Source organism: Lampris incognitus, chromosome 11, assembly GCF_029633865.1.
Source record: "Lampris incognitus isolate fLamInc1 chromosome 11, fLamInc1.hap2, whole genome shotgun sequence".
In the NCBI taxonomy this organism is placed as follows: Eukaryota; Metazoa; Chordata; class Actinopteri; order Lampriformes; family Lampridae; genus Lampris; species Lampris incognitus.
Genome location: NC_079221.1, coordinates 7,078,290 through 7,222,468, shown reverse-complemented (window position 1 = coordinate 7,222,468; position 144,179 = coordinate 7,078,290). Strand labels below are relative to the sequence as shown.

At 47.1% G+C, this 144,179-nt stretch overlaps 1 protein-coding gene across 1 annotated transcript; it reads left to right on the top strand.

Annotated features, from left to right (window-relative positions):
* Positions 1–26,513: 26,513 nt before the first annotated feature.
* LOC130120473 (glypican-6-like) lies at positions 26,514–143,925 on the top strand. Its single transcript, XM_056289022.1, has 10 exons — positions 26,514–26,664; positions 55,124–55,282; positions 71,884–72,275; positions 83,245–83,410; positions 103,612–103,742; positions 105,031–105,174; positions 106,612–106,641; positions 137,225–137,361; positions 142,321–142,496; positions 143,690–143,925. The coding sequence occupies exons 1-10, from the start codon at positions 26,514–26,516 to the stop codon at positions 143,893–143,895; spliced, it is 1,692 nt and encodes a 563-aa protein (XP_056144997.1). The 3' UTR covers positions 143,896–143,925.
* The last annotated feature ends 254 nt before the right edge of the window (positions 143,926–144,179 follow it).

Genomic DNA, 144,179 nt, shown 5'->3' with positions numbered 1-144,179 from the left:
TATTCGCTGTTAGCACTGTATTGTATGTGATGGGTGTTGATGAGGACTGGATCCCTTGTAGGCAGCCTGGCCTATTTCTGTTGGTATTTTGGTATGTACTGTGTTATTGACTGGTTTTTGTTTTTGTTTTTTGCTGTTCTCTCCATTTTTGTATCTTTTTCATTTTCTTTTGGATATGTGTTTTTTGTCTTTTGTGTTGCACTGCTGTGGGCTGGGAGAAACGAAATTCCGTCTCTTTTGTGTATGAAAGTACATGAATGAGATGACAATAAATTTATTCTGATTCTGATTTACAATGCTCATGCATGTGTGTGTTGTTATAGGCTGGTTTGTTGATACGTGACCCTCACATTTGATGTCTTAATTGTACCGAGGAATTATTGTGCTCATCTGTATGCGATGGGTAAATTGTTGATGAGGAGTCAGTCCCTTGTATGCAGGCTGGCATGCTCTGTTTTTGATTTAATGCTCGTATATTTGTGTGTTTATAGGCTGGTTTGCTACTTGACCTGTCCGTGTCTTATTTGTGCTGAGAAACTATGCAGAGTATACTGTGCCCTGCTTTAGTTGGCTGTATTGTACCATACTGTGATGTTTGGTTTTGATACCCGTGTAGAGGTTTGATGTGGTCATTAACTGATTATGTTATATTATGTTGCTGTATTTGAATTCATGGCACCTTATCCAGATGACATACATGCCTAACAGAGCACATTCCTAACAAGATGGCGCCCCCGTCGCAACATACAACACAGGTGACATATCTTCACATTCCCTATATATCAGATGTGCTGACATAAAGCAAGTTGGCCTACATGCTTGCAGCTATAAATGTTCCTTTGCAACAAGAGTCACGGTCAGCCCTTTCTTTGAGGCACGCACAAGTGCACCCCCCCCCCGTAAAAAAAGTGAGCTCCCCTGAAAGCCATGGTATAGTTCGCACACTGTCCTCACTGTCAGGTGGAAAAAAGCGGTTTGCGACTCCACATGTATCGGAGGAGGTGTGTAGTAGTCTGTAGCCCTCCCAGATCGGCAGAGGGGGTGGAGCAGCAACCGTGATGGCTCGGAAGAGTGGGGTAATTAATTGGCTGGGTACAATTGGGTAGAAAAGGGGGGGGGCAAGTTAGATAAATGAAAAAAAGGAAAGACAAGTCCTTAATTTAAATTTCAAGGTAATAAAATATTCAGACAATCTTCTGTGAAATGACCGGCACTCAAGCAAATATTTTCTTGCCTTTTCTATATTATTCAGTGATACAAAACATAGTTGGAACATTTGAGGAAATACTACAGTCAAATAGTTTTTTTTTTCTCTCTCTCTTGTTTCCTAATCAGATGGCTTGACAGCTGATTGCCAATGTGAATCAGCAGTTGATTGCCAATGTGAATCAGCTGTATTTTGAGTCTTTGGTAAATGGAGGAACATCGCCTCTGTTTTTAATTTTCAGTAACATCTGTCTACTGCAGCTTAGCACCTCTCTCTCTTTCTGTGTATGAAGTATATTGACTGGGTAACACATTTGCTCGTTTGAATAAATCCCTTATAGGTCAACACGCCATGATGTAATTTACAAGTCAAGTTTCTGTTATGACTTATAGCAGCCTTACCCTATGGATGTTCTCAGTCCCACTTCTACCCAAGGCCTACTGCAAAACAAAACAAAAAGCATCGAGTGGTTTAACAAATGACCGCGCTTTATGCACAAAGGCATAATGAATCAAGAATCTCCTTTTTAGAGAAGTTTGTCCTGTAGCTTTAGCCCTGCGGGAACAGAATATAAAAGACTGCAGCCGAGTGATTTCTGGCTTTTCTTGTGTTTCATAATAGCAACATGAAACATTGGCTTAGCCTTATCTCACTGTAGGCCTCTCACAACTACAGTTATGTTCAATCAAAGGGAAGTAAAGCTTTTTTTTTCTCCCCCATAAATTCCTAGCACAAATAATTTCCCATTGAGCGTGGACCCTCTTCTCCAATAAATAAGTTCTCAAGGAGAAAAAAAAATCATTTGGCATTAAATCATTTAAGTTCTCTGGCAGAAGACTATAATATGCCTGCCACAGGGTGTTAGATGATAGCACATCCATCAAGAAGTGAAAGCAGTGTTGGTATTGTATGCGTCATTCGTTGAAGCGTATACCTGATGGAGGACCATCTCGCGGTCCTGGGATGCAGACAGTAACCAGAGAAGCAGGTAGGCAGCGGTGTCTAATCTCATGACAGTTCCATTTACCTTGTCTTTCTGCGCTTTGTATGAAGAGGCTAACACAGAGGAGTCTGGGAAGTAAAACCTTGTGGTGGTGGAGAAACATCGGCAGTCAAAATTACACAAATTAATTTCCTGCAAGGAAAACCTTTGATGGGGGAAAGACACGGGCCTCTTAGCAGCTTCTCATTAATTAATAAAATGTCTCAAGAGGTTGAAGAATTGGTGTGGTAACAATATGTCTCATGTACTACGAGACCATGCAAGGCACTCTGGGTGATAAGCAGAACTGGTGTCTATGGTCTAATGATTTATGTAAGACTACTGGGCCACTCTTATCACTAAAGTCTTGCTGAAAGTGAGTGTTACTAATTATGAAGAAGCTCAGAGATATCAGGGTAGCTCTAAGCCTATTTTTAGTCCTAGATGTAGTGATTTGATTTAGGCAAAGTAATGAGCCTAAAAATGTCAAAGTACTGTATGCCCGTGAGCTCATCCTGCAAGTCTGAAGAGGTTCATCCCCTACTTGTAACAGGCAGTCTTTTAAGTTCATAGAGCCCCTTGGAATCGGACCCAACAAAGTCCATGATTCATAAATGATTGCAATTTACATATGCAACAACTCCATTGTTGAACTCACAGAATATCAGGAAACATTTTCGATACTTCCTTGACTTGCTCATAGTCAAATGTACATTCGTAGTCTTGCTGTGCTCCTGCAAACCAATCACATAATTTACCATCAGAGAGTTATTCCCCTCAGAGCTAGTATTACATAGATTAAAATCAGGAGCCCGGTTTCCTAATTACTCAGCCTGAATTAGCATATCAAACTTCATCCCAGTCATCTCTGAAAGTTTAAAAAGTAAAGCTGCAAGGAATTATCTGTCACCATCTTCAGTCAGGAGAACTGAAGGTTTGACCCCCTTTGTCAGAGGATCACATTGACACTGGTACTTCTGCAGGCAATGTCAAACAAGACAGCTGGGGCTAACCCTACCAGACACACATCACCGGCTACCGTCACAGATGTATCGTTTGACAAAAAACAAACCAATGTTTCCTTTTAGCAGTAGCTATCTATTTCAATACATTTCACATGTACTGCCAGGCAATTATGAATTTCTGCTACGTCACGAACACTTTCTGCAACACGTTGCACAAATGAGGCTTTTGCATGCCTTTTCTTTCCCCATCACATATAAGATTCTCAAAAAGCAACGTGAGAAAGTGTTTAATTCAGGGAGTGCTCGGAGGACGTTAGGCCAGACCTACTGTTCTTAGACAGTTTTGACAAGGAACTTGGCAATGCTGTCAGGTCAAATTCTGAAAAGAGTTCAGTGACTGGTTCACCAGAGAGACAGCTATCACAGCGCATCGGGCAAGACAATGAAGGTTGCTGTGAAGTTTATCATGCCCTGCTTCTGTACCATGGCACACCTACAAAGTCATTATCTTTACTTTGCAGCAGAACCCAGATCACACTTCGGCTTTTACAGCATGATCCCTTCCTTATTGATTTCATCATGCTTAAACTGCTCAGCACAATGCCCCGTGCATATAGATTGAACAGAGCAGAGATGCAACAGTGAATGCCAACTATAGAAATGCATAGGATTATATGGGAGCTGAAAGCATTAGGAGGCTATTGATTAATCAGTGGGTGGACTTTATTTCAAGCTTATCCAAGCCCACTTCAGTGCATATATATAGTCTGTTTCAAGATATCTAATCTTTGCATTGACAAAAAAATAGATGCACTTCTTTAAGATAAAATGAACAATATGCACCTTTAGTTCAACAACCAAAGTGCTTCTGTTATACATTTGATCACTGCTGCAGGATGCATGTAGCTGGCTACCACTTACATGTCATACAGATAAAGAATCTGCCTGAGGGGTAAATTTCTGAACCTTCCTGTAAAGTCATCCGTTGCTGTATAAATGTAGGGCCCCTGATTTAACCTCTGTCATCACAGTACCAGCAATGCATACTTTGAATTAATGAGTGGCAGCATCCATAGTAACATCACCTTGGTCATGGAGTATGCTTCTCAGCTAGCACACATCCCTCTAACAGCAGTTTTAAGCAGCCAATTGACAATCTCAAGCCTGGATGAATGGGGAGTGTTGTGTCAGAAAGCACATCCGACGTAAAACCTTTGCCAAATCAAATACGCAGATCATAAAAAATCAAATTTCCATACTGGATCGGTCGAGGCCTGGGTTTCCAACGACCACCACCGGTACTGTTGGCCAGCAGGGTGCCAGTGGAAACTATACTACTGCTGGGCGAAGGAGAAAGAGAGGGGGGAATGCATGTGCCGAGGCAGCAGGAGAGGAGGAAGGGTAGGATTGTGGAGGTGAGAGTCGGAACTTTGAATGTTGGCACTATGACTGGTAAAGGGAGAGAGCTGGCTGATGTGATGGAGAGAAGGAAGGAAGATATACTGCGTGTGCAAGAAACCAGGTGGAAGGGGAGTAAGGCCAGGAGAATCGGAGGTGGGTTCAAAATCTTCTACCATGGTGCGGATGGGAGGAGAAATGGGGTAGGGGTAATTCTGAAGGAAGAGTATGTCAAGAGTATGTTGGAGGTTAAGAGAGTGTCAGACAGAGTGATGAGTATGAAGTTGGAAATCGAAGGTGGTATGAGGATGTTATCAGCGCATATGCCCCCCAAGTTGGGTATGAGATGGAAGAGAAGAATTCTGGAGTGAGTTGGATGAAATGGTGGAGAGTGTACCCAAGAGGGAGAGAGTGGTGATTGGAGCGGACTTCAATGGGCATGTTGGTGAAGGAAACAGAGGTGATGAGGAGGTGATGGGCAGTTATGGTGCCAAGGAGAGGAATGTGGAAGGACAGATGGTGGTGAATTTTGCAAAAAGGATGGAAATGGCTGTGGTGAATGTATATTTCAAGAAGAGGGAGGAACACGGTGACGTACAAGAGTGGAGGAAGGTGCACACGCATGGACTATATCTTATGCAGGAGGCACAATCTGAAAGGGATTGGCGACTGCAAGGTGGTGACGGGAGAACATAGCTAGGCAGCATCAGATGGTGGTCTGTAGGATGACTTTGGAGATGATAATAATAATAAGATACTTTATTGTCATTGTGCGAGATCAAGAAGAGGAAGCGAGTGAAGGCAGAGCCAAGGATCAAATGGTGGAAGTTGAAGAAGGAAGACTGTTGTGTGGTGTTCAGGGAGGAGTTAAAACAGGCACTGGGTGGTAGTGAAGAGTTGTCGGATGGCTGGGCAACCACTGCAGAAATAGTGAGGGAGACAGCGAGGAAGGTACTTGGTGTGTCATCAGGACAGAGGAAAGAAGACAAGGAGACTTGGTGGTGGAATGAGGAAGTACAGCAAAGTATACAGAGGAAGAGGTTGGCAAAGAAGAAGTGGGATAGTCAGAGGGATGAAGAAAGTAGACAGGAATACAAGGAGATGCAGCGTAAAACAAAGAGAGAGGTGGCAAAGGCAAAGTAAAAAGCGTATGGTGAGTTGTCTGAGAGATTGGGTACTTAGGAAGGAGAAAAGGACTTGTACCTATTGGCTAAACAGAGGGACCGAGCTGGGAAGGATGTGCAACAGGCTAGAGCGATGAAAGATAGCGATGGAAATGGGCGGACACGCGAGGAGCGTGGATTGAGAAGGTGGAAGGAATACTTTGAGGGGCTAATGAATGAAGAAAAGGAGACAGGGAGAAGGGTGAATGATGTGGGGATAGTGAATCAGGAAGTGCGGTGGATTAGTAAGGAGGAAGTGAGGGCAACTATGAAGAGGATGGAGAGTGGAAAGGTGGTTGGTCCAGATGACATACCTGTGGCAGCATGGAGACTGTTGATGGAGAAGTATAGAAAGCTCAGAAGGAGTTACGCTGTGGATTTAGAGAAAGCATATGACAGGGTGCTGAGAGAGGAGGTGTGGTATTGTATGGGGAAGTCAGGCATGGCAGAGAAAAATGTAAGAGTGGTGTAGGATATGTATGAGGGCAGTGTGACAGTGGTGAGGTGTGCAGTAGGAATGATGGATAGGTACAAGGTGAAGGTGGAATTGCATCAAGAATCGGCTCTGAGCCCTTTTTTGTTTGCAATGGTGATGGACAGGTTGACGGACGAGATCAGGCAGGAGTCTCTGTGGACTGTGATGTTCACGGATGCCATTGTGATCGGTAGTGAGAGTGGGGGCAGACAGAGGAGAGCCTGGAGAGGTGGAGGTATGCACTGGAGAGAAGAGGAATGAAAGTCAGTAGGAGCAAGATGGAATACATATGCGTGAACCAGGGGGAGGACAGCGGAATAGTGAGGATGCAAGGAGTAGAGGTGACGAAGGTGGATGAGTTTAAAAGATACTTGGGGTCAGCTGTTCAAAGTAACTGGGAGTGTGGAAGAGAGGGGAAGAAGAGAGTGCAGGCAGGGTGGAGTGGGTGAAGAAGAGTGTCAGGAGGGATTTACGACAGAAGGGTACCAGCAAGAGCTAAAGGGAAGGTTTACAGGATGGTTGTGAGACCAGCTATGTTGTATGGTTTGGAGACAGTGGCACTGATGAAAAGACAGGAGGTGGAGCTGGAGGTGGCAGAGTTGAAGATAAGATTTTCGTTGGGGGTGACAAAGAAGGACAGGATCAAGAACGAGTATATTAGAGGGACAGCTCAGGTTGGACGGTTTGGAGACAAAGCAAGAGAGGCAAGATTGAGATGGTTTGGACATGTGTGGAGGAGAGATGCTGGGTATATTGGGAGAAGGATGCTGAATATGGAGCTGCCAGGGAAGAGGAATAGAGGAAGGCAAAAGAGGAGGTTTATGGATGTGGTGAGGGAAGACATGCAGGTGGCTGGTGTGACAGAGGAAGATGCAGAGGACAGGAAGAGATGGAGACGGATGATCCGCTGTGGCGACCCCTAACGGGAGCAGCCAAAAGTAGTAGTAATAGTAGTCGTGGTAGTAGTAGTCATCTTCTTACCTTTTTGTGTGTGTGTGTGTGTAAGTTATTTTCAAAGCACAATAACTTGATATTTAAAGGACACTATAGGGAACTATAGTCAATAGTAAGTTATTAATAATGCTTCCTGCACTAACGCACTGAAAATACATTAGTCTCCATTGAAACAAATGAAAGCAGTTTATCTTCAGGTGAGGTGAGACTTCTTCCCTCTTCATTAGAAGCTATCTTAATACGAAGAGAGAAACGCTTTCAGTTGGTACATTCTGGCCGGATAATCAACTTTATAAGATTTTAAATTTTTTTTTTTTTTTTGTTCTTGTGAAAAACTCACGATGGAAATATGTTTTTCTTCTTACGTAAACATTTCAGTTAGTACTGACAAGATAGGCATTTCTGCCAAGCAAAAGTTAAGGCCCTTGCTTCCAGATTCAAGAGGCTTTAGTGAAGGACAGAGAAATATGTGTAAAACGGCCAGGGCAAATGAAAACAGCGAGACTTGATCTCAATTCCATGCTTGAATAAACATGTTGAAATCTGATTGTTTTCATTTTGCTTCGTCGTACGGGCCTGAATAGTTTTGGGCTTTTGAATAAAACATTTTCCTTTTCTTTCTTTCTTTTTTTATTCATTTGCGAGGAACACAAAGAAATATGGCCCAGCTTTTCTATCCAATTAAAATTTCGGACCATACATAAGCTCAGAACAGTCAAACCGATGGTGTCTCAAACTTGTCAAAGGTTCTTCCCCCACATCCGTCTTTTCTTTTATTCAAAGGGTTTTTTTTTTCCCCATTTATGTTGCAAGCAGTGTGATGTTTGAAATTGAATGTGTTCTTGATGAGGGAAGCTGGGAATTGGCCAGCTGTCAGATCAGCACTATTATCTGCCTTTAGGTTTGAGGCAAATTAAACTTGGTGTCCCTGAGGTGCCGGGACCCTTGCATACTGGTGGCATAGCATTCTCAGAGCGTGTCACTTCCTTGATGGAAATTCGTTTTAATCAGAAAAGGATCCGCGGCCCCCTTTGACTTTTTCATATCCTTTTGATTTGTTTTCACAGGGATTCGAGCGGTGGAGTATTTCATGTTAAGCCATAAAGTGTTCAGTTTATCAATTAAACAACACGACCGTTGTTTGTTTTTTTAAAAGTTTCCCCCTTTTTTCTCCCCAATTGTACTTGACCAATCACCCCACTCGTCTGAGTCGTCCCGGTCGCTGCTCCACCCCCTCTGCCGATCCGGGGGAGGGCTGCAGACTACCACATGCCTCCTCCCATACATGTCGAGTCGCCAGCTGCTTCTTTTCACCTGACAGTGAGGAGTTTCAGCAGGGACACGTGACACATGGGAGGATCACGTTATTCCCCCCTCCCCCCTGAACAGGCGCCCCAACCAACCAGAGAAGGTGCTAGCGCAACGACCAGGACACATACCCACATCCGGCTTCCCACCTGCCGACATGGCCGGTTGTGTCTGTAGGGACGTCCAGCCAAGTAGACTGGGTGGTTCGCGCAGTCGCCTCACGGCAAGAAGGTCCTGTGTTTGAACCCTGGGGTTGTCCAACCTTGGGGGTCATCCCAGGTTGCCCTGTGTGTGGCGTTTCCATGTTCTCCCCGTGTCTGAGTGGGTTTCCTCCAGGTGATTTGGTTTCCTCCCACAGTCCAAAGACATGTAGGTCAGGTGAATCGGCCGTATTAAATTGTCCCTAGGTTCGAATATGTCAGCCCTGTGATGGCCTGGCAAGCCTGTACAGGGTGTTTCCCTGCCTGCCGCCCAATGACTCCTGGGATAGGCTCTAGCATCCTCGCGACCCTAAATAGGATAAGCGGCTCGGATAATGGATGGATGGATGGATGGATGGGACGCCCGACCAAGCCGGAGGTAACACAGGGATTCGAACTGGCAATCTCCGTTTTGGTAGGCGACGGAATAGACTGCTACACTACCCGGACACCCCCACATGACAGTTTTTGACCACCAGCCATCGATGTGATGCTAATGAGCAATGGAAAACAAATACAAAGTACTTAAAGTTCTGTGTTAAATGCAATTCCATCTTGCCCACGTGCAAACACGCTCTCGCCACAGGCTCAGGGGTGGATGGTTTCCGTCAGCTGAAAGGCATGCATCCACCAAATGGCCACTAAGTGGATAATGACAAGTTCCGTGTCATTCGGATCTGTGCGGTCTGCAGCATTTAGCCCATTATACAGGTAGATGGATGTGATTCAGACAGCCACAGAAAGATTTCACTTTTCACTCATCACTGTACAGTAGAATCACCACAAAAACACTTGAATACCAACAATTTAGTGTTGTTTCTTGAGAATTCATAGTTTGATGTCTGCCACTTTGAAACAGTTAATTTAGGTGTGTTTTTTTTTTTTGAATGGGGAAAGGCAAAAGCTGTAGCACGTATTAAATTTTCTCTGTGGTACATCTATGAAATACATACTTCAGTTATCTGCGGTGGCCTTTGTTGAAGCACAAAAAAGCAGACAGATTTGTTTACATTTTTTTTTTTTTTACATTTTGTACAAAGGAAAGGGAGTCTCTTTTGTCTGAGGCAATACCACGAGGATGTCGTCGGCGAGGGACTCTGGGAATATAAACATATCCCAGAGATTGCATGCTATACTTTGACTAGAATTTGATTATATAACTTGATGGGAGAAAAATTAGAATTTCCATAACAGTAGCATAAGTCTTTAATCAGTATTAGTGAGTAGCAGACCGTTTTAAAGGTACTGAATGTAATTTTACTTGAATTGTCTATTATCATTCGGTGATGTGAATAGCAACAAACCAAAGCGAGCAAGACAAACTTATTCAAACAGAAAGGTAGCGGATGCTTCTGGCATCTTTTGTACACTCTCAGCAGATATTTGCTGTGATCGCCGCGCAGTTTAATGAGAGCTACGACGGCTATAGCCAAGGCTTTTGGGCAACGGGATGTCAAACAACAAACAAAGCACTTGCGGCCAGCTGCGGCGTATTTGAATGCAGAAATCTGAGGAGCAGAAGGGTTGTGAGTTGACTTTATTTAAATCGGTGCCATTCAGCAACCCATCCATCCGCTTTCTGAACCGCTTATCCTGCTCTCAGGGTCGCGGGGATGCTGGAACCTATCCCAGCAGTCATTGGGCGGCAGGTGGGGAGACACCCTGGGCAGGCCGCCAGGCCATCACACTGGGCCGACACACACACACACACACACACACACACACACACACACACATTCATACCTAGAGACAATTTAATACGACCGGTTCACCTGACCTACGTGTCTTTGGACTGTGGGAGGAAACCGGAGCACCCGGAGGAAACCCACGTAGACACGGGGAGAACATGCAAACTCCACACAGAGGATGACACGGGGGGGACCCCCAAGGTTAGACTACCGCGGGGCTTGAACCCAGGACCTTCTTGCTGTGAGGCGACCGCGCTATGCACCACCGTGCCGCCCAAAAAACTAAACTAAACTAAACTAAACTCTTTTACAGTTTTATGTCTCTCTCTCTCTCTCTGTTCTTTTGCAGTTCTCTGTCTCATCTCTTCCTCTTACTGCACTCTCTGTCTCTCTCTGTATCTGCTATAACACACATACGCAGAGGTTAATTCAACACAGGTGTGCTTCATCGACCGAATGAGTCACCCCCAATTCTCTCTGCCTCCAAACCAAAGCACGAACCACACCCTGTCTGCCACACGAATATAGAGCAATAAAACTTTTTTTTTCTCTCCCAGGGAGTACGATGAAGACTTTTCCGCTGGCCATCACAGTTATAATTGCATTCTGATTAAGGAACACCATTTTGAGTTGGAAACCAATCTCAACAGGGAGTTGGATTTAAGCGAAGTGACTAACATCCACAACAGCCACATGCCTATAAAAGGCAAATGGTAATTGCTGGTACTGATGTGTGCATTTTAAAGCCAGTGTTCATTTAAGTCAGAGGTGGTGAGGAAGTCTAGCTTTAAATAAACAAAGTCACCTATAAGCACACAAATACACATATAAGATACTTGTCTTTTTTAAAGTTTAAGCGTTTTACTCAATATGCATTAAAATTTTGTGAATTTAAATGCGGTCAGAGCAACAGGATGGACACATGCTTAGCGGCGTGCTCTTAGATTGTGTGTTCGGTAACGTTACAATGATGACTTCCTTTTTACTCTGTACCAGCCATCTTACCCTATCAGTTTTAAATGCCGTCAGGATTGAGATGACATTTACAGATGCCCTCTGATATTCTGGCTCACAATATATTTTCATAACATCCTCAAGGCTCCCCAAATATTTCTGCCATTGTGGTCTATGGCAGAGGCAAAGCCAGCACAGGATTAAATCAGAGAGGAGCCAGGAAGGGTGTCAGGATTTGGTTTGTTTCTTCCAGCTGTGTTGTTTACAATGCTGGGTGCCAGTCTGCTCAGCCCAGCACAACTGAGAAGCAGACAGCCAAGAGGTGTTGGAAGCCAAGAGCTTTGTGGGGCCTATCTCTCTCCTAACACTTATCTGCAAGCTCTGTGTGTCTGTCCGCCATCGGAGAATGATTAACCACTGGCTTTAGATTGGAATTGATTGTATAAAGGCAGTAACAACGAAAAGCTGTTTGTATTCTGGCAACCGCAGAGGACAGATGTCACACTATGGGCTACTGATGTCGGTAACTGTGTGCTATATCAATGCATTGTCTAGTGGTCGCATTCTTCAGATGCAAGCAGGTCTTTGATTTGAGTAATGCTGTGGCTCTAATTGGGTGGTATCGATCCACCCCGCTCCCATTCTTCACCAAGCAGTCATGATGAATGTCAGCTTGCTGGTCTGAATGAAAAACTAGAGTAACCAGATGAGTGTTGCCTCTGAGTTAAACCAGGGTGTGTTTGTGCTGTTTGAGCCAAGTCCCTCACATTTGGAGAGAGGAAACAATTGAAAGTTAAATGGCGTCAAAAATAGGTGTCACAGCCAGTCCAGCTTAACACCCCCGGATCATAGTGGTAGGAAACGGGTCTTGGACCAGTCGATAAATGCACACTTTGCCTCCAGTTACCTTGTTGAGAAACGACATCGCCTCACTGTTTACTTAATAATTAAAGATGGATGATAAAAACAAAGAAGCAGACCAGTGGGACTTGATAGGTTCATGTTCAATGAATGCATATTTTACTGCAAATTGCCATAGCGACCATCAGGCAGCATTCTGGCTGTTACCTGGCTCCAAAGTCAAGTCAAGTCAAAATGTATTTGTATAGCACATTTAAAAACAACCACAGTTGACCGAAGTGCTTAACAGGCTTAAAATACCAAATAATCGAAAAGTAAATAACAAATAAGAATAAAATAATCGCAAATAAAAGTAAATAACAAATAAAAAGAAAAGAAAACAATGAACATAATAAAAACTTTGCGGCACAATAGAAGGTGAAGTGAAGGTATCAAGCGCAACTTCAATTTAAAGCCAATGAGAAGAGGTGGGTCTTTAACAGCAACTTAAGTTTCTAGGGTCTGACCAGTTCTTTTTTGAATAGGTAAGCTGTTCCAGAGATTAGGGGCAGCTACAGCAAAGGCTCGGTTGCCTCTATTTTTGTGCCTGGATCTCAGAACATCCAACAGCATCTGGTTGGTTGACCTCAGTGCTCTGACTGGAGTATGATGCAGGAGTTCTGCCACATAGTGTGGTGCCAGCCCATTTAAAACCTTAAAAACAAGCAATAAAATCTTAAAATCAATCCTGAAATGGACAGAAGGCCAATGGAGGGAGGCCAATACTGGTGTTATGTGATCATGCTTTCTTTTTCCAGTTAGAAGACGTGTGGCTTCATTTTGTACTAACTGCAGATGAGATGACTGTTCTACATCTGCATTCAAAGAATTACCATAGCCTAACTGAGAGGTAATAAAAACATGACTAAATCGCTCGAAATCTTTGGAAGAGAGATAGGGCTTTACCTTGGTTAAAAGTCTTAACTGATGGCATCCAAGTGGCGTGGCAGTCTATTCCGTTGCCTACCAAACGGGGATCGACAGTTTGAACCCCTGTGTTGCCTCCGGCTTGGTCAGGCATCCTTCGCAGACACAATTCGCCATGTCTGCGGGTGGGAAGCCGGATGTGGGTATGTGTCCTGGTCGCTGCACTAGCGCCTCTTCTGGTTGGTCGGGGTGGGAATAGCATGATCCTCCCACTTGCTACATCCCACTGGCGAAACTCCTCACTGTCAGGTGAAAAGAAGTGGCTGGCGACTCTACATGTATCAGACGAAGCATGTGGTAGTCTGCAGCCCTCCCCGGGTCAGCAGAGGGGATAGCGCAGTGACCAGGACGGTTTGGAAGAGTGGTGTAATTGGCCAAGTACAATTGGGGAGAAAAAGGGGGAAACAAGTCTTAACTGAAAAAAGCTAGTTTTAACAACTGAACTCATTTGCTTATCAAATTTGAAGGAGCTGTTAAAAATCACAAGATTCTTAACAAAAGATCGATTGTAAGAAGCTAAAAGGCCAAGATTACCATCAGAGTCATCCAATAGATCAGGTCGTCCAAACATAACGATCTCAATCTTATTTCCATTAAGATCAAGAAAGTTTAAATCCATCATAATTTTGACATCTTTTAAACAGTTAAACAAAGGCTGCATTGATTCTTTGTTTTTTGTTATTATAGGCAGAGAAATTTGTTTGCGGATAACATTATGATCTGTAGCGAGAGTAGGTTGCAGGTTGAAGAGAGCCTGTGAGGTAGAATACTTATGCTTGAATGAGAGGGAGGACAGTGGAATGGTGAGGATGCAAGTAGTAGAGGTGACGAAGGCGTATGAGTTTAAATACTTGGGGTCAACTGCACAAAGTAACAGGGAGTGCAGGAGAGAGGTGAAGAAGAGAGTGCAGGCAGGGTGGAGTGGGTGGAGAAGAGTGTCAGGAGTGATTTGTGACAGAAGGGTACCAGCAAGGGTTAAACGGAAGGTTTACAAGATGGTAGTGAGACCAGCTATGTTATATGGTCTGGAGACAGTGGTACTGACGAAAAGACAGGAGCTGGAGCTGGAGGTGGCAGAGTTGAAGATGCTAAGATTTTCACTGGGAGTGACGAAGAAGGACAGGATTAGGAAGGGGTATATTACAGGGACACCTCAGGTTGGACAGTTTGGAGACAAAGCATGAGAGGCAAGATTGAGAGGGCTTGGACATGTGTGGAGGAGAGATGCTGGGTATATTGGGAGAAGGATGCTGAATATGGAGCTGCCAGGGAAGAGGAAAAGAGGAAGGCCAAAGATGAGGTTTATGGATGTGTTGAGAGAGGACATGCTGATGTGACAGCGGACGATGCAGAGGACAGGAAAAAATGGAAACAGATGATCCACTGTGGCAACCCCTAATGGGAGCAGCGGAAAGCAGTAGTACCAGTAGTAGTAGATAGGCAGAGAAATTTGTATATCAGCAAAACAATGAAAAGGAATATTATGCTTCTTAAAACTGGACCCCAAGGGCCGCATACACAATGAGAAGAGGATGGGGCCTAAAATGGAGCCTTGAGGGACCCCACAAGTAAGTGGGGCCGCAGTCGAGGAGTATTCCCCTAGGTGTGCCGAGAAACTCCTATCTGTAAGATATGACTGAAACCTTTGCAGGGCAGTACCTTTGATGCCTACGTACTGTTCAAGACATGATAAAAGGATCCTATGATCCCCGGTGTCAAAGGCAGTAAAAATAATATGCTGCAAGGCATTTAGATATTTGTGGTGGCAATTCAACTGAAAACATAATGTACTACGTCACCACAAGCAAGCTCTAAGCATCCATCTATCTGTCCGTCCGTCCATCTATCATCCATCCATCCGTCCATACAGTAATTAACTGGTTGTGCGATAGATTGATTTGTCAGCGCAGCTTGCCTTGTGTCATCATGTGCTTTGACAAACCACTGACAGCAACCATTAGCAAAATGCTGAACATATCATCTGGCTTGCAGTGTATTTGTTTTTTCATTGTATCAGGCAGTACTTGCTACCACGTGAAAATCTTGGGCGCAAGGGACGGGGTGTTTCAAGGCCGGGGTCTGTGGGAATTCTGGACAGGGTCAAAGGTTAACGACCATTTACTCATACTCAATACTAATGCTCCCACATCAATCCTGGGTTTGTTATTACTGTCAAATATATTGTGCTGCTTTTGGGGGGATTTTTCCCTTAAGAGCTAAGTAGCGGGGTTACGCATGTCTCTCTGTGAGAGTAAATTAAGCTGAAAAATTATGCCTGGAATATAAAACACACACAGTGGAAACCTATACAGAGACAAATGAACGGAAGGAAGGAAAGAATGATAAAGTTGATCTTTCCCTAAAGCTTATTGATTTTACACAATGTAGTGTTTATTAACATGACATTCATGTATGATTATGGTGTTGTACCTTCATTATTTTCAGGAATGTTGTATGGCATTTATTTTAGTTGCTCTAAGCAATCGACATTAAGCAATCTGTCAGTGCAGTGCACGTCTTTGTACATTCTGCTGACATTTAGAGATAGTGCCTCAGTAGTTTACAAATGCATGGCTTGCTTGGATAATTTATGAAAGTTTCATAGATTTCTACCACTGACATAGATGCAGGCTTTAGCCTAGGGTATCTTCCTGTACTGTGTTAAGACACCCTAGGAGAAGGGTAGGGGCAAAGCTTGAAGGATTGCATAGCATATTAAAGCTGTCTTAGTCAAGTCAAGTTTATTTGTATAGCCCAAATTCACAAAGTAGTCCCGACGAGCAGTATACGACATATGATACCCTCTACCCTTGGATCCTAAACCCCAAAACTCCACAAGAAAGCCCTCATCAGGAAAAAATGTGGGAGAACCCTCAGGAAGCGTAACAGGGGAGGGACCCCTCTCCCATAACGAAGAGACATGCAATAGATGTCAAATGCACAAAATACATAAATGTAACAGAATTGTAATGTGTCGCCATAGAATACACAGAGCAAGGTAATCTAGAATACATACAGTTAATGCGTAACATTTAGCAAATTTAAATGTACTAGATTTAAAGGAACTTGAGTGCCAGACAAATTTAGTGAATCTGTGTCAATTCAAGACAACATCAGGAACCCCACAGATGCACTCAAGAGCTGGCGGGACCCCGTGCCACAAAACCAGCTCTAATCAGTGGGGCCCTGCAGAGAGAACAGACTTCACATGCACACGAGAGGCAAGGCAGACTTCGATACAGCATTCACACAGAGAGAGAAGGGATGAGAGTGATGCAGAAGTTGTCATAGCTAAAACAATTTGTATAAAAGCAATTTTATATAAACGAGAACAGCGCAAACGATAGCATAAATCTCCGGGGGGGGGGGGGACTGTGACCAAGGGAAAACAGGATGCCTCACAAACAGGCTCCGAAGTCATCAGGCAGTCGAAAGAGAGAGGTGATCCATGGTCATCAGACAGTCCATAAAGGAAGAAAATTTGTACTGGAAAGTGAGAAAGAGAGAGACAAGATAGTAAGAGAGAGGGGGGGGGCAGGCGCACAACATGAGCACACGTGCTCAGAGATACAAACAGAAGGTTAGGATGGTGCGATGTATTCAGAAAGTTTAGGAACATTCTCGTCGGCATGACAAAACCAAGAGATTATACTGCTAAGACCTACAGTTATAAATACGTTGAGACTGAGATCCTCCCAAAAGAGGATGGTTGTGACAAAGAAGAAAGACTGCTAGTTGAAAGCTAATGAGAACAGATGGGTTTTCAGTTTATATTTTAAAGAGTCTACAGAGTCAGATTCTCTGAGGAGAATTTCATTCTACTGACGTCTCAAACATCAGTAGGATGAAAAATCCTACAGAGAGTGGAATATAGAAGCAGGGATGAGATATGAGTTGAAAGCTCATATTTGATAAATTACTAATTAATAGATAATTATTTATAATTAATAAATCAATGCTTGGAAATGGAGGGGTGTCATGGTGGCGCAGTGGTTAGCGCGGTCACCTCACAACAAGAAACTCCTGGGTTTGAGCCCCAGGGTTGTCCAACCTTGGGGTCATCCCAGGTCATCCTCTGTGTGGAGTTTGCATGTTCTCCCCGTGTCTGCGCGGGTTTCCTCCGGGTGCTCCGGTTTCCTCCCACAGTTCAAAGACATGTAGGTCAGGTGAATCGGCCATACTAAAAATGGTCCCTAGGTGTGCATGTGTTGGCCCTGTGATGGACTGGCAGCCTGTCCAGGGTATTTCCCTGCTTGCCGCCCAGTGACTGCTGGGATAGGCTCCAGCATCCTGCGACCCGACTTCAGATAAGCGGCTTGGATCATGGATGGATAGATGCTTGGAAATGGAGGATAGCATCAGTCACACACATGGGGATGAGAGGAACAGCTTAATTTAATATCATCCACTCTATAAAATAGGTGTTTCTGATGTTTCCTTGGGTGTTTTGGAATGGACACGCTTGTTGTTGTGTTACCAGCAACGTCTCACAACTGCATTTCCCACTGAATCTCTTAACTATAGTTTCTAGATGAATCATTTAAGAGGCAAATAAAGCTATCATAGATAATACACCTGCAAGATACTAATTTGGTATCTGCAAGAAACTCATTCGGTATTTTGCAAGTAGTAATTACGAGGAAACATTTGCTCATCATAAATCGAAATTTCTCTTTACACAGTTTTATGATGAATTTGTTTGAGTCTCTCCATGAAGTCCCTAATCAGAATGATTCATTTCATTCATTTAACAATGAATAATGACTAGAATAAAACAAAAAAAAAAGGCCACGATCTGAGATCCCTCATTCTACTCTGCATTCAATATAGACTCCTCATTCAGAGTGACTTAATTTCTCTTTTTACCAATGTCTGTGAAATAAATCATTGGCAATGGTATGGAGATCTTTTAATTATGGACAATTATGATAACTGGGCTGTTGGAGACACGCTGTCAGAACAGACTTCAGACTAGACTTGGGCAGCAAGGCCAGCAGAGAGGAGATGGATCAATGAAATGGTCAGGTGTAATGACAGCACACTTATCTTTATGTGCTAATCTACTGAGCTTTATTGCCTTTTTTGTGTCTCACCCTGGCTGTTTACTGGTAATTCGCAGACTGTCAGGTAGAATTTCTTGCTCAGGGTGGTCCACATTTAGATTAGTCTGCAATCCACTGTTAAGAGAATGCTAATTAGGTCTCTAACTCGACAGGCTCCAGGGAGGAAGGAGTTTGGGCTTCGCTTCATACAAGATCAGGCAGGGTAGTGATTTAAAGCCTCGAAAGTTGTAAAAGATTCCAATTGCAAATGTCTCCTTTTTCCCCCCTTTCGATATCTTGGGGAGTTACATTCTTGTTTTCAGTATATGTTTACCTGAACATACACTATATGTGCAAAAGTATTGGGACACACTTCTTAATCATTGAATTCCGGTATTTCATTCAGACCCATTGCCACAGGTGTATAAAATCAACCAGCTAGCCATGCAGTCTGGATTTACAAACGTGTGAAAGAATGGGTCGTTCTGAAGAGCTCAGTGAATTCAAGCGAGGTACTATCATAGGATGCCACCTTTGCAATAAGTCAGTTTGTGAAATTTCTTCCCTGCTAGATATTCCACGGTCAACTGTAAGTGGTATTATTGAAAAGTGGAAGTGTTTAGGAACAACAGCAACTCAGTCACGAAGTGGCAGACCACATAAAGTCACACAGCAAGTCACACAATGAGTGCTGAGGCGCATAGTGCGTAAAAGTCGCCAACGCTCTGTTGCCTCAATAACTGCCGAGTTCCAAACTTCCTCTGGCATTAACATCAGCACAACAACTGTGTGCCGGGAGCTTCATGGAATGGGTTCCCATGGCCGAGCAGCTGCATTCAAGCTTTACATCACCAAGCACAATGCCAAGCGTCGGATAGAGTGGCGTAAAACATGCTGCCACTGGACTCTGGAGCAGTGGAAAAGTGTTCTGTGGAGTGTCGAATCACGCTTCTCTGACTCGTCCATCAGACTCATCCAGTCCGATGGACGAGTCAGGGTTTGGTGGATGCCAGGAGAACGTTACCTGCCTGACTGCATTGTGCCAACTGTAAAGTTTGGTGGAGGAGGGATAATGGTATGGGATTATTTTTCAGGGGTTGGGCTAGGCCCCTTAGTTCCAGTGAAGGGAAATCTTAATGCTTCAGCATGCCAAGACATTTTGGACAATTCTATGCTTCCAACTTTGTGGGAACAGTTTGGGGAGGGCCCTTTTCTGTTCCAGCATGACTGTGCCCCAGTGCACAAAGTAAGGTCCATTAAGACGTGTCTGTGAATGTTCTCATGAATGTTCTCATTCATCCAGGTCATAGTTATCCAAAGGAATTGAATTAAGTGCAACTGGACTTGGTTATATATCCGTGAAGACGTTTCGCCTCTCATCCAAAAGGCTTCATCAGTTCGTGCCTTTCTGACTAGACCAAGCTAGTCTGACTGGCTGGTGATGAAACTCAGATATTTAGCCTCTTTGGAGTCGTTATCAGAGCTAATGATTTCAATGGCTCTTTTGTGTTGCGATGTTTAGCAACGACAGTCGTTATTAGAGCTATTGATGTCAATGGCTCTTTTGTGTTCCGATGTTTAGCAACGACAGTCGTTGGAGCCGTTAGTGACCGACTGTTGTTCTTGGAGGCTAAGCTTTTGAGTCCCCTGGGTAGAGATGAAAGGACGGCATTGTAAGTGTCCATTGTAAGTCCATTAAGACATGGTTGGGTGAGTTTGGTGTGGAAGAACTTGACTGGCCTGCACAGAGCCCTGACCTCAACCCCATCGAACAGCTTTGGGATGAACTAGAACGGAGATTGTGAGCCAGGTCTTCTCATCCAACATCAGTGCCTGACCTCACAAATGCTCTTCTGGATGAATGGGCAAAAATTCCCAAAGACACACTCCAAAATCTTGTGGAAAGCCTTCCCAGAAGAGTGGAAGTTGTTATAGCTGCAAAGGGGGAACCAACTCCATATTAATGCCTATGGATTTAGAATGAGATGTCATAAAAGCTGCAGTCAATAGAATCACTCCAGACAGAGTCTTTCAAGAACATTAATTCTGTTGCTTGCCATATTTGCATTTTGTAACTGTTTGTCTATTTTCATGATACACTTGTCAACAAATAGCATTTTTAATAGACAGCGTGAGAATACCCTTAAGATATATTTTCTTATAAAGCAATGAACAACTGCTGTAACGACGAGGAGTGAGCAATGAACATGCATTGAGTTTTCCTTTGCCTCAGGGTGGTAGAGAGTGTGTGGGACCTCTCTGACCCGACTGCTCTTGGACTGTTTTGTTAAAGAAACACACCAGAAGAGGAAAGTAGAAGGGGCCTGGGACAGATGAAAACAAATAAAAACAAACCTTCTAGTTGGCAATTTGATATTCACCCACAGGATATTGCTGATAAGTTGATTCCAGCATGTTGAAGGTAGCAGAAGAAGTCAAGACAATTTGCCCTGCATTGACTTATCTGCTTACGTACAGTTCTTGATTCTTGTTCTTAAGAGACGATGCCGCCTTGTTCGGCACTGGCTGAAAATATGTAATACATCTACTGAGTCTATTAGTACAGATTAAACAACAAAAAAAAATCAAGATATTTGTGGCAAAAAAATTACTCTTGACATGACTAAAGGAAAAGACAACTTACAAAGACCGGAATGATCTGCGCCACCGTGGAAGTACTCAATTTAAACACATTCAAAATGTACATCTTTCTTGAGATTTTATATTGCTTTTTTTTTTACATTTTTTTTTAGATGTGATGCAATGGCAGACTGGCCATCTGGAGCACCGGGAGTTTTCCTGGTGGTTTGTGTGGGTGGTGGTGGTGTATCGTTTGGGGGGTGGGGGTGGGGGGGGTGTGGGCTAGTCTGAGTCAAAAAGTCCAGGCCATTTTTTTCATTCCCAGCACCTAGAATGGCTTCTGACTCACTCAGAAACCGACATTTAAGCGTTGTCTGAATTGTTAGTACATTCTATAAACTTAAGTAATGTAGTGTATACTGCATAATATTTGTGCATACTAATCAGTACATAGAATGCAGTATGCACTGCATACTATATTATGTCACACTTGGTAGACTCACATCCAAGCGTCAGTGACCCTCTTGTAACGCCAGAGGTGGAACTTCGCTTTTGCAATGAATTGTATGCATATGTGTTGTATATGTATTGCTGCTCATAACTACATACAAGGCATATACCACCGACACTGCAAAACTGTGCCAAAAATATTTTATCATTACATTGCTAAAAAATGAATTTGAATTTTTCGATGCAGGCTGCTGATCCTCTGCTTAGTTGTCTGCCATACTGCACAAAGAAATATGGGATGGATTTGATGCTTGGGTCACCATAAGCTCCATACTTAATATCTTTGGCAATGTGGGATGCATACACACAACTTTAACATGCTAAAATTTGCATACTCATCGTGTGTGTGAAAAATTTAGACACAGCTTTAGTCTCACGTTTAGCTGTGCCATTATGATCATTTGTAAGAAAATTGGGTAAATACCTACAACTTTAGCCTTTCCCTTGTATTCTGTCCTGTGGTATTGCCCATGCGGTTTCATTCCTGGAAGGATTTCACAGAAACATCATCAACAGAGATGCAAGTAAAATTCTTCATCGCCTTTAAAACCTGTTCAAACAAGTCAACGTTTTGATAAAATTATTTAAGTGTCTCTGATGTGTCAGCTTGCTTCTCTGGGTTGGCGGTCAGCTAAAAAAGAAATGATTTAGATGAGCTCACTTTGAATGAATGAATGAATGAATGATGATTTATTTCCAACATGTAAATGAGCAGGCTATAACATACAGATAAGCCATTGCCAATAATCTGATGGGATCAACAAATCCACACATCAAACTCAGCGAACAAATCTCCGTATGCATCGGATTATTTGTTACATGTTGGAAAAGGAGTAGGAGGAAGTGTACACTTCTTTTTTTTCCTACCCCTTCTCACTTACTCTTAAATTAATTCAGCCACTATACATCCATCCATCCATCCATTATCCAACTTATCCTGCTCTCAGGGTCGCGGGGATGCTGGAGCCTATCCCCGCAGTCATTGGGCGGCAGGTGGGGAGACACCCTGGACAGACCACCAGTCCATCACACAGGGTCCACACACATTCATACCTAAGGGCAATTTAGTACGGCCGATTCACCTGACCTACATGTCTTTGGACTGGGGGGAAACCGGAGCACCCAGAGGAAACCCACGCAGACACAGGGAGAACATGCAAACTCCACACAGAGGACGACCTGGGACGACTCCCAAGGTTGGACTACCCCGGGGCTTGAACCCAGAACCTTCTTGCTTTGAGGCGACTGTGCTAACCACTGCGCTACCGTGCCGCCCGCTACTATACATTGCAAACTCAATTCCCACTGTACTGTATAGGTCAAATTCAATGCAAGTTGTGCTGCACAATGCAAACTCAACTACTGTGAACAATGAGAGAAAAAAGAAGAAAAAAACATGAAAACACAAGAAAGAAAGAAAAAGAACTTTGTCTCGCCTATCAATGTTAAGCATCCACTCGGTAAACTATGTAAATAATATGTTATGTTAGGCGGCACGGTGGTGCTGTGGTTAGTGCGTTCGCCTCACAGCAAGAAGGCTCTGGGTTCGAGCCCCGGGGTAGTCCAAACTTGAGGGTCGTCCTCTGTGTGGAGTTTGCATGTTCTCCCCATGTCTGCGTGGGTTTCCTCCGGGGGCTCCGGTTTCCTCCCACAGTCCAAAGACATGTAGGTCGGGGGAATCGGCCGCACTAAATTGTCCCTAGGTGTGAATGTGTGTGTGTCTCCCAGCCCTGTGATGGCCTGGCGGCCTGTCCAGGGTGTCTCCCCGCCTGCCGCCCAATGACAGCATCCCGTGACCCTGAGTAAGGGTAAGCGGTTTGGATAGTGGATGGATGGATGGGTGTTATGTTAGTTACTCAATTGAAAATGTGCAGTCAATACGAGGACTACTTCCAATTACAATCTTAAGACAGTGGTCCCTAAGTCCGCGGTGGTGTAGCGGTCTAAGCATCGGCTTTGTGTCGATGCAGTTGCCCACTGGGGACCGGGGTTCGCGCCCCGGTCTCGTCAGATCCGACTACGGCCGGACTCGATGAAGCAGCAATAATTGGCAGCGCTGTCTTCGGGAGGGGGGGGGGCGGCGTCGGCTTGGGTTTGTCACATGAATGCGTCTCTGTGTGTGTGCCGGATAAAGCAGCGGTTCGGCCTGGATTCGCCTTGTCACGGAAGTGGGGAGGCGTCTCCTTCGAGACTGCCGGCCGGAGAGATGCAGTCGGCGAACGCACGCAGTACGAGGGTGGGTGTTTGAACTAGAATAGGGATCGATTGGCCACTAAATTGGGAGAAAGAAGGGCAAAATCAGAAATAAATTTATTTAAAAAAAAAACAAAACAGCAGTCCCATATCGTTCCGTCCTCAGCAAAGTTACAAAATCGTTGTGCTTCACATCTACGGCGCTGTAGGTCGTTGTAGTATTTGGTGGTGGAGGAGGCCAAGGCTGTAAACTGAGCAAACTCCACTTCCCTTCACTGTGTCGCTTATGTGTAAGATTGCATCCCCTTAATAAAGTTTCACTATAGCCGCCTCGCCTCTCGACAGCCGGGGGCACGCCTGCGTCCTCTGCGTTGCCGGGGTTCATTTCCTATCTGCCGCCGCCGCTGTCGACTCATCGCCCCTCAACCTGCTCACCGCTCCCACATCCAGCACGGAGGCAGACGGTTCGTTTTATTACAACCTTGTGAAAATCCTTCATCGTAACACAATAAAAACATAAGTGCACATCTTTGCTCAGACTCTAGCAGAAACACTCGAGAGATTTATTGTAAACCGAGTGTGGAGGTAAATTGTATATGAACCTCTCTCTGCTTTTATAAATGTGACCTTATGGTAAGCCCGTTCAGATCCACTTTGGACCAGTTTCGCTAAGAAAACTCTCTGACCTCAGCATTTTTTTGTTGCTCGCTTCCACAGCCTCTGCTCGTTTCCTTAAAACTCCCCTCCCCAGTAGCAGTCCTTGTTATTTGAATTCTCTCCTTCAGAAGATAAAACGAGCGGCGTATAAAAACTAGGCCTAATGTGTTTACTCGTCAGTTCACTTCGAGAGTTCACAGAGATAATATTCACCTATCTCCCGAGTATACGGGGAATTTTTCGCTCCCCGAACAAACGCCCATGGGTTTTGAGTGAGTGCATGCGAGCCCGAGTCTTGCAGTGCAAGATGTGTTGTCTCTGCAGCGTGGTCCAAGCAGAAGTCTGCCTGCCATGGAATACTTTGCACAGCGATGGCAGCCATGTTAATCCACTGTTGATCTACCTCGAGACCAAGCTGTTCCAAAATCAATAACAGCCTGCAAGCTTGGCGCATCTGTAGCATCCCCTAGCAGCGGCGGCGTAGTGGAGGGAAAAGGGGGGGGGGACCTACCTGAGCCCAGAGGGGGGGGGGGGCCCTCGGGAAGCCTGGAATTAAAAGTTTGTTTTGCAAATTTTTATTTCAAACTAATTAGTGTCGTAACTTCAGTTAAAATTGGCTCAATACGTCGGCTGAGAGACTCGAAGGAAATAGTGGAGGCTCTCCGAGGCCCCTCTCGCCCCTTACAAAAGGTGCAAAATGGTTTAGTCCTCCCCTGACGAGCGTCTCTCGATGCAGCTCGTTTTTTCCAATCTCTGCAAGATAAGTAAAGGTTAGGTTGAGTTAGGTTAAAACAGATTCATGTACTGTGATTGTAAATAATACACGGTATGCTAGAACTCAAACAAATGTGATGCGTGAGAGAGAAAAGAGGAAAGGGGCCCACAGAGACTGCTTATGTATGGGGCCCAGAATTTTGCGCTACACCCGCGTGACCCCTAGTTACTGTAGCGGAGTTGGTATTGCAGGTATTTCACATTCAGCGTTGAATAATATTACTAAAGCTTCAGTCAGTTCGAGTTCCTCTAAATCTCAGAAAGAAAGTAAATTCTTTTCAAATGGGGTTTTTGATAGATAGGATATGATCATGCTGCAGGTATTCCACATTTAGTACTGCGTAGTCCAGTACTAAATGCAACATTTCTCTAACTCTTAAAAGATGAAAGCCATTTCCAAATGGGATTTTTGAGAGACTTCATATGATGTGATATTATATATGATATGATATGATGTGATATGATATATATATGATATGTGATATGATATATGATATGATGTGATATGATATGATGTGATGTGATATGATATGATGTGATATGATATATATATGATATGATGTTATATGATATGATATGATGTGATATGATATATATGATATGATGTGATATGATATATGATATGATATATGATGTGATATGATATATATGATATATGATATGATGTGATATGATATGTGATATGATGTGATATAATATGATAAATGATATGATGTGATATGATATATATGTGATATGATATATGATGTGATATGATATATGATGTGATGTGATATGATGTGATATGATATGTGAGCATACTGCAGGTATTCTACATTTAGTACTGCATAGTGCAGCTATAACTAAAGCTTTAAGGCTTCTAAGCTCAACAAAGTTTCTCTAAATCTTAAAAAATGCAAGCTCTTTCCAGACGGTATTTTGTGAGATGTGCAGATATGAAGTGAGATGATGTCTCATCTAATCATCTCATCTAATCTCACCTCATCTCATATGTCAAAACAATCAATGGAACATTAGAAAAGGGGGGGGGCTGTGATCTACAGGAATGCGTGTGTGAACGTCAGATCGGAAGTTCTACCGCTGTGAGCGCCCGTCTTGGACAGACAGCTGCCGAAACTGACGCGCAGCCGCCCTAGAAGGACGGGTCGGGAAATCCACTCCGTGTTTTGCGGGCCGCCTCGCTTTCACCTCCGCCGCATCTGATCTGGGTTCAGCGCGCCGCGCGGCATTTCTACTCCGGCGCGGAGGCTCGGCTCACTAGGCTCGTGTCGCGCGGGCAGAGAAGTTGGGGGGAAGCACGCGCCGGGGGAAGCCCGTAGCCCGGATTCATGCGGTACCTCGGTACCCGCACTTCTCCTTCCAGCTCCGTCGAGGGGGACCCCCCCTCTCGGCCGCCGCTCTTCGCGCAGCCGACCCGCGTTTCCCCGCAGGGAAGGCGCCGGTAGACTTTGGAGACTTCTGAGAAGAAGTGGCACCACTTGAACGCGGCACCTGCGGATCTTGCTGCGGGGTGGTGGTGGGGGCAGTTTCTCCAGCAAGCAGCGGGGCTGGGGTGGGGGGTGATCTGCGGAGGGGACCCCGAAAATAAGGATTTTTTTGTTCTTCTTTTGAGCAGTTTTTTACGCGAAGCGCAGCAATGTTGAGAGTCGAGACCCTGCTCTGCACGCTGTGCCTGCTCCTCGCCGCGGCCGGGGCAGATTTCAAGGCGCGGAACTGCAGCGAGGTCCGGGACGCCTGCGTCGGGAGAGGCTTCAGCTTCGCACATGTTCCTCTGCAGGAGATCTCAGGTAAGAGGGTCCCCCGAGTCCGCTCAGCCGCTGCGTGCCCGCGCCCTGGTTCCCCTAAGCGCCGCGCGGACGCGAAGAGGTGCGTGCGTAATGACGGGGCGCGTGGAGAAGTTGAGGCGACGCGCCGCACGCGCCTCTATTAGGGCGGATTTGACACGCGGGCAGCTCCGATTAAAAGAGAGCGATAATGAAAAAATCATCGAGCGGAAGGGTTCCGGGTTCGGCGCGTGAACCACCTGTCGTCAATGCGCGTGCACGCACGCGCGCGCGGTTGTCATAAGAGGCAGTTCGTTAAAAGTTTACGTTTAATAGCTTCGATAATCCTATTGGTTGCGTTCCAACAGCCCGAATAACGGACATGCATTTATTTATATAGTGGCCTAAAGTGGTGTGTAGGGCGTTGCAGGGATTTACGTGCCAGTGGGCTGTTGTTTTGTTTTTGTTTTTTTGTTTAATTATTGAAACGTTTAACAAGTTTATGGTTGGAGCAGCAGAACTCGTGTTTTTCTCCACCAGCGTGGAGGGGAAGCAAAACGTCTGCAGCCTTACGCCTGATTTACACGCACCGTCCGCTGACGAGAGAAACCCCCCCCCCCAAAAAAAAACCCCAAAGCTGTGCCAAGTCCCCTACAGAACGCGCCGTAAATGAATAACTGCAGCCAATTAACTGCGTCCATTTCCTGCAGTCCGGTGAGCCGGGGGGCTGATGGTGAGCCGGGGGGCTGATGGTGAGCCGGGGGCCTGATGGTGAGCCCGGAGGGCTGATGGTGAGCCCAGGGGGCTGATGGTGAGCTGGGGGGCTGATGGTGGCTGGGGGGCTGATGGTGGCCGGTGATGAAGAGAGTGTCCAGCAGAGGTCTCTGGGCGTGAGAGGTGGATGGTCAACTCAGCAGATTTAACTCCCGTCCTCAGGAAATTAAGAAGGGATCATTTGAGAGACGAAACGTATCTTGCGTTGCTTTTTGACACCCATCCGTCTGTAACTGTATGATGTCAGTACAGAACACTGTGCATAAGGGAATTTGTGACGGGGGGGGGGGCACGTAGCCTGCAGGACAGCAGCCATGCATAAACCTGACACCATTTCGACGGTTTTATTTGAAAAGTGATCGCCTGTTGCTATATTTCTGTGCAGAATTGGCAAATTGGGTCCAACTGAAGATGTTTTGTTAGCTGCTGCTACTAAAAAATAAAATGCAACCAGTTTTGTGCACCGGTAATTGATTATTCAGGTGTCACGCGCTTTCTTAGGTCAATTTTAGAATACCATTTTTATGTGGTTATTCCAAAAATTCCTCGTCCCTACATCCAAATGTGTGTTGGCCCTGTGTGATGGCCCGGCGGCCTGTCGAGGGCGTCTCCCCGCCTGCCGCCCAGCGGCTGCTGGGATAGGCTCCGGCATCCCCCGCGGCCCTGAGAGCAGGACAAGCGGCTCGGATAGTGGATGGATGCATAGAATTGTGAAAAGTTATGGAATTGTGCATCAAACCCGAGTATCGCCTGTGTCTTGTCAAAGCCTCTATACGCTTTTGGAGGATTTCAAGGCGTGCCTCTGGAGAGAAGTGAATTAAGGTGTGGGTTGTTCACCTCACTTTTCTCTGTTCGGTGTGTTTGCTCGATCCGGTGGCAGCTACAGCTGGAAACCCGGCACAAGTATAAGGCTGCATATTTGATAATAGGGGCACCTGTTTCATGGATGGGTTGAATAGCTGACTGATTAAATCCCCCCCCCCAGATGTATGTCCCGACATCGCATCTAATCCCCCAAAATGAGGGAAAAATTCAATCTCTTGCATCTCCAAATGATGTGTAAAAAAGGTGTTGTGATCACCAGCGAGAGTGAGCCATAACCTTATTTGTCTGCCGGACAGACAATGCCACATGGGCATCGTGCCACGGTTACACAACGATGGTCATGTCCTTCATGCTGTTGATTTCACATTACTCCTCCCCCCATTCGTACAGCGTTGGATGTAGCGTGGGCCCTTTACTCGAGTAAACGTAGAGACACCTCCACGTTGCACGTGCTCAGGTAGAACTCCTCAAAAATTTAAAAAATTAAAAGAAAAATAATCCACCTGAGACAGACCCTCAATTGTTTGCTATAAAACCGATTTAAAAAGTGCCAAAAGAAAAAAAAGTCCATGTTCACTCCTTGCACCGCAGTGCTCGGAAGTGCTTTCGGTTTTGTCTTTGTTATTTTTAACTCGAGAGGCTGAGACGGAGGTGTAGGCGGTCCAGTTAGACAACGTTGGAGAAGTGTAATGTCTCGAATGCTAATTCTTCTACACGAAGCAGACTTGCATGGGCTGTTCGATAGAATACAATATGGGATACGGCTTCAAGAGGAGTGAAGTTAAGATGTAAAAGCCCCCCCCCCCAAAATGCCGATATCTCAGTGAAGTACAGGCACGTCAAAAGGGACTTCTTCAAAATGTTGTAGTTCATCTTTTACATGGTTCACATTTTATACAGTAGGTGCATATATTGGTTTTACTTTGACAGATTGTGTTGATATTGGCTGAGGACTAGTTGTGCGACGTTACGAGGGTGAGGGCTCGCACCGTCAGTCACAGTGGTCATCCACAACTGATTCTAGAGTTGAAATGAGTTGGAGCTTCGGTGCTACAGGCTGAGGTTGTGTGTTTGATCAGGGAGATGGAACCAGGTCAGACACAAGGACAATGGTGGAGTATGTCTTATTGACAGAAGTATTTCTGTGGGGGCGTCCGGATAGTGTAGCAGTCTATTCCGACCCAGATAGCGAAATTGCTGCGGCCCGGACCCGTACCACACCCGACTTTCATCTTTCTTTCATCCGGCCCACATACCACGTGGAATGATGGCACTTGGGTGGTCCGCTCCTGTTTGCCAGATCTGGGTCAGAACCAAGCCATAGCAATGCCGCATGTGCCACATATTTGTCAAAGGTGGCCCATATTTGTTTTGTGATATTTGGGCCATATTCACCATTTACCACACGGGCCACTTCAGGGTCACATCCAGATTACATGTTGCCCAGAGCACCACATCTTTGCCAAAAAAAGGCCACATTTGACTTGTCATATTTGGGCCATATTTGCTATTATACATGTGGGCCACTTCAGGCTCACATCCATTTTGTCAGGGCCAGAAGAAGGCCATCAGTGCCGCATCGCTGCCTGAAGTGGCCCACATCCGGATGCTATCTGGGGTTGCCTACCAACACGTGGCTCACCGGTTCAAATCCCTGTGTTACCTCACCTCCGGCTTGGTCGGGCGTCCCTACAGACACAATTGGCCGTGTCTGCGGGTGGGAAGCCGGATGTGGGTATGTGCCCTGGTCACTGCACTAGCGCCTCCTGTGGTCGGTCGGGTGCCTGTTCGGGGGGTGGGGAGTGGGGGGAATAGCGTGATCCTCTCACGTGCTACGTCCCCCTGGCAAAACTCCTAACTGTCAGGTGAAAAGAAGCGGCTGGCGACTCCACATGTATGGGAGGAGGCATGTGGTAGTCTGCAGCCCTCCCCGGATCGGCAGAGGGGGTGGAGCAGCAACCGGGACGGCTCGGAAGAGTGGGGTGATTAACCGGGTACAATTGGGGAGACAAATGGGGGGAAAATGCACAAAAAAACCCCAACAAAAAACCAAAACTAGTGGTCATCCACAGCTGATTGTAAAGTTGAAAAGAGTAGAGGCTTCAGTGCTACGGGCTCAGGTTGGGTGTTTGATCAGATAGATGGAACCAGGTCAGACAGAAGGACAACGGGGGAGTATGTATTATAGACAAGAGATATTTCTGTGAAATATTGCGGTGAGAGCTGACTTGATAATTGAACAAGATCTGGATCTGGCCTCTGCGTTTTCCCCAGGCGAGGCCCGAGGCTGTCAGCGGCTTACAGTGTTAAGGCCCCCTCAAAACCCCGGGGAGCGCCTGACTTCCGGATCGCTCTGCGGCCGTTAGCACGTCTAAAAATGGCAAGAGCTTCCCCGCAACGGTCTTACTTACACATATTTAAATAAACTGTCAGGGAGTTCATTACATCTCGGCCTCCCTTAAACCCAAACCCATCACCGCCCTGGAAACGGGCGGGCCCCGCGTGCAGGCTTGTCTCTGCTTAGTCTCAGTTTCCACTCGGCGAATTACCCAACGCCAGAGATGAGATGGGAGAGATTTGGAAAGTGAGTCACAGACTGTGAGACTCTATGGAGCTTCCTAAGGTGTCACAGCCTGGCGCTATCGTTTGACATCCAGTTCTGGCTGCTAAATTCCCAGTCATGGGATAGAGATGGGACAGAAATAACGGTGCTGATATTTTACGTGATCCCTAACCATGCCTACACAGCCAGGCAAATGATCTCAGCTCAAGCACGTAATGTCCCCCGCCCGTCATGTAATGGGACGGAAAGGATTAAAAGGGGCTAAATGGGATTGCCCGCAGAGAGAATGGCTAGGTGATTTTTGTTGGCCTCCGCAGCATACGTCAGTGTTGCCATTGATGCATTGTTGGATTATAATGACTTCCCTGTCAGTCACAGAGCTGGATCTCGGAGTGAAATCCTGAGAGGGACTACACATGGCGATGGAGTGGTGCGCTCTGGCATGCCGGTGTCATTAAGCGTTGAATATAACTAATGGAATCGCTGTAAATTGGACTGTAGGGATTGAATGTGACTGTGAGGAGGTTTAGACACCACCAGTGGCGGTGCTTTATTCAGCTACGTAACATGAACATGCCCTGCTGTGGCACTTAGGGGGCACTAACAGAAAAGCAGAATCCAAACAATCATCTTTTATTTTTCCTGCAGCAGAGGGACTCTTTCCAATTCAGCGCCATCACTCATCCTCCTGAATACCAAAATGGCTTCATGATGGCCTTTCTCTATGGGGGGGCTCCCTCGCACAGTAGTAGGGACCACTTTGCAACAGTGCAACGCTAACTCAAAGCAGACCAGAAAGCTACAGCAAGTGCACCCCCCCATAAAAAGCAACAAATAATAATAATTATATATATATTGTGGCCTTGTTATGGTTTACCATAACAATAAAAAAAAATGTCTGACATTAGTGAGTTTGATATTTTCATATGCTGATTTGCTGTCTGTGTCTAGATCAGGTTTTAGAATTGATTCATCCATGTGTTGCGGTTTCTGTCCCTAGTGGATATTTCCAGTCCTCTTCATCAGTGAGTTGTATGTAAGAAAATGCTGTTAACTTGGAAGTCTGTCTTCGTCACCTTTTAATGATAGAGCTAGCTTTCCTCTGTACGTGGCATTTTGCAGTTTCTGACACTTCGGTTCCTACAGTGCGCGTAATGACAGGTTTTTTTCTTTTAGACATCTAAGGGAGATAACCGTACATCTGATAATTAATGGATTTTTTTTTTAACAGTATATGGCTGAGGCTCTTCGTGTACAACTGCTTCTAGGCTTCAGCAACATTTAGGTTTTTCTCCTGCATAAAAATGAGGTTTCTATAAATCTCACACTGCCTGGAAATGTTCAACAGGCTTTAGGGACATTGGGCAGAGGTTAACTAAAATGTTTGTTCTATCAATTTACAGCGATGGCATATACATTGGCGAGCCAAAACATTATGCCCACTCACAGGGGAACTGAATAATGATCATCTCCAAACAAGAGCACATGTCAAGGTCTGGGTAGATTAGATGTTAAGTGAACAATCAGTTCTGGTAGTCAACGTGTTGGATGCAGGAGAAATGGGCAGGAGTGAAGACCTGAGCGACTTTGACAAGGGCCAAATTGTTATGGCCAGATGACTGGTTCAGAGCATCTCTGAAACAGCAAGGCTTGTGCGGTGCTCCCGGTCAGCAGTGGCGAGTACCTACCGACAGTGGTCCGAGGAGGGACAAACCACAAACCGGCGACAGGATGTTGGGCGCCCAAGGGTCATCGATACACAAGGGCAACGAAGACTGTCCCATCTGGTCTGAACCAACAGAAGGTCTACTGTGGCACAAGTCACAGACAATGATGGTTACAGGAAGAATGTGTCACAACACAGTGCATCACAGCTTGCTGCGTATGGAGCTGTGTAGCTGCAGACTGGTCGGTGTGTCCGTGATGACCCCTGTCCACCACCAAAAGCACCTACAATGGGCACGCGGGCATCAGAACTGGACCTGGGAGCAGTGGAAGAAGGTCACCTGATCCGATGAGTCCCATTTTCTTTTAGATCATGTGGATGACCGTGTACGTGCGTGCCGTTTACCTGGGGAAGTGATGGCCCCAGGATGCACTGTGGGAAGGAGACAAGCCGGTGGAGGGAGTGTAATGATCTGGGCAATGTTCTGCTGGGAAACCGTGGGTCCGGTCATTCATGTGGACGTCACTCTGACACGTGCCACCTACCTAAACATCATTGCAGACCAGGTACACCCCTTCATGGCAGTGGTATTCCCTGATGGCAGTGTCCTCTTTCAGCAGGATAATGCACCCTGCCAAACTGTACACACTGTTCAGGAATGGTTTGAGGAACATGATGAAGTGTTCAGGGTGTTGCCCTGGCCTCCAAATTCGCCAGATCTCAATTGGATTGAGCATCTCTAGGATATGCTGGACTGACGAGTCCAATCCACGGCGGCTTCACCTCACAATTTACAGGACTTGAAGGATCTGTTGCAGATTTTTTTGGTGCCAGATACCACAGGACACCTTCAGGGGTCTTGTAGAGTCCATGTCTCAGCAGGTTGGCGGCACACGGAGGACCAATAGCATATAAGACAGGTGGTCATAATGTTTTGGCTCATCTGTGTATGTGTATTAGCTTATCAGCCAATGCCGTCATCGGATATGGCCCTCAAACAAATATGACAAATCTTGTTGCCAAAGATCTATGGTGGATTTGGATATACATGAGATGTATGACGGCATTTTTGTTTGCAATGTGTAAATTGTATTTACATTCAGGGGGAAAATTTGTTTCCCAACAAAGCTCAGCCACCGGCTTTTATGTTGACTTTTAAACACCACTGTGCCAAATACTTGACAATAATGTCTAATATGTTGTTGTGAGATTGATGCTGTGAATACAGCCATGAAAAATTAATTTTTTTTTTCTTTCTCTGGATTCATCTGCAATAACTCAACTGTGAAAAACTAGGAAATGGATTGAAGGGACTCATGAGACACTATAGCAATAGCTGTTTAATGGCTCACAGATTATTTGAAATGTGAAAGAATGAGTTCTCTTCATGTAAACACGAGACTGAATTCATGTTTTCCTGATCTTTTACATCCTGTCAAAAGCTGTCCAATTAAATGCAAACATAGAGACAGAGAATTAGTGTTATTTATCACATGGTCAAGTTAGAAACTAATGTAAACACCAGTGGCAGCTGGCCAGTACAGGGTGCTGGGGTGCTGCCCCCTTCAAATATCAAGAGGTGAATATCTACTTAAACATAATTTAGTTGTATAATGCAAATAATTATGAAATAAAAGTGTTTTTCAGTCTGTGAGCGCCTGTCAGCAGCCATTAAATATTGGTTCCAAATGATTTCTGTCTGAATACATATACTTCCTGGGTGAGGGGCGCTGGCCAAACCATACCTTATGTAAGCCCTCAAAACGTTTGGTGAGCAGGTGACCTGAGGCTGCTGCCTGATTGGTTTTTTTGTTCAGATTTTCCAGGGGGCGCAGTTCTGTGCGCCCCAGACACTCCCACTTTCATTGGCAGCGAATTGGTATTGTTTTAATGTCTGTGGATCTAATGTGATTGGACAATTCTTGTGACTGTCAATCGTGTTCACACCCACCACGACACCCGTCTCAACTGTCAGTAGTCCACCGTCTACAAACCCTGATAAAATCTATAGGCTTCATTGTCCTTAATAACTCTATGACTGTGTGGACATTAAAGCAGCTGTCAGGTGTGCTGCGCCAAGGTAAACCGCACCCCCCCCCCCAACTTTTTTAGCACCAGCCGCCACTGGTAAACACACTGCCTTTGGTCATTGATCTTACCTACTGGTTCAAGATACACAATACACAAGCAATATCTATATATATATCTACTCATATATTTTCGTAATGTGTGTGTGTGTGGTGTTAGTGTGTGTGTGTGTTAGTTAGTGTAGATAGCGGGACCGAAAACTAAAGCATTTATGATCTTAATTCTTTTTGGAGGTGGTAGGTATTGTCTCAGAGAGTAAGGGGGAAATCCCAGAAAATTAAAATTATGCATAATTATGCATAAATACGCAAAATATGCATTTTTCTAAAATGGCTAAAAAAACACTTTTCTCGGCATTTCAGATGATTCTGAGCATCTTTGATTTTTTTCACCTATATAAAAAAAAATTCTGGGACTTAGAAATGTTTTGGCATTGTGCAAAATATGCATTTTTGCAAAAATGCACTTATGATCCTTTTTTTTTTTATTTTTTGGAGGTGGTAAGTATTGTTCCAGAGAGGACCAGAAAAATAGCAGAAAATTAAAATATAATTATGCATAATTATGCAAAATATGCATTTTCTAAAAATGGCTAAAAACCACTTTTCTCGGCATTGGAGTGGGGGGGGGGTTAGGGGCAGGGGGAAGGCGGTTAGCTGGCAGGATGAAGAGGAGGGAGATTTAGACGGGTGGATAACCAAACCGCTAATTGTAGCGGGGTTCTTCTAGTATAGTATATATAAGGCAAATGTATGTTTGTATGTTTGCTTAAAACTCCAGAAATACTAATTGTCGAACAAAAAGAAAGGTATCTTTAGGATCAGCACTTTCCAAGGATTGCACAGTTCAAAAAATATTTCAGAAACCAAGTAAAAAAACTGATTTATTTGCGAATGACGCATTCCAACGATGCTTTGTGGAGACTTCCGGCAAATCCTTCCAGTGGTCAAGGGAGGCACTACACCTCACATTGTCAATGCTAGCCTGAAGGCACGCAACATGGTTTACCCTGAGGCGCTTGAGCACTGAGTGATTAATACACACATCAGTAAAGAAGCTTGGTGAATGGATTGAAAATGATGACATTTGATCATTTTCATTAATAAGGTTTGTTTATTCGACATTCGTTTATCACATGTATCATATCCTAAATTATCCTATATTTCGTCATCGATTATATCGTGAAGATCACATTGTGTTGGTTGTTTTGGTGAGAACATTTTCCCCAGGCAACGCCGGGTACCTCTGCTAGTTGTGATATATTATAGTGTAGGTCAACTGGGTAACTATATAGGTAAGTCTTTGGTAACACAATGAAAATCTGCTCACAAGCTAAAGTAAAACAAGCTCAGCACAAATATGATCAACTTAAATCAAAGCTGTTCAATAAACAACGTGATGATTTGCCTTTGATCAATATTTAATTACACTGCTTTTTTTGTTTTTTCTTTTTGCATGCAGAGCCAAAGTCACAAATTTCAAAAGCACACATTTGTTTGTGCGTCTGAGCCAAACAGCTGTATACAGTTTGAGTTTTCCATTTGGAGCGTCCCTCGTATCTCGTATTCCACATTAGGCCACAACATATGGTTATATTTTCTTTTAAATTGTTTATTAAAAAGGAAGTTTCTGAAATTGCAGAGGAGTAACTTTCCGAGCGATCCCGGAGGAGCCGTCGGCTCTCAGAGAACAGTGGTTGTAAACATCGGCGGGTTTCTCTTTGTTGGCAGTTCTTTTGGAAGTGACGTGGCTGGCATATCCCCCCCCCCCAACTCCCCCACCTGACTGTCTGTCAAATCGGTGAGTCATTGTGAAACAAAAGTACCCCCTCAAATGACCCATCGCTGTCACCAGATTTATATTTAGCGCCGTTGGCGTCCACTTCCGTCTTGTTGACAAGGCCCGGCTAGACATGATGTGTAACTGAAGAAGATGTCTACCTTTACAGTCCTTCCCGAGAAGGCCTTGGCGAGGTTGGTGTCCGAGCAAGAAGCGGCCGGGCAAATGGGTCGTGTCATGCCGTGCCCGGGCGCTCTGCTGTATAGAGGACGGCCCGCACTGCAACAAGACATCAGATCTAATAATGGCCGGCGCTGCTGAACTAAGCTGTAAATGCTGAGTGAGTGGTAATGATCAGTCCAGGTCTCCAGGCCCTGCCGAGTCCCCCCCCCCCCCCCCACCTCAGCCACCAGCTGCTACCTGTAGTGCAGTCCTCGGCCATGCTCCACTTAGCAAGTTGACGCAGAGGAGAGCTGCTGGCTAGCTCACTCTTCCCCCGTTCTCAGGGGCTTCTTGGCCCGCTGCCCATATATATCAAATATCCACGGCGGTCCTCTCATTACCCCACCAGGCTTTTCATTGCATACCCCTCAATAAATATCAAAGCCAGACATAGTGCAATGTATGCTGATTATGCAGTGCTTGTCATTCCAAAATGTACTACACATGGCGTTGAGGTAGCGCATGCATTCATCTCAAGCTGTAACGATATTGATGCACTTTGCAAGATATTAGATAAATATTCAACCCGTAGGTCAAGCATGCTTTTCTAGCGTACATGCTGACCAGTACACAATGTATGTGAATACCGTGCAGCAAAAAAAAACAAAAAAAAAAAACACGTAAATTACCCCCCACCCCACCCCACCCCACCCTTATAGTATTGGCTCAATAAATAGCGTTTAACCTTGCAGTCACCTCTGTTTAATTCATTGGCTGTATCCTCCACTGCACTACCGTTTGTATATTCACCACAGCGAAACATATGCTTTGAGGCTTTTACCTGCTATTTTAATTTTGAACCAAAGTGCAACTGGGCCAGAGAGGGATCTGACTTGGATGGCCAGGCAATATCGCTTGCAGCACGGGAGAAAGTGAAAATGTTGAAATGTCACGGTGGAGCCAGGTGCCATATTAGGGAAAGATCAGCCTGGAACCAAATCAGATTGGCCAGAAAACCCGTTTCTCCACAGGCTTTTCCAGGGCTCTTAAAAAAGGTCCTGAAGTTATAAAACATTCCTCATGCGGTGACAGAGAGAGCAGTCACATGTTGGCTTCCCTCTCATCAGACAGATGCAAATGAAAACATTACTTGGAAATATGAATATATAATCCATAATAAGTAATTAATCAAGAGGATATTTTTCTCTCTTTTTTTTTCCTTTGGCACGAAAAGTCCAACCCTTAAATGCATGTGGAAATATTTCGATATGAATAGCATTTTTTTGGCTTTTTTTTTTTTGTTGTTGTTGTTTTTGACGTGCATGCTCAGCTACCACAAAATATCTTTGACATCTTCAGAAATTTGTCATATTTGCCGGGCGTATGAAATTGTTCCAGCGTCTTTATTCCTGTCCTTTTTCCCTTCACGCTGGCTCTCCCGAGAGCCCAGGATACCGCCGTACTGTGCCGCTTTTATTGCAGCGTGTTTTATGTGAGTGAGAATCCATTCCCTGTTGAACCTGTCCCCGTTCACACAAGGACACACACTCCTCCTCTGTATCGGCGTCCCCCCCCACCAAGTTATTTAAAACACAGGCGTGTCTATTCATTAGGATTTCTGAAGTGACCCCAAAATGTGATGGAATGGAACGGCATCACGCCGTCTGGGTTGGCGAAAGTTCCGTCTTCAGCCGGAAACTTTGGCTATTCTGTACACGGAATACTCAAGAGGCGTTATTAAACTTATGAAGAAAGGTACTCCGAAGTATACACCCGTGACTGGATCCATACTAAGTTTTGTAATGCATCCATCAAGATGCTAATATTGGTTTGGAAGAAATTATCCACCACCACTACTCCCCCCACCCCCCACCCCCACCCCTGCAAATTACGCACCCATGAGAAAGTTTGGTTAAGTTAAACTTTGCCCAGATAGCGCCCGGATGTGGGCCACTTCAGGCTGTGATGCGGCACTGGCGGCCTTCTTCTGGCCCTGACAAAATGGATGTGAGCCTGAAGTGGCCCACATGTATAATAGCAAACATGGCCCAAATATGCCGAATCACATGTGGGCCTTTTTTGGCAAAGATGCGGTGCTCTGGGCAACATGTGATCTGGATGTGACCCTGAAGTGGCCCGTGTGGTAAATGGTGAATATGGCCCAAATATCACAAAACAAATATGGCCACCTTGGCAAATATGTGGCACAGGCGGCATTGCTATGGCTTGGTTCTGGCCCAGACCTGGCAAACAGGAGCGGACCGCCCAAGTGCCATCATTCCACGCGGTATGTGGGCCGGATGAAAGTGTCGGGTGTGGGACGGGTCCGGGCCACAGCAGTGCTGGTTGCTGTTAATGTTAACCTTTGGTGTGTCTTTAGTGTTCCAGTTTGTGCGTTATCTGTGGTTACCTCAGGTGTCTGAAACAATGAGTGAATGGGATCAATGTAAGTCAGAGCCCCCATAAAACCCCTGGCTCCGGTTTGAATTTCAACGAGGATGTGAAATTAGCGAGAAGGTCCGATCAATATTTTAAGTTCATCAAAATACGACACGACTTACTCCACGCCTCGGTTAACACTGCAAAAGGAACTGTCTGAATTTACAAGTTATTCAGTTTAGGAGTCCTGTTGTCCATAAAGAGGGCGTCCTGGTAGCGTAAAGGTCTATTCCGTTGCCTACCAACATGGGGACCGGTGGTTCGAATCCCCGTGTTACCTCAGGCTTGGTCGGGCGTCCCTGCAGACACAATTGGCCGTGTCTGTGGGTGGGAAGCCGGATGTGGGTATGTGTCCAGTTTGCTGCACTAGCACCTCCTCTGGTCAGTCGGGGTGCCTTTTTGGGGGGGGGGGCATGATCCTCCCACGCGCTACGTCCCCCTGGTTAAACTGCCCACTGTCAGGTGAAAAGAAGCAGCTGGCGACTCCACATGTATCGGAGGAGGCATATGGTAGTCTGCAGCCCTCCCCGGGTCGGCAGAGGGGGTGGAGCAGTGACCGGGACGGCACGGAAGAGTGGGGTAATTGGCCGGATACAAATGAGGCGAAAAAGGAGGGGAAAAGTCCCAAAAAAAAAAAGTGTTCACCTGAAGGTCATAATTTGCGACGGTTGCAGATTTTGGCGTAACACCGGTATGGTTTGCTTGGCTGTACAGTGCACTATAGCAGTAGGAGCACATTGAGAATACCATCCAGCGGTAGCAAGCATATATTCTGGAGTAACGAGACGGCTCAACAATGTCTCCTGACAGTAATATTAAACAAATTATCAAGTCGAATCAAATTTTTAATTAAACCTCATTTAAACATTAGATGTTAAACTTTGTATGTCAGCACCTTTTGCTTCTTCTTCTTCTTCATTTCTATTTTTTTTTAGTTAACAGTTAATTCATCCTTTATAAAACATCAACAATTCATTAATAAATCATTACGCAATTAATAAACACTTTTAAGAAATTATAAACTGTTACAGATGATTTGTTTTTGATTAGTAGATTCATTTGTTATGGTTAATTCATCATTAGTCAAACATGAATAATATGTTATTAAATCATTACCGAGCTATTAGCCTTGTTCTTCGTCCTTAACACTTCTTTGTCCTTATTTCTTCTTCATCCTTATATCTTCTTCTTCTTTATTTCTTCTTTACTTCTTCATCCTTATATCTTCTTCTTCTTTACTTCTTCTTCATCCTTATATCTTCTTCTTCTTTATTTCTTCTTCTTTACTTCTTCTTCATCCTTATTTCTTCTCTTTACTTCTTCTTCATCCTTATATCTTCTTCTTCTTTACTTCTTCATCCTTATATCTTCTTTACTTCTTCTTCATCCTTATATCTTCTTCCTCTTTATTTCTTCTTCTTTACTTCTTCTTCATCCTTATTTCTTCTTCTTTACTACTTCTTCATCCTTATATCTTCTTCTTCTTTATTTCTTCTTCTTTACTTCTTCTTCCTTATTTCTTCTTCTACTTGTGCGGGCGCCATTATTTTTGAATGCTCTGCAGGAATGGCTGACCCTGCGGCACCAGTGAAAAAGAGAGGACACTAACATGCCGGATGGCTGTTGTTACAAATGCCAGAGGGGGAGAGGTTGTCATGTAAGGCATTATGATATAAAGAAGAATCATGGATTACATCATTAATAATGAATGAAACCACCCGTTTGGAGGGACATCTTTCGCCATCTATTCATGTTGCTGTATCTTAACCTTGGGCAGGACGTGAGACAGGCGTGGGTTGGTAGCAGACGTGTACGGGTGAAGCTCATTAAGGTGGCGCCGGGCTTCATGTGTGACGCATCTAAAAGTTTGTCAGAGGGGCCGGGGGGACGTGGCAGATGGCAGAGCACATATGCTGTTGGTCTCTTTGGCCAGGTACACTGGTGAATACTTCTGAGGGTTGGCCCACCTTTCCTGGCAAGCGGTAGAAGGGTGACTCTTCCATTTGGGCCAATTTTGGCCTTTGAAATTTTGAAAAAATACATTTAAAATCTGTTTTTTTTTTTTTTTGAAAAGCTCTATTGAGTGGTCTGGAACAAATGGCGCAGCTTTGATCGTCCTACAAAATAAGTTTGATATTACGATGCTTTTTCATTTTTTTTCTCAATGTTGTAACAGCAAAATGTGATGGTAATGACAATTTTGGCCCTTTGGAGAAAAAGTTGGCCAAGTGTTAGACTTGTTGAACATACTGTCAGATCAGGACATATAAATCTTCACATTACTTACAGTTGATGACGTTTTCAGTGTCCTGTCTACTTTTTTTTTTCTTTTTTTTTAGCTTCATATTTGGACCTAAAAAAGTCCTGCTTCTGCCATGACTGCCCCTGCACCTCTAGCACTTCTCGTTTCCACGGCAACCACATTGTTGTTGTTTGAAAAAACGTTGTTTGGTGTGATGGTAATGACAGGTGTATGAGGGACAGCGATATTTAACTATAAAAATGTGCAAATTGCACATATATAAACCATATGAATTTGAAATATGTCTTTTTAAATTATTATGAGAAAATGCAAAGTAAAGCTTTAATTAATTTAACCATTTATATGACTTTATTGTAGAAGGAAGTTAAAAAGTCTGGGTTGGGGACCAGCCCAAAACAGTGAAATTCTGACACATCTGAATTTTCAACATACTGAAAAAGTATTAAAATTTCATCATTGAGACACAGATCTTTTTTTCATAGCTAACACAACCTAACTAACAAACACAATAATTGTTTGTTTTTTTTTCAAAAAAAAAAATTTTTTTTCTTGAAAAATCTTCCCTGGGACAGAAAAACTCCCTTAATTGAAGAGTCGCCCAGAAGTGGTTGGACAAATGTTTTTTTACCCCCAAAGCTAACCCATAAACAAAGTTGTGGAATAACAGCTTTTGACTGAAATACCGGCCTGTAAGTTCTTCTACGGACAGAGAAGACCACCGTCCGTGTCGGGATGCGATTATATAGACCCTGTTTACACTTGGTTTTAAAATGCGTTTTAGGCGATCGGATCACAAGTGGACAGCGAGACACGTCGTCGTTTACACCTGTCGTGTTTCTCCAGATGTGTCCCGCTGACCAGTTGTGATCAGATTTCACTACTCAGAAGAAGAAGAAGAAGATTTCCTGTTACGTCCTTGTCGGGGACGCATTAGCGTTTATGCCACAAAAGATATGTGGTCAAATGCGTCCCAGACCACCTCGGCTGGTGGTTTGACTAACCGGTTCCCAAAACGATTTGGTGGTCGTTTACACTTGTGTTTCGTGCTGTCCACTTGTGATCCGATCGCAGAAAGCGCATTTTGAAACCCAGTGTAAACGGGGTCTGTGTTCGGCGTTGAAGGCGCTGAGAAAAGAGCCGTCACAGTGAAATGGATCAGGGACAACTTTGCAGATAAAACGTTTTTTGGTTTGTTTTTTTCATGATACCCCTGATGAATAATGTCTCGATTTAATGTGACATAATGAGTAAGGTCAGATCCTGCGGTTGGCAAAAAAACAAAACAAACCTTAAAGCCTGAATTTGCTTTGTAGCGCTTAAGATGTTTTATCATCTGAAAATAAATGTCTGAAGAGGGTCCAATATGTCACTTTCTTAATCAATAAAATATATTTGTGTAATGGAGGGAGGCAGCGAGGCGTTTCATCATCGATAAAAATTTGCTTGATATTTATGTCATCATCCAGAGTTGGGATCCCTAAACACCAAACTGTTGTCCTTCAAAGACTGAGAGCTAACAGAAGGCTCATAAAAATAATAAAATCCAGCAAATCTCAGATACCAGAGAAAAGGGATTGAACCGAGCCTTCCAAGCAACTGAAATGGGTCTTCTGAGTTGTTTTTTCCCCCTTTTTTTCTCCCCAATCGTGCTTGGCCAGTTACCCCTCTCTTCCAAACCATCCCGGTCGCTGCTCCACCCTCTCTGCCGATCCGGGGAGGGCTGCAGACTACCACCTGCCTCCTCCGATACATGCCAGCTGCTTCTTTTCACCTGACAGTGAGGAGTTTCGCCAGCGGGACGTAGCGCGTGGGAGGATCACGCAATTCCCCCCAGTTCCCCCTCCCTCCCGAACAGGCACCCCGACCGACCAGAGGAGGCGCTAGTGCAGCGACCAGGACACATACCCACATCCGACTTCCCACCCGCAGACACGGCCAGTTGTGTCTGTAGGGACCGCCCGATCAAGCCGGAGGTAACACGGGGATTCGATCCGGCGATCCCTGTGTTGGTAGGCAACAGAATAGACCGCCACGTCACCCGGACGCCCCCCGGGTCTTCTGAGTTTTAACAGTGTCCCTGTTGGGGAGGAAAAAAAAAAGTTTATATCATCTTACCTTAAATGAAACCTGTCTCCATGTGCATACAGATAAGCAACCAAAAGGGGAGGGGGAAAAATCCCCAACAGGATGGGAGTAGCAGAGCTATTCAAATCTAGTTGTGGTTAAGAGAGAGGAAGGAAAAACCCATGCACCTAACAGTTGTTGCAGTCCGTGAGAAATATGCAAAGTTTAAAAAAATTTCATCTTGGCCGGAGGTGTGTGGAATACAAATGGCTTTGTCTATTATACGCCCATGGAGGAGCTTCATCAACAGTGATAATAAGCTAGCCTATCTGACTGACGCTCGACTTGATTACAGATGCCGGAGTGACAGGAGGTAATTGCAACTTATGAAGGCAGATCATATAGGTGTTGATAAAACACTGAATTGCATGCATAATCTTCTCTCATTAAAACCCTTCTTCATATTGGCAACCTTGCTAATTCTCTCCGCTGAGGGATGTGCACGCCTCGACACGACTTTCTGACATTTCTCAGGGAGCGGACAACTGTGGCGCACACACGGCTAGTGCGTATTCATCCTAATCGTTCATATTTGTCCAACAAACGACATCAGCAGTTGAGAATTTCATCACTGCATATACCAATGTGATAACGGGAGGCGTTACTCTGCCTTTTGTTATTCATTTGTTGTTCATTTGAAGATGGCGGCGCAATGTCACGTTTGCAGCCGCCTCACCCAGTACCGGTGTGGGAAGATGGCGGCGTGAATTCACATTTGCGGCGACCTCACCCAGCACCGTTCATGCAGTGTTTTTGTCCATGTCTGCGTCGAAGTTTGTGTCTTCGTTTGATGGCTGGGAAAGCTGGTGCTGGATCGGCTGGGAGGGCGTGGTCTGTGCCTCCTGTGGGCCCAGGGACCACGGCTCTGCCTGGAGCCGGGCCCGAAGAGGTAACACCGAGGGCGGTCTGACAGGACGCAGAAGCGGGGCAGGCTAAGCTAACTGCTAGCCCATGCAGACCGGCAGTTCCGACAGTCATCCTGGTTGGCTTTCGTTCTCCTGGACAGTGATTTTTTTTTTTTGTGTAGTTTAGATGTATGTTAGTTTGGATATATGTGTTCTTGTAGTTTTTGGGTGTGTTTTTGTCTGTGTGTTGCACTGCTGTGGGCTGGGGGTAATGATGGTTCGTTCCATTTCATGTGCGCAAGTGCATGAAATGAAACGGCAAAGTGTTTCCGATTCTGATTCTGATCCTGATTCATTTAAAAATGGGACTTCTTGCCATATTTGAAGGGAAATAGAAGTCTATCCTGTTGTGGGCTGTGACTTTTTTTCTTTTTTTCTTTTTGATAAGAAGGGATTGGATTTGGTACAGCGAGGTTATGCTGGGACACATCTCTTCATTTCGTTCTCAAAGCCCCCTTAATACTGAATGACTCGCCAGAGGCCAGCTCGGATACAAGGCTATTAGCAAAAAAATAATTCCCCTTAGCCGCTAAAGTATGGCTTGCTCAGGATCTCAGACAGCTGCAGGTGGAAATTATACTCACCACAAAGCCAGCCCAAAGCAAACAAAACTCTCATCTGCATAAGGCTTGGTTAAGGGGGATCCGAGTTGGAGAACGGGGGAGGGCATCCCAAAGCCTTCAGCGCTGATAATGTCTCCCAGTCTCCCGAGGAGCGTTCCTGTTTGCGGGGGGGGGGGGGGGATTCCAGAAACTTTACTTGCAACTCACAAAGTTTTCAGTCAAGTAGCTCTGTCTCTGTCTGCAAATTTTGGGTAAGAGCAAACTTCGCAGCGTGATAGATGATCTCTGAAAAAAGGCGAAATTTCCCTTTGCATTTTCTTTTGTTAAATACTTGGGGTCAGCTGTCCAAAGTAACGGGGAGTGCAGAAGAGAGGTGAAGAAGAGAGTGCAGGCAGGGTGGAGTGGGTGGAGAAGAGTCTCAGGAGTGCTTTGTAACAGAAGGGCACCAGCAAGAGTTAAAGGGAAGGTTTACAAGATGGTTGTGAGACCAGCTATGTTGTATGGTCTGGAGACAGTGGCACTGACGAAAAGACAGGAGGTGGAGCTGGAGGTGGCAGAGTTGAAGATGATAAGATTTTCATTGGGAGTGATGAAGAAGGACGGGATCAGGAACGAGTATATTAGAGGGACAGCTCAGGTTGGACGGTCTGGAGACAAAGTGAGAGAGACAAGATTGAGATGGCTTGGACATGTGTGGAGGAGAGATGCTGGGTATATTGGGGGGGAAGGATGCTGAATATGGAGCTGCCAGGGAAGAGGAAAAGAGGGAGGCCGAAGAGGAGGTTTATGGCTGTGGCGAGGGAGGACATGCAGGTGGCTGGTGGGACAGAGGAAGATGCAGAGGACAGGCAGAGATGGAGACGGGTGATCCGCTGTGGCGACCCGTAATGGGAGCAGCCGAAAGTAGTAGTAGTATTTCCTTTTGCACATTTGCCTCACACGTCTCGAATAACCAACATAATTCCGGCTTTGGTCACATCTCTTTTATTTAAAGTAAAGATTATTTCCAGAAGTATTTCCATCGCAATCCTTCTGTCACAGCCTAAACAGCATGCAGTAGTTGTGGACTGCATGCATAAGGGATGCATGTTGGTAGAATTTGAATTAAACCTTGTTTTCCTTCCTTGGCAGTGAAAGCTTTGCAACGGGTAATCATCATTTGTCTGCTGTCGGCGTTGTCATTCGTAATTCATGTGCGTAATCTCACACGGAAGGACTCAACACAATGGTGTTTGTTTGCATTTGTGCTTATTATATAGCCATCTTTTAATCTATCCGTGGCAATCTTCCGAGAATTTCACACGGCGATATTAATATGAGTCGCCGCGTCTCGGGATCGCCGCATGCATGCCCTGCGTCCAACTTTTCCCTGTTTGACATTCATTTCCCTGGCTTTTAAAGGGGAACCATCTAATCCACTCCCGCTCCTAACTGTGGGGAGTGTGTGGTCTTTCTGCTTCAGTAGACAGATCATCCGTGAGACCACAGCGCCGTTTTAACCTTGACTGGAAAGGACACGGCACCTCGGCTGAGTGGCGAGGTCCCCTGAAAGCCTCTTCCTGTATGTTGATGTACGACAGAGTCATTTTAAGTGATGTTTTGCTCTGTTGAGACTGCCGGAACACACGACAGCGTTGTTGCGTCGGTATGGAGGAGCTCCCCCCCCCCTCCTCATCGTGACACGTGTGATGGAGGGGCCGCTCTCGGAAATACGCGGCCCTGTAATCGTTGTCCCACCGGGTTTTTTTTACTGACCAAGTCACTCAACCTGCACTCCTTTTTGTTTGGAACAATCCAACCCTTCTTGTGATGGACCCCTTTTTTATTTTTTGTTTTGTTTTGGTCATTTTTTTCTCACTTTTTATTAAGTTTTCAAAAAGATATAAACAGAACAGTACAACAACATTAGCACAAAGAAAGAATACAGTATGATATACAAACAGTTACAAATAAAAAAAAAAAAAAGTTGTCTAGAAATATTTCAATATTCACACAAGTGTTTTAATTAGGCATTCCTTTAGTCGGTGTCGCTTCCCATATAAATGTTCAATTTTTCTTCAGTTCTTTTTAAATATATTCTCTTGGACTCTCAAAATGTACGTCCACTTTTCCATAACAAAAATGTCTTGGGCAATTTCCATCCACTGTTCCTGTTCTGGAGTGTTAACATTGAGCCAATTCTTGGCAACGGCGTTCGTACTTGCTGCAAGTAAAACTTCAGTCAAGTAGAGATCTTCAGTTTTAGTTATTTTTAGTTGTTCCTCCAATAACAAAAACCTTACAGATGTTTTACGGCCCAGTCACACAGACAAAACATTCGTATACAAGATGTTTGGGCGGCACAGTGGCGCGGTGGTTAGCGCTGTTGCCTCACAGCAAGAAGGTCCTGGGTTCAAACCCCAGGGTTGTCCAACCTTGGGGGGGGGGGGTCATCCCAGGGCATCCTCTGTCTGGAGTTTGCATGTTCTCCCTGTGCCTGTGGTGGGGTTAATACCCCTGTCTGTGCCCTTGAGCAAGGCAACGGAAAGAAGAACTGGAGTTGGTCCCCGGGCGCTGCACAGCGGCTGCCCACTGCTCCTAGCTACACAGCTGGGATGGGTTAAATGCCCAGTGTAATTTCCCCACGGGGATCAATAGAGTTGGTATTCAGTTAGAGATAATTGAGTTAAGGATCTAGAAGACCGGTCATTAATGGGAAACAACCATGATTTTCTACATTATCTCAACATATGTTGCAGGGATAACATGGTGGCCCAGTGGTTAGCACTGTTGCCTCACAGCAAGAAGGTTCTGGGTTCGAACCCCAGGCCATCCCAGGTCCTTTCTGTGTGGAGGTTGCATGTTCTCCCCGTGTCTGCGTGGGTTTCCTCTGCATGCTCCGGTTTCCCCCACCATCAAGAAGACATGCATGTTAGGGTTAATACTCCTGCCTGTGCCCCTGAGCAAGGCAACGGAAAGAAGAACTGGTGTTGGTCCTCGGGTGCTGCACGGCGGCTGCCCACTGCTCCTAGCTACACAGCTAGGATGGGATAAATGCAGACAGTCAATTTCATTGTATGTGTGTATAAATGACGAAGTGTTTCTATCCTATTCTATTCTATTCTATTCTATTAGCAGCCATGATACTGTACAGTCCTCTGTGTGTCTCTGAGACGGCTACAACATTGTGGGGACGCCACACAATATCAGTGGTATTTCAGAGACACAAAGGACCGCTGGGTATTATGGCCGCTGATGGACGGTTATTTCTAAAACAAACAAGACTTAATGTTGAAATTCTTGGTTGTTTCCCATTAATGAGCGGTTGTCTACATCCTAAACTCCACCATCTCTGGCCTAGTACCAAAACATAACCATTTCTAATGGTACCTACACTTTCTTGTGATCGGAGCAGATGTCCCAAACAACGTCCACATCCCATCGGTACACTGAAATGCATTGCATGCATGTGACAGAATGTGATTTGACACGAGGTCTCGTGCGGCCAGACCTGCGGTGCATGTAGATTCTCATCACACAGGGACTGGGTGACATGCATCGTTATACGCATGGCATTCCAAGTATTTTGAGAGCTGCAGATACGTTGTGTGTGGAACGTTTTGTCTGTCAGACCGGGCTGACACTTTCCCAACCTCACTGTAAGCGAGTGCGGGTCTGAAAGCTGGAGACAGTCGGGACTTCAGAAGTTCCGCAGCGCTTGAGCCGGATGTCTGACTTCTTACGGGTTTCATGCGCGTAATTCCACATTTGACATGGAAGGTGCCCATTGGATAACATCGGTGACATACCTGCGCCGGAGTCCCGCTTTCCCTCTCCCATCAGAGCCTGTTTTTTTAATCCAAGCATGTGCTCTAGACTACAACACAGGGAGTAGCAAGATGAAATCCTGTGTGTTAATGTCTCCTTACTACCAGGGCGTCTATTTCTGCACTGTGATTCTGAAAACGTTAACAACAAAAACACTTCCTGTGTGTATTAGAAAGCATTGAAAGGGGGCGTCCGGGTAGCGTGACGGTCTATTCTGTTGTCTACCAACACGGGGATCTCCGGTTAAAATCGGCTTGGCGGGCATTCCTACAGACACAATTCGCCATGTCTGCGGGTGGGAAGCCGGATGTGGGTATGTGTCCTGGTTGTTGCACTAGCGCCTCCTCTGGGCGGTCAGGGTGCCTGTCCATGGGTGGGGACTGGAGGGAATAGTGTGATCCTCCTACGCGCTATGTCCCCCTGGTGAAACCCCTCACTGTCAGGTGAAAAGAAGCGGATGGTGACTCCACATGTATGGGAGGAGGCATGTGGTAGTGTGCAGCCCTCCCCGGATCGGCAGAGGGGGTGGAGCAGCGGCCGGGACAGCTCAGAAGAGTGGGGTAATTGGCCGAGTACAACTGGGGAGAAAAAGGGGTGGAAAATCCCCCCCCCCCCAAAAAAAGCATTGAAAGACAATTGAATTTTTGGATGACTGATAATCTATCAATTTTAGGAATAGTTTTTGTATTTTTATTTTTTTTTTTGCATTTTGAATGAATATGTATCCTGAAATGTCCCTTTCGATCACATTGTCAGTTTAAAATTTCAAAGTTGAGTAGCAACATGGCGTTACCAGTGCTTACGTTCAGGTTTCAGCCCAGAAGGTAAAGTGCAGTAGCCACATTACTACAGAGATGGGTTTTACTACTTATGAATGAATAGATGAATGAATAAACAAAAAAAAGTACGCACAATGAAATTTGCAACATTTTCCAAGTCTGCAAAACCCACAAATTATATGCGTTTGCACTGGCCAGTCATTATCGCCAGTGTCGAGCCCAGAACGCATCTCGATTGGCTCAGAGAGAAGTCACGGAGCCTGTCTGAGAAAGCCACAAATTCGCTGTGACATCTGACTTGATGGGCGCTAACCACAGACACCTTGGAGGGCTCATTCACATTTATTGAGCGTCTATTTTTAGCATGGTTATTTGCACCGCGTAATGGAGTAGGGGTTCATAAGTGGCGGGGACAGAGGCAGACATTGATTGGGACGTAGTCCAAGCATCCGCAGTGTAAACGTCACCTGTCTGCTGTACCGTGGATTACCTCTCCACGCTCGGTTCAACAGTGCACTTGTGATAATGGGAATTACTCAGGTTGTTTTGGTGGATGTGGCCATGCTACGCATATCAATTCCGTGGAGTTTTGCGAGCTGTGATTGTGGTTTCACCGCCCGTGATTCAATTATTTGTGGACAGCGGCGTTGTAGTCGGGGGGAGGGGGAGGGACCTACCAGGGCCCAGAAGGGTGTGGGGGCCCTCGGGAAGCCTGGAATTAAAAGTTTGTTTTGGTTTGCAAATTTTTATTTCTAACTAGTTGGTGTCATAACGTCAGTTAAAATTGGCTCCATACATCAGTTGAGGGACTTAAAGAAAATAGTGGAGGCTCTCTGAGGCCCCTCTCACCCCTTACGAAAGGTACAAACCGGTTTAGTCCGCCCCTCACGAGCATCTCTCAATGCAGCTCATCTAGTCCTGTGGCAAGTGACTGCTGATCCAAGCACAAGCACAGAGTCACGTCTTTCCCAAAGAAAGCAAAATCTGGGTTCCAGAAAAGGAAAGACAAGACAGGGAGAGATGATGAGAGAAATGAGGGGAAACAAATGTTGAGTAATTTCTTCCAAAATAAAGGTGAGCTAGGAGCTTTTAAAAGAAAAGTGGCTAGCTAACTCCTACTACCACAGCTGGGTAGCAGCTAGCTAGCTGACTCCTACTACCCGAACACAGTAGGAGTTAGCTAGCTAGCTAGTACTGTAACACACGCAGTATCATACATTTATCATTTATCAGTATCATAGCTGCAACGACGTGAAAGTGATGTATGAGAGACAAAAGAGGAAAGGGGCCCACAGAGACTGCTTATGTATAGGGCCCAGAATTTTGTGCTACACCCCTGTTTGTGGAGGTTGGGTGTTAGGGGGTTAAAATCACAGCACCGCACAGCCACATGTGGCCTTCAAACATCCATCCGTAACACGTTTTGCATTGTTTTATCCCGGCGCTTTTATCTCTTCAAATGACATGCACATGTGCATTGTGGCTCGGCTGCATTTCAGGCGATGTAAAATTCTGATCACAGCGCGAGTCGAATCTCCATCAAAGCTGTTTTTTTTTTTTTTTTGTAGATCTGATCTCAGTGAGCAAAAGCCAATTTTTTTTTCCTGTCCAGAACTGTCACTTCACGTGCCTTGACATAATCGGATAATAAAAAGCGCATGATAAAGGGCAAGTATAGTCTGAATATTTTGCTGAAATGATACCCCCCACCCCCCCACCCCACACACATACACACACGGCCCCTTAACATTTTACAGATTTGGGTTTTTTTTTTTTTTTAAGTTGCGTGTTCAAGTAAACAACACATACATAGACGTCTTAGGAAGCAGTCCATGGCTTTCGGCATCCTCTCAATGTCCATATATAGTTCCCATTCTCAAAAAGGAAAAAAAAAGAAGAAAGGAAACGGGAATGAGTAGTGACGTTTGTCCATGAACACAGATAACGGGGGGGGGGGGACTTAGTGTTCACATTTAAATGAGGAGAAAAGAGATCCAGAAGAATTTTGACACTATCTCTTATTACAGATCGATCGAGAAAATGTGAAATAATTGGGGACCATTTAATCAAAAATATATCTGTTTTTAATTGTAACCTAGCAGTTATGTCCATCCATCCATCCATTATCCCAACCGCTTATCCTGCTCTCAGGGTCGCAGGGATGCTGGAGCCTATCCCAGCAGTCATTGGGCGGCAGGTGAGGGGACACCCTGGACAGGCTGCCAGGCCATCACAGGGCCCACCACACACACACACACACCTAGGGACAATTTAGCATGGTCGATTCACCTGACCTACATGTCTTTGGACTGTGGGAGGAAACCGGAGCCCCCAGAGGAAACCCACACAGACACGGGGAGAACATGCAAACTCCACACAGAGGACGACCCGGGAGGATCCACCAAGGTTGGACTACCCCGGGGCTCGAACCCAGGACCCTCTTGCTGTGAGGCGACCGCGCTAACCACTGCGCCATCTTGCTGCGCAGTTATCTTTTCCATGTAATGAACATCCTTAAGCTTCTCCCTCCATCGTGTTACCGTTGGGGGGGCTGTGGCCCCAGCCAGGAGACTATGATCGTCTTCTTAGCAATTAGAAGAAGGACTCTCAATAGTGACGTCTGATTTTTATCTTCTGCATCTACTGGTAACGCTCCTAATCAATAGCGAGGTGGTTGTAAGGGCAGTTCTGAAAATTCTACAGATCTGATTCTGATCTAGTAGTTGCGAGGCCGACGGATGGATTATCAGTTTTGACTCCTGGGTGGTCCAGATTGAATTCTGGTGGCGGTCTCGCTCTCCGCTTTGAGTATAAGCCCATCTATTATGTCTCGAGTTGGAGGGCTGGTTTTGATCACTTGAATGTGTGATCACGTTTCTGTTTCATTTCCTCGTCAAAGTCGGTTGCCCACGGTGATGGCGTGTGTGAGACTGTGAAATGAAGAGATGAACGGTGTTATGCTGAGTCTGCGTTATCTCTGGGCTTTTACAAATGGCTGTTTGGGAAATTGGAATGATGTAGGTCATTAACCCTTGATTGACTTCGGTGTTTCCCCCCAATGTCATCAATTATGCAACGTGCAGGCAAATGGCGTTTTAAAGAGATGCATTTCTATCTGTTCTCTCCGCTGATTTGAGTTTGATGACCCGTTCCCAGTGACGGCTCTTTCCTCTCAGGTTCGAACACAGACCCCGTTTATACTTGGTTTTAAAATGCTTCTTTTTTGTTTTGTTGTTTTTTTTTTTGTGATCGGATCACAAGTGGACTAATACAAGTATAAAAGACCACCGAAACGTTTTGTGACCCGGTTACTCAAACCACTTGGCGAGGTGGTCTGGGACGCATTTGACCACGTATCTTTAGTAGTGCAAACGCTAATGCGTCCTGATGCGTCCCCGACAAGGACGTAACAGGAAATCTTCTTCTTCTTCGGAGTATGAAATCGGATCACAAGTGGTCAGCAGGACGCATTTGGAGACACGGGCGTAAACGGCGATGTGTCTCGCCGTCCACTTGTGAGCCAGTCGCCCAAAACGCATTTTAAAACCAAGTGTAAACCGGGTCAGAGAGACTTAGAGGGGACGACGTAAGCGTGCTTTGAAGGCTCCTTTAAAAAAAACCAAAAAGTACAAGTGAAATGTGTACGTTTTTTTTTTTTACCCCTCCTTTTCTAATCATATCCACGCCGTAGGTGTGGCGGGAGAGCGTTATGTGCCAGGCGGCATTCTGCTCTCTGCATAATGAGGCCAGTTCGGTTTGTGACTCATGTGCCACGGGGAGGAAGCAAAGCCGAACAGCGGTGGGAACGCTGGTCTTTGTTCACCAGGAGATGGATGGTGTCTGACACAAATGTAATTTCGGGGAAGCTCACAATTCACATTTCCGTTGGTCTGTGAGCTACGGGTGCATGAGGCGCTGGCAGATAGCGGCGAGAGCAGAGCGGCTGAATGAAGTGTGTCTCCCTTTTTATTTCAAACATGTTAAAATAAAATATACAGGCACGTATACGAAAACAAATGGAAATAACAGGGAACATATTTTTGCAAAAAAACTCTCTGTAACTGTATAGCTATAGTGCAGCATAGATAGGGTGTTATGTGCACCATGATTATTGATATATTTTCTTCTCATTTCTATTTCTTATTTTATCTCATTTCTATTTGTTTCTATTTTCTTGTTAGATTTTAGTTTTTTCTTAAGTGTGAGTGTCTGTAGTAGAACCCAATTTCCCCTCGGGGATGAGTAAAGTGTTCTGGTTCTGATTCTGACAACACAAGTAATAACTGGTCCATGTTCGACAAGGCCGCAGGATGAAGTGAAGAACTTTTCTGCTCCGACCCCTTTTTTTATACATTATCAATCACATCAAACCAAAACAAAACTTTCAACACAAAACAAAAGTTCTCAATCAAGAGAAAGCTATCTGGGGGTGTCCGGGTAGCGTGGCGGTCTATTCCGTTGCCTACCAATACGGGGATCGCTGGTTCGAATCCCCATGTTACATCCGGCTTGGTCGGGCGTCCCTACAGACACAGTTGGCTGTGTCTGCGGGTGGGGAGCCGAATGTGGGTATGTGTCATGGTCGCTGCGCTAGCGCCTCCTCTGGTTGGGGGGGGGACTGGGGGGAACAGCGTGATCCTCCCACGCGGTACGTCCCCCTGGTGAAACTCCTTACTGTCAGGTGAAAAGAAGCGGCGGTGACTCCACATGTATGGGAGGGGGCATGTGGTAGTCTGCAGCCCTCCTCGGATGGGCAGAGGGGGTGGAGCAGCGACCGGGACGGCCTGGAAGAGTGGGGTAATTGGCCGAGTACAACTGGGGAGAAAAAGAGGGGGAAATCCGAGAGAGAGGTCCCTCCTCTGTTGCTCTCCCTGAGGTTTCCTCCTATTTCTTTCTCCCTGTTAAAGAGGTTTTTTTTTTAGGGAGTTGTTCCTTATCCGATGCGGGCGTCTAAGGACGGGATGTTGTGTTGCTGTAAAGCCCCTTGAGGCAAATTTGCAATGTGTGATATTGGGCTACACAAATAAAATTGACTCGACTTGATTCTCCGCACAAGTGCATATCATCTCACGTCACAGTCGTCCGCCAAGATAAACGTGTCTTTCGCCTCCGTTTGCTCGTCCCGTAATTTTCCGGCGCCGTTTTGCGTAGACTATTGCGTGTCCCACTTGGCAGCGAAGTTGCTTAAGTCAGTCGGGAATCTTCAGTAGCAGGGCAAGACCAGTCAATTCAGAGGATACTGAGTGAGCTTTTACGCCCCAGTAAAATAATGTGTCGGTATGTCGCTTTATTGGCTCGCCACTTTACCAGGTGGGTTTATTTTACAGTTTGAGCCAAATATAACCCGACTGCATGGACCTCCATTAAAATCTGCCTGTGCGGGGTGGTTGAACAGGAGTCCAGAAGAAGACCTGCAAAAAAAAAAGGCTGTTGCTAAAAGTGCCCTTGACATATTTAGCCTTCAGGAATTTTAGCATTTAATCATTTTGCAGCAGTGTAGTTTTGCTGCGCGTGCTTTATATATCTTCCAAATAACTACAACTGGACGGGACCGTAAAATAAATATATAAGTAAATGGACTTATCGACTAGGTCATTTATGGCTTGGCAAAGTGTCCCATTCAATACTTGGAAAACTTCTTCTTCTTTTTTTTTTTTTTAATGGAGTGGGTCTGTGGCGTGTTATTTCACAAGTGTGATGAGAAAAAAACAGCTTCTTTTTTTCTCCCTCCCTCTCTCTCATGCAGGAGAACATCTCCGTGTCTGTCCTCAGGGAAACACGTGTTGCAGCCAGGAAATGGAGGACAAGTTCGGCCAGCAGAGTAAACAGGACTTTGAGAATCTAGCGGATGAAACGAGTCATGAGTTGCGAAGCACCTTCGTTTCCAGGCATAAAAAGTTCGACGGTAAGTTAATTCCGCTAAATGCGTTACGGAGAATACGTTTGCCAGGGGCACGTTTTTGTTTTTGTGTTTTTGCGTTTTTGTTTTGTGTTCACAGCCAGTATGCTGGAGAACAAAACGCAGTTCAAATCAGAATTTTGCAGACTTCAGATTGCATGTTAATTGGAGGTAACTTGCTTGTTTGTTGATCTGAAGCCGGTCCTTCCCCAAGAGGGAAGCGGATTTGAAAAGCCCATTAATGTGCCTTGGAGTTTAGGGCGTCCTTTGGGTTTGATTAGACAAAACGTGGCTCTTTGCACGGCGGACTGACAGCTCGAGCGAGGGAGGGGCGTGCACCCGTCGACATTATCGCGGGTGCCCGCGGCTCCTGCGCTCTGCACGACCCCCGTCTTGCCTCCGCCGTTAACTCTCTTGACCGCCACGCGCCCGCTGGGCCTCCGCTCCAGCAAAGGAGATCAACTCATTACCAAACCGAACCTCTCATTTCACCTTCCCCAACTCCCCCGTCCTCGCTACTCCTCTACGGAGTCGCATCATTCGAGGTAGTTTTATGAGCATTAATGATCCCTACCCAGCTCCTAACAGTAGGCCGCGCTGCGTGGGAAGCAGCTGCTTATCGCAGCGGACAACAGCGGAGGTGGGGGGGGGGGGGAGTGTGTGTGTGGAAGTGAAAATGATGTCAAACCCCGTAAGCGCCCCGTTGCCGTTTGTCCCGTTTCTGGCTTTTGTGTGGACCGGAATGGAAAATCCCTCTTGCAATGGGGCTGCAGTCTGGGACAAAACTTTGGTGGCGTTTTGTTTGCCTCAAATATTTTGCTGTCTGAAGGAATACGTTGGCAAGAGAAAACGGTGTGCTTATCAAGGACACTTCGGCAGGACAGATGCTCGCCAGTGTGGCTTGAGCGCGGCTCCCCCGGTTTAAGGGCAGTCTCTTTTGTTGTACAACCCTGCTGTCGTGTATAGTACGTTGTAGGACAGCACAGCGTCGCATGGGAGACTTGATTTTTTTAATCACAAATTAAACTGCAGGTCTCCACCAGGTGTAGCCCCCCCCCCCCCCCCTTCTCCGGTGCGAGGACTGAGGCGAAAAACCAGCTGAGGAGTTGGCGCTCAATTGTGGTGTAAAACAGGTTTTTCAAAAGGTTTTGAATCCCCGCAACCACAAGAGGTCCTGGATCCTAGAGTCATAACTGCACAAAGTTATTAGGCTGAACGGGCCAGTAGCATGCGAGAGTAGCAGTGGACTAGGGGTTCCTGAAAAACTCTCTCGAGTAGTCCTGTGCGGGGGGGGGGGGGGGGTTACGCAGGAGGTGTCCTGCATCAATTAAAAGACTATGTAACTTTCCTCCGGCTTGGTCAGGTGTCCCTACAGACACAATTGGCTGTGTCTGAGGGTGGGAAGCCGGATGTGGGCATGTGTCCTGGCCTAGAAAAATCTAGCTAATAAAAACATTTTGCCTGTCAGTCTGTGGATGCACAGCCTCCTAGCTGGACCCTCACGCATGCACACGCTTGACCTAGCTCGGTCAGCGATGGAGAGCAGCGTTGGTCGAGCAACCTAGAGAGTGAATGAAGAGAGGGAGCGGTGATAGCCAGAACAAACGGTTTTTTTTGGGGGGGTGGGGTGTTTGTGTGTGATGTTTTTCCCCCCTTTTCTCTCCCCAACTGCATCCAGCTAATCACCCCACTCTTCCGAGCCATCCCGGTCTCTGCTTGACCCCCTCTGCCGATCCGGGGAGGGCTACAGACTACCACATGCCTCCTCCGATACATGTGGAGTCGCCAGCCACTTCTTTTCACCTGACAATGAGGAGTTTCGCCAGGGGGCTGTAGCGCGTGGGAGGATCACACTATTCCCCCCAGTTCCCCCTCCCCCCTGAACAGGTGCCCTGACTGGCTAGAGGAGGTGCTAGTGCAGCGACCAGAACACATATACCCACATCCAGCTTCCCACCCACAGACACGTCCAATTGTGTCTGTAGGGAGGCCCGGCCAAGCTGGAAGGTAACACAGGGATTCGAACTAGTGATCCCCGTGTTGGTAGGCAACGGAATAGACCGCCACACCACCCGGACACGCAGAGCAAACGTTTTTTTGAAGGCTTTTAATCACCGCAACCAGGAGAGGTTCTTCATCATACAGTCATAACTGTGCACAAAAAATTTTAGGCTGATAGGTCCAATAGTTGGCGAGATTAGCTGCGGACAGTCAGACAGACAGACACACAGGTGCACACACACACTGAACGCATAATCCCCTCCAGGCTATGTGCCTGGCGGGGATAATGAATGGATTCATGTTATTGATCCGCTCCTCACCAGATCTTTCCAATATTCTGTCAGTGTGCGAAGTGTACAGCTCGTTCATGTTTGGTTCAATCAAACCTGGTCAAGGTCGTGAGCAGCCGAGTATCCCTCACACGATAGCAGCCCTGCAGTTTTCAAGGGGTTAATTTTCTCCCCTGATCTCAATGGGAGGATTCAGGCTTGCAAATTAACACTGATGACCATTATCAACTTGATAGATAACGGCATTAGGATGGTAACCATACTCGGTGAGGTTGATTGGACATGAAATCTGACCTAAATAAGGCTTCAACAGTAGGGATTTGAATTTATATCTCGCACAAAGAATGCAAATTTTGCACGATGTGCCGACCTGTTCGACTACAGGGCAATGAAGAAGTGGCATCATTTCACAGCATTAACAAGTTATATCAGCCCTCAATCTTCGGAAAGCTGTTGAAGATAAAATTAGCGCTGGGTTCGTATATTTTTCCTTGCCGTTGCATCACACTGTCTTTTAGGGGAGGATCTGCGTCCGCCGTTTCTTCGATAGCTCGGAAAATTCAAGGCGATAAAATGCGGAGCGAGCCAAGTAGCGGCCTTGATTCAGCCATGCAACTCTGCAGACAGAGGAACTGGATGCACTGTGCAGTGCATTAGTAATGCTCTTCAGGAACAGTGAGACTCACTTTGTTATCTCTCTCTCTCTCTCTCTCTCTCTCTCTCTCTCTCTCTCTCTCTCACTCTCACTCTCTCTCTCCCTATCACAGACACGCACACTCAGGCATGCACCTGTCACTGCACCTCCCAGGCGTTCAGCAAATTGTGATAAAAGAATTCTGCAACACCAAAGCATGAAGGATCTGAATTGTGTTCACACTAGTCTGAGAGGCTAAATTCCACTCACTAATACTTGCGAGGTAAAAACCTTGAAGGACCGCTTTGATCGTGTGGGGATGAGAGAAGTGACTTACTTATTTAGTGTAAATACCTCTGTGGTATGCAAGGTATGGGGCTGATAGAACCTGTTCTGAAGAGGTCACGCAGTTTGTTAATAATGAGCGGGGCACTTGTCGAATATTGTAGACGTTTGCCGTAACGTGGCAGATATACCAAAGGAATAACTTGAAAACTGATGTAACAGGGGGCGTCCCGGTAGTGTAGTGGTCTATTCTGTTGCCTACCAACACGGGGATCGCCGGTTTGAATCCCCGTGTTAACGTCCGGCTTAATCGGGCATCCCTGTAGACACAATTGGCCATGTCTGCGGGTGGGAAGCCGGGTGTGGGTATGTGTCCTGGTGGCTGCACTACCGCCTCCTCTGGTTGGTCGGGACGCCTGTTCGGGGGGGGGGGATAGTGTGAGCCTCCCACGCGCTAAGTCTCCCTGGTGAAACTCCTCACGGTCAGGTGAAAAGTAGTGGCTGGCGACCCCTCGTGTATCGTAGGAGGCATGTGGTAGTCTGCAGCCCTCCCCGGAGCGGGGGTGGAACAGCAACCGGGACAGCTGGGAAAAGTGGGGTAATTGGCCAGATACAATTGAAGAGAAAATGAGAGGGGGGGTCTGATGTAACGACATCCGAGCCACTCCACCAAGTGCATGGCTGAAACAATGGTGGTGTCAGTCAGCGATATCGGGAAACGTCTCTGTGAAGATTACCTCAGACAGATGAGGGCGAGGTTGATAATGGATAGTTTTGCTATTTTTTTTTTCCTTCAAGAAGGACAAAACGTGCTCTTGAAATTATTGATGCTTTTACGATGCGTGTGTATATATACTATATATATATATTTATTTGTTTTTTTGGGTGCATTAAGACAACTGACTTCAGATCAGTTGTATGCCTCATAGTAACTGTGACCCTCACTTGAATATTAAATATTATCACTTCACAAACTGGTTATTAAATGTAATTGCATGCACACAAACTGTTTATTAAATATAATTACATGCACATAAATAGCATCAGAAGAATCGATATTGGAGTTTATTGACAGATCCAGTTTCTCTGCTCCAAACCACTTTTGGCTTTTGCCTGGTCTGTCTGCTGAGGTGAGTCTGAGTCCATCTCTTCAGCTGAAGTATTCAAATTGCCAAACATTAATCAATCTCGCCATGGAAGATAGAGTGGTCTGGTGATTAAACAAGTTTGCGATGAAAATATTTAACTTGATTATGTGTTGGCTCCGCCCTGCATTGAGAAAGTGAGACACGGAGAAGGAGGAAATAAGGTTCGGTACTGTAAGGGTTGCGGTACATGTTTTGGAGAATTTTTATGGACTGAGACGGGCGACGTTTGATTTTCTGAGGCACTGAGCTGGTCTTTTGTTCTACCAGTACCCTACTGCTAACACAGGCTTATTGCAAACAACATGTGAAATAGCCACGGGGGGGCATCCGGGTATCGTGGCGGTCTGTTCCATTTCCTGCCAACGCGGGGATCGCCAGCTTGGTCAGATGTCCCTACAGACACAATTGGCTGTGTCTGCGGGTGGGAAGCCGGATGTGGGTACGTGTCCTTGTCGCTGCACTAGCATCTCCTCTGGTTGGTCAGGGTGCCTGTTCGGGGGGGACTGGGGGGGAATGGCGTGATCCTCCCACGCACTACGTCCCCCTGGTGAAACTCCTCACCGTTAGGTGAAAAGAAGCGGCTGGCGACTCCACATGTATCAGAGGAGGCATGTGGTAGTCTGCAGCCCTCCCCGGATCGGCAGAGGGGGCGGAGCAGCGACCGGGACGGCTCGGAAAATAGGATAATTGGACAAGTACAGCTGGGGAGAAAAGGGGAGGGGGGGAGAAATAGCCACCAAACAGTAAAAAAAATCATCTTGAGTTGCTGCAGGTCTGCAGGTACCATTACTGCCCTCAACAACTTTTAAGTGCAACCTACAATACTCTATAGCATGTTGTAATTCCAGAACACATGAAATTGTCTTTCATTTTCATTGGTCCACACTCTCTTACTGTTGCGTTATGCATGACGTGGCAGAACCAAAGCCTGTGATTGCAAACTCAGCCTCGGTGATTAATTATAGATCACTTATATGCATGCGCTCATTCCTGCAAGCGACAGATGTTAGCAGGCGGACATTTGATATACGTTGACCTTGGACTAACCTGAACCTTAACCCCGACCCTAACCCTACTTCTAATGCGACTCTGATTGGATAAATGCTGTGACAGCCAAGGGACACCATGTCAAAGGTTGATCTGAGTACATCCCCCCACTTGCAGAAATCATGAAAAACTCACTTCATACCACATCGTGCTCACGTGTATTCACGATCATAAATTCTGGTTCTAAACCCGAGAACAATAACAGGATTAAAAAAATTTGGAAAAAAAAAGGTCCATGTAATTCAACTTGTAACTTGAAGTATTGAACTGCAGTGTGGCATTAGCCGTTCTCCATCACCCAGTTTTTCGCCTCTAAAATTCTGTATGGAAATTTTTAGAGGTCATTGATCCAAAATCAGGAGGCAATGGGTTCACTTTTCTCCAAAACAAGGCAGTTTTCCACATATCGCATGTGAGCAGCTAAATAATATTTGAGTGATTAATGGGGTTACTCGGTTGTCAATGCGATGTCTTTCTTAGCCCACTCTTTTCAAACTGTCCCATGTATTATATGAAACAGACGCTATTGGGTTACAGCAAACAACTCTCAAATGATTGCCTATTGCCAAGAAACTCAATGTCAGGATGCCGGGGGTATGTCTGTCTTTTGCTTTTTTCCAGTAATATACTTCTTCGGGATACATATGATTCCTGGAAGCATGCATAAATAAATAAGTGTTATTTTGATCGGCCGCTGTCAGTACAGTGAATGTCATGAGTAGGGCTCCAGTGAAGGAGGAAATGGGGTTTGACCAACAGCACTTAGATGCATGACTCCGGGCACCCCTCCTCCTCCAGGGACCGACTGCCACTCTCCATAATTTCATCAGTGTCGAGGCAGATGCCATGTGCAGGTTTCGGCTCTACAGCGTTCTGCTGTCAGGAGACTCTGTGTCTGCTGAGGGTCTCTGCTGACCTGCGCCACTTGAAATTCAAGTCATTCACGGCCAGATGTGGATTTTCAGCCTTTTTTTTTTTTTTGCCAATTTGATTAGAATGTTAGAGCCTTGGTCGTTTAGAGATTCCGAGTGTTATTACATCTTGTAAGCGGATATAACAGAAACATGGAAGGGTGGGAGGCCCTCACCCTGATATTTGAGCCGCCAGAAGTGTTTCTTTCCGGGTCTCTCTCCGGGCGATTTACGAACATGTGATGATTTAGAGCCTCTTTACCATGCGTTTAACACCTGGTTATGAATTACCACCTACACGGAGGGTATGTTTGTGTGTGTCTCGGTCTTCGTGCAGTCTGCTATGAGCTTTAGCGTGGCTGACAGTAGCAGGCCAGCCCACGCTTACCTGACACTGCGGCCTATGTGTCACAGTAAGAGGGCACAGTCTCCACTATGCCAAGACCATCCAAGCAGAAATACAGAAATATCCCACAGCACCCCAGCCATGGCTCCGCAGTAAAGAAGCTGCGCCAAGCTAAGAGAGAAAACAACAGCGTCTCAGCGATCAATGCCAATAATACAGCCTCTGTTGCTGTAATATATTATAATTTCCCTCTGTTTCCTAATTTATGCTTGTTAACAGCTTGTCCTTTTATATTTCCAGTGCTTTGCCCGTAATCCGTACCCCGAGACCCCAGGAAACAATACCTCCACTCAGAGATATTAGAGAATTAGGAGACGCACTGAATTCTCTCCCACCTAGCTCATTAAAGACAAAGTCAGGGGTCTTAATTACTAATCAATTGTTGGCCCTCTACTGATCGCCAACACCATGGGGCTGTGGAGCCAAACGGAATATTAATGGAGTCCGTTCTCCACAATTGATCTTATGTGGAGTTACTGACTCTCAAATACCCTTATTAATGGCTAAAAACTCCTTTGGCAATTTATTAAGGAAACCCATACGAACTTTTGCAAATATGTATTGAAAAAAAACAAACAAGCAGATGGACTCCACCATACGTATGTTGTCATCAGTCCTGGAGACTTGGGCCAAAAATGCATTCTCATCCCATGGCATCATATATCAGCATTTTTGCCAAAGCATCGATATATGACACGCAAGGTACCCTTTAGCATCTGTATGAGACATGATGGGTGTTCCATAGACTCTGCTGTTAAACTTTCTGCTTGATATATGAATATTAATGACCATACAGGTTAGGTAGTGGTTTAGCCCCATATGTGACCCTGTCTCTTCGTAACCGTCTGTTACTCTGAGATCGGGTTACATTAGCTTGCTATAGGTCACTTTTACCGGTTTTCGATCAGGTATTGCATCTTTGAAGGCATGCTCATGTTCCTAAAGGTTCTCCGCAGTCCTGCCAGTGGGGTAAAATGTCTAGCCGGGGTGAAACCCGTGTTTAAATCCAATGTTTCACTGGCCTGCGCTGTTGATTTTGAGTTTGAAGATGGCTCTGTCTGCTGCACTTCTTTTCTGTATGTTACGGTAACATACAGCGCCCAAAGATGGCTGTCTGCTGCACTTTTTTTCTGTATGTTACGGTAATGTACAGCGTCCAAAGATGGCTGCCTGCTGCCCTTCTTTTCTGTATGTTACGGTGACATACAGCAGTGTCCAAAGATGGCTGCCTGCTGCACTTCTTTTCTGTACGTACGGTAACATACAGCGATGTCCAAAAATGGCTGCCTGCTGCACTTATTTTCTGTACATTACGGTAATGTACAGCGACGTCCAAAGATGGCTGTGCCTGCTGTGTGAGAGCAGACGGACCATCTTCAAACTCAAAATAAAGAGCAATGGACATTGAAATATTGGATTAGGCATTTGTTTGACCCCGGATAAAAATTTTACCCCACTGGCAGGAGGCCTTGGAGATCATAAAAATGCCTTCAAAGGTGCAATAGTTGATTGAAAACAGGTAAAAAAAGTGATCTTTTTGATTTATTTCCAACATCTGCCTATAGTACGCTAATGTATCTCCATCTCAGAGTACCAGGAGGCTACCAAGAGATGGGGTTACATATGGGGCTAGTAGTGGTTTATGGTAAAGGTTAGGTAGCAGTGAATCCACCATGTTTCATACAGACACTGACCTTGGACATTATATTGACGCTGTGGGGGAAAAAAATCCATATATGATGAAGTGGGACGAGAATGGACTGGAGGGTTGCTATTTCAATTCCGTGAACTTCCTGAAAATGATTAGAATGAAAATGGACAGGTAACAATTCTCCTTCAATCTACAGCCCCTGTTGAGGCGGTACCTAAAGGTGTCGAACCCTCAGCCCCCTCGGCGGACTCTCAGTGGCCAACAGTTGGAACACTTTGGTTGCACTGGGAAATGTGTTCCAATGTAATTTGTAATCCCATCCATCCATCCATTATCCGAACCGCTTATCCTGCTCTCGGTGTCGCGGGGATGCTGGAGCCTATCCCAGCAGTCATTGGGCAGCAGGCGGGAAGACACCCTGGACAGGCCGCCAGGCCATCACACAGGGCCGACACGCACACACATTCATACCTAGGGGCAATCTAGTACGGCTGATTCACCTGACCTACATGTCTTTGGACTGTGGGAGGAAACCGGAGCACCCGGAGGAAACCCACACAGACACGGGGAGAACATGCAAACTCCACACAGAGGACGACCCGGGACGACCCTCAAGTTTGGACTACCCCAGGGCTCGAACCCAGAACCTTCTTAATGTGACTGCACTTACCACTGCGCCACCAATTTTTTCTTTTTTCTTTTGTTATGTAATTTGTAATCCCAGTCCTTATAAATTGATAAACCAGCAAACTATCAACATCATCAAGTTCGCCCTCTTGATTAGGGAGTTGAATGTAGAGATTTGGGTCACCTTAAGGAACAAGGAAAATGAATCCTTTGCCTTTTCCTTCCTGTTTTAGAAGTTGTGGATGGATGTCTTTTTTTCCCCTCTTGCTTTTAACTGCCAGTATGTGAGAGACGCAACGGCAACTCAGGAAAAAAAAATATCACAAGGCAGTGGAGAAATAAAAGGTCAATCTGTCATGTTCTCAACGACGGTGACACAGCACTCAGAACAGTCCACTCCAGACAAGCACTCCCCCATCAAACCAATCACTGACCCACCTTTTGAGTGACAGCAGGAATTGGAAGCCGTTCCCCTGGCAGCAAAAGTGCTGGTTTCATGCAGATGCATGAAAGATAGAGGATGAAAGATAGGAGAGGAGCACACAGGCACCATGTGCCTTACACCAGGCAGTTCTGTTGAACATAGGGCAACATATGCCCCCCTCAGCAGCTGCCCCACCCCTCTTTTGTTGGGTGTAGTGCTGCAGGAGAGGACCAATAGTGCCACTGCTGGAAGTAACAGTCTGCTGTCAGAAGAACAACGAACCACGTGACCCATAGAAGCCTCCTGATAAATTCATTCAAAGACTTGGGAATCAATGAGTTCGTAAACTTTTGTTTTCAAGTGCACATTTGAGTAGGACCAGGCAGGGCGTCCGGGTGGCGTGACAGTCTATTCTGTTGCCTACCAACACGGGGATCGCCGGTTCGAATCCCCATGTTGCCTCCGGCTTGGTCGAGCATCCCTATAGACACAATTGGCCGTGTCTGCGGGTGGGAAGCAGGATGCGAGTATGTGTCCTGATCGCTGCACTAGCGCCTCCTCTGGTCGGTCGGAGCGCCTATTGGGGGGCAGGGGGAACCAGGAGGAATAGTGTGATCCTCTCACGTGCTACGTCCCCCTGGCGAAACTCCTCACTGTCAGGTGGAAAGAAGTGGCTGGCGACTCCACATGTATCGGAGGAGGCATGTGGTAGTCTGCCGCCCTCCCCGGATCAGCAGAGGGGGTGGGGCAGCAACCGGGACGGCTTGGAAGAGTGGGGTAATTGGCCGAAATGCAATTGGGGGGGAAAAAGGGGGGGGGGAAGAATAGGACCGAGAAAGATTTCACACTGGCCTATCAAAAGGGGGGTTCAAACCCCCCAGGTCATCCTGTGTGTGGAGCTTGCATGTTCTCCCCGTGTCTGCGGTGGGTTTCTCCGGGCGCTCCGACTTCCCCCACCTTCCAAAAAAAAAAAAAAGACGTGCACGTTAGGGTTAATACTGCTGTCTGTGCCCCTGACCGAGGCATGGCAAGACGAACTGGAGTTGGTCCCCGGGCGCTGCACGGAGGCTGCCCCCTGCTCCTAGCTACACAGCCAGGCTGGGTTAAACGCAGAGCGTAAATCCCCTACGGGGATCAATAAAGTATCTCAAAATCAAAAAAAAAAAGAGAAAAAGATCCATTCCATTTCCACAACTGTTATGTTTTTTCAGAAGGTTATTAAACTGTTCGATAGGTTTCCTCCGTGTATTATCTGTGGATAAGTGATGCCGGAAGATGCCGTCGAAGGGATTTGCTTTGTAATTGATGGCAATCTCCAACGTCAACGCACAGGCATCGCTGAATGATAACCATGTGTTGGGTCAGTGGTGAGGCTGCACCATTTTAGCGATAGGAGGGCTGATAAATGATCTGCCAAGCCATGACGAATGTCGGCGAGCGGCCACTCCGCTGTTTTTCCCGCGCGTACCATTAATTATGCTGTCACCCTGCTTTTCCTGTCACCTCACGCCTGCTTCCCTCTACCGAGTTACGCTTTACTTCCCGCACGTGAATCTTCAATCTGAGTAAAACTTCTGCCGCCGGTAAACATTAACGTGGGTTGATTTACATCAGGGGCGGCTGGGCTACTGTATTAGTGCAGACGCTTTCGAGTGTACTTTGAAACCAAAGGGAAAATGTTTTGTTGGTAATATCCCGAGAACATCTGTCAGGTCGATGCCTACCTTGAATTGTTTCTGCTCCATTACTTGGGACGGTGGACTGGTTAAGAGAAGCCCCGTATATAAGGAGGCTGTTCGTCACATTTCACAAGATTTTGCCATCATTAACTCCTGTCAACAGGCCACTTCCCCGCTGTGATGCTTTAATGAATGCGCACAGCAGCTGTCAAGTCCGTCCACGGCGATCTCAGTCGGTCATGCACTAAAGGCCGAATCAATCTGAAGCCAGAGTCTCGCCTCGTCTCCCAAATCTCCATGAATCTAGCGTGCCTGTGCACGGAAGGTGCACAGCCTGCTTATTTTCCCCTCGTCGCAGCTCCTAGATTTACAATAGCGATGCTTCCTTCGAGGAGGTCGCAGGAAATCAGTGACATCTCTGACATCCGGACGAGCGACGCTGAATACAGAGCGGCTCCATTTTCCGGTGACAGGATTTGCCATAGACAAAGTGAGCAGGGCTCTGTTTGGACTCTGCACAGCTCCGAGGAACGGGAGCCAGACTGGGCTTCATCAGCAAAACCTGCAATGAACTCCTTGCAAGTCGGGCGAGTAACCCGGCCCGCCAGACGCTCCAGGATCAGCGCCCTCCAGGATCAGCGTCCCCCAGGATCAGCGTCCTCCAGGATCAGCGTCCTCCAGGATCAGCGTCCTCCAGGATCAGCGTCCCCCAGGATCAGCGTCCTCCAGGATCAGCGTCCCCCAGGATCAGTACCCTCAAGAATCAGCATCCTCCAGGATCAGCGTCCCCCAGGATCAGCGTCCCCCAGGATCAGCGTCCCCCAGGATCAGCGTCCTCCAGGATCAGCGTCCCCCAGGATCAGCGTCCTCCAGGATCAGCGTCCTCCAGGATCAGCGTCCTCTATGATCAGCATCCTCCAGGATCAACATCCTCCAGGATCAGCATCCTCCAGGATCAGTACCCTCAAGAATCAGCGTCCTCCAGGATCAGTGTCCTCCAGGATCAGCATCCTCCCATCTCGTGGTTCTTCATTTGGACCAATTTCTTGATAACGAAGATGTATCAGTGGTTTTGTGTGAGCGTTCCTCATAAGTTGTAATCTCTGATGTTCCTCCTTTTTAACGCGCCATTGTGAAATATGATCCTTTTCATGGCTTTTGAGTAATTATATCAAGTTGTCTTTTTTTTTTTTTTTTTTAACTAAATGTTTTATTCACTGAATTATAGTGAGTTCGTCCATAATGTGAGAGTTAATTATTAATCCTTATTATTCTGGAAACACTGCATAAAATTATGTCGCATATTCTGAGCACACTAACAATAAAGTCTCCCTCAATTATGATGATTTTATTTAATTAATATCTCGGCTGATACAAAGGGGAAGGGCCTTGACTTGGTACAGATATTTTTCTTCCGTAAATGTTAATTCTTAATGAAATTAGTCTCAAAGCTGTCATTAATCAGAGTGCATATCGCTCGGCACCACAGACTATTTTCATTAATGAAGTAGAGTTGTTGAAGGACAAGTCAGGCTTGAAACTTTGCATAATTAAATTACTGCACACTGTAGTCCCCCATTTAGTTTGAATGGTCTCAAGAGTGCTGAAGAATGACGGTACTGTCGTCAACCTCAAAGCTTTTTTTTTTGTTTTGTTTTGTTTTTTTTTGTATGTAACTGCAAATGTACCAACTGAAAAAACATGGTATATCCCTCCTCATTAATACTGCTCAAAAGGAAAAAATACTCCATCGGTGGTGGATAAAAAAGCCATGTTATGTACTGTAATTATCTCCCAAAAGACCCAAACATGTCACTTATGTCCAACAACAACAGCTCCATTATGGGAAGAAAAAATATATGAAGCCAAAGTTTGGGTTCAAACCAGCAGTTTCTGTTATATCCTCATGTTAACATATGTGCTGTCTGCAAGCTGGGGTTCATGAAAAATTGCATCATTAAATATTTGCCTTTGTTACACTTTTGAGTTTTTTCCCCCCCACCTTTTCCCCCCCCAGTTGTACTTGGTTAATTACCCCACTCCTCCGAGCCGTCCCGGTCGCTGCTCCGCCCCCTCTGCCGATCCGGGGAGGGCTGCAGACTACCACATGCCTCCGTTGATACATGTGGAGTCGCCAGCCGCTTCTTTTCCCCTGACAGTGAGGAGTTTCACCGGGGGGATGTAGCGCGTGGGAGGATCACGCTATTCCTCCCCAGTTCCTTCCCCTCCCTGTACAGGCCCCCATACCGACTAGAGGAGGTGCTAGTGCAATGACCAGGACACATACCAACATCTGGCTTCCCACCCGCAGACGCTGCCAATTGTGTGTAGGGGCGCCTGACCAAGCCGGAGGCAACATGGGGATTCAAACCGGCAATCCCCGTATTGGTAGGCAACAGAATAGACCGCCATGCCACCCGGACGCCCGTCTTGTTTGGTTTTTAAGTAAAAATGCACAAACGGTGATGCAGTGGTCTAGATGGGTAGCTCACCGAGGAGAAAGTGGGTATACTCTCCTCTCTATTTCAGTGGCTTTTGGCTGACGGGTGCTCCGGGTACGCACCGCTGTGCACAAACCTCAAAGTTGTATCAAAGAGAATGTTTGTACTGGTCTGAAATAATTCAGTTGTCAACGACGTTCTCGGGCGTTTGCGTGACGCTCATCTCCATTTAACACATTTTCCCCTCGGTAAACTGGCCGTGAATAATCCGTACGGGAATCAAAATGCTATTTCGGTCCAATTCCCCGCGGAATAAGCGTAGTAATTAACACTATACGGCATCACAGGAATGTGCAGGGACACGGTAATGAAAAACAACCGAGATGTTACCGCACAGAGGATAACTAATTGTGATGAAAACGGATGGAGGAGCGATGGTGGAAATGAAGCTTTGTCTTTGTGTGTATTAAGTGATTGAATCATGAATTATATCTTCTGTAATGAAAGCAGACTTTGATGTAGTTGTTTCAGACATAGTTTAGTAGCGTAAGAGTTACACGTCCTTATATACTTAGGTAGTAATCTAAATTTTTGTTAATTTCCTCTGCATTGCAGAGCCCCCCCCCCCTTTTCTCCCCAGTTGTATCTGGTCAGTTACCCCACTCTTCCAAGCCGTCCCGGTCGCTGCTCCACCCCATCTGCCGATCCGGGGAGGGCTGCAGACTACCACATGGCTCCTCCGATACATGTGGAGTCACCAGCCGCTTCTTTTCACCTGGCAGTGAGGAGTTTCACCAGGGGGACGTAGCACATGGGAGGATCACGCTGGTCCCCCCAGTTCCCCCTCCCCCCGAACAGGCGCCCCCGACCGACCAGAGGAGGCTCTAGTGCAGCAACCAGGACACATACCGAGAGACGGCCAATTGTGTCTGTAGGGACGCCCGACCACGCCGGAGGTAACACGGGGATTCGAACCGGCGATCCCCGTGTTGGCAGGCAATGGAATAGATCACTGCGCTACCCAGACACCCACATTGCAGCGCTCTAATGAGCACTTCAACTCCATTCCATTCTGCAATTTGAAACATGCACATCTGTGAGAGCAGGGATGGATCTTCTGACAGATTAGCCGTGGCGGCGGTCTGAGCGCGTGACGTGGCCCAACTTCAGCTACTTAAGCGACACTCGTTGATTAAAAGCAAGGCGTCGGGGACGGTGCCATAGTCCCAGTGAAGAACATGTGCTCTTGGTCTGCGGGTCTGCAGAAGTAGACTGCAGCCAACCGGTAGAAATGGCCTTGATGCGATCACCGGTACATTTTTTAAGAGATAACTTATCAGTCTCCTCTGATTAGTCTTCGGCTACTTGCCTCCGTGCTCTTAATGGTACGGAGATGTTGTGAATCCTATTTAAATTTAATCCGAGCCCTTGAAAGATAAGACCATCTTAATGGATAGCAGATGGTAAAAATATTATTACCTCATCCCCGTTTCTGGCCAGCCGCAGAGGTCATGCGGTAAACAATGAGATGGGCTCCGAGAGGAGAATGATCCAGGCAGTCAGACTGCAATGAAAACCCATAGACATAATAGCATTCTAGCTATGGTAACGCAAAAAAAAAAAATTATATATATATATTTTATTGTTCCCCATCTCACGGCTTTATGCTTTCAATATAAGGGCCAATGTTTAAGCATGAATCTGTATATATGAAGTAGTTGTGCTCTATCCAGCCTTTCTATCATAGTGGCTGAAGGTGCTCTGAGTTTGCAGGTGAGGCTTGGACAAATACAGAACTCTTGCAGCACAAATATATGAGGCTTATTGCTTTCCAGAAACACAGAGACGAGAGTTGCCAGTGCAATTTCAAAACTAGTTTTCTGGAGACGGAATCAACAGAAATGTGAAGCCTCTTAACGCCCTCGTCGTTTTATTTATTTATATTTTTGGGTTTCTTTGTTTGTAAGTACATTTGCTTTTGGTATTGCAATCAAGCAGAGACTATCTTTTTAAACAGATCTCCATCCAGCAATCAGACATGCTTAGTTAGTGTAGTTTTTCTTAGGTTGATCATGACATTTCAGTAGACCAGTTTTTCAGTTTTCCCCCTGATGTTTGGATGTCATCATCATCATCATCGGCGGGCACTCGGGGTCGTGACCGTCCTCCTTCTTGGTCCTTGTGGGTCTTCAGGTGGGCGAAGAGGGCGATCCTGGAGCCGCATATTTTGGTGCAGTGTGGGCAGGGCTGGGAGGTGATAGTTGTGGGATTGGTTTTGGCCTTTTTGGTGGAAACTCCCTCCTTGCCGAGTCTGCGCTTGTCTTCTGCAGCACGGCGGAGATCATTATTATAAAGTGCAGCTCCTTCCTGGACAAGTTTTCTCCAGGTCGTCCTGTCGGTTGCTGTGTCCTCCCAGGTCTTAGGGTCTGTGTGACATTTTTTGATGTTCGCTCCTTATACCTTTTTGACCTCCCGGGGCACGTTGTCCTGTGAGAAGCTGGGAGTATAGGACTTGTTTTGGAAGGCGAGAGTCAGTGAATGTATGTGAATTTATATGTTTGGATGTATAAGGTGCACCACATCTATTTACTGTGACATATCCATGGAAACATAGACCCTGTTTACACTTGGTTTTAAAATGCGTTTCGGGCGATCGGATCACAAGTGGACAGCGAGACACATCGCCGTTTACACCTGTGTCCATCATGCATCTCCAGATGCATCCTGCTGACCACTTGTGATCAGATTTCATTACTCCGAAGAAGAAGGAGAAGAAGATTTCCCGTTACGTCCTCGTTGGGGACGCATCGGGACGCATTAGCGTTTACACTACAGACCACCTCGGCAAGTGGTTTGAGTAACCGGTTCACAAAACGTTTTGGTGGTCGTTTACACTTGTATTTAGCGCCGTCCACTTCTGAACCGATCGCAAAAAGACACATTTTAAAACCAAGTGTAAACGGGGTCATTGTAATTGTGTGGCAAAAACAGAAGTTTTACAAAAGTTCTCTGAGAGTAAATTTTCACTTTTCTCTTCCCACCCCCCACCCACCCCTGACACAGAATTCTTCCTGGAGCTGCTGGAGAACACGGAGAAGTCTCTCAACGAGATGTTCGTAAGGACTTACGGCAAGCCTTACTTGCAGAACTCGGAGGTCTTTCAGAACCTTTTCGCCGAGCTGAAGCGCTACTACACGGGAGGCAACGTGAACCTGGAGGAGATGCTCAACGACTTCTGGTCACGCCTGCTGGAGCGCATGTTCACGCTGCTCAACTCCCAGTACGTCATCACCGAGGACTATCTGGAGTGCATCAGTAAGTACACCGACCAGCTCAAGCCCTTCGGAGACGTGCCCAGGAAGCTCAAGGCTCAGGTTACCCGGGCATTCATCGCCGCACGCACGTTTGTCCAGGGGCTCTCCGTCGGTCGGGAAGTGGCCCACAGAGTATCTAAGGTAAATGTGCACGTGTCCTCATCCAAAAATTGAACTGACAGGACGATAGAGGCTAATTTCACTGTCATGGCTGAGTAGCTTTCAAATGAATATATCCAGAGCGAGGAGCCGGTACAAATCAGTTGCTTATTACTGTGTACAATTATTTTGGGTTTGATTTAGGAGGTTTGAGTGAAAATAAATCTTAACTGTCTATCCTACATAATTTTCTACAAGCCCAAGGCCTCAATTAGTATTTCCGCGTTGAGATTTATGTTTCTTCTCCAGCTGCGCATCCAAAACAAGTTTCTAGCTGATAGTTTTCTGAGTTTCCTCCGTTTCCTCGCTCCATGGTGCCTGTTTGCAGGCAGACGGGGCTCAAGGCTGGCCTCGCGGGGTCCATCTAGTAAACAAGCTGGGGGAAAGGTGTTTGGACTGTTCGGCGGAAATATCTAGACAATGATGTGTAGATAAAAGAAATGTCGATGTTGGTATCTCCATTGCCCAATATTTGTTAACCCCGGTACGCAGTCATTAATCGCGCCGTAGCCTCGGTATTCTGTTTGATGTGATGTAATCGTAACGCGGCTTCTCCAGTATATGGTACTGCCCCGGGAGTGTGTGTAGTTTTGATCATCTACAAAGTAAGATTAAAGGAAAAGCAAGAGGCTAAGGCGCCGAGTTAGTCACTGCGCTCGACAACGGGGCTGTTTTTGTTTTTCTTGATGCATGCCGCTGTGGTGAAAGATGCACCGATGAGCCCCTACGCGTTGAATTGCGAGACACCCTGCACTGCCTGCACCGCTGCATCAGCGCCGGTTAAGTGGGATTATCATCACCATTACAACTCATTATCGACCTACTGTACGGCACATAAACGAGAGTGTGGGGGTCCTTAAATCGTGACGGAGGGAGAAACGGGGGCGGGTGGGGGGGCTCGCTGAATGACTGTGGCGATGAGCTATACGATCAATACCCTCCTCATGGGGTGTTTGTTTAATGTAGATGGTTCCCCTGAAGTGAACTCTGTGAGCTCTAAACCGTGTTTACATGGAGTCTCGCTGCCCAAGAGACCCCCCCCCCCTTTTACTTCGGTAGCAATGCTTAGCCGCATTTATGAGCAGCCCACTTAAGATGGGTTGTTAGTATGCGTTTAGTGAGTCACGCTGTGGGCTCCGGGGGTAGCTGGTATGTCCCGGCTTCACCTCTGACATTTCAAAAGGGACCCAAGACACAGGTCATGTGTCTGGGACTGCAGCCCTTTGATCCCCCTGGGTTTAATCTGATCACGAGGGGTCGGGTGTGAGCATAATGGAATAAGACACCCTGCGAGAGGTGTCGGTGGCAGGGCCGCTATAAGATGTGACATCCAGCCTATTGCTGTCAGGGTGTTTATTGAATTACAGTAGTCGCTGTAGTACATCATGTCTCTTCACGGCTTCGGAGACACAACATATCGCGGCTTTGAGGAAGCCAAGGCCCATGTCCTGGGCCTGCGTCCCGATGTGGCAAAGCCCATGTAAATCCCAGAGTATTAACCAAATGCTGTCCCTGCCCCTGTTCCCTGTTCTCTCTGAAGGGAGGGATGGCTTACTGAGACGTATCTAATCATTGATTCTTAGTAAAAGCCCCCTTTTTTCCCCTCTTTTCTGAGTTTCCCCTCCTTTTTCTCCCCAATTGTACTTGGCCAGTTGCCCTATTTTCTGAGCCGTCCCGGTCACTGCTTCCACCCCCTCTGCCGATCCGGGGAGGGCTGCAGACTACCACATGCCTCTTCCGATACATGTGGGGCCGCCGGCTGCTTCTTTTCACCTGACGGTGAGGAGTTTCGCCAGGGGGACGTAGCGCATGGGAGGATCACGCTATTCCCCCCAGTTCCCCCTCCCCCCCCAAATCAGGCACCCCCACCAACCAGAGGAGGTGTTAGTGCAGCGACCTGGACACATAACCACATCCAGCTTCCCACCCGCAGACACGGCCAATTGTGTCTGTAGGGACGCCCGACCAAGCCGGAGGTAACACGGGGATTTGAACCAGCGATCCCCGTGTTGGTAAAAGCCCCTCTTTGAATGGGTTATAATAGTCATGATATCTGTGCTCCCAGTGGGATGATGCCCCCAGTAAAGACAGCAATCCGTTTGACGGGAGTGAAGGTGCCGACATTTTGCCAACCCGGCACTCTGTTTCCATGAAAAGCAGGCTCGTTAAGGAAGGGCTGCATTAGGAGATGTTCTGTGTGGCTCAAAAAAAAAGAGAAACGGCTTCATGTGATATTGTACCGAAGCGTGCATGGCAACCGTAAATTGCTAACAAGTTTTAAGTGCTTGCAAATAAACCTAAAAAAAATTATCCCCTGACATTTCGGCATTAATCAAATGCTTGCATCTGTCTTCCTGAGTAAATCATTAGCACAGAGCAAATGAATTAGAAGTCCCAGATCACACACGTGAACACTTGTCTCATACGCCAGCTAGCAATTTTTGTTTTCATGGAAATGCAGGGAAAATGAATAAACGTTCACGCACGTAATGACATTAATGCTGCAATTATCTGTCGAATGATCTTCATTTTTCAGTGTTTAAATCCAGGGAGCATGCACAACCCAGTCTAGCATGGATATAATCATACTTCATCTGGTTCTATTCAATTATGACCTTTGTTATGCACACGGAGGGTTTCGGGCAGGCCTCGCCAGCTACGGGTCTCTTCAAAACCTTTGCCTAGTTACCGAACGTCATTTCAGATCAGAAGTGGTTTGGCTGTGCCACATTACAGTCGGCACGGTGGCGCAGTGGTTAGCGCGGTCGCCTCACAGCAAGAAGGTCCTGGGTTCGAGCCCTGGGGTAATCCAACCTTGGGGGTCGTCCTCTGTGTGGAGTCTGCATGTTCTCTCCGTGTCTTTGTGGGTTTCCTCCGGAGGCTCCGGTTTCCTCCCACAGTCCAAAGACATGTAGGTCAGGTGAATCGGCCGTACTAAATTGTCCCTAGGTATGAATGTGTGTGTGTGTGGGCCCTGTGTAATGGCCTGGCGGCCTGTCCAGGGTGTCTCCCCGCCTGCCGCCCAATGACTGCTGGGATAGGCTCCAGCATCCCTGCGACCCCGAGAGCAGGATAAGCGGTTTGGATAATGGATGGATGAACATTACAATCACCAATGAGGAACTCAAAACTAAAAATAACTGCAATACGAAAAGATGAGTCCCCCCCCCCCCTTTCTCCCCTATTGTACTTGGCCATTTACCCCACTCTACTGAGCCGTCCCGGTCACTGCTCCACCCCCTCTGCTGATCCGGGGAGGGCTGCAGACTACCACATGGCTCCTCTGATACATGTCGCCAGCCGCTTCTTTTCACCTGCCAGTGAGGAGTTTCGCCAGGGCGAGGGAGGATCACACTATTCTCTCCCAGTAACCCCCCCCCCCCCGAACAGGCATCCCAACCGACCAGAGGAGGCGCTAGTGCAGCGACCAGGACGCATACCCACATCCGGCTTCCCACCCGCAGACACGGCCAACTGTGTCTGTCGGGACGCCCAACCAAGCCGGAGGTGACATGGGGGTTCAGACTGGTGACCCCTGTGTTGGTGGGCAGCGGAATAGACCGCTACACTACCCGAACGCCCTGGATGTTATGCACACGGAGGGTTTCGGGCATGCTTTCGCCCTGCTGCCGGTTGTCTTCAAAACCTTTGCCTAGTTACCGGAAGTCATTTCAGATCAGAGGTGGTTTGGCTGTGCCACATTACAATCACCACGAGGAACGCCAAGCTAAGAAGAACCGTGATATGAAAAGACGAGTTTGTTTTTTTTTTGTTTTTGTTTTTAAAGACGGCCGCTTTCTCCCTCGCTCGCTGCCACCCTCTATATACACACTGCTGATGGGTTTCCGAACAAGAGCGCCACGAAATGAGACCCTGAAAGCTTTGTGTAAACATCCGCCTCGGTCCCGTCTCAAATATTTGCCGAGCGAGTGATGGTGAGGAATTATCCGCCTTATAAATTTGCTCTTCTGTGCTTGGCGTCCAGATTGTCACATGACCCCTGTGCATAGAACATGTGACCTTTAGCAGAAACTGGAACACAATGGAATCTGTCCTTGACTGTGCATCTTTGTGTGTCGTTGTGTGGCTAGCGTACATGTGCCCTGCAGTGTGTCTGTTCGTTGCCATTAAGGTCCGCGGTGAGCAGCGGGAGACACAGGCCCAAAATATTCTCCCCGCTCCCCGGACACCCTCTGAGAGAAACACTTCAACAGGATAGAGAGGACACATGTTGCCTTAAGTAACATGGGGAGGGATGTCAGCTGTGCAACCTGGCTCTGCTAATTATTGTTCAAACGATGGCCGTGACCGGGGCCCCATCCTCCAGGAAATACACAACACACCGGGCGTCTGTAAAAGTCTGCACAACTCAGGAACACTTTATTTTTCATTTTATTTCATGTAGTTGCGTACATGAAATGAAACGAAATATCTTTTCCCCCGGCCCACACACAGCAGTGCAGCACAAAGACAAAAGGGGCGTCCAGGTAGCGTAGCAGTCTATTCCGTTGCCTACCAACACGGGGATTCGTCGGTTCGAATCCCTGTGTTACCTCCAGCTTGGTCGGGCGTCCCTACAGACACAATTGGCCGTGTCTGCGGGTGGGAAGCCGGATGTGGGCATGTGTCCTGTTCGCTGCACTAGCGCCTCCTCTGGTCAGTCGGGGCGCCTGTTCAGAGGGGAGGGGGAACTGGGGGGAATAGTGTGAGCCTCCCACACACTACGTCCCCCTGGCGAAACTCCTCACTGCCAGGTGAAAAGAAGTGTTAGTCTACAGCCCTACAGCCCTCCCCGGGTCGGCAGAGGGGGCGGAGCAGCGACTGGGACGGGTCGGAAGATGGGGGTAATTGAACAATCAGGGAGAAAGAGGGGGAAAGACAATATAACAAATACAAGAACACACATATCCAAACCAACACATACATCCAAACAAAGCAAAAAAATCACTGTCTAAGGCAGTGATTCCCAACCCGGTCCTCAAGGACCCCCTATCCTGCAGATTTTCTTTGCAACACTGAATAGGTACCTGGTTGTAGTTATTCAACCAATCAACAATGAATTATGTCAGATTTTGCACACCTTGCGTAATTAAGTGCTATGAGATGATTGGTTGAGTAAGTACAAGCAGGGCTACCTATGCAGGGTTACAATTAAAATCTGCAGGATAGGGGGTCCTTGAGAGCTGGGTTGGGAAACACTGGTCTAAGGGAATGAACGCCAGCCAGGATGACTGTCGGAACTGCCGGTCTGCATGGGCTAGCGGTTAGCAGGCTAAGCTAACTGCTAAGCTGTCAGGCCGCCCTCGGTGTTTCCTCTTTGGGCGCAGCTCTGGGCAGGGGCCGTGGTCCCTGGGCCCACCGGACGCAGCAGACCGTGCTCCCCCAGCCGATCCAACGCCAGCTCTCCCAGCCAGACACCCGCGACACACCTCCCCCCACGCCACACAACGACACCAAAAACAGTCAACGCCCGGCGAGGCCACCACCAGACCACCCTCGGTGTTATTGGAACTGCCGGTCTGCATGGGCTAGCAGTTAGCTTAGCCTGCCCCGCTTCTCTGTGCCCTGAAAACGCAGTCTTCATTAGCGATCAAGGAAGTAAATGGCGGAACGCATTTTGATAGGTCGGTTGGGCAGAGTTGTCAAATAGCTTTTAATTTTATTCCAAATGTTCAAAGACAAGTAGAGAACCACTCGTTCCCCTTCAGGTTTTTCCGCCTCATCATATCAAATTCTATTTGCATTTATATATATTTCTTGTCTGCGACATAAACGCTGTGTCAGTGCCACAATATGTTCTGTAGGGAATCGATGGGAACCACTGATACTAAACGGTCTTGGGTTCAATACTTAAAGTGACTATCGGTAGACTAATGCCCCTTTTCCACTACATGGCACCGGCTCGACTCCACTCAACTTTTTTGTTTTCCATTACTGGAAAGTACCGGCATTTTAGTAACTGTTACCACTTTTCTGGTACCACCTTTGTCGAGGTTCCAAAAAAAACGGAGCAGGTACCAAAATCAATGCAGACCTGCTACACTGGGGGAGTACTGTTACGGTAATGGAAAACGACACCTGTCGAGTCGAGCCGGTACCATGCAGTGGAAAAGGGGCGTAAGAGTCAGAATCTACCTGTAATGCCAAAGAGGGAAATGCCCTGACTTACATGTATAGAAATCACCAGAAGTGTGCATCTTGAAGGGGGCAGCTTATTACTGCATGTAGCTCCAGTGATGGAAATGTGCAGGTAGAGACATGCATGGAAAAAAGCATGCTTCATTTACGATCAAAGCCTCCTCAGAGCTCAGAGAAGAAGGAATAGGTAATGAAGACCAGTATTGATAAACCTGTTATAAATAATGATGACCCCCTAATAAATGCCAACCATGCAAATTATGTTTAAACGAGCGCTTAATGGGTGTTTTCTCTCATTCCATACAAAACTCATCCAAAACTGATTCCTGTCCACTCTGTGTTACCTCAGAGGAACGTCGGCTCTGGCATTTCATAAGTAAAATGCATGACAAGCCGAGCCAGCAGCCTGTGTTCTTCAGGGGCAGTCTATTTGGTCTGATGTTTCCCTGCTCCTCGGTCGAAGGTACTCGTCGGTGGGCCAAGAGGGAGGAAGGGGTCCAGACACGTCAGAAATGGACTGTCAAAAAACACTCAGAACTAAAACTTCCCCGCAGAGCGTGTGCTTCAGTCTCACCTTATTTTTAAAATCTCAGGATACTCTTCATTTTTTTGGGGTGGGGTGGTGGGTGGGGGGGTTGGAACATGACAACGTTCTCTCTCGGTGCTTTCTTCTCTCTCTCAACTGAATTTTGCAAAAAAAAATTTTTGACAACTCTGCACCTGTTCTCGATTCACGGCAGGGGTGTGCTTTCTTGTTTTGCGACTGGTTCTGACTAAATCTGAGGAGATATTCTGGGACCCGCCGAGATGAGGCAACGTCTCAGCGATACACTGATCTCACATCCGTCATACCGGCAATGTGAGCGTGCTGCAAACAGCCACCCGGGTTTTGTAAGAATGATGCATGTGTTAACAATAAAATCATAATCAGAAAATATTAAATTTAGACATTTTAAAATTAAGCAGCCTGTTATATTCGGTGTCATTGTAAAGCTGTGGTGGCACAGTGGTTAGCGGGGTCGCCTCGCAGCAAGAAGGTCCTGGGTTTGAGCCCCGGGGTAGTCCAACCTTGGGGATCGTCCTCTGTGTGGAGTTTGCATGTGCTCCCCGTGTCTGCATGGGTGTCCTCTCACAGTCCAAAGACATGCAGATCAGGTGAATCTGCTATGCTAAATTGTCCCTAGGTGTGAGTGTGTGTGTGAGTGAGTGAGTGTGTGTGTGTGTGTGTGTCGGCCCGGCGGCCTGTCCAGGGTGTCTCCCTGCCTGCCGCCCAATGACTGCTGGGATAGGCTCCAGCATCCCCGTGACCCTGAGCAAGATTAGCGGTTTGGATAATGGATGGATGGATGTAAAGCTATGGCAGTGCAAATTCTACAGTGGTAGAAGTAGTTAAAAATGTAAACGTTGAAAGAACCGTGGCGTCTGGAAATTGAATAATGAAAGTTCTACGTCTTTGTGCATGCTCGGTAAGAAAATCACAGAAAGGTGAATCAGTTCATCTGAACACAACGTTTACTGAGCGAGAGACGTTTCATCACTCCTCTAAGTGATGAATGAAAACTCAAGTTCAGCAGCGGCCCATTTGCGTACATATGCAGACATGAAAATGTGTCTCTTTAACTTGAAATGTACAAATATTCCAATTTCTCAACTTCTCATATCGCCCACTGTCCTATTTTTACAGTTTTAAATGGTCTTCAACCATTGCCAGTCTGCCTTTTGGGTCACAGATACAAAGGAAAAAAGATGTACTTGTGCGTCCGTGTGCATGAGAACACTCACACATGTGCACATCCACTCCCGGATATGAAAGAGGGGGAAAAATTGCTTCTCTGTGGAATCTGATGAGATAGTTACAGACTCTTAGTCTCCGTCTCCCGGTCTGCATTGGTATTTTTAGACCAGAGAGACGCATTACCTGTTGCCCAGCAGCTTTGGCTTCAGATGGCTAAACTAACTTGATATTTCAATTATTGACCGAAGTTTTAGCTGCATATGCACCTTTTTTATGTACTATAATTGTTTTCCTCAATGCTCGATTTTACCAGATGTGCATTTCACTTTTTAAAAATTCCTCTCGGAAAATTCCTTTTGCAGCTCCTTTGAATCTTGCATCTGAATACTGTCTTTAAGTTTGAAACGTTCAAAGCGAGTGCTCACTCTGGAAAGTTATGTTTTGTCGTTGTACCAGGTTTAAACAGAGAACATTCTGTATTAATGTCGTTTCATTCCTGCAGCTATAACTGATTCCCAGTTGTTGCCAATCACATCGGTTGAGAATTCTTTACTGTTGCTCAATCACATAGTTGACCATATTCAGGTGGTGGCCATTTTGCTGTCACATGGCACTCTTAGTGGGAAACCTAAAATATGCCAGGTTGTACCTCATATCAAGAAATTGGTCTACAGCTTAACAGCTTACTGCTATGCAATGGTGATAGACGGACTGACGGACGAGATCAGGCAGGAGTCTTCGTGGACTGTGATGTTCGCGGATGACATTGTGATCTGTGGCGAGAGTAGGGTGCAGGTTGAGGAGAGCCAGGGGAGGTGGAGGTATGCACTGGAGAGAAGAGGAATGAAAGTCAGTAGGAGCAGGACAGAATACATATATGTGAATGAGAGGGAGGACCATGGAATGGTGAGGATGCAAGGAGTAGAGGTGACAAAGGCAGATGAGTTTAAATACTTGGGGTCAACTGTTCAAATTAACAGGGGGTGCAGAAGAGAGGTGAAGAAGAGAGTGCAGGCAGGGTGGAGTGGGTGGAGAAGAGTGTCAGGGGTGATTTGCGACAGAAGGGTACCAGCAGGAGTTAAAGGGAAGGTTTACAAGATGGTTGTGAGACCAGGGGTTAAGGGGTTAAGTATAGGCCATCTAGGAAGATGGCCTTTTGTGGCGCCCTAGACTGGTCTCCATACACCCCAGCATCATGTGAAGCGCAAAATATAGCCTCTCCACAATGAATGATCGTCTTTGAGTGGTGAAGAGCCACATCGTCCTTGCTGTAATCCTGTTAACGTTGTCAGGAGTCAACAGAGCAGGACACAGCAGATCTAGAGGAGTAAACCTGGATAATAAATCCTGCTGTTCCTATGGGTAGCAGTAGTCCTAGGTGCATTCATCGATAAACTGATGTTATGAACCGGGGGACATCATGGCTTTGCAGATGATCAATGCCTTGACAATGGAAAGGCACAAAATCTCCAGTTAGTGTAGAGAACCATAGAACTGCATGTGGAGTAGCGCCCTATGCTTTAAACAAACATATGCAGCCGAAACCCCTGAGTTTAAATACCTGGGGTCAACTGTTCAAATTAACGGGAAGTGCAGAAGGGAGGTGAAGAAGAGAGTGCAGGCAGGGTGGAGTGGGTGGAGAGGAGTGTCAGGAGTGATTTGTGACAGAAGGATACCAGCAAGGGAAGGTTTACAGGATGGTAGTGAGACCAGCTATGTTATATGGTTTGGAAGCAGTGGAACTGATGAAAAGACAGGAGGCGGCGCTGGAGGTGGCAGAGGTGAAGATGCTAAGATTTTTGTTGGGAGTGATGAAGAAGGACACGATTATGAATGAGTATATTAGAGGGACAGCTCAGATTGGACGGTTTGGAGACAAAGCAAGAGAGGCGAGATTGACATGGTTTGGACATGTGTGGAGGAGAGATGCTGGGTATATTGGGAGAAGGATGCTGAATATGGAGCTGCCAGGGAAGAGGAAAAGAGGAAGGCCATCTGCTGTGGCGCCCCCTAATGGAAGCAGCCAGTAGTAGTAGTAGTAGCAGTAGTAATAGCTTACTGCTAATGCGACTGATTAAGACGCTTACAATGCAATATAAAGGTGGCTGTCATCTTTTACCTTAACACTTTTCGGAGATGTTGTAGTTGTTGCATAGTCTATGTTTACAGTGATTCATATGTCCATATAATGTTAATGAAGATTACGTCCAACACAGAAGTGTGCTCTGAGCACATTAGCAGAAAATTATGTGCTACGTGATAAAGCTGCCAAGACATGCGCACTTCCAGGTGTTCTTAATCAGCCTCTTTAACGCTAGCTAGTGGTTGAACAAAGATTAGTTTACCTTGAAATATGGCCTGACATGTCTCCGTATATTAAAATCCATCCCCTTTGTTAGATTTTGTCAGTTGGGAGTCAGTGAAATGGACCTTTTCTCTGATTCTTTATGTCTGTATGAGTTACAAGCTTGCACACAGCAGTAAGATATAGCGGTTCACTTGCGGTTTCCCACCCTGAGTGTCAAGTGACAGCAAAATGGCTACCGTGTGAATGTGGTCAGTAGTAGGGCTGTGTATTGGCGAGAATCTGGCGATGCAATACGTATCGCGATACGGGGGTTACGATTCAATATATCGCGATATATTGTGATAGTGTAAGAAAGGCGATTTATTGCTGTTTCATAGGCCTGTGTTCTTTGTGCTTATGCTACTTCTTGTCTCGGTTTACGTTGTGTTGGCGTGGAAGAGTCAAACGGCTGAAGATAGATGACAACACTGTTATCTAGCGGTCGTGGGGTTACACGCAACGCAAAATGTTTGTCACGAATCTTTACATGTAAACAATTAAAAATCGATACAGTGGTTTTGAGAATTGATACAGTATTGCAAAAGACGATATCGCGATACCCGAGTGTGTCGATATTTTCTTACACCCCTAGTCAGTACCCCACTGGATCGCTCTTTATATGTCACTGAGAACCTAATGGTTAATGCTTCTCTTTCTTTATTTGTTTATTTTCACTTCTGTCGTATTGGCGCGGTGCTGGTGGCTGTTCTCACACTGTGTCCTCCCTGCAGGTCAGCAGCATCCCGGCTTGCATCCGAGCGCTGACCAAGATGCTGTACTGCCCCTTCTGCCAGGGGATGCCCACGGTTAAGCCCTGTAAGAATTACTGTCTGAACGTCATGAAGGGCTGCCTGGCCAACCAAGCTGACCTGGATCCAGAGTGGAACCAGTACATCGGTAAGAGATTTCAGGTCTTGGGAGTGACACATATGCACATGTTTTGTGTTTCTGTTGAAAAAAATTTTGGTGCTGTTACTGGTTGGTGTTGTCAGTGGTCTTTGTGGCTTCGACAGCATCGGTTCCATCAACACACGTTGGCAGAGAAGAGCGGGGCTTTACATGTCATTCTTCTGTTGACAATTTCTTGGATGAAAAGAGTTTATTCATGGGATTCTGCCTTCCCGCTGTGCTAAATGGGGATTGGGAAAAGGGCAGTTGTGCACTGCGGGGAGTGTCAAGATTTGTGAAGCACAGTTCAACGGAAGCTTGTTCAGCTTTGAAAGAAAGATTATAAACATGAATATAACATTCATATATGTTTTTATTATTTAACAGAATGCCTTATTCATGTTCTTTATTTCATTTAGAAAGACCGGTTCTGCAGGATTTAACTAAAGTAGTGCTTTGGAGATGCTTGACTAGGCTGCTGTCGGACAAGCAGAAGAAGTACAGACTTTTGGGGGTAGTTTTCTGAACATGTCTTTGTGTAGCACAGTACTTTGCAGTATTTGAGGTTCCCCGAGATGTTTCATGCTAAATTCTTTAACATGCGGCACATTTAAAGTGGAAAAACCAAGAATGAAATGTACAGCGTGGATAATCTGTGCCCAGAGAAGATGTGCTTCACATTTTACTTAGAATTGATTAGAGTCTGGGGGCGTCTGGTTAGCATAGCGACTAGTCCGTTGCCTAACAACACAGGGATCGCCGGTTCGAATCCCCGTGTCACCTCCGGCTTGGTCGGGCGTCCCTACAGACACAATTGGCCGTGTCTGCAGGTGGGAAGCCGGATGTGGGTATGTGTCCTGGTCGCTGCACTAGCGCCTCCTCTGGTCAGTCGGGGAGTCTTTTCGGGGGGGAGGGGGAACTGGGGGGAATAGCATGATCCTCCTACATACCACGTCCCCCTGGTGAAACTCCTCACTGTCAGGTGAAAAGAAGCGGCTGGCGACTCCACATGTATCAGAGGAGGCATGTGGTAGTCTGCAGCCCTCCTTGGATCAGCAGAGGCGGGTGGAGCGGGAAACCGGGACGGCTCGGAAGAGTGGGGTAATTGGCCAAGTACAACTGGGGAGAAAAGGGGGGAACCCCCCCCCCCCCCAAAAAAAAAGATTTGGTGCGAGTCAACATGACTTAATAGTTTGCTGGACTCTGAGAAAAGTTTGCACCATCTACATTCAGACGACAAGGCCTACATTTTAAAATGAGAAGTGCACTGTTTGAAAACAAATACATCCGCGTTGCTGAAATGGTGCTGAAGTAGCTCACTAGGAAATGAGTCATCTTATGACCTTTGCTTACAAAATGGCCGTTTTTCCAAATAAATAATCTGTACGGCATTTTGCGTTGAAATCCTTCATCCGTAAGGAATAATATGCAATGATGTGCCAGTTTAATGCTTTCACTGAATAATGTCGGCACAAAGAACAGGTGGTTTCCTCTGCTGAGTCCATTAAAATCAGAGTTATTATCTTGCTTTTGCCGTGGCTACTTGGAAAATATTGAAATATAATGACTGTAAATTCATCTTATTCTTATTGCTTATGTTATGTCCTTTTAACAAGTAGTCATTTGCAGATACTACAGCAACTCTCTGCTCTGATGATTTAGCCTGAAGGCCATCTGTTGAGCTGAATTTAGTGGGCCAATGTAGGCCTTTTTTCCTCCAACATTAAACAAAGCTTATATAAAGATAATTATTAGGCAGCACGGTGGCCCCAGTGGTTAGCGCTGTCGCTTCACAGCAAGAACGTCCTGGGTTCGAACCCCGGGGTTGTCCAACCTTGGGGGGGGGGGGGGGTCATCCCAGGTTGTCTTCTGTGTGGAGTTTGCATGTTCTCCCCATGTCTGCTGGGGGTTTTCTCCGGGTGCTCCGGTTTCTCCCACCATCAAAAAAGACATGCATGTTAGGGTTAGTACTCCTGTCTGTGCCCCTGACCGAGGCAATGGACAAAAAAACTGGGTCCTCATGTATCAGTCGTTACTATGGGCAAATTTGTTCTTACACACCCATGGGATTTTTTTAGCCCTCAGGATTGTCTGATGGTCAGTAGCAAAGCATGATGGTTATTTTTAATTCCTTCCTACTAACATCTATTGTCTACCTCTTGTAACGAGCAATCACCCAGGCCTGCAAAGACATCAGTGTTAGCCAATCGGTGTCTAAATTCAGGGGTTACCCGGGTTCTGCACTGGTCTCTGAGACAAACTTCAGGGCTAAAAAATCCCATGGGTGTGTAAGAACAAATTTGCCCATAGTAACGACTGATACATGAGGCCCCAGGAGTTGGTCCCCGGCTGCTGCATGGCGGCTGCCCACTGCTCCTAGCTACACAGCTAGGATGGGTTAAATGCAGAGTGTAATTTCCCTACTGGGATCAATAGTGTCTCAAAATCACACAAGAAAAAAAAAATAATGAAAAAAATGATCTTGCCAGCCCTATTTTGTTGCAGAAGAGGAACACTTCCCTCAATATTGACAAGTCACATCGTCTGCTCCTCCTCTTCAGGGGTTTGCATGTCATTTTTCTAAGCCTGATAATTGATGAGAACCTGGTCAGCTAATGTAAGCAAGCATTTTCCTAAATATCTGTGCCTGCTAGTTTCCTGTGTTATATTATATTCCTCTTTTGGTTATTAAATTGGCAGTTTGAAGGTGCTTTCTAGACTGTGCAATTCAAACCCTTACATGCAGTATCTATTTTGGTGTTGAGCAATTTTTGAAAAGTTGACAAAAGGAAATGCAAATCAGTTTGTTTTCCATCAACTAGTGTTGTGTGGGAAAGCAGTTTCCTTGTACGCGGGGTATGAAAAGACCACATCATCGAAAGACCGCAAACAACAGCTGTTCAGTAACAACGGCTAGCACAACAGCTAGCACAACAGCTAATAAGTTCAACCTTGCCATTGGAGGAGTTAACCTTGCAAGTTTATGTCCGCTATGACTGATCATATTTCCTACTATTTAAAGAAAAAGATGAAGAAACGCAGTGGGCAGTAATGCAGTGCCTGAAGCAATGGCTACTGACCTCATCCCCTATGTCGTCGTTTATATCATTCAAATGCTCTGTCCCCATCACCTTTAACCCACCCGCTCACCGACACGCTAAACTTGCAAACCCAAACGAGTTTAATGGCAAACATTTTTTGCATTGATTAGGATTTTCTTTTATCAGAATTCCTCGATTTAAGAATTGCATAAACTATAATGACAGAAACGTCGCTGGTGGCGGAAATAGGGTATATAAAACTTGCTTGGAGATAAATTGAGAGAGGCGAGCCAACAGGTTCGCTGGAGACTTCATGCAACACAACAAGCATTCAGCCAATCAGAATCAAGTATTTTCTCACTCTGTGGTATAAAAAACACAGTCAATTTTATTTTATGTAGCCCATTATCACAAATTACAAATCTGCCTTAGTGGGCTTTACGGCAACACAACATCCTGTCCTTAGACCCTCTCATCGGACAAGCTACAACTCCCTAAAAAAAAAAAAACCCCTTTAACAGGGAGAAAAACCAGGAAGAACCCCCAGGCAGAACAACAGAGGGGGAGGGGTCTCTCTCCCAAGACGGACAACGTGCAATGGATGTTGTGTGTACACAATTTACACAATGCAACCTTGAAAGAAGATAACACAGTTATAATGGAATTATAAGATATATGACGGATATGATGAGGAGGATGCCAAGCAGTGTCCGGACGCCGCTGGAACAGCCCAGGACCCGAGCTACGTGACCACCATCACCATGGAGACAAAAAAAACCACATATTAGTCACACATTTTAGTGAGATAAGAATAGAACATTGAAACAGGATAACAAAATTATATGGATTTATAAGATATATTTAAAAGAAAATGTGACAAGGGGATGCCAAGCAGTGTCCAGGTGGCGACCACCGTCACCATGGAGACCTGGGAGGAGGGGAGGAGGACAGACTGCATGTGCACACAGGGGAGACTCACATCACACCATTCACACACACACACAGAAGAAGAGAAAGGAGAAGACATCATTCAGAGAGAGAGAAAAGAAGAGAACAGTTTGCAGTAGACATAATCTATACTCTATAATCTGGTCGGCAGAACAGTGGTTGGTAAATTCACTGAGACAGAAACCGACCCACCATGCAGTACGGGTTATGAGGCACTCAACTAAAAGGCAACTAATTGTAGGTTAAGGCAGAAAGATGAGTTTTACGTCTGGATCTAAAGGACTCAGCCGACTCTGATTGGCTGATGGCAGGAGGCAGGCAAAACAAAGATATGTGAATACTGAATGAAAATTATTTATTGGCAAGTTGGAATGTAACCTTGAGAGACGGAACCCCCCCCCCCAAAAAATTGCCAATCAACCAGATTAGGATTATTAATCTGAGATTATGAAATGGGGCGTGGGTGTCGCTCGCAGGTATGCGTTTCATCTTTCATGTTAATCGAGTCCTTGATGGAAGTGTAGGTTCTCATATTTGAGCTCTTGTGCCAAGGGCCTTGCTGGAAATTCATGTTGTGTCGTGGTTTGACATGTTGACCTCCATCACAGAATATATAATGTCTCTTTAAAATGCCAAAAAACAAAAAACAGAACAGAAATTGCTCAGTAAAGGATAAAACTGAATATTACATTTGCTTATTACATGTTTTACCTGCTATCTTCAAATTACTGCCTCAAGCAACTTAAATATATGCTTATATAGTATATTTACTTGACATACAGTATATTAACTTAGCAATATTATGAAAATTTGAGGAAAAATCTTTTTTGGGAACCCCCCCCCTTTTTCCTCCCCAATTGTATCCGTCCAATTACTCCACTCTTCCGAGCCGTCCCGGTCTCTGCTCCACCCCCTCTGCCGATCCGGGGAGGGCTGCAGACTACCACATGCCTCCGCCCATACATGTGGAGTCGCCAGCCGCTTCTTTTCACCTGACAGTGAGGAGTTTCGACAGGGGGATGTAGCGCATGGGAGGATCACGCTATTCCCCCCTAGTTCCCCCTCCCCCCCGAACAGGCGCCCCGACCGACCAGAGGAGGCGCTAGTGCAGCGACCAGGATACATACCCACATCCGGCTTCCCACCCGCAGACACGGCCAATTGTGTCTGTAGGGACGTCTGACCAAGGTGGCGGTAACACGGGGATTTGAACCGCCCCCCAGATGCCTAATTTGAGGGAAAAAAAATCTTAATGTTCAAAGTTCTATACATCTGGATCAAGACATTTTATTTCCTATAGTGAAATGAATTTGACGATGTAAAGGGAAATGCAGGGGTAATTGTTTAACTCAGTATTTTAGGTAGGGCACTTACTGGGCTTGTCATGGGCTACGGCAGAGGCAGAACTTGGCCTTTTAAAGAAGGTGAATAATAGGGACCCTGACCCCTGGAACGTCTATTTTCATTAGTTCAAGATTTGCTTCTTCTTTTTTTTGCAGTATAGCTTTTCAAGCATGGTTACCCAGTGATTTAACCCCAAGTGCAGTCATAAAAAAACCATCCTTTGACCCACACCCTACATTCAGCACGCTAATAATGTTGATAGGTAATGCTGAATTGGTTGGGGAATCCTCTCGTCAAGCTAAATAGAAGATTAGCCTAATCAGTAAGTACATTTACATGTCATCCTGAAGAATGATGCAAGGGAGATGATGGTGGAAACTGCCTTTGTTCGATCAGGACCTGGGTATTGGTTATTGATCATTGAACCAACTAATTTATGTACGCTCTACCAGCGAAATGGGAACCAAGAACGTCATCCCTGGCAGATTGTGCATTTCCCCCTCAATGCAATTTGCATTTTGCACAGTGCATTTTGTTCCACTATGTGCAGAGATTTCTTGAAAAGTTGTACGGGGCTATCACTCCAGGGCAAGTGTTTTCAGAGCCTTCCCACACAATAGCTTTTGTGGCCAATAGGATATTCGTTCACTTGTTAAATCCTCAAATTTGACAACTTTGCTTTTATGGCATTAATCCCTGTCCTGCACACTTCGCTTCGTCTTCGTCAGAATTCCCCACTAATGGGTTGTTGTTCCCATGGTGTAGATTAAATGGCATTTCTGTATCTTTTGGCTCGCTGACATTTGGTGCTCATTATAGGGTGAAAGATTTTCAATTACCTCAAGGGCTAACCACAAAAAGATATTGACTTGGCTCTTGGGTGTTAAATAGTCAGTAAGTCCCCTCTCACATTAAGTGCAGACAGGCAGATTAGTTTAGTGTCTCATGCCATGTAGGGAATTAGTATGCACGCTGAGATGCATGCATTGAACTTGTAGCACTTACATAAAACAGTAAATGATTATTATTCAGACCGAGTGAGAAACCTTTATTCAAATTTAAGGCTACTCCATTGGACACCCAGAGACTCCTGGAGCCTTCAGTAGTCATCCTGATCAGGATAAAGAGGTGGAGGCTCGAGGGCTCGGGGTGAAACGGGACACAAAGCCTCAGGGTCTGGCATGGTGCTGGAACAGACTTTAAGCTGAGATATCCATCTTGATTCCTTTGGCATCTACTGAGACCAACATCATATGCTCGCTCCACTGACCGGAAAAGACAAGATGTTGGGACGGTGAAAAACTAATTCATCCAAAGACTTGAGAAATCCTGTCCAACTAGAGGCTGAGCCACTGATAGCAACGATTTTTCCCTCGGCGCCTCCTCACCGAACTGTCCACCAGCAGGAAGTAGCACTCCCTGACTTAATGAAGGCGAACGTCCGAGGGAACTTGGGCAGACAAAAGATCGCATTAGCAAGGGCCAGACCTTCATCTCTCCATGACGAGTGTGAGACGAAGGGAGAATGTCATGGCATCGCCAAAGGCGGGCTAAAAGAGGATGCGGGCATCAAGAACAGCTGCATTTCTGTATATTCCACCGAAATATGAAATGCTCCCACAGATGACTACGTGAACTGTATGCCTGTCCTCTGCTCTGTTCATGCACAGAGGGGAAGTAAAAGATGTAAAGTTAACAATATTAAAGTTAGCAATATTAAAGTTAGCCATATTGTGCTCCAGTTGCTCTTTAGAATAATTCATTCTCCAGCTTGGTCGGGCGTCCCTACACGCACAATTGGCCGTGTCTGCGGGTGGGAAGCCGGATGTGGGTGTGTGTCCTGGTCACTGCCCTAGCACCTCCTCTCGTTGGTTGGGGTGCCTGTTCTGGGTGGGGGGGGGGGGTAGTGTTATCCTCCCATGCACTACGTCCCTCTGGTGAACAGCGGCAGCTGGTGCTAACAATTTTTTGGGAGGGGGAGGGGGTGCAATTTACCTAGAGTCACAGAGTTATTAAGAAGGACAGTGTAGCCTGTGTGGACGTCAAAGCAGCTGTCAGGTGTGCTGCGCCAAGGTAAATTGCCCCCCCCCCCCCAAAAAAAAATTTTTTTAGTACCAGCCGCCACTGCTGGCGAAACAGAAGTGGCTGGTGACTCCAGCACATGGTAGTCTGCAGCCCTCCCCGGTTTGCCAGAGGGGGCGGAGCAGCAACTGGGACGGCTCGGAAGAGTGGGGTATTTGGCCAAGTACAATTGGGAGAAAAGGGGGGAAACAAATTTTTTCCATTTACTTTCAATTCAGGAATTTATTATGCAATCCGGTACTAAGCTCAGCATCACGGAAGCTCATCCTTTAGTTTTTATTCCCAATCTGTTCATAATAATCTCTTATTTTACAAAGGAACCCGTTTAAGCACATATTGCACATGGCACATGTATATCGGGAGAAAATGTGGTTTGTTTCATTCTTTCTTACATGAGAGACGCAGCAAATGGGCGAGTTTCCTTTGCCCCGGGCGAGAGGCAAATGGGCCAAGCAATGTAATGTGACCGATTTTTCACTTAAAGCAGAAGGTGATTGGAGGCTCCGAGGATCATTCTTGTGATCCAAGGCTTCAAGGCCCAATGTCAGACTTAAATGAGCGGCGGCTCACGTTGTTATTTCAGATTCACAAGACGAGGCGATATTCCAGGATAAGGCTTTAGTTTCAGTTTAAGAAGCCGTTATTGTTTTGATACCAGTGGTAAACACACCGGGTTTACCCCGGTGAACTCACACGGGCAAATGTTATAACGCAGTCATGCTTTTCACAACACCAGTTAATGAGATACCAGGCTGATTAGCAGTAATTTTTTGGGGGGGGGATTTCCCCCCCTTTTCCCCCCAATTGTATCTGGCTAATTACCCCACTCTTCCGAGCCGTCCCGGTCGCTGCTCCACCCCCTCTGCCGATCCGGGGGAGGGCTGCAGACTACCACATGCCTCCTCTGATACATGTGGAGTCGCCAGCCGCTTCTTTTCACCTGACAGTGAGGAGTTTCACCAGGGGGATGTAGCACGTGGGAGGATAACGCTACCCCTCCCCCGAACAGGTGCCCCAACCGACCAGAGGAGGCGCTAGTGCAGCGACCAGGACACATACCCACATCCGGCTTCTCACCCACAGACACGGCCAACCGTGTTTGTAGGGACGCCCGACCAAGCCGGGGGTAACACGGGGATTCGAATCGGCGATCCCCGTGTAGGTAGGCAACGGAATAGACCGCTATGCTACCCGGACGCCCCCTGATTAGCAGTAATGTGCTACACTGGGCACGATTTCCATCTTGTATCGTTGAGCATATACGTTGTTTTTATTGCTCTTTCCCCTCGGTAGGAAAATACACGCGCCTGTAAGGAAATCCGTTATCTGTAAAACGCTTAATGGACTTGTGCTTTTTATTTTATTTTGTTTAGTTTTTGTTTGAAATTGCATTCATCTGTTCAAAACCTGAATAAATTATAGAGTCCTTTGGCCCTACAGAGGAACCAGCCTCTTATCCGTTTGCCTCCAGTGAGGCCCCCCCCCCCCCCCCCCCGCTGACCTCCCTCGTTTCTGCCACAAAAACAAGATTTCTTCCCGTGCATAAATTAACGACATATGTGCCCGGTAGCTTCGGTCGGACGCGCGGCATCTATTCCAGCGATTCACGCGCGGCGAGGATACGAGTCGCGGTGATTATTAACGAGCAATTAAATGCTAATTTCTTTTGCGGCGCTTATCGTGCGACAAGGCAGAATAAGCGGTGCATAATGCTGTGTGAAGTTGGACAAGATAAGAGGGGGGGATTAGCGTTTAATTAGCCGAATTAGCCGAAGCATGGCGACGGTGATGAACAGCTGTCAGTCTCTCCAGCAGCACCTGAGCACTTCTGCACCGGAGCACGGTGCAAGGATTTACCCGTATCAGGGCTTGTGCATAAATCACTGGACGGACTCCTCAAGCCGGTCGCTTAAAGCGTGCAACGCTCGTCCCCGATGGTGTTTAAAACCATCGCGGTCAGGGCAACGTTCCTGTCCGCCGAAGAACGTTCCGAGCGGGCGGTTTTTAAACATTTTCGATGACGTTATTCGTCAGCCCGTCTTTGTGAATTGATGTCTCCATCCGCCTGCGCCGTTTGACCGTCGGTTACATGTTGTGGTGATGAATTCTGCCCCCCCCCCCCTGTAGTTTACACCCCGCCTGCCATTATCATTTGTTGTGTTGACAGGTAGTTGACACCGGTGATGGAAGACATGGTTGCCCCTCCACCTCTGCTCGGCTGCAGAGGCTTACAGCGAGGCGGGCGGCGGGTTTCAAGTCGTTCCAAATCGTGCCGGTTGACCCCGGCCCGGCGCCGGTTTGGGTTTGCCGTGGCGTCGCCGTTGCACAACGGGCCGGTGTTGTTCTCTCGGGAGAGACGCGTCGCCGCGCGGGACGTGATCCACGTTGGCTCTGTCTGCTCGTTTCTTTTTTTTTTTTTTTATTTATTTCTGATTTTTCCCTTTTTTCTCCCAATTTAGTGGCCAATTGATCCCTATTTTAATTCAAACACCCACCCTCGTATTGCATGCGTTCGCCAATTGCATCTCTCCGGCTGGCAGTCTCGAAGGAGACCGCCTCCCCACTTTCGTGACAAGGCGAATCCAAGCCGAACCACTGTTTTTCCGACACACACAGAGACGCATTCACATGACGAACACAAGCCGACTCCGCCCCCCTCCCGAAGACAGCGTTGCCAATGATCGCCGCTTCATCGAGTCCGGCCATAGTCGGATCTGACGAGACCGGGGCGCGAACCCCGGTCCCCAGTGGGCAACTGCATCGACACCAAGCCGATGCTTAGACCGCTACGCCACCGCGGACTAGTGCTCGTTTCTTTTTAATGAGGCGATTCGTTTCACTTGGTAACCGGTGCCCGACACAACTTCACAGTTTGTGAAAATTAGAGCCGGCAGCATGAACATCTTCCTCGTGAATAAAATATAGGCCGAGGGAAACACGCTCCGAGGGGGCGGACCGGCCACGGGCCGGAAATCGGACCTCACGGCCGGGGCCGAAACGCGCCCCTCCCTTGCAAGGGCGCTGAAGGGGCTGAAGCTGCAGACGGAGATCTTGGGAGTGTCGAGTTCGGGCTGTTGCGTTTGTCTGAGCGTTGAAATAATGGCCGATACGGAGCGCTGCGGCGCCAAGCCGGCGAACTGCGGCGTCCGGGGATGCGCGGAGCACGCGGGGCGTGAGGTGTTCTGCAGGGAAACCAGATAAATCTATACGTGGACGTTACTCACAGCCTTGATTTCGAGCGCTGGACATTACTGTTGTTCAGATCCCTGGCCTTGAGCCAGGGAGGATCACAGGACCTTTCGAGTAAACAAAAGCATTTCCGGCGTGCGATACCGTCTTTATTGCAAAATCTCTTGCTTTATCGGCGTCGTCGAGTTTTTGCTGCTGGGAAAGCGTATCGAGGAAGGCTGATTAATGGCTCGGTTTGTGGCGGCAGGGCTTGCTGTGTCTGTGATGGGTGCAGCTTTACCACGTCGCGTTTCTCTGTGGCCGTTTGGGGTTTTGCAGCTGAGCGTCTGTACTGCGCTCATAACCCCATTTTTTGCACTGTCAAGGAGTTATCCGGCAGCCTTTCGAAGAGGAACCAAGAGGGGGGAAAGGGGGGGGGCTGCATTGCATTCTGATATGTATCTAATAAGACCTCTGATTGGTCCGTCAGAGGTCTTGGACTCTTGGTAGCAGCTGAACCAGGGTGCTCTCTGTCGTGCTGGGAAATCAACCGCCAATGCGCTTACAACCCACACCTGAGAATTACTTGGATATGTTGAGCCGCTCTTGGGCCTCCGGGTGGCGTGGCGGTCTATTCCGTTGCCTACCAGCACGGGGCTCGCCGGTTCGAATCCCCGTGTTACCTCCGGCTTGGTCGGGCGTCCCTACAGACACAGTTGGCCGTGTCTGCGGGTGGGACGCCGGATGTGGGTATGTGTCCTGGTCGCTGCACTAGCGCCTCCTGTGGTCGGTCGGGGGGGAGGGGGAACTGGGGGGAATAGCGTGATCCTCCCACAGCCTGGCGAAACTCCTCACTGTCAGGTGAAAAGAAGCGGCTGGAGGCTCCACATGTATGGGAGGAGGCATGCGGTGGTCTGCAGCCCTCCCCGGATCAGCAGAGGGGGCGGAGCAGCAACCGGGACAGAACAGTAAATAGGGTAATTGGCCAAGTACAATAGGAATTGGGGAGGAAAAAGGGGGTAAATAGAATATATATATATATATATATATATAGGTAGAGCCATGTATATGCCTCATGTGACTGGCTATCTTCATCTTCAGTTTGTCTGAGGTCGTCTTTGTTATTTCAAGACTCAAGATTCTTCATTTGTTACCTCTCAGTGTACAAGTACAAGAGAGAGTACAATACTTGTGTTTCGGCTCCTCAACACTGCAGCAACAATAGTAACACAATAACAACAAAACAGAACAAAAAAACAGTAATAATAATAAATAGTGTGTGTGTGTGTGTGTGTGTGTGTGTGTGTAGGCCCAGCCTTAACAAATGTGCACATGTGTGTGTAGTTGTTTGTATATTTGTGTGCGTTTGTGTATGCCAAGCTACATCTGCGTGTGTTTGTGTGTAAACTGACGATCCGCTGAAGAGCACGGGTCAGTACCATCAGTCCGGCACCGGGCTTAGTGTCCTCAACGTCTGTTCAAAAGCCCGTCTGCCTTGAGGCTGCGGTACCGCGTGCCTGACGGCAGCAGCTGGGCGGGTCCGTTGTTGGGGGGGGGGGTGTCTTTGTTATAAAGTGCCTGCTACACCAGTATGACGTGAGCGCGAGACCCCCCGAACCACGTGCAGAACACGGGACGCCGGGTGTTGGGACACGAGCGTCTGCGTTTCTCTCGTCTCTTCTCGCGATGCAAGTCAAGTCCGGCGGTCCGCCGAGTTGGACCCGCGGCGTTGAGCCGGGCTGATTTAGCGTGGCGCTCTCTCGGGGCCCGCTCTTAGAGCCACCACACCCACACCTCTGGAGCCGTGGGGCCAAATGGGTTTATAATGGCTGTTTGCACTGGCTAATCTCCGTGGCCCGTTTTCGCCACACTCGGACTTAAGGTTACGCAAATAGGAACAAGCAGTCTCGCGTCTTCTTCGTGACGGCACCGCTACCGATCGAACTGCGGGGGGAGGTCACCGGGGCGCCCCACGGCGAGGAAGGTTCGGGCCGAGTCGCCACGGCTCTCAGGAGAAGCGGGTGGTTCGGCGGGCCCGGCAGAGCTGGAAAACCCTCAAAACCCACGAAGGACCCACTCCTGATGGACTGTAGGCCCGGCCTGAAACCCACACCTCCACCTGATCCGTCCACACACACTTGCACGGTTTTTGTTTGATGCTTCCTCTTCCGAGGCTCACGGTTACCCCGAGTCTCGGCTGAGCGGGCCTCGCCGCCGAGTCTCTTCCCCGCCCGTGCGTTTGCAAATGTGGAGGAAGAGATATTTTATGAAGAGAGATTATTCTCTCAGCTGCGTCCGTGTGCACCGAGGCTTATCGTGCTCTTGGCTCCGAGCTGCCGGGCTGTTGAAGCTGTCCAGATCACATCTGGGTTTCGTGGCAGCGGTGTGTTCCAAAACATGCGGCTTTACGGGGGAGCCAAAGAGGATGTTCACTGGCAGGAAGGATCTCGTCGGCATATTTGTGGGGGGGAAATAGTTAAAACACCCCCCTCTCGACGTTCCGCGGACAGCCTATCCGTCTTAGAAACCCAAATTCCACGGCGACCTCGGCACCGCCGGTGTCGGGTTCGGCTGCAGACCCGCTCGTTATTGGATTAGGCCGCTTAGCTTCATTAGCAGGTTAGCGCGGCGTCGGCGGTGCCACGGCGTGTGTTCACAGTGAAAGATGGGGTGTTCTGTGGAACGCTGTGACGGCAGATCCGTGTTGTGTGGTATTGGCCGCAGGTTTGATTTCTTTGAAATCACCTTGTACCACGTGCTTAGTCCAGGGATGCCCTCCGTCATCCCGTCATCGGAGAAGACGGGTGCTGAGACTGTCTGTTGTCTGTCCGTGACTGCCCCTCAACAAGTCTCAGGAGGGCGCTGTTGTAGATGTACGGCAGGGGTCCCCAATAGGCGGCCCCGCGGGCCACGTCCGGCCCGTGACGGGTTGATTTATGGTCCGCGAGAATTTTTGGAGAAATGCCAGAAGGAAGATTTTTTTTTAATTTCCCTACCCAAAAAAATGTTTTTTAATTAATTTCTTAGTAAACGTAAGACTAGTAAAATATCGAAAAATCTCTGTTTAAATTATAATACCTGCAACGTATCGACACCAAAACAAACTAACGAACAACATGCTGCTGGAGGTCGAGTGGCCCTAAAAGTGGCCCGCTATGAAAGGTAATTGGGGACCCCTGATGTACGGTAACGCTCGTCGGTCTCCCGTCGTCAGGGGTAGACTCCTGAGAATGGGACCAAAGGTTTTGTGTGCGGCATATCGGCGTTTAGAAAAGGAAGTTAAGGGATTGTTTTCACAGATGCTTTTAAAACTCGATCGTAACTTCTGACGGTGTGAACATTTCCTTTAAATATCTTACTGCTATTTATAATTAAAAAGACCAACGGAAGCTTTCTGTGTGGACTCGTGTGTGGTCAGATGTGTTCACATAAGGGCGTCCGGGTGGCGCGGCGGTCTAGTCCGTTGCCTATCAACACGGGAGATCGTCGGTTCGAATCCCCGTGTCACCTCCGGCCTGGTCGGGCGTCCCTACAGACACAGTTGGCCGTGTCTGCAGGTGGGAAGCCGGATGTGGGTATGTGTCCTGGTCGCTGCACTAGCGCCTCCTCTGGTTGGTTGAGGCACCTGTTCGGGGGGGGGTGGAGAAATGGCGTGATCCTCCCTCGCGCTACGTCCCCCTGGTGAAGCTCCTCACTGTCAGGTGAAAAGAAGCGGCTGGTGACTCCACATGTATGGGAGGAGGCATGTGGTAGTCTGCAGCCCTCCCCGGATCAGCAGAGGGGGCGGAGCTGTGACCGGCTTGGAAGAGTGGGGTAACTGGCCGGATACAATTGGGGAGAAAAAGGGAAAATTAAAAAAATAAATAAATAAGTGTTCACATATGTGTGCATGTAGGATTAAATATACGTGTGTGTGTTGTCTTGCTGTGTTGGATGCTAGTGTGTGAACATGTAGGGTGGGGTTGTGTGTGTGTGTGTGTGTGTGTGTGTGTGTGTGTGTGTGTGCACCTGTGAACTGTGCACAGATGCATGCTTCTGTGTGCATATCACGCCTGCGTTCAAGGACTCTTCATCAGGACCAAGTGTGACCGACGGACAATATGCTGTTTTCCCCTCGCCGTTCTCCCTCGCCGTTCTCCCGGCGTCTCACGCAGCACCATTAGCTGGTTGACTGGACCACAGATGAGCTATGCTTTACAGAATCCAACTTACACCGGAGCCATTTTTCATTCGGGGGGATCTCGGAGGCAGAGCCATAGATGGGCCTTTTCACTTTCCTTATTCGTCCTTGTCGGCGTGGAGGTTGCCGCTGGCTGACATAGCCTGAATTTAAGTGGGCATCAATCTCGATAAAGATGCAGAGCACAGAGTAATATTTGCACCTCTGATATATATGTACACACACACACACACACACACACACACATATAGTATTTACACTGTTTTGCTATATATATCAACACGGATTCAGGAAAAAAAGATTTTAATGCATGGCAGTACAGGCCTGTTTCATGCGTCTCGCATTCATCAGCTGCTAAGTGTTGATATTCCGCTCATTAGTCGAGCACTCAACACCATTGACGGTTTTGGGGGGGGAAAATGCTATATATATACATACATACATACATACATACATACATACATACATACATACATACATACATACATACATACATATGTAAATTAAGATAGATGTAGGGGAAAAAAACTTTAATTCATAGCAGTACAATTAATTTTTTTTCCTACATCTATCTATATATATCTATATATATATATATATAGAAAGATAGATAGAAAGATAGATAGATATATAGATAGATAGATGTAGGACAATTTTTTAATTGTACTGCTATGAATTAAAGTTTTTTTCCCTACATCTATCCTAATTTATATATATATATATATATTCTGTTCCTCATTTGCTGAGCACTTTTATTAACACCATTGACGGTTTCCGGGAAAAAACACACTATATATATATATATATATATATATATATATATATGGATATGTGTGTGTGTGTGTGTGTGTGTGTGTGTGTGTGTGTGTGTGTGTGTGTGTATATATGTGTGTACGTATGTATATATGTATGTATGTATAACAAAACGGTGTAAATTGCCATTTTCTCGTAGGAAAGTAAAATATTGCAGTACTGTGGTGCCAGTATGTTCTGTTCTGGTGTTTTTTTCATTTTACATCGACACACTGGATGAAGCGCAGCAGATTCCCAGTCATTGTTTGGACCCTTGTCTCAAAATAGGACGAAGACGGGCGTATTTGCAAAGCTGTGTCGTGATGATAACAAGATTTTCTTCAGTTGGCCAGTGGCCTATCTCTGCACCACAAAAGTAATGCGGGGAGAATTTGGCTCGCGGTTGCGGTCCCGCCACAGTGGACTGGACTTCATGAGCTCCTCATAAATGAGTCTCATTAATTCTCCATGTAGGTAAGAGTTTGCCCCGTGCAGTACAGGAGCTGCTCTTCCTCTGGGACAGAGAGTCGCCCTGACCTGACTTGACCCAATCAACATCACCCTCCTCCCCCTCCCTGCCTTTTAATTTTCTCTCTCGCTCTCTCTCCCTCGCTGTGTTCTTTATCCTCTCTCTCTATTCCCTTGCTATCTCCGCGAGCGGGTGCAAAGACCGAGTTCCCCCGGCTCCCTCTGTTTTTGGAGCCCATCTGATAAGTTGAAGATAATTCACTATTGTTGGGGAAGATTGCCATCATTTCTGATGCTGGAGGCGCTCCTCTTTTCTCTCGTGACGAGATATGAGCAGCTCCCAGCCGGCCTTCCCCGAGCCGAATTTTCAGGTATTTTACACTTGACAGTTCTTGAAAATTCACACTTGAGTTTTGATGATGGGGGTTTCTTTTTTCATGCCCGTTATGAAATACACACATTTACCCGAAGCTGTTGCCCGCGTTCCGGTCGCGATCGGGTCGTGCGACAGCATTCTGCACTTCGCTGCATCTTCACCATGCAGTACGCAGTAAAACTGCAATTCACTCACAGTTGGCGCCACACCCTTTTTTTGGGGGGGGGGATTTTCCCCTTTTTCTCCCCAGTTGTATCCGGCCAATTACCCCACTCTTCCGAGCCGTCCCGGTTGCTGCTCCACCCCTTCTGCCGGTCCGGGGAGGGCTGCAGACTACCACATGCCTCCTCCCATACATGTGGAGTCACCAGCCGCTTCTTTTCATCTGACAGTGAGGCGTTTCTCCAGGGGGACGTAGCGCGTGGGAGGATCACGCTATTCCCCCAGCCCCCCCCCCCCCCCAAACAGGTGCCCCGATTGACCAGAGGAAGCGCTAGTGCAGTGACCAGGATACATACCCACATCCGGCTTCCCACCAGCAGACACGGCCAATTGTGTCTGTAGGGATGCGCGACCAAGCCGGAGGTAACACGGGGATTCGAACCGGCGATCCCCGCGCTGGTAGGCAACAGAATAGACCGTCACGCCACCCGGACACCCCGCAGTGCACCTTTCTGGGGAAAAAAATTAAAACAAAGTATTGAGTTTTTTTTTTTCTAAATATTTACAGCTCCTTTTCTGGTGCGGTTGTTTTACTGTACATAGAAGACTGTACATAACCCCGTGACCTCTGACCCCCCCTGATTCATATATGGAAATCTGAGCCAGCATCCCAGGCTGTCTGCACCCTTACATGTCAACAAACACAAGTGCTCTTCAAAGGCTCCGGTTTTTGACATAATTGGGAAAAGGAAATGGAACCAGGGCTGAGCTCATGTCTCAGTCCCCCGACCCCGACCCCCATCCCGACCCCCACCCTGACCCCGACACACACCATTAGTGATCTCAGTTCCCAGAAGACCCTAAACTTAGGCCTGCTATCAAAGACGTGTAGTTTATTTGGAGTTTCGGAAGTCCCTTTTTTCTCTTTAAAGTCTTTGGGTTTATTATTTTTCTTATAGTTGGGGATATATTGAGCGTTCGTTTAATCTCCAAGGTCCAGTGTTGTTGAATATGTAATAGTTTGTTTACAATATTTCCTCTTAGAATAATGGGCTGCTCTCTGGAATATTGTCTTTGCCTTGGCAGCTTGGCAATAAACTGTATCATCAAACTCCTCTACCCTCATGATGTGTGAACCGGTGGGAGCGGCGCCACCGGAAAGAACGAGCCCATTCTCATCCCACGATGTCACATATTCAGTCTCTTGCTTAAGCGTCAATATATATCCCCCTTTTTCTTCCCAGTTATATCCGGTCAATTACCCCACTCGTCCGAGCCACCCCCTCTGCCGAGCCGGGGAGGGCTGCAGACTACCACATGCCTCCTCCGATACATGCGGAGTCGCCAGCCGCTTCTTTTCACCTGACAGTGAAGAGTTTCACCCGGGGTACGTAATGCGTGGGAGGATCACGCTATTCCACCCGGTTCCCCCCTCCCCCGTGAACAGGCACCCCGACCGACCAGAGGAGGCGCTAGTACCGTGACCAGGACACATACCTACATCCGGCTTCCCACCCGTGTCTGTAGGGAAGCCCGACCAGGCCGGAGGTTAACACGGGGATTCGAACCGGCGATCCCCGTGTTGGTAGGCAACGGAATAGACCACTACGCTACCTGGTAAGCGTCAATATATGACAGTGCGATGTACCCTTTGGTGTCTGTAGGTTAACCTGTAGGCTGGTTAACGAGGACTTCTCTGTCTGTATGAGACATGGCGGGTTAACCACTACCTCACCTGTGTGTCATTGATATTCATATATCAGGCCGGAAGTTTAGCATTAGAGTCTATGGAACACCTGCCACATCTCTATACGACAGCAAAGGGTAGCTTGCGCGTCATACTGTATATCGACCCTTCAGTAAACTGCTAGAATATGACGTCATAGGATGAGAATGCGTTGCTAACGACATCGACACGGCCCTGCCTGGAGCTGCGCCCGAGGAGCTAACACCAAGGGCGGTCTGACAGGACGCAGAAGCAGGGCACGCTAAGCTAACTGCTAGCCCACGCAGACCGGCAGTTCCAATAACACCGAGGGCGGTCTGGCGGCGGTCTGGCGGCGGCCTCGCTTGGCGTTGACTGTGATGTTTTTGGTGTCGTCGTGTGGAGTGCAGGGGAGGTGTGTCGAGGGTGTCTGGAGCCTGGTCTGCTGCGTCCAGTGGGTCCAGGGACCACGGCCCTGCCCGGAGCCGCGCCTGAAGAGGAAACACCGAGGGCGGTCTGACAGGATGTGGAAGCGGGGCAGGCTAAGCTAACTGCTAGCCCATGCAGCCCGGCAGTTCCGACAGTCATCCTGGCTGGCGTTGGTTCTCCTGCACAGTGATTTTTTTTTTTGTTTAGTTTGGATATACGTGTTGTGTGTTCTTGTAGTTTTTGGATATGTGTTTCTGTCTTGGTGTTGCACCGCTGTGAGCTGGTGGAAATGTAATGACAAATAAAGTGTCCCTGATTCCGGATCAAGCTGCACACTCTGTTTTAGTGCAAAGTAAACAGGCTGCGTAGACCAGTGTGGAAAGTACCAGTATGTTAAGTGGTCAGTGTTAGCGCCGTCTCCAAATGACAGGATGACCGTACTTGGTAGGGTGGTAATTGCAGAGTCATTATGACAGCCCGCCAGTGAGGTCCTGTCTTGGGAGGTCTGCGGATAGGGGAACTTCTTCTGACAGGCAGCCTGAAGTGCTGCTGTCCAGACCCGGGACTTTGTTCGGTTGCGAGTCACTGATAAAGTGGGGCTGCCCCTGTGGCACCCCATTCAGACGGCAGCCTGCCATTACAGAGACAGGGACACATTAATATGAGCGGTCCTCCGGGGCTGAAAGCATCCCGTCACAGTCCCACGGCAATATTAATTAACTAACTTTACCTCTTAAGGGCAAATGCAGTCCTTCGCCTCGCCGGTTTGAGACAGCGTGAGTAATCTACGCACTCTGGCCCCTCTTCTCTCTTTTTTTTTACGGATTCTGGAGATGCTAATTGAAAGTGATGGAAGCGAGAGGGTGTTGTTGAGATAATAACACGACGTGTCTCCTGTGTTCAGACGAGGCCTTATGGTTTCTGTCCACACGGGGATATTAATGAGCCGTCGACCTACCGGCGTCCGTGGCACATGTAAATACAGACCTCAAAGCGCTTGGCTTTCAAAAAATTCAATTAAAAATCAATGAATCATCAGTGCCATTCATCCTTTTCTGCACAGCTAGATTTTGTGGACTCAATTGAGTCGATCTACATGAAAATTGAATTTGCCCCTCGGAGCATTCACGCTGTGTAATTGTGTGTTGTTGCACTGCGATGAGACGCGAGTAACTGACAAAGCTGCGAAGCAAAACCTCGTCGTCGTGTGTTCAGCCTTTTGATATGCACGATCTTGTCTTGTGTCTGCTGAAATGAATGAAAACCATTGTGTCATTTGTTGTTCGTATCACATGAGTCAGACATGACACTTGTGTACTTTTCTGTTCAACACACAGATGCTAAACGGAGTTATCTGTCCTGCAAGTGGCGGATCGCTTTGCAAAATGTCCTCTTGCTCTTGTTTTTTTTTTTCAGTTTTCCGTCAGTTTTCTTATTACCGAGTGTGTCTCTGCACCTCTGCAGCCCCCCACCCCCATTCAATGTGTCTCCTCTTTATCACTCCCAATGGAACAGATGCCATGTTGCTGGTGGCACAGAGGCTGGAGGGACCTTTCAACATCGAATCCGTCATGGAGCCTATTGATGTCAAGATTTCAGAGGCCATCATGAATATGCAAGATAACAGTGCCCAGGTCTCATACAGGGTATGTCAAAATGTTTATTATATATATTACATATGGTATTATACATGTTATATGTTTTATATTTAAATATATATTTTATATATATAGAGAGAGAGAGAGAGAGAGAGATGGTACAGTGGCGCAGTGGTTAGCACGGTCGCCTCACAGCAAGATGGTCCTGGGTTCGAGCCCCGGGGTAGTCCAACGTTGGGGGTCGTCCCGGGTCGTCCTCTGTGTGGAGTTTACATGTTCTCCCCGTGTCTGCGTGGGTTTCCTCCGGGGGCTCCGGTTTCCTCCCACAGTCCAAAGACATGTAGGTCAGGTGAATCGGCCGTACTAAATTGTCCCTAGGTATGAATGTGTGTGTGGACCCTGTGTGATGGCCTGGCGGCCTGTCCGGGTGTCTCCCCGCCTGCCGCCCAATGACTGCTGGGATAGGCTCCAGCATCCCCGCGACCCTGAGAGCAGGATAAGCGGTTCAGATAATGGATGGATATATTATGTATGTTATATATGTTTCATTTATATATATTTTTGTTTTATTTATATTTATTTATTTATTTATTTATTTACATAGAGTATATATGTTTATAATGTGTGTGTGCGTGTGTGTGTCTGTGTGTGCACATGTGAAATATGTTTGTCAAATAAGACCGAGACCATTCCCAAACCAAAGAGCTCCCTGCGAAGTAAAAAAATAATAATTTAGATTCTGTCATGTGCGCTTTAAGCGGGGCCGAGTCTAAGGTGTGTAGCAGGACACGTTCTAATTATGTCCAAGTTTAGTTCTTTGTATTGCAATTACATGTTTCGTTTTGGTCAGATAATCTTAGTTCGACTAACAGCAGTTAATGTGTTTCCTGTGTTTTACTGCCTTTTCCCTCGCCCACAAAATTGTAGTCGCAGGAGGGGAAAAAAACGGTAGGTGGTTGTGAAGACATTTTTTCCTGCCTACACAACGTTGGATGCCAGTTGCTGTTTTAAGGCTAAACGCTCCGCTGGCTTTCCGCTGGAACAGATGCAACCCTGTTTATCCTTCAAGTGTACGTGCTGTTTACTGCAGAACCCTTAAAAAGAAAAGAACCCGACTCCCATTGTCTTGTGTAACGTCGGCCGTGGCCTAGTTAAAGAATGCGCTGGCCCGGTGCGATCAGGTCCGGCTCGGAGCGTCGTCATGTTGGTAATACGGGGTGAATGATCCGCGAGGCCTTAACAAAACATTGTGTTTTCCCTGCACTTTCCACATCCGAGGTAATTCTAGCCGCCCCGGCAGTCTTACGGTTGGGTGCCCATCTCTGTGTAATTACAGGTCTTTCAAGGCTGCGGCCAGCCGAAGCCCGCAGGAATGACTAGGTCTGCTCGCGGCGTTTCGGATGTGTTCAATGCCCGATTCAGACCGTACAGCCCAGAGGAGCGGCCTACCACTGCAGCTGGCACCAGCCTAGACAGACTGGTAAGCAGACAAAGCCGGGCTTTCTGTTCTCAAGCGGGGACAGTGTAAACATCATTTGTCTTTCTGACTTGACACTGTTGATTAAAGCTGGTGATTTGCCATCGTAAGTCCCCCGGAGCCGGAAATTAATTCTTTGTACTTGTCCTCCATTCAGGCTCCTCTATCGATCTGTGTTTGTTAACGAATCAACAGCTTCACCTCAAGAGGGGGGTGAAAGGTGCGGCGTGCCGCGTCCCATGACCTTCTTGTGTCTGTGTACTCGGCAAATAGAAAGTGGGGGGGGGGGGGGGGAAGAAAAAAAAGAGAGAGAATGGATTGACCAGATCTATTGTTTGCTGTGTAGCAAACCTTTATTTTCCATCAGATAAGCGGCGTGTTTGCTGGATTGGATCTCGTTGCGTGGATTTCCATCTCAAACAACCTTGAAACTCAAACTGCGGCGTGGGGGTAAAGGTTAACATGGAGCTGACAGGCCAATTCAGCTGAGAGACAGTTCTCATCATGGATTACCTTTACCGCCACGCCGCCCTTCCTCGCTAGCCTCCAGCCCCGCTCCAGCGGACCCCCTTTAAATTGTCTCCCTCGTTTAGAACTGTCTCTTTTATCGCAGATTCCCCTCAAGATTTACCGCGTTGACTCAACACAAATTTTTAGGCGCAGCGGGAGTGTTTATTCTCAACTCGTGATGAAGCACGTCTACTCAAAACGTCTCAGAAAGTCAAATGCTTTTTTGCAAGGTCAATCCCATATATATATATATATATTAGTAGATTAATGAATTCTAGCAATGATTGTCCCTGGCTCCTGGATGGCCGTTATAATAAAAAAAGATGTTTGGAGGCATGGCGGTCTATTCTGTTTTCTACGAACACTGGGATCGCCAGTTCGAATCCCCGTGTTACTGTGGTCGCGCATCCCTACAGACACAATTGGCCGTGTCTGCGGGTGGGAAGCCGGATGTGGGTACGTGTCCTGGTCGCTGCACTAGCGCCTCCTCTGGTCGGTCGGGGGCGCCTGTTTGGGGGGGGGGGGAACTGGGGGGACTAGTGTGATCCTCCCACGCGCTACGTCCCCCTGGCGAAACTCCTCACTGTCAGGTGAAAAGAAGCGGCTGGCGACTCCACATGTATGGGAGGAGGCATGTGGTATAGTCTGCAGCCCTCCCCGGATCGGCAGAGGGGGTGGAGCAGCAACCGGGACGGCTCGGAAGAGTGGGGTGGTTGGCCAAAGTAAATTGGGGTAAAATGGGTAAAATGCCAAAAAATAAAAGTGTTTATGTTATTCGGCGGTAATTAGATTCCCTCACTACTTTCGTCTTCCTCCGTATAGATTCTCATGTCTGACCGTTTCTGTGTTTATTAACCAACACGTTCCTTCCACCTTCTCTCACTGCCTAATTAAGTTCTTCTTTTTCCCTGCCTTAACGCTTCAAACCAGAGGATTGTCTGGAGTGCGATGCAACACAGTGTAAGATTCATATCTTTATTCCCATACGTGCAGCCACTGCCCAGTTTTTCCCGTCTAATACTCTTGAATGCACCGTCGTGCGAAACGGCTCACAAAAGCTGTGTGTTTGCAGACACCGGTGAATATGTTTTGTTTCACAAACACACACTTCTGCATCCAAATCCCAGTGGCATGCATGTGCCTAATGTAGTGTGTCAGATGAAGCCTCACGCTGCTCTCAAATGAGAGAGTGGATCGAATTACCTAAAGATTTGCTTCTGCATAATACATGCTTGACTTGCTAAGGGTTGTAAATGTGGACTCATGCAGGCTGTGATCTCCTCAGGTCGGCGGGTTACTTTGCGGGGGGGGGGGTAGTAGATTCATGATAAATTTGACCATCCATCACTTGTTCAACACTTGCTTTTAAGATTTTACAGTTTTTTGTGTGCAGTCCAACCTTGGTGGGTCGTCCCGGGTCGTCCTCTGTGTGGAGTTTGCATGTCCTCCCCGTGTCTGCGTGGGTTTCCTCCGGGTGCTCTGATTTCCTCCCACAGTCCAAAGACATGTAGGTCAGGTGACTCCATCCATCCATTCCATCCATTATCTGAACCGCTTATCCTGCTCTCAGGGTCGCGGGGATGCTGGAGCCTGAATCAGCCGCACTAAATTGCCCCCAAGTATGAATGTGTGTGTGTATTTTGGCCCTGTGTGATGGCCTGGCGGCCTGTCCAGGATGTCTCCCCGCCTGCCGCCCAGTGGTTGCTGGGATAGGCTCCAGCATCCCCGCGAACCTGAGAGCAGGATAAGCGGCTCGGATAATGGCTGGATGGATGTATGGATGTGTGTATTATATATTTAAGCAAGCTATACTTCAGCTAAATTTTGTTGACATTTCATTTAACAAGCTAATTATCCCAATTCTGTTGCGGTGCTAGCCTCAGGTAAGGCTAATGTGCCTCACGCTAGCTAATGAGACACACTATGAGCTCAGTTTTATATTTAACCACATCCAGCAGACGTGTCCCATTTGAGCCCCAGCTAACTGCATCACAGACCCAAAATGAATGTTAAACAAAGAAAATCACTTTGACGGCAGTTTTTTTTTTTCACCTTGGAGGGCCGCCCCGCTATTAGCAGTCCTTCGCAATTGCTTTATTGTTGTGTCAAAGCATCGGCTGTCAAACTTCGCATTAAACGGTTAACGTGCCAACACCGCGGGGAGTGTGGAACACAGGCCACGGTGTCCTTCGCTGGCGAAGAGGCCTCTCTGGAGATCCGGCGCATGCTTTCCCTCCGACGCCATATCTATTCTAGACACATCAGATACCAGGACCTCTATTGCCTCCGCTAATAGAGTCAACTCCTTGAGGAAGCCAACCAATCAGCGGGTGACCTGCTCCGTCGTCGATGGCGGAAAGGAGCGCGGGGACGGGCCGGGGCCTGGTGGTGTCGTCAGCATCTGCTCTAACGGTGCGATGGAACGAGGACTCCAGACTGCTCATGAATAACCGGGCAATTAGCCTGCGTGGAGGATCCCTCAAGATGGAGCTGAGTGACAGGAGCTTATTCCAGACATGTCATAGACAAGTACACCCGAGTTGAGGATTCCATTACCAGCATCCTGCGCTCCAGAGGGGCGCTAATTCATAGTTTGCCATTGTCATTCATTAACCGTCCCCTTCGGCTGATCAGTGTCATGTCATGTAGGAGCGTCTGCCTGCAGATCACACCGCTGTGACGGTGTCCTGTGATGGGGCCAGAAGTGTCGGAACTGGATGGAGGGGGATAATATCTGGTTTCTTTCCGTTTTTGCAACACTCAGCATCTGCTGTCGGCCATGCAAATGTGGGTTAATGTGCACCCTGTCATTTTGAGTCAACCTGCACATTTCTGGATTTGAGAAATTGTTTTTTTTTTTTTTCATCAAGACAGCGCAGTGTGGTTTACATGCAGGGTTAAGTGTAAATACACGAGTAAGTACAGAGTTTTGTCGAGTGGCGGCTCTGACATAGCGTTGTACATTCTTTCGATTTGAGTCTCGTCCTTCAGCGGGCTAGTTTTTTCTAACATCTTATCATCACCCGTCTATCTTAAGAGGTGACCTCGCATGATATTTCTGTTGCTTCTGGTCACCATTCTTCTTTTTCTTTTTTGAGTTGTCCCCCTTTTTCCCCCAGTTGTATTTGGCCAATAAATCCGCTGTTCCGAGCCGTCACGGTCGCTGCTCCACCCCCTCTGCCGATCCGGGGAGGGCTGCAGACTACCACATGCCTCCTCCCATACATGTGGAGTCGCCGGCCGCTTCTTTCACCGGACAGTGAGGAGTTTCTCCAGGGGGACGTAGCGAGTGGGAGGATCACGCTATTCCCCGCAGTTCCCCCTCCCCCCCGAACACGCGCTCCGACCGTCCAGAGGAGGCGCTAGTGCAGTGACCAGGAACACATACCGACATCTGGCTTCCCACCCGCAGACATGGCCAATTGTGTCTGTGGGGACGCCCTGACCAAGGCGGAGGTTAACACGGGGGATTCGAACCAGCGATCCCCCTGTTAGTAAGCAATGGAACAGACCGCTATGCTACCCAGACGCCCAAAGTCAATTCAGTTTTGAGAATTTTAGTGCGTCACAACCCGTAAAAAGATGCATCTGTTAGCATAGCAACACACATTTCAGGTTAGCCTCGTCTGTGTACCACTTTAACAGTATCGCCAGCTCAGCTCAACAAAGCTGTAGGTATTCAACACTCCCCACCAATACGCCTACTTGTCGGCAATGTACATTTCACATCGCAGTAAATTGATATATGCCAGGCCCGTCCCTGTCAGAAAAGACTTGATGTCGACTGATGAAGATGTGCTACGAGTTGCATTAAATCACCTGATGGGGCTGAGAGCAGAAAATATACTGTGCACTTACGCGGTACACTTTTTTTTTTTTTGGAAAGGAAGATTAAACGGCCACAGCGACAGAATCACCGCCAGCAATTTTATGATCTATCAATGATGGGAAAACTAATATCCGCCGGAACAGAACCGGTGACACGATGAGCCATGAAAGCTTGTGAAAATATTGAACGACGATGACAGCGGGCTGTTGAGCAAGCCCCCTGAAAAGTGGTTGGGGTCGTCCGCCCAAGATGCGGCGCATCTGCTGTGATCTCCTCTCGCATCGGTTTGCCTCCAGCTGCCAGCCGCCGAACACAGCGAAGATGGGGGTCCTATCGAATGGCAGCTCGCTGCATCTCCCGCGGCCATCAGTGTCAACCGCGTCGACTGTATCTGCGTGTTCATCGGCAGGGCACAGCTGGCCTCCCCGTGGGAACGTTGCTTTCCAGCACGAATCTGTCAACCCACGCAGCAGAGTGGCACATCATAATTACCCGAGACAGTGACATCGCTCCCGCTCGTGGAAGGTATGCAAAGGTTTCAACGGGGCCTTTGATTAGGAGTTAGCGTTTGAATCTGCTACAAGGTTTTGCGAGTCAACGAAGGCGAGAGGGAGGGCGGCGAGTGTCTCCGTTAGTCTCCTCTGTTGCTTATGAGGAGCCTGCAGGAGCGTGCCCGCCTCATGGTCAATGAGCCGCGACTGCATAATTGCCTGACATTCTGTGGCTGCACACACCCGGTGCTCGGAGAGAAGTAAAAACCCGAAAGCCCAAAGAGGGGACTGAGGCCCGTCAGACTGCAGGGCCCACTGGGCGCTACACACAAGAGGGGCTTTTCATTTGACATTTGCAACAAGTGATGGTGAAGTTTAGCTGTGTCAAGCACCGCCTGTCTCGTTTGTCCTGTGTTGGAAACCATGTCCTCTTCCTCAGTGTGGGACGTGAGGACGTTTTGTTCATCCATTATGCAAAACGGTACTGTTTCATTTTGAGTAAAACTGCCATTTGAGTGGTTCGATAATGCGATGGGCAGTAGGACCAGTGTATTGCCATACAGACTGTGGACCAACTACTGCTCCAGTGACATGGATAAAACACCGAGAGATTCGACAGGCGGTGATAACCGCCAGAAATATCAGTACATTTAATTTGTTTTGTTCTCATATGAATGTCACCCATATCTGTGTTGTAAAACTACAACAGACATCCATCTGTCCATCTGAACCGCTTACCCTGCTCTCAGGGTCGAGGGGATGCTGGAGACTATCCCAGCAGTCATTGGGCGGCAGGCGGGGAGACACCCTGGACAGGCCGCCAGGCCATCACACACAGTCATACCTAGGGACAATTTAGTACGGCTGATTCACCTGACCTACATGTCTTTGGACTGTGGGAGGAAACCGGAGCCCCCGGAGGAAACCCACGCAGACACGGGGAAAACATGCAAACTCCACACAGAGGACGACCCCCAAGGTTGGACTACCCCGGGGCTCGAACCCAGGACCTTCTTGCTGTGAAGCGACCGCGCTAACCACTGCAACACCACCGTGCCTACAACAGATATCACATTCTTAAAGTAAACAATCCCAATTTAACATTATCTTTATATTTATATATATATATATACACACACACACACACACATATATACATATATATAGGCTGTTGATTGATAAAAAAAATTAATTAGTTGCACAATTTGCCGTGATTAATCACTTCTTTCTTAAGACTGAAGCTTGTAATAACGGATATTCAAATGTAAAATCACGAAATTAATGTAGAATCGACACAAAGGAAGTATATTTAAATTTAAGTGCTATTGTTTAATAGCACCTTTTTAAACCTGGAACAGAGATTCTCTCCTGTGAACTGCTGGTTTCCAGTAAAACCACCAGGTCCATCAAAACGGACTGTCAGCTTGAAAGGCATATCTCTTATATGGACTAACAGAACTAATAATAAAACCCAGGCCATCGAGGCCTTTACAATAAGCTATCAGCACAGACGGCAATAGTTTCCTGTATGTACTAATATAAATGATAATTAACAAACAAACAAACATAATGCCAGCAGCCGTAGCAACCTGTACCCCAGCTCTGCTGAGTGACAGAAGCTAAGCAGGCGGGGGCTTGGCTAGTAATTGGATGGGAGACCTCCTGGGAAAACTTGAGTTGTTGTCGGAAGTGGTGCCGGTGGGCCAGTTGGGGGCAGTCTTCCCCCTGGTCCCAATAACAAAAATCCCAATGTCCCTGTGCAGTGACGGGGACACTGTGCTGTAGGAGACGCCGTCCTTCGGATGAGACGTTAAACCGAGGTCCTGATTCACTGTGGTCATTAAAGGTCCCATGGCACTTATCACGAAGAGTAGGGGGTCCCCTGGGGTCCTGGCAAAATTCCCATCCTGGCTCTCTCCATCTGGCCACCTAATCACCCCCCCCCCCCCGGTGTATTCGCTCGATGATTCCTCCCTCTCCACCTCAAGCTGATGTGTGGTGAGCGTTCTGACGCAAAGCGGCTGCCGTGCACCACCCAGGTGGTGCGGCACATTGTGAGTTTCCCCCTTCAGTGTGAGGCGCCTGGGTGTCGACATAAAGCGCTCCATAATGTAATGTGTTATTACTTTGAACGAAGTGTTCCGTGTTCAAGTGCCAGCTGAATTTCAAGTGTCGTGAATTCACGATGTTCATTGCGTGCACATAATGGCGCGTAATGCAGAACCCCATATCAACCCCAGTGGCACAGCGTCCTACTAGAATATCTCATATTCTGCATGAGGGGATGAATACCTCATATTCTCTATGAGGGGATGAATATCTTATATTCTCCATGAAGGGATGAATACCTCATATTCTCCATGAGGAGATGAATATCTCGTAAATGAGGGGATGAATATCTCATATTCTCCATGAGGAGATGAATATCTCATATTCTCCATGACAGGATGAATATCTCATATATGAGGGGATGAATATCTCATATTCTCCATGAGGGGATGAATATCTCATATTCTCTGTGAAGGGATGAATATCTCATATGAGGGGATGAATATCTCATATTCTCCATGAGAGGATTAATATCTCATATATGAGGGGATGAATATCTCATATTCTCCGTGATGGGATGAATATCTCATATTCTCCATGAGGGGATGAATATTTCATATATGAGGGGATGAATAGCTCATATGAGGGGATGAATATCTCATATTCTCCGTGAGGGGATGAATATTTCATGAGGGGATGAATAGCTCAAATATGAGGGGATGAATATCTCATATATGAGGGGATGAATATCTCATATTCTCCGTGAGGGGATGAATATCTCATATATGAGGGGATGAATATCTCATATATGAGGGGATGAGGGCTGGGAACAAATAAAGCCTCCTGCTGTGACGAAGCAGGGTAAAAAGTCCATCAAGGAGCAGGTTAGTGGGGAAAAGGCCGCTCTCCATGTGCCGACAAAGAGGAGAGCTTCTTGTTTTTTGGGTTTTTTTTTTCTCCAAATTCTAAATCGCTGGTTGAATGAGTCAACCTCTTTGTGTGTTACTAAGTTTGTAAATAAGGTTTATAAAGATCAATAAATAAATAGCAAGCAGGAGGGAGTGCGCACAACAGCAACATTATTCACGGTACCAAAAATAACGTCTGAGGCCGTCCGGGTGGCGTAGCGGTCTGTTCCGTTGCCCACCAACACGGGGATCGCCGGTTCGAATCCCCGTGTTACCTCCGGCGGAAGTGGGCATGTGTCCTGGTCGCTGCGCTAGCGCCTCCTCTGGTCGGGGGGGGGGACTGGGGGGAATAGCGCGATCCTCCCACGCGCTACGTCCCCCTGGTGAAACTCCTCACTGTCAGGTGAAAAGAAGCGGCTGGAGACTCCACATGTATGGGAGGAGGCATGTGGTAGTCTGCAGCCCTCCCCGGGTCGGCAGAGGGGGGTGGAGCAGAGAGGGGCCACGTACAATTGGGAAGAAAAAAAGGGGGGAGGGGGGCAAAAAAACAGCCCACCGAGACTCAATGTCTCGGTGGGCTCGGTGTTAATTTTTTTTGTCATTTATTCAAAAATTCTATTGAATTTTTCCAAAAGAACAGTATCAGGGAGGCTGGTGGTACCCTGCTTCCCCCCTTCAGGGTCCTGACGTCATTAGACATGGCATGGAGAAAAAAAGTAAAACCTAAAATAAGTAAAAACCAGTACGCATACGGAAGCAAACTCAGTCTGTAATGAGAATGTTAATTTTTTTAGCGCGTTAAATGTTTCAAATTAATTACAAAAAGTAACGCTTTAATGTTGACAGCACTAATATACGTATATATATATGTGTGTGTGTGTGTGTGTGTGTATATATATATATATACATACATACAGAGAGAGAGGTTGTTTTTTTCCCCCGAAACCGTCAGTGGTGGTGTTGTAAGTGTTCAACTAATGAGGAGCAGAACATCAATACAGATGCAGGAAAAAAAGTTTTAATACATAGCACTACAGGGTCCTGTTTCATGTGTATATATATATATATATTTATATGTATATATATATATACACTACCGTTCAAAAGTTTGGGATCACCCAAACAATTTTGTGTTTTCCATGAAAAGTCACACTTATTCACCACCATATGTTGTGAAATGAATAGAAAATAGAGTCAAGACATTGACAAGGTTAGAAATAATGATTTGTATTTGAAATAAGATTTTTTTTACATCAAACTTTGCTTTCATCAAAGAATCCTCCATTTGCAGCAATTACAGCATTGCAGACCTTTGGCATTCTAGCTGTTAATTTGTTGAGGTAATCTGGAGAAATTGCACCCCACGCTTCCAGAAGCAGCTCCCACAAGTTAGATTGGTTGGATGGGCACTTCTTTGAGCAGATTGAGTTTCTGGAGCATCACATTTGTGGGGTCAATTAAACGCTCAAAATGGCCAGAAAAAGAGAACTTTCATCTGAAACTCGACGGTCTATTCTTGTTCTTAGAAATGAAGGCTATTCCATGCGAGAAATTGCTAAGAAATTGAAGATTTCCTACACCGGTGTGTACTACTCCCTTCAGAGGACAGCACAAACAGGCTCTAACCAGAGTAGAAAAAGAAGTGGGAGGCCGCGTTGCACAACTGAGCAAGAAGATAAGTACATTAGAGTCTCTAGTTTGAGAAACAGACGCCTCACAGGTCCCCAACTGGCATCTTCATTAAATAGTACCTGTTAGAGCCTGTTTGTGCTGTCCTCTGAAGGGAGTAGTACACACCGGTGTAGGAAATCTTCAATTTCTTAGCAATTTCTCGCATGGAATAGCCTTCATTTCTAAGAACAAGAATAGACTGTCGAGTTTCAGATGAAAGTTCTCTTTTTCTGGCCATTTTGAGCGTTTAATTGACCCCACAAATGTGATGCTCCAGAAACTCAATCTGCTCAAAGAAGTGCCCATCCAACCAATCCAACTTGTGGGAGCTGCTTCTGGAAGCGTGGGGTGCAATTTCTCCAGATTACCTCAACAAATTAACAGCTAGAATGCCAAAGGTCTGCAATGCTGTAATTGCTGCAAATGGAGGATTCTTTGACGAAAGCAAAGTTTGATGTAAAAAAAATCTTATTTCAAATACAAATCATTATTTCTAACCTTGTCAATGTCTTGACTCTATTTTCTATTCATTTCACAACATATGGTGGTGAATAAGTGTGACTTTTCATGGAAAACACGAAATTGTTTGGGTGATCCCAAACTTTTGAACAGTAGTGTATATATACACACACACATTTTCACAGACACACACGCACATGTTGTAGGGATAGCATAATACTGAACAGTCTGTGAAGCGCCGCTGGAATGGTGCGGTAGCGTGTCCGCCCATGACGTCACCGGTGGACGCCTCCCTGTATAATCTGTGCTCGGCGTGTTCTCCCCACAACACGTGTGTGTATATTGGGAGAGATAATGCCGATAAGCGTGAACGTTTCCCCTCTTAAGGAGGGGAGAAAAAAAAAAAAGTCATGTTCTCCGACCTCTCCTGTGATTTATAAGCCTGCGCACCAGAAAACAGTCATACGAGACATCGGCATGTGGTTTGGGAAGTCGACTGAACCCTCATCTGCTCCCTTCCCCAAAACCCTGACCCCGGTGAAATCCTGCTGCAGTCCAGGAACATTTCGGGCCACTGAGGCGTTCTTGTTTTGGATACGGTTTAATGGAAGTAAGTAGGCCTGTCCACAGTTCCATTCTCCCAAGTTGTTGTATTTGCCCACTTTAACCCAAGCCGTGCAATTACGCAGATTCCACAGATTCTGACATAATTGATAGTTTTCCCTGAAACCACATGAAAATAAACAGTCCCGAAATGGACGGTCCTGTGATTTGACAGTGAGTGTACATCGCCCTGAGAGAGGGGGAGAGGGGGGGGGGTGGCACTGGAGCGTGCAAATAGCTATGGTGGAAAACGGCTACCTTACAAATTCAAAATTATACCAGCCAATGTGAATCATCGACCCGAGACCGCTTTCGAACGTGAACCGGCCGTGTTTTTGGCCGAGCCGGTTCAGTGAGTCTAGCAAAAGTTTTACAGTACGCTCAACTTACAGTACGGGACAAATACAAATACGGATGCTAATTCGGTGGAGGAGGGGGGGGGATTCGGAGAAGCCAGCGGGTCACGAAGCGAGAAGTCTTCATCACTGAACGGTTGATGGACAATATGGGGTGGGGGGGGGGTGTCACAAATTCCGTTACACATATTGAATTTTGAGAATTTTACTTCCCCGTCCTGGATAATCGCCCATTGTTCTGTGCGGCACACAGCCGTTGTACAGTGGGGGTAATAATGAGTGACTGGCAGGCGGTCGCCCCCAATGTATTTTGAATGCGGAAGAGGAGAAAATGAAAAACTTCCCAGACGGCGGAGACCAAGTCGAGACTCCATTTTCCCCGACAGCTGTGTTTACTGCCGGGGAGCCGGGGGGAGAAAGTAGCTTTTATTCCCAAGGATGTCACTCTGCCGCGCTTGCAAATATGAACAGCTGTAGCGGCGCACAAGATGCAAATACCCAGTGGCCATGCATCTCGGTTAAGAGCCGGGATGATTTGGAGGCCGCTGCACGGTGTGTCCCGGCACAGTCATGGCATTCATGTTTAAGGAGCCCGGGTCCTGGGGTGAGACCGAGGCGCCGCACGCTTTATTTCTTCTTTTCTTTCTTTTTTTTTTTTTTAATGCATCATTTGGGAACGTCTCACTTAACTGTTTTATGTAACGTTTGCTTTGTTTTTGTTAATTTGTTTTTGTTTTCCTCTTTCTAGCGAGTGAACATTCATAAAGGGTCCCTCATCGGTTGTTCGAAATGCTGCCGTTGACTAGGACACTAACAATGCCGTGACGGAGGCGTGCCGAGATGTAAACGTTATGCTTCTTGACTGCTTATTACATTCAAAACCTCCCGTGTCAGGGCGGTGTGGCGGCGTGGCGGTCTATTCCGTTGCCTACCAACACGGCGATCGCCGGTTCGAATCCCCGTGTTGCCTCCGGGTAGGTCGGGCGTCCCCACGGACACAATTGGCTGTGCCTGCGGGTGGGAAGCCGGATGCGGGTAAGTGTCCTGATCACTGCGGTAGCGCCTCCTCTGGTCGGTCGGGGCACCTGTTCAGGGAGTAACGTGATCCTCCCACATGCTACGCCCCCCTGGCCAAACTCCTCACTGTCAGGTGAAAAGAGGCGGCCGGTGACTCCACATGTACGGGAGGAGGCATGTGGTAGTCTGCAGCCCTCCCCGGATCGGCAGAGGGGGTGGAGCAGCAGCGACCGGGACGGTTCGGAAGAGTGGGGTAATTGGCCAGGTGCAAGTGGAGAGAAACTCCCATGTTTGCTCTTATGTAACTGTAATAGTACAAAGAGATGAAAAAAAAGAGAAATACACATGACTGCTTAAGGATTGGAAAGATTTGCACACAAACAAATGTTACATCCTGTTATTTTCTATTGCTGGCACATTTAGAATAATAGCTAATCAGTGAATCCCCAAAACATGAATAGTATTTTATCCGATTGATGTTAATAGTTATTGTATGGTAAGGGGCATCACGGTGGCGCAGTGGTTAGCGCGTTCGCCTCACAGCAGGAAGGTCCTGGGTTCGAGTCCCGGTGTCGTCCAACTTTGGCAGTCGTCCCGGGTCGTCCTCTGTGTGGAGTTTGCATGTTCTCCCCATGTCTGCATGGGTTTCCTCCCACAGCCCAAAGACATGTAGGTCAGGTGAATCAGCCCTACTGAAATATCCCTATGTGTGTGTGTGGGCCCTGTGTGATGGCCTGGCGGCCTGTCCAGGGTGTCTCCCTGCCTGCCCCAGTGACTGCTGGGATAGGCTCCAGCATCCCCGCAACCCTGAGCAGGATGAGCGGCTTGGATAATGGAAGGATGGATGGATGGTTAGACTTTTCCGAGAAAAATGATTCGATGCGTAGCGTTTTAACATCATAATCTTCAGTCTGCTTTTTTGAGGCTTCTTTTTTTACTTATTTATTTTTATTCATTTACTTTTACAGCAACTTTTACTTTTAACTGTATTTTTACCTTCTCTTCATCCCGTTCTCTTTATCCTATGTTGTTGTTGTTGTTTTTTTAGTCCGTGCATGTTGACATAAAGTTAAGCACGTTGCACTGCAGTTTAATGCACGATGCATTGTACAAAACATATAACCTACATCAATAAAATGTTGATTAGCTGACTGAGGCCAAATACAATAGCGTAAGTCATGTGTCAGTGAGTTGAAGAGCCAACAGGCAGATATGGCAGACCAACGTTGTAGAGGATATTTACCAACCGATACCACAAATAAGTATCTAAAATTCACATGCAACCATGTTTTGTTTTGGGGTTGTTTTTCTCGGGGGGGGGGGTGAGGTGAATTATAGGCGATAACTTCGCTGGAGACTCAGTATTATTCTGAATGAATCTCTACAATTTACATAACACAATTACCCCTTTCCCCATAGGTATCGGTAAACTGAACAAAACCGGCTGTCATCAGGACCGCAGCAGACCGTAGTGAATCCCATCAGATCAGATTATGTTCCCAGTTAAATTTAGGATTGTTTTCATGCGGCGTTCTTATAAACCATGGTTATTTATCTTCATGTCTCCGGGGCTGTTCCTTCACAAAGCCTTCAATGGGAGTTCTCAAAAGCTTTCCGGAGTCATATTTTAGCCGGCCCTTAAACTGAATCGTTTCTTTATAATCCTTGGGAATTTTCATTTAACAGTTTTGGAGAACCTAAAGTCTTCTGGGGGAATCGACAGTCTTTGTCTGAATCTTTCTGCCTCTGAAAGTTGTGTACGTATGTTTGTCGTGTGGTCGTTGTACCTGTACATCCACGATGTAGGTGTACCGATGTATACGTAATGATGTGTGGAGGTAAACTTGTGTTTCAGTGTGCAGGTTGCTCCAATACACTTCATCGAGGAGGTTTATAAAGAATATGTCTGAAACGGGTTGCACGTTTAAGGCGTGAATGGAGTCCAGATCGGTTCAGTTTGCTCCCAGACAGGAGAAATTAGACAGTCTGAGTCTGTGCAGGGCAGTTTTAGTCTAACCACTAATCCTCGAGGTCAAAGCAAAGGGCGAGTCCCTTTAATGATCAAGCCCCTTGGACGTGTCTGAACTATGTAGGCAAAGTACAACTAGATGTCATGCTTTGCTTGGCAGCAATGCCTGCAACTCAAAACAGAGCCCCCCCCCCCCAAAAAAAAAGGTTAATAATTTTACAGTATTTAGCAGAGTTACGACAGGTATGACTCTCCTGAGTCTTTCTTGGCATTCTTAAGGAGCAAACGAGTTCATAAAATAACATCTTTGCTTGATTGCAGTGCGCGTGTGTGTGTTGTCATACAGTTGTGCAGAGGCATTACTGTTTAGCGTGTGCACCGAGCTGTCCTGCCCCATCAGACATAGTAAGACAGAACCGCAGAGGGTCTTTTAAGCAAATAGCAAAGTGATGTAGACAGTTGAGGTAAAAAAAAAAGAAGAAAAAAGTTCACTTTGGTCTATTCAGCGTGTCATCATCAGGGCTGTGATTGATTTCAGTCATTAATCCAATCATAAACCTTTAACCTTCAAATCTACGCTCGAGGCTTGGCGGGAGGCCAGGCGTGAACTCGTTTACACCGAGTCCCAAGTTGTGGAAATTGAGTTCTCCTCAATGCTTTTCTAAGCCTCCCCGCAGAATGTCGCTTGTTGGTTGCGAGCTCTCGCACATCTTCGCGGTTAGAACAAAAATAAACCAGCTCTTAAACAGTTTAGTTTTCACGGTGTCCCGCCACCCTGTGGACGCCTTTATTATGTTGGTGTGTTTGAAGTTGGGTTGAACCCTAGGCCCTGTTAGGTTGGGTTAGGCCCTCGATGGGCCGGCGGCCTGTCCAGGGTGTCGCCCCGCCTGCCGCCCAGTGACTGCTGGGATAGGCTCCGGCATCCCCGCCACCCTGAGAGCCATGGATGTATTACAGTAGAACTAGAACATCCATGCTGAGAGCAGGATGAGCGGTTCTGATAACGGATGGATGGGAGTTAGGTTGACCGGTGAGTTTAGCCTAGCCTAGCCTAGCCTAGCTCAGCCGCTGTATGGCAACCGGGATCACTAGCGGCTCCTCTCAAAGGAAAGGAAAGTACTACACCTTCTCCAAAGTCGATTTTTTTTTTTAACTTTTAGTTTTTACTTGTTGGCCTAGCGTTGACAGCTCTTCTTAACTAACGTTTCACAAGTACATGCAAAATCCTAAAAATCAAATTACTGTAACTTCTCACAGTTCTTCTTCTTAGTGTTTATTGGCGGTTGGTAAACAACGAATTGGTGCATTACCGCCACCAGCTGGTATGGAGTGTGGCTCAGCCAATTATCTACACTATTACCCCCCCCCCCCCAAAAAAAACAAATCTTCTTAATTAAATTAGTTACTCTAAGAAACTGAAACAAGATTATTATAACACTCAGTTGAATTCTTCTGTAGAATATCTACTAAATCAAATTGTACTTTTATTTTCCTGAGATTTTGAGTCAGACACCTTCCTTCTGCCTCATATTTCTCACAGCGTGCTGTATTGTTCCTTCTTGCCCACAGCAGTCACATGTGCCTGTATTGTGTTTTCCTATTTTAAGTGTGCCGTTTAGTCCAGTGTGTCCGAATCTGAGTCTTGACATTATTGTCTCGTCTCTCCTTCAGTTTCTCAGGCTGATTGAAAAGTTGTCCGGCCAGGATGGGGAAGTGTTTAGGAAGTTTGATATGAGCTAAATTTTTTAGAGTGAAATTAGTGAGTTTATAAATGCGTAAATTTCAACTTATATATATATTCACATTTACTTATTTGTTAGACTGGCCGTCCGTGTTTAGTGAAGTTTGAAGGTTTGTTACCGTTGCTTTTGAGAGGATCGGCTAGGGATCCTGGTAGACATCCAGCAATTGAGCTAAGCTAGGCTAAGCTCCCCACCGTTCAAGGTACCCTCAAACTGCACCACAATCATCGGGTTTGTCTGACTCTGTACAAGTAGATTACGTGTAAAAACCCTGGAAACCAAACCTTTAAAGCCAAGCAGTGATTACAATAATTAACCTGCTGTGTTGCCGTCAGAATCTGATTCTGATGCTGGTACCTCACCAGGGGAGTCGATATCACAGTCGTCAGGAGATTTCTTGTCAGTTGCGTTGCGTTGGCCGTCTTCAACCCACTTTTCTTTGGTGTCTCTTGTTAGCCGAGCTCCAGCCACGCAGTTCCGTCTCTCACGGTGACTAATGGTGGTGCCTGCTACTTTTCATATCTGTCAATACGTTAATGAGACACATTGGCCCCATTACACTATGGCCTGGCTGCCTCCCCGGGGGACGGGGGCAGGGGGGAGGGCGAGCAGGCCGGCCAATGATTGCTCTGTTCTTGTCCGCCGTTCGGCGCTTCCCTTTAATCATCTTCCCTTTTTCAGAGAACTTCTCCAGTCACAGCCTCGGGCAAATCACAGGCACAAACTTGCCGCCGCTTCATCAATATTCTGTCATTTTCCCTCGCCGTGGGATCGTTACGTGATAAATTGAGCTCGCTATGATAAACTGTATCGCCTAACTGTGTAGTCGCCAGGGGACCGAGCCCGGGTTTGAGGCGGTATCATATATAAAAGGGCCTCTCTGAGAAAAGCCCGTTATTGCGGCGGCAGTTGACAATATGTAAATATTACATGAAGCTCTACAACATATACTGCGAGTGGTCGCTTATCACGGGGCACACCTCGCCACGTTGTTGAGGCAGCAATTAAAGCGGGGGGGACAGTAAATTGCATTTATTGAAATGGGTCCGGTTAAAGATTGGGCTATAAAAACATTAAAAAAAAATTAGTGATTTGTTGCGTTTGAAGCCTCATTTTCAAACATCGTGTTAAGGCAGCGGTCATATGAAACGCCCTCGGAATTAGGAAAAGGGTCTTTCCACAAAGTCTCGAAATAACCATTTATAACAGCATTAGTGTTGGTGTTCCCTTGTGGCGTCTCGTGATTTCTGTTACATGTTACGTTTTCATCACTTCGCTGAAAGATAAAACGTGAATAAATTAGCTCAGAGGGACTGAAGCCGTTAGTAGGTAATTACATACCCCCCCCCTCCCCTCCCCACTGCAGATGCGTTTTCGGCAGTGCTTTTTCAAAGCGAGGTGCAGCGAGACAGAGGCATCGCCCCGTCTCTCCCACGCCGGTTGTGAAGAAAGTTCCAGAAGAAAGTTGCACCTCTGGGGGGGGGGGGGGGGGGGGGCGCATAGCGGGATTCAGTGAGCCGATGCAGCTTTCAGCCCCGCTCACGTTGACGCAAGAAATCAAGACCGCACGTGGCAGCCGCCGTCGCTGTTTATTTGAAGCGCGCTACTTCCGCCAGCGGCGCGTCACGGCATCAGAACCGCTGCGACGACGGTACCAAAGAAAGCACCGTGTCTCTCCGTCGGTGACTGAGGAAGACCCGTGTCTTGTCAAAGTCGCGTTAACTCAGCATACACCACAATTAGTTATCTGGGAGACAAGTCCAAATACCTCATCAGCCGCGCGTGAGTCCATCTTTTTTTCTTCTTCTTGCTTTGAAATTGCGTATTTTAGGGAGTAAGGTATGTATGCCTCTATGTGAGGAACGATAAATATTCATTGCCGTTGTTTATTGCCTCACTTGCATCTGTTTTTCTTCCATCTTTGTCAGGTACAGTATGAGGATGGATCTGGCAGCATTCCCCCTGTTGTGCGAAGGCTGGGTTGCCAAATCAAAACGGAACGGAAAATAATAGCTGCATTTGAATAACAATAGGATTTCTCTTGCGTCGACCATCATCCCTGCCTGGGAAGCGGCGTAATGACAGCCTCACAAGGCTGACAGGCGCCGCCGTCACTCAAGGGCCTCAGAGTGATCTGTGTGCCGGCCTCAGAGTGATCTGTGTGCCGGCCTCAGAGTGATCTATGAGCCGGCCTCAGAGTGATCTGTGTGTTGGCCTCAGAGCGATCTGTGTGCCGGCCTCAGAGTGATCTATGAGCCGGCCTCAGAGTGATCTATGAGCCGGCCTCAGAGTGATCTGTGTGCCGGCCTCAGAGTGATCTATGTGTCGGCCTCAGAGTGATCTGTGTGTCGGCCTCAGAGTGATCTGTGTGCCAGCCTCAGAGTGATCTGTGTGCCAGCCTCAGAGTGATCTGTGTGCCAGCCTCAGAGTGATCTGTGTGCCGGCCTCAGAGCGATCTGTGTGTCGGCCTCAGAGCGATCTGTGTGTCGGCCTCAGAGCGATCTCTGTGTCGGCCTCAGAGCGATCTGTGTGCCGGCCTCAGAGTGATCTATGAGCCGGCCTCAGAGTGATCTGTGTGCCGGCCTCAGAGTGATCTGTGTGTCGGCCTCAGAGTGATCTGTGTGCCGGCCTCAGAGTGATCTCTGTGTCGGCCTCAGAGCGATCTGTGTGCCGGCCTCAGAGTGATCTATGAGCCGGCCTCAGAGTGATCTATGAGCCGGCCTCAGAGTGATCTGTGTGCCGGCCTCAGAGCGATCTCTGTGTCGGCCTCAGAGCGATCTGTGTGCCGGCCTCAGAGTGATCTATGAGCCGGCCTCAGAGCGATCTCTGTGTCGGCCTCAGAGCGATCTGTGTGCCGGCCTCAGAGTGATCTATGAGCCGGCCTCAGCGATCTGTGTGTCGGCCTCAGAGCGATCTATGTGTCGGCCTCAGAGCGGTCTATGTGCCGGCCTCAGAGTGATCTATGAGCCGGCCTCAGAGTGATCTGTGTGCCGGCCTCAGAGTGATCTGTGTGCCGGCCTCAGAGTGATCTGTGTGCCGGCCTCAGAGTGATCTATGAGCCGGCCTCAGAGTGATCTGTGAGCCGGCCTCAGAGCGATCTGTGAGCCGGCCTCAGAGCGATCTGTGAGCCGGCCTCAGAGCGATCTATGAGCCGGCCTCAGAGCGATCTATGTGCCGGCCTCAGAGCGATCTGTGTGCCAGCCTCAGAGTGATCTGTGTGCCGGCCTCAGAGTGATCTGTGTGCCGGCCTCAGAGTGATCTGTGTGTCGGCCTCAGAGTGATCTATGTGTCGGCCTCAGAGTGATCTATGAGCCGGCCTCAGAGTGATCTATGTGCTGGCCTCAGAGCGATCTATGTGCCGGCCTCAGAGTGATCTATGTGCCGGCCACGGTGTGACTATGTAGGGATGGCCGTGTTAAATCATGTTGTATTCTGCTCTGGCAGATTTATGCAGGGAAATTATCTGTTGTAATCAAGGGAAACAAGCAGAGCAGTGCCATATTTAGAGCCAGGGAGGCGCGGGGGGGCCTCTGGAGCAAGGCTCAGTTACCGTAGGGCACTGGCGGCTAGGCTGGCGTCGTTGTACCGTCACAACCGGAATAAAAATGTTGGTTTTAAAGCCGTTGTGCCATGTCCACCGGTGTGAATACCAAACACCGAACCGTCGCTCGAGCTCCTCCCTGTCACAGAGGGGAAGGATGTTTGCTTTCGCCCTCTGTTGATGGATATTGATCGGCCCAAACGAGCCCACATCCGCGCACTTTGGTAGCTGCTTGCTCTAAACAGCCACCTCAGTCAGTCTCTTTTTTTTTGGTGGGTGGTGGTGGTGGGGGGGGGGGGTTCCAGACAAGGACGAAAGGATAATGCAAGGGAGCTACATAGAGTAATATAGTTGGGGCACACGGGGGGTAAAACATTATCACAGAGGTCATTGACTTGGTATACCTTGGTTCAGCCAATATTATTTCTATGCCGGTTTTTTTTTATTTCTTTTCTTGTTAATATGCAACACGTGCTCTGGAGCCAGATGGCAGGTCTTGGTTGGGAGAATCTGCTGTTTATGAGTAGACCCGGACCCAGGAGGAGTGCTTTATGAGGTGTTAGACACCGGTGATTAAATAGCCGTGTCAGGGGAGATGGACCCCGCAGGGCCTCGACGCGCTGATACCCGACACTCTCGCGCCGCAAGCGGATCTGGGGGACCGGGCGTGTCTTTCTGGGCCCACGACGACGAACGGGAACCGATCTGGAGGAAGGGTGCGGTGAAGACGCGGGGTTGTTCTTGCTCATGTGGGGCGTCCTCCTCAGGAGTCGAGGGAGCGGCTTAGGGCGGGGCGACGGTTCGGAGTGAGCCGGACCCGGTTCCTTGAACTCTGTCATGGAGCTGCAGAAAGAACAGAGCTTTCGTATCGAATGGAAAACTATTTTGATGCAGACGGGGGCGGCGGTTGCCAGGGGAAAGAAGTTGATCGAGGAGTTGCCGGCCCCTTGTGGTTCAGCGGCCAGACCTGTTACCCGGTCTATGATTAGAGTGAACTTGCGCTAATTTAGCCCCGACTCGCGGCGCGGGGGTACGTGTCACATGACGCGGGCGGCCCCGGGCGGCCGCTCGAGACAGAGGACTGCTTGTTAATTAGTCAAGACGTCGGTCTTTCTCACTGACCTCAAACAGAAATCCAGCAAGGCGCCGTCTCCCCTGTCTGTGGGGGAGTTCTTCCTCGGTGGAAAAGCAGAAGAGAGACACAAACTCTGTGTGTGTGTGTGTGTGTGTGTGTGTGTGTGTGTGTGTGTGTGTGAGAGAGAGTGTGTGTGTGTGAGAGAGTGTGTGTGTGTGTGTGTGTGAGAGAGTGTGTGTGTGAGTGAGTGAGTGAGTGAGTGTGTGTGTGAGTGAGAGAGTGTGTGTGGTGTGTGTGTCTATGTGTGTGAGTGTGTGTGTGAGAAAGTGTGTGTGTGAGTGAGTGAGTGTGTGTGGTGTGTGTGTGTGTATATGTGTGTGTGTGTGTGAGAGTGAGTGAGTAAGTGTGTGTGTGAGTGAGTGAGTGTGTGTGTGTGTATATGTGTGTGAGTGTGTGTGAGAGTGTGAGTGAGTGAGTGTGTGAGAGTGTGTGGTGTGTGTGTGTGTATATGTGTGTGAGTGTGTGTGAGAGTGTGAGTGAGTGAGTGTGTGAGAGAGTGTGTGGTGTGTGTGTGTGTGTGTGTGTGTGTATGTGTGAGTGAGTGTGTGTGTGTGTATGTGTGAGTGAGTGTGTGTGTGTGTGTGAGAGAGAGAGAGTGAGTGTGTGTGTGTGTGTGTATGTGTGAGTGAGTGTGTGTGTGTGTGTGTGAGAGAGAGAGAGTGAGTGTGTGTGTGTGTGTGTATGTGTGAGTGAGTGTGTGTGTGTGAGAGAGAGAGACTGAGTGTGTGTGTGTATGTGCGCCGCATTGAAGGCGGCAGAGAACAAATCTAAGATGACAAAATGGCCGCGGGGGGGCAGGCAGGCAGGCCGTGTCCGGCCAGCGCGGCGCTGTCGGCGTGACGTTTACAGGTTTGGGCAGTGACGGTTCTGAGCGGGTCCCCATGCAGGTTTTATGGCAGGCGGACGGGCCTCCGTGCAGAACTGGTCCGCTGCAGCGTCCGGGCCGCTGACGCTGCGCCGTGGCCGGGAGCGGGGGCGCAGCTTCAAAGTCGGCCGGTCACACGTCAGCTTTTGATCCGGGCGTCGGCAAGGGCGCCTGAACACCACCGGTCAAAGTGCACTTGACTCACATTGGTATGCTGGACCGAGCGGCGGCATTCAGCTGCAGCAGCCCACTGGCCGTGCATACAGACCTGCGCAGGAGCATGCACGTACCCGTGCACGCATTTACAGACACGCATGCATATGCATGCACATGTGCACAAACACACAGCGGTCGCACAATTCGTCGCACCAATGCCAAGCCAAGCCAAGTAAATGAATGTTTCCAGGAATGCAGAGTGCACGTGAGCACGTTTACTATACGCCCGGTAATGGCCTCATCTCATTGGCTCGTACTCTTGTTTGGAAATAATAACGGTCTGTAAATACGTTTCTCATATTTGGCCAAACAATCCCAATTATTCCCCACAATCGAGTAAACACCATGTGTGCAATACGTCTGGGTCGGCACGCCGTACTTTGCACACAGCAAGGCGTCGTTTTTACGCTAGTTGAAAGGGAAGGCCACGCTTGATGTGTGACAGGTTATGCTACGTTAGCGTTAGCACAACATGGGGACGTGTTCTAATGATGTTTACCCCTGAATTAATCTCTTGCTGGTATCGTCCCTTCCAGCGGGGGGACCTGTCGTCCAGAGGGAGTCGAAAGATGACTAACCTACATTTGTCTGTGGAGTTAATGTTGAAAAACGGTAGACCGCTCCCAAGTAAAATTAGCAAACATAAAACGCCACATGTTCGGAGAGCCCCCATTCATCATGGTCCCAGGGTTGCGCAAGAGAGCCGCAATAGAGTCGTGAAGATGAGGGATAAGAGAACGTGGAAAGTATTCACATAGGAGGACAGAAAGAGAGAGTGTCGAGGGGAAGCGGTAAGAGATGGTGCACAGCAAATGACAGGGCAAGTGCGGAGTCTGGACTGCACCCACGGTGCGTCGTCGTCACGATGCCACAGTAAATCCCGGGGGGGGGGAGGTCGTATTCTCACAATAACAATATATTTGTTTGCTCGACAACACGTGAGCAGGATTCATAGAAAACTGTTATGCCAAGATCGGCTGCACATGTAGGAGTGAGGCGTCAGAGACCAGGCACTCTGGTTTAAGATCACTGCTCAGCTACTGCAGCCATGTACCATTCACTCTCATTTAGGACTGACAGGGGCGAGGGAGGGGAGGGAGGGAGGGAGAGAGATGAAGACTGGAGCCAGAGAAAGAGCAGACAGAAATAGGGAGGGCTACAGTAAAGCAGTACAGTATTGCGGTTCATGGCAGAAACCGAGGGACGAGAGGAGGAAGAGAATGAAAAATATGACTGAGGGGAGGGAGAGAGAGGGCTGCAGCCCCTCCGGGTTTATATTGATGCTTTTCTAGAAAAATCTATCCTCTCGTTCTAGCTAATCCGAGTACCTTTAGGTATCCATTTCCCAGAGTTTTTGTTTTGTTTTTTCACGTTGCTCATTTGTGTAAGACAAGAAGTATGTGATGTAGAAATATCACCAGTGTCCACTTAAAGCCTCTCAAACCCTGATCACCAGCAGGAGGGAAGCGGTCCTGCATATTTCATCCACATGTTTTATGCTCCTCTTCAATTATTATCAACCCTGACCCTCTTTGCAAAGTTTAGTGGGTCGTTGCCGAGCGTGCGCGGCGACAGGAACAGTAAAAAAGATCGCGTCACGAGCCGGGAGGGTCGCTTAGCGCCTGCACGAGAGCGAGATCCCCCGTGAGGGGAAGTGTTATAGGAAGTGGATGTAGAGACAAGTTGACCTTTGAAATGTGAAGGGGGGGAAAAACAACAATGGCGGTGCATCTTCTCCATCGTAGCCTTGTAGTCAAGATCATCTAAGAGGAGACCAAGTCCAAACCAGTTCTTTATGGGGAGGGGGGGGCGAAACTCGAGACTGGTGGGATCAAAACTTCTGCAGAGACTTTCACCAGAACGGTACCAGTCCAGTTAAACACCACGACTGACTGAAGTAGTCTACCATCGTAGCAAAAGTCAAAGACGGGCGGCTCGGTGGCCCGGTGGCTCGGTGGCCCGGTGCTTAGCAGTGCGTTTACATACACAGTTAAGTCGAGCTACGGTTATAGCTCGATTAGGCCGTGTAACTGGACTGCTGTCGTCCCAGTATACAAGAACCGGGGGAGAATCGATTTATTGACGGAAGTATGTCTGACCCCGGTACGATAGGTGGCGATATGCCCCCTTTCAGCTGGTTGCTGCTGGGTGAAAGACCGCCGCGGGAACTATGGATCATGTGCAGAACCCCTAGGCCAGTTCGGGGCCGATTGGAGCTTATACATGCCAGAGTAAACCCACCCCCGACCGCATCATCTAGGTGTGTTGGCCCCACTTCCAGAAATTCAATGTTGTACGATTTCAGTGGGACTAACACGTTTACATGTGTTTTAAAAGTCCAGTTTTAGTCGCACTAACACAGTAAATCCACTTTTTCTAACATCCTGTGAACGCAGTCACTACTGCTGCCTCACAGCAAGAAGGTCCTGGGTTCGAACCCCAGGCCGTCCCGGGCCCTTTCTGTGTGGAGTTTGCGTGTTCTCCCCGTGTCTGCGTGGGTTTCCTCCCACCATCAGAAAGACATTCATGTCGGGGTTAACACTCCTGTCTGTGCCCCCTGAGCAAGGCAGTGGAAGGAAGAAGTGGAGTTGGTGCCCGGGCGCTGCAGCTGCCCGCTGCTCCTGTACAACAGGACGGGTTTAATGCAGAGGACACGGTCACTGTGAGAATACAGCGACAAAAGTAGAGTGGCTTTCTATCAGGTTTATCTCACTGTCACATCTACTCTGGAAGGAATGTTTCAGATCCCAGCTTTCCCTCGGGTCCGAGACACACGAATAAGAATAAAAAGAGAGATCAGGTTGGATTACGCTTCTTCCCCGTGAGGGAAATGTGACATTCATTTCAGAAACAATATCGAGTGCTCGGACCGGTGTTGACAAATGACCACGGGTCCGAGACCGCTGTCCGAGACCGAGACGAGTCCGTGCTGGGATGTCCGAGACGGGGCCGAGAACCTCAAAAATGGAGAATGAGCCCGCGTGAGTACAGCAACCCTCCTCCGTCCAGACACTGCTGTCTGTGGCGTCGCCCGTCTCACAGCCGGCCCCCAGACAGACGGACCCATGACGCCCGGCGGGCCGCTGTGACCAACGCCGCCATGTAGGGGTTAGCCCCTCGCACCCCGGGTGTGTTTATGAAGCGTGTGCGCTGAGCCACACAGCTGCAGGTGAAGCACTGATGCGATGGATGCGGTCCATCGCCCTGCCGGTGAGATGCGGTACTGCGTCCGCTCCGCTCTGGCCTGATTACAGAAGACGGTAACGACACGTTTAACATCAGCCGGTGTTGGACTCGTCGCCATCAAGCATCAGGCCGCTGCTCATCTGGCGGGGCGTCGCTTAAAGCGGAGACGCTGTAATTTCCTGCTGCTTTCGGAGGGTTCGGGACTCGTCTGTGTGATCCGCACAATGACTTTAATTACAACGTCACCTCGTGGTGGCTGCGTGACAGCTGCTCGTACACCAACATGTCGCTCTCCACAAGTACGTGCACACACCACCTCTCTCTCTCTCTCTCTCTCTCTCTGTCTATCTGTCTATCTGTAACTATCTCTCTCTCTATCTGTCTATCTGTAACTATCTCTCTAGCTATCTGTCTCCCTCTTTCTGTCTGTCTCTGTTTATCTATCTCTAGCTATCTCTCTGTTTATCTCCCTCTCTCTCTCTCTATCTGTCTATCTGTAACTATCTCTCTCTCTCTCTCTTTCTGTCTGTCTCTGTTTATCTATCTCTATCTATCTCCCTCTTTCTCTCTGCCTGTCTCTCTGTTTGTCTCTATCTATGTCCCCCTCTTTCTCTGTCTATCTATCTGTTTACCTCCCTCTTTCTCTCTGTCTGTGTATATATAGTCATCTTTCTCTGTCTATCTGTCTCTATCTATCTCTTTATCTCTATCTATCTGTTGTCTATCTCCTTCTTTCTCTTCCTCTCTGTCTGTCTTTCTCTCTGCCCCTCTCTGTCTATCTCTCTCCCTCTGTCTATCTATCGCCCTCTTTCTCTCTCTGCCTCTCTATCTCTGTCTGTCTCCCTCTCTATCTCTCTGTCTATATCTCTTTTGCTGTCTATCTCTCTCCCTCTGTCTCTATCTATCTATCTCCTTCTTTCTCTCTCTGCCTCTCTGTCTTTCTCTCTGCCCCTCTCTGTCTATCTATCTCCTTCTTTCTCTCTCTGCCTCTCTCTGCCTGGTTGCCTCTCTATCTCTTTTGCTGTCTATCTCTCCTTCTGTCTCTCTATCTATCTATCTATCTACCTAGTGTCTATCTATCTCCTTCTTTCTCTCTCTGCCTGTCTGCCTCTCTCTGTCTCCCTCTCTATCTCTCTCTCTGTCTATATCTCTTTTGCTGTCTATCTCTCTCCCTCTGTCTATCTATCTAGTGTCTATCTATCTCCTTCTTTCTCTCTCTGCCTGTTTGCCTCTCTCTCTGCCCCTCTCTGTCTATCTATCTCCTTTCTCTCTCTGCCCGTTTGCCTCTCTCTGTCTCTCCCTCTCTATCTCTCTCTCTGTCTAAATCTCTTTTGCTGTTTATCTCTCTCCCTCTGTCTCTCTATCTACCTAGTGTCTATCTATCTCCTTCTTTCTCTCTCTGTCTCTCCCTCTCTATCTCTCTCTCTGTCTATATCTCTTTTGCTGTCTATCTCTCTCCCTCTGTCTATCTATCTATCTAGTGTCTATCTATCTCCTTCTTTCTCTCTCTGCCTGTTTGCCTCTCTGTCTGTCTCTCTCTGTCTATCTCTTTTGCTGTCTATCTCTCTCCCTCTGTCTCTATCTATCTAGTGTCTATCTATCTCCTTCTTTCTCTCTCTGTCTCTCCCTCTCTATCTCTCTCTCTGTCTATATCTCTTTTGCTGTCTATCTCTCTCCCTCTGTCTCTCTATCTACCTAGTGTCTATCTATCTCCTTCTTTCTCTCTCTGCCTGTTTGCCTCTCTCTGTCTCTCCCTCTCTATCTCTCTCTCTGTCTATATCTCTTTTGCTGTCTATCTCTCTCCCTCTGTCTCTATCTATCTAGTGTCTATCTGTCTCTTTCTGCCTCTCTCTGTCTGATTGCCTCTCTATCTCTTTTGCTGTCTATCTCTCTCCTTCTGTCTCTCCATCTATCTATCTACCTAATGTCTATCTCTCTCCTTCCTCTCTCCGCCTCTCTCTCTCTCTCTCTCTCTCTCTCTCTCTCTCTCTCTCTCTCTCTCTCTCTCTCTCTCTCTCTCTTGCTGTCTATCTCTCTCCCTCTGTCTCTCTTTCCTCTCGTCCGTCTCAGGTGTCCTCGCATCACTGAGGAGCGTTTATAGACGTGTGTTTAGTCTTCAGATGCGTCAGTGGTGGGGGTCTGTAGTGGGTCTGTGGTGGTCTGTAGTGGGTCTGTGGTGGTCTGTGGTGGTCTGTGGCCGTGGTGCATCAGTCAGTAGTGACTCCGCGTGCGTCGGTGTCCTAACCTCCGTGTCAGTACAGGGTTTTCCGGAAGGCCCCCTGCTCCCGTGGCGTGACGAGCAGCCCGGCGGGAGGCGGCGCGGCTCCGCGTTGGCTCTTGTTAATGAACCCACATGTTAATTGTGAATGGGATTCGGGTGAGACGTGTTTACATGGATTTATTTTAAAATTGATATTCATTTATGCACGTGTAGTGCACATGTTTGGCTCCCTCTCGTATCGCTCCTCCATCCGCTCTCCTTCCAGCGCTCCCATTTCTCAAAGACACAGTGCCACCTAGTGGGCACGGTAGGCGGTTGCATGCCGGACTATTTGTTGCGGCCCTATTATTTATTCATGGAAACGGCACAATGAGGAGGCGGCAGACAGACTTGTATTCAAAGACGTTTCACTGGAGAAAACCGCACCTTTACTCTTCTGTGGGACGCGTCCCTCTTCTCGCCCTGCCTCCTCTATTCACCCTGCTTTGGCCTGCGCAGCCATTTGAAGTTGATAAGGTGTATTCAATTTCCTTTTCCTCTTCTTTCTTTTTTCCATTATTTTTTTTATTCCCATCCGGGAGGGCTTTTGTGTTCGGGACAGATAGGCAGTTTTATATAACTGCCAAATACCATTTATATTCATAGTGGATGAAATTGAATAGCAGTCAATATTCACCCAAATGGTGTAATGGAAGTATAATGTTACGGCGTGCCGTTGTGCACCGCCATGGAATATGCAAGCATGCCATGAGACTGTTTCAGAGTGATGTGCTTTATCGAGGCTGAGATTTTACAAGTCTTGGCCCTTATTTCACCGATTTGCCCGTTAACTTGGAAGAGGTCGGGGGCGGCCGGGTGGCGTGGCGGTCTGTTCCGTTGCCTACCAACACGGGGCCTCGCCAGATCGAATCCCCATGCTACCTCCAGCTTAGTCGGGCGTCCCTACAGACACAATTGGCCGTGTCTACGGGTGGGAAGCCGGATGTGGGTATGTGTCCTGGTCGCTGCACTAGCGCCTCCTCTGGAAACTCCTCGCTGCCAGGTGAAAAGAAGCGGCTGGTGACTCCACATGTATGGGAGGAGACATGTGGTAGTCTGCAGCCTCCCCGGATCAGCAGAGGGGGCGGAGCAACAACCGGGACGGCTCGGAAGAGCGGGGTGATTGGCCGGATACAATTGGGGAGAAAAGGGGGGGGGGGTCCAAAAAAAGAAAAAAAACGTGGAAGGGGTCACGTGAGCATGAGCGTGGCCAAATTAGACACACCAATCAGAAAATCACAGATGCTGAAACGGCGGCTCGGGTCTCTCCGACCTCGGCGACGCCGGCAGATCCTCTCTTACAACGGCGAATCCGGTTAATGTTGAACCTGGTGGATGCGCGTGTGCGTCGCAGCCCGGTTTAAAGACCGCCGGTCAATCCGTTGCGAGGCGACGACAGCCGGCCCTCTGGGCGGCAGCGGGGCTGCAGAAGTGCCTCGGCCTCGGTGTGACAGGATTAACACATCAAACGCGGTGTCGGGGCCTACAGCGGCGCCACGCTGTCACCACAGCACCTTTCATGTTCTGCTCAGGTTCAGTACAATTTCACCTAAGCCAACAGCCTGTCAGACGGAAACCGATAATAGGGCACTGCCCAACCCCGCTATCAGGCCCGGCCTCAGCTTCGGGGAAAACGTGGCAAATCCTGTGGTTTCGATAAAAGACCGGGGCTTCGACGGGCTGGAGTCAGGAAACGATATCTGGCGGCGTCGCGAGGCCAGAAATGCAAAGGCGCATCGAAGATGAAAATGTGGGCAACCTTTATGTCGTCAGTGACCGCGCGTCGTCGCCTCGCGCCACGGTGCCGTGGTCGCGGGCACACGGGGCGAACACGGGATCTGTGCGATTTGCTTTTCCAGGATCTCGGCAGTATCCCTGACTTTTCCGTGCAGGACTGCACACTTCATGCCTCACAGTAACCGGATTCATCATGGCCTATTTATAGCTCACCTCTACGATAATGGCGCCTCAAATACTGCTCGTACTCGGGACTGGTACTCGTACCACATCCTGTTTTGCATCGTATCGTGTCCTTATTTCTGTGTTATAATTATGATTGTGTCTATTTTTTAATCATTATTTATTTAGTGTTTACTTGAGTGTACGGATACGTGTGTACCCGAGAGCAGCGTACCAAGTCAGACTCCCCATAAGCGGACATACTTGGTCAATAAAACCAGCTCCGCATAGCCTCCATCCACCAAGGGTAAGCTGCGGTCGGGTTGGGGTGGGGGGGTTAATGTGTCTCATGGCATTTTAACGTTTGTCTTTTCTGGGGGTTTTTTCCCCCCCTTCCCAATGACTCTCATCCTCCTGCCAGGATGCATAAACTGCCCAGCTTGAGCGTTGCCAAATCAGATTGTGTTCACGTTGGGATCAGATGAGCCTGACCACCTGCGGATGCTGGGAAAAGGTTAACCGCGGCCTCACTGTCAAACCCCAAGATTCCCCGCTCCGTCCTCCGTGCGGAGAGACGTGTGTGGTTGTACTCGCACGCTGGACAGCTGTTATCAATTATGCATGCGGCGAGCAGCTGTGCGAGGAATTTATACAAATGAGATTCATAACGAGCAGCAGGTGGTCCACGGAAAAGCATCAAGCACACTCGTGAGATTAAGGTATTGACTTGTGCTCACCTGTGAGATTATGTTGGACTTATTAAGGTATTGACTCAGGAGTTGCATCGGCGCTTGCCAAGTCCTAAAAAGGCAACAAAGTGCTGTGATATCCTTCGGCGTTTGCTTCGCTTTTCCACTCAGATGGACGTGCGAAGGCAGCCGAGCGAGGAAGAGGGTGATGGACAGATGGTTGCAAGGGCCATCACATAAAGTGGGTAGGGGGGCAAGGAATAGAGTCTAATTTCCTTTTATGAAATGAAAGGGGGGAGTACTTAGAGCGCCATGGTATCTATCTTAAAATGGAGGAGAACTGCGTTATCAGACAGAAAAGATATGCTACAATATACAATACGATATGATACAATTCGATTGATATGGTATGATATATGATACGATACAATATGATGAAACGATATATATAATATGATTCGATACGATATACAATACGATATAATACAATTCGATTGATATTGTATGATATATGATACGACACAATATGGTGATATGATATATTATATATATAATATGATTCGATACAATATGATGATACGATATATATATAATATGATTCGATACAATATGATGATACGATATACAATACGATATATGATACGATATAATACAATTCGATTGATATTGTATGATATATGATACGACACAATATGGTGATATGATATATTATATATATATGATTCGATACAATATGATACGATATATTATATATATAATATGATTCGATACAATATGATGATACTATATACAATACGATATACAATACGATATAATACAATTCGATTGATATTGTATAATATATGATACGACACAATATGGTGATATGATATATATATATAATATGATTCGATACAATATGGTGATACGATATATTATATATATAATATGATTCGATACAATATAATGATACGATATACAATACGATATATGATACGATATAATACAATTCGATTGATATGGTATGATATATGATATGATACGATACGATTCAGTAGCACGGTGGCCCGGTGGTCAGCACTGTTGCCTCACAGCAAGAAGGTCCTGGGTTCGAACCCCAGGCCGTCCCAGGTCCTTTCTGTGTGAAGTTGCATGTTCTCCCCGTGTCTGCGTGGGTTTCGTCCGGGGGCTCTGGTTTCCTCCCACCATCAAAAAAGACACGCATGTTAGGGTTAATACTCCTGCCTGTGCCCCTGAGCAAGGCAATGGAAAGAAGAACTGGAGTTGGTCCCCGATCACTGCAGCTGCCCACTGCTCCTGTACAACAGGATGCAGAGGAGGAATTTCCCCACAGGGGTTAATACAAGTATATCTAATAAAGTATATCTTATCAGTGTGATACGATATATGATATATGATATGATGTAATATGATGTAATATGATACATATGATGTAATATTGAACACCTCTTCAAGATCCTGTCTTACAGCCTTGCAAACGTCTTACCAATTGTTGCGCCTTGTTAAAAATTTAGTACAAACGTTTTCTTCGGTCTTGAACTATGTATTCTTAACAAAAACATAAGCTGGCCAAAAATAGTAGCGTCTCAAAAATGTTTTTCCTTAGGATTTCTTTATTCTCTTCAGCACACACAGCACAGTGTGTTCGTTATTTCCAGCGTGCCATATTTCAGTAGTCATTGGCCCGTTGAGCGGTCCTGGGAGTAAACCACACACGATCCACGCTGACGTTTGAAGAGGACACTTTGCCCGCTTGCAGTGTTTGATGGTAACGGCCAGGAAACCCTGACCATGCGGCATTAAAGCTGAAAGCCGTGATTTCCCCGGTCTGTCCCTCCTGCTGGCAGGGACGACTACCAACAAGGTGTGGCAGTCGTCGTTTGTGTGCCGTCAGTTCAGCAGTCAAACTGCCCCCCCCCTTTTGTTTCCACCTTGGACCAAAGCTAACACAGGCGAGCTAATGTACTACAAACTCATCATCAGCATCATCATCATCAGTTCCGTAACTTATGGGGGTTGTATGATCACAGCTGATGCCTCAGCATTGGTTGAGTCATCATTGTGTTCCAGTAGGGGGAGTACCTGGTGGTCCCTGTCTCCTCTCCAGGTATGGGTGGCCGTCGGGCCACAGAGGAACTCATCCACCCTTTGACAGGTTTTGTTTTTAGTCCTGCTGGGTGTCCACACACCCTCCTCACAACAACCCAAGGGTTGAAGTGGGGGTGCCGGTTTAGTCGCCGACGACCCGACGGTTGCAGTTTAACGTCGTACCCAGGACGCACTACAAACTACACCAGACTATATGGGAACACTGTTGTACAGTAGTATTGATTGTGTGATTGGTAGATCACCTGTCCACACACCAACAGCTGCACCACCACATCTTCATCACGTTTCAGTCCTTTGTCCTGCTTGAGTAGGAACGTGTTTGCTATTGCACCCAGTGTCCGTCCTACCCGGTCAAACATTTCAACCCCTAGTGTGTCCATATGCTAAATACACCAATTAGTATTCATGTAACCTGACTCCATGGTTCAGATTGATGAAATGACTATACTATATTGATGCAGAAAAAACATCGAATTCAGTTTTAAGGTTTGGGTTTTGGTTGGACCAGAAGGTCCTACCCCCTTTTTAACATTTCCTCCCTCCTGATAGGTTGTCGACATAAAGGAGAAACTGAAGCTGTCCAAGAAGTTTTGGTCCAACCTGCCAAACGAGATCTGCCTGGAGGACAAAGTGACCGCCGGAGAGGCCGACAATGAGCAATGCTGGAACGGCCACAGCAAGGGCAGGTAAGAGTTTCCCGGGTCCATACAGTCGAACACAAAAGATTATTTACAAGTCCAGAGTCCGCTGAGCTGGCCATAGATTAATATGTCTAATCCTGCAATTAGAGGCCAGATTATATACTGCCAGCAACCCAAGACCAGTTGCACAAGAGTCCGGCATTCCTGTGATATATAGTTGCAGCTCTGCAACACATGAGCATGACGAATGCTGTGCACTGCAAAATTTCACATGTGTTAATGAGGTATTAGACCATATAGAGGTATTAGACCATATAGAGGTATCAGGTTGGTCCAATAGAGGTATTAGACCAACCTGAGTGGTGATAAGCCCAACCATAGGCCGCGGAACGCATTTCGAATGGGTAGGGCCACGAACGACGTGACGTTCCACCCCCCACCCCCCCAAGCCACACTCGTAACGCATAACTTTATTTATTATTATTTATTATTGCCGTTTTTATTTGTCCTGATTATAGCCTACACTTGAGTCACAATCAAATAGTATAATCAGTATGATTAGAAAGCATAAATCATTTGACACGTCAAGTCCAGTTGCATAGGATTAAAAAATGTCAACGCTCACCACCCCGTCTTAAACGTTCCCAAAGAAGTTCCTCCGCCTCTCGGTGTGCTGCATGAAGTCACTGGCAATGGCGAGACCATCCACATTGGCCAAAGCATCCCTGTGTGTGTGGCTGCACATCAAGTCATTGAGTCTCCTTTGAGTCATTGTTGACCTTAGATAAGTCTTCATACGACGAAGGGTTGAGAAAGACCTCTAGGCGCTGGCAGTCGACACGGGAATTGTATAGAACAATTTCAACAGCCTGTGTACATCTGGCAATAGGGTTTTCGCTACCGGAGCAGCAATCATTACCGATGTTACTGATGCTACCGTTGTGACGGTAATTCCAGACGTTCGGATCACATCTGGCAGCATATTCAACTGTGCGCGTAAACTGTCAAAGTCAAGTTCTGGGGCTAATTAGCAATTCTACTGCTGGTTCCTCAAGCTCAGAGGGCTCATTGTCAGCTGGGGCGAGGCTCATAACGCTGAGGGTAGCGGCGGCAGAGGGGCTAGTTAGAGCAGCGACAGTTAGACGTTCTACTTCTGGTTCCTCAGAGGGCTCATTGTGGGCTGGAGTGACGGTGGTTGTCTCAGCTACCTTGGTTAACTTTGACCCGAAGAAATCAGTTATTGTTTGACGCTTCACCATTCATTTGAACGTTACTATTGCTTAAAGTTTAGCGAACACACTAGCAGTTAGTCTACTTCCATAGAGCGCTGGTATTTTGTTCTGTGAAATTCACGTCCGTGTGACGCTAAGCTCACGTGACACAAATAACCAATCGATCATTAGGAAACAGAGTTTGTTGCTTGTGATAGGCTACGTACTGTACGTAGGCTTACAGCTAGTGGAAATTAGCCCGGGAAGCGCGCAAAAGTGCAATACATTAAGAATGTAACGTATTTGCGATTTGAATTTTTACACATGTTTATGTTTAATGCACGCCAAAGTAGGTATGGCCACGGCCCTACTGGCCATACCGGTTCCGCGGCCTATGAGCCCAACCCATAGAAAATGCCATCAATTTACGGTTTCATTTCCTGGTGCCTTATGGTGGTCCAGAGGAACTTACGTTGCAGTCTGTATCATCCTCTTTAGGGGGGAATATATGAAACTGGGTATACTACAGGATGGCGCGGTGGTTAGCACGGTCACCTCACAGCAAGAAGGTCATGGGTTCGAGCCCCCGGGTCGTCCTCTGTGTGGAGTTTGCATGTTCTCCCCGTGTCTACGTGGGTTTCCTCCGGGTGCTCCGGTTTCCTCCCACAGTCCAAAGGCATGTAGGTCAGGTGAATCAGCCGTACTAAATTGTCCCTAGGTGTGTGTGTGTGTGGGCCCTGTGATGGCCTGGCGGCCTGTCCAGGGTGTCTCCCCGCCTGCCGCCCAGTGACTGCAGGGATAGGCTCCATCATCCCCGCCACCCTGAGAGCAGGACAAGCGGTTCGGATAATGGAATGGGTATACTACAAGTGAGCTCAGTAATATACTAAACTCACTCGGTTTGGTTCCTTGGTTTTAGACTCACATCACTATCCTCACTTGCAGCAGCCACGGTTTGACTGTTCAGGTCCCATTATGACTGTGCAACCATATCATCGATTTCTTCTGTTTTGATGTATTATGATGAAAAAATATGGGGGGGAAAAAGTCTGAATTAAAGTTAAAGTATTTCAATGAATCTTTGAAGAAGCTCCAGAGGCCTTTGGTATTCCTAAAGCTGTTAAACCACGAAGTTTACGACACGATGTCAGGCAGCCAGGACTGCAGTTTGAAAGATGGATTCTCTGTTGTCCTTCTTGAGGAAAATTGGTGCCACGGCTTGTATGTTAAGTTTACCTCCATGTGTATTAACATATATACACGCATACCTCCATACACTCACTAGTGACATGAGTACACAGGTACAACTACTACAAAGGTATGTATAAGATGCACACTTGCTGAAATAAAAAAAGGGAAATAGACGATCGGTCGAGTCAGTTGAGGGCTTCACTGACAGCTGTGTTAATTGAGAGGCGTTATGAGGCTGCAGAGCACCGTTATCGACGGTGTCCTGTCAGGAGAGGTGTGGGATGCCCTCGCGTGGTGGCCAGCAACACAGACAGATTCAGGTTTCCGGTGACCGAAGAGTAAAAAAAGTCTCACAGGTCTGTAAGAGGAAAACCAGACATGTTCAGATGGAGTGAACTCTCCCAGACGGAGCTAAATCAGACTATAATCTTGACATTATGAAAGCCACAGATCATAACAGCAACAACAACAACTAAATGGCTCTGGAAAGCTTCCCTCGGCCTCTCGCCGTCTTTTCTGGGGAGACTTGGGATTTCCGAGTACACGGCTTCTCTTCCCGAGAATTCTCCGCATGCCAGAGAGCTCAGCCACTACAATAAGGTTGTCTGGTGTCATTATCCAGTCTGCCATTACACTCATTCACGCGGACACTCTCTTACTCCGGTTTTCCACAAGAAATGCTTCACTAATTGCAAGATTAATAGGAGCTGGCTTTCAAATACATTAAACAAGAGCTCCTTCCACACCTTCACCACTACCGCCGCTACTACTACTACTACGACTACTACCACTACTACTACTACTACTATGACTACTACCGCCGCTACTACTACTACTACTGCTACTACTACTACTACTACTGCTACGACTACTTCTAATACTGCTGCTGCTACCACTACTACTACTATGATGACTACTTCTACTACTAATACTACTTCTACTACGACTTCTACCGCCGCTACTACTACTACTACTACTGCTACGACTACTACCACTACTACTACTACTACTATGACTACTACCGCCGCTACTACTACTACTACTGCTACGACTACTACTACTACTTCTATGACTACTACGACTGCTACTACTACTTCTAATACTGCTGCTGCTACCACTACTACTACTACTATGATGACTACTTCTACTACTACGACGACTACTACTACTACTACTATGACTACTACCGCCGCTACTACTACTACTACTGCTACGACTACTACTACTACTTCTATGACTACTACGACTGCTACTACTACTTCTAATACTGCTGCTGCTACCACTACTACTACTACTATGATGACTACTTCTACTACTACGACGACTACTACTACTACTACTACTTCTACTACGACTTCTACCGCTACTGCTACTACTACTATGACTACTACGACTGCTACTACTACTTCTAATACTGCTGCTGCTACCACTACTACTACTACTATGATGACTACTTCTACTACTACGACTACTACTACTACTATGATGACTACTTCTACTACTATGACTTCTACCGCTACTACTACTACTACTATGACTGCTACTACTACTTCTAATACTGCTGCTGCTACTACTACTACTACGATGACTACTTCTACTACTACTTCTAATAATACTACTACTACCGCTACTACTACTATGACTACTACGACTGCTACTTCTAATACTGCTGCTGCTACTACTACTACTACTATGATGACTACTTCCACTACTACTACTTCTAATAATACTACTAATACTACTTCTATGACTACTACTACTGCTGTGACTCCTACTACTACTACGACTACGACTACTACCATGACTACTATGACTGCTACTACTTCTAATACTGCTGCTGCTACTACTACTACTACTATGACTACTTCTACTACTACTACTACTTCTACTACTACTACTATGACTACTACTACTACTGCTATGATTACTACTACTTCTACTACTACTACTATGACTACTACTACTTCTACTACTACTACTAGTCAATTTTATTTGTATAGCCCAATATCACAAATTACAAATGTGTCTCAAGGGGCTTTACAGCAACACAACATCCTGTCCTTACACCCTCACATCGGATAAGGAACAAGTCCCTAAAAAACCTTTATCAGGGAGAAAAACCAGGGAGAACCCTCAGGCAGAGCAGCAGAGGAGGGGTCTCTCTCCCAAGACGGACAGTGTGCAATGGATGTTGTGTGTACACAATTTACACAATACGACATTGAAAGAGGGTAACAGAATCATAATGAAATTATAGATATATGAAGAATATGATGAGCAGGATCCCAAGCAGTGTCCAGAGGCCACCGGAACAGCCCAGGACCCGAGCCACATGACCAGCATCACCATGTAGACCAAAAAAACCCCCAGAAAACACATTGGTCACATGTCTGAGTGTGACTAATGTGACTAATCTTATGACTACAACTACTACTACGACTGCTACTTCTACTACTACTACTATGGCTAATACTACTTACTCCTACTTCTACTATGACTAGGACTACTATGACGACTGCTACTATTTATTTCTACTACTACTACAACGACGACTACTACTACTACTTCTAGCAGTAATAATGTGTTTTTTGTGACCCGACAGATACTTCCCTGAGGTCCAGAAAGACGGGCTAACCAATCAGCTGAACAACCCTGAGGTCAGCGTGGATATCACCCGCCCGGACACTTTCATCCGCCAGCAGATCATGGCTCTGAGGGTGATGACGAACAAGCTGAAGAACGCCTACAATGGAAACGACATCTACTTTCAAGACTCAAGTAAGCCACTCCTCCAGCGTTTCCTTAGAGGGCCCGTGAACTCAAGGCTGTATTTGCATTCTCGTTACCTATTTTATCTGCACCTAATTTACGTCCGTTTGACATTATGGTGTAGAAATTCAACCAACAAGTATTTTGTTTCATTTTTGTGTTTATGAGAATAATTTATTTGCCTTCTGAAATGTACAATCATTTTTAGGTACATCACGCTACACTTGCAGGTGTTCGCGAACAAAAATGTCCGATGAAAGGGCGTCCGGGTGGCGTAGCGGTCTACTCCGTTGCCTACCAACACGGGGACCGCCGAATCGAATCCCTGTGTTACCTCCGGCTTCCTACAGACACAATTGGCCGTGTCTGCGGGTGGGAAGCCGGATGTGGGTGTGTGTCCTGGTCGCTGCACTAGCGCCTCCTCTGGTCGGTCGGGGCGCCTGTTTGGGGGTGAGGGGGAACAGGGGGGAATAGCGTGATCCTCCCACGCGCCACGTCCCCCTGGTGAAACTCCTCACTGTCAGGTGAAAAGAAGCGGCTGGTGACTCCACGTGTATCGGAGGAGACATGTGGTAGTCTGCAGCCCTCCCCGGATCGGCAGAGGGGGCGGAGCAGAGACCGGGATGGCTCGGAGGGGGAGGGGTAATTGGCCAAGTACATTTGGGGAGAAAAAGGGGGGGAGGGACCCCAGTCAATTAATGGGAGCGATTTTGAGAAGAGGAGTGAGTGTCCACCACCAAATGAATAATACATTAGCATATCGATGTCCATGTTCTTCCAGAAATGCTCGGCCGTGATTGGCTGTCAGTCAAATCAGACTTCCTCCCTGCACAGAGAGTTCCTCTTTATTCAGACGTATAAGTCAAACTGCAGAGGTTGGTGGTGGTCTAAATGCTGTTTCATTGGACCTTTAAAGCTGCCAAGAGGAACCTTGGGTTTTTGTTGACTTTGCACGACCCTGTGGCCAAAAGCCTTGGTGTTTCATGGAGGGATGACTTTGTTTCGTATGAGCCTCTTGTTGCGGAGACCCACGACCACGCAGCGGTAGCTTGTGCATTTGCTCTGAAGAGAAAGATGAGCGATGTGTTCCGGGTTTTACCTCTCACAGAGCGTGCTGCTCTGCGGTGCATCGTCTGAAATCGCTCCATCGTTGCTTTAACGTCGACTCTCTCCTGTTCGCCGGTGTGCTGTCTGTGTTGCAGGTGATGAGGGAAGCGGCTCAGGCAGCGGCAGCGGCTGCTCAGACGCCTGCACCACGGACACGGACTTTACCCCCACCGAAGCCCCCGTGGTGGAGGCGGACCGGAGCGGGCCTGCGGACGACTCGGCCGCGGCGTTTGCCCCATCGCTAGTCCTGCCAACCGTGATGGCCGTCTCAGCCCTGGCACTCCAGCAACAGTGGAGATAATGCTTCGAGAACTGAAACTAAACTCGGACAGCAGGGTTTCCCTTTTTGCTGTTTTTTTTTGGGGGGGTTGGGGGTGGGGGGTTTGTTTTATTTTGTTTTTGTATTCAGGCGGATTGGAGCGACTGTCAAGCAGGAGGTATCCAGGCTGCCTTGGTGTCAAGGCTTGAGGGGTCTGCTCTTAAGAAGAGCAGTCATGTATCATGATTTCCCACGCCCCCCCCCCCGAGATAGTCCGGGGCCGTCCTTAGGCTTGAGAGAATTGGAATCGCTCCACTGTGTAAACG

Excerpts from the sequence above, each read along its gene's own strand:
- LOC130120473 (XM_056289022.1), top strand. The coding sequence starts at position 26,514 with ATGTTGAGAGTCGAGACCCTGCTCTGCACGCTGTGCCTGCTCCTCGCC. Across the intron at positions 55,283-71,883 it reads CAGGCATAAAAAGTTCGACG|AATTCTTCCTGGAGCTGCTG; the intron begins GTAAGTTAATTC and ends CCCCTGACACAG. Across the intron at positions 106,642-137,224 it reads GGAGTGCGATGCAACACAGT|GTTGTCGACATAAAGGAGAA; the intron begins GTAAGATTCATA and ends CCCTCCTGATAG.